Genomic DNA, 144,179 nt, shown 5'->3' on the forward strand with positions numbered 1-144,179 from the left:
ATGAATAGAAGCTACACCAGAAGGAGGTGTAATTATAGAGTAAGTGATTGAATTGTAAGCAAACACCCTAACATTTTCAGATCCCCCCAAATGTTGTCTCTTTCAAAGCAATTACTTTGGTGATAATCAAGTAGTGCTCCATAAACTTTACAGTTTTCAGAGTGGTGCTGCCATTGCTCAAAGCTCACTTGTAACTCTTCTTTGGGGGGTTTTCCTTGAAGGAAGTTAATGTAACTTACTCCAAAACCCAGGCTCTCCAGTGGACAGGTCCCTGGGAAGCTCAGCTGTCAAGAACCTCAGATTCTCCTGGCTGGCAAGAACTGTTAAGCTTCTAACCTAGACAGCTCTGATTGTCAGAAAGTTCTCATTCATTTCGAACTGAAACCCGCCTCACTGTACCTTCCCTCGCTGGACATAATGGAGTCTGGGGCGAATGTCAGGCATCTGTGTACCACCTCCACCATTTAGCCATTAAAAAAAAGTTTTATTTATTTATTTTTGGAAAGAGGGGAAGAGAGGGAGATAGAGAAGAAGACAAACATCAGTGTGAGAGAGAAACATTGATAGGTGGCCACTTGTAAGCACCTGGACCAGGACTGAATCTGCAAACCAGGCATGTGCCCTGACCAGGAATGGAACCAGCCACCTTTCACTTTGTGGGATAACGCACAACCAAGCCACACGGTTCAGGGCACCATTTTTATCATATCCAAATATTACTGGTGGTATTAGTTTCTAATATCATTTTTTCAAATTACCCAATTTTCAGATAAGTAATTTTTCCTTAAATGGAAACTACATCACCTTGTAAGTAGAAAACCTGTATCATTTGGAACTTACCAGCATAAGGAATAATATCAAAAGGAAGAGAAAGTGATGATATTTAATTCTACTTAGGAAGTTGTTGCCTAGCAAAGGTCTGCACCTGAGGCAGCCTCTCTTTGTTCCTTTTTAAAATATATTTTATTTATTATGCTATTATAGTTGTCCCATTTTTTTTCCTCCCCTTCATTCCCCTCCACCCTGCACACTACCTCCCACCCACATTCCCCTCCTTTAGTTCATGTCCATGGGTCATACATGCAAGTTCTTCAGCTTCTACATTTCCTATACTATCCTTAACCTCCCCCCTGTCTATTTTCTACCTATCATTTATGCTTCTTTTCCCTGTACCGTTTCCCCCATTCTCCCCCCTCTCCCTCCCCACTGATAACCCTCCATGTGATCTCTATTTCTGTGAATCTATTCCTGTTCTAGTTGTTTTCTTAGTTCATTTTTGTTTTTGTGTTTTTTTAGGTTTGGTTGTTGATAGTTGTGAGTTTGTTGTCATTTTACTGTTCATGGTTTTTGATCTTCTTCTTTTTCTTAGATAAGTCCCTTTAACATTTCATAGAATAGGGGCTGGGTGATGGTGAACTCCTTTAACTTGACCTTATGTGGGAAGCACTTTATCTGCCCTTCCATTCTAAATGATAGCTTTGCTGGAGAGAGTAATCTTGGATGTAGGCCCTTGCCTTTCATGACTTGGAATACTTCTCTCCAGCCCCTTCTTGCCTGCAGGGTTTCTTTTGAGAAATCAGCTGAGAGTCTAATGGAAACTCCTTTGTAGGTAACTGTCTCCTTTTGTTTTGCTGCTTTTATGATTCTCTCCTTATCTTTAATCTTGGCTAATGTAATTATGATGTGCCTTGGTGTGTTCCTCCTTGGGTCTAACTTCTTTGGGACTCTCTGAGCTTCCTGGACTTCCTGGAAGTCTATTTCCTTTGCCAGATGGGGAAGTTCTCCTTCATTATGTTTTCAAATAAGTTTTCAATTTCCTGCTCTTGTTCTTCTCCTTCTGGCACTTATATGATTCAGATGTTGGAATGTTTAAAGTTGTCCCACAGTTTCCTACACCTCTCCTCATTTTTTTGTTCTTGTTTCTTCATTCTCTTCCTGTTGGATGTTTATTTTTTCCTTTTGTTCCTAATTGTTGATTTGAGTCCCGGTTTCCTTCCTCTCATTGTTGGTTGCCTGTACATTTTCCTTTATTTCACTTTTTACAGCCTTCACTTTTTCCTCTATTTTGTGATCACACTCAACCATTTCTGTGACCATCCTGATTACCAGTGTTTTGAACTGTGCATCTGACAGGTTGGCTATCTCTTTGTTGCTTAGTTGTATTTTTTGTGGAGCTTTGATCTGTTCTTTCATTTGGGCTTTTTTTTTTTTTTTCTGGTCTCTGGGCACCTGTTATGTAGTAAGGGGCGGAACCTTAGGTGTTCATCAGGGCCAGGCAACTGGTGTTGCTGCATTGTGATGCTGTATGTGGGGCACGGGTCTGAGAGGGAACAGTCCCACTTCCTCCCCTCTGCTGGTTTTTAGTCTCTTACCTCACTACCCACAATGACATTGGTCCCTTCTGGTGCTGATTCCCAGGTGGGTGGGGTTGTGTACATTCTAGGACCCTGTGGGTCTCTCCAAGGAATTCTCCTGTGAGGCTGGGAGTTTCTCCTGCCACCTCAACCCCACAGGTTTTTTCAGTCAGAGGTTTTGAGGCTTTATTTCCCCACACTGGAACCCTGGGTTGCATGGTCTGTCTCACTCCCCAGTTGTTCCTCCTGGTTTATTCACATGCAAATGTGCGACCGCCAGGTCTGCCAGTTGCCACCTCCTTAGAAGTCCTCTCAGCTCCATCTGCCCATCTCCGCCCCTCCTACTGGTCCAGATGAATGTTTCTTCTTTAATTCCTTGGTTGTCGGACTTCCATACAGTTCGATTTTCTGTCAGTTCTGGTTGTTTTTTGTTTTTAAATTTCTTGTTTTCCTTCTTTTGGTTGTGTGAGGAAGCACAGTGTGTCTAGCTACGCCTCCATCTTGGCCAGAAGTTCAGTCTCTCTTTGTTAAAAAAGATTAGCAGATGTTGAGAGGTGTAGAGAAAAAGTACACAAAATGATACTTCTTCCTTGACACAGTCATGGGCTCAGGAGAACTGAGCATACTTTTTTCACCACGTGATGTTGTTTAACCTCACAGCCTGTGTAAAGCATCCCCTATATCTCCAGTGGGAGGTGTAAACATTGAGAGCCACTAATGAAGTGGTCAAGCGCTTTGTGGTCAAACTGATCAGATTGAGGTCATGGTTGTTCTGCCTCCTAGCTGCCCCATCCTATACACCTTAAACACTGTAAACTTCAGTTTCTTTGTCTTTAAATGGGAGTAATATTAACTCTTCAAAGTCATGCTTTCTTAAAGACATTTGAATGTTATGCCCAGGTTGTAAACTGAATATTAAAGAGTATAAATTCAGTCTAAGACTCCAGTGTCATTCAGCTTTGGGGCTGAATTAATTCAGCCTGTAGACCCTGACCAAGCTGTGCTTGTAGCCAACTAAAATCTCTAAGCTTTCTGACATGCACTGCTACTGAGCCAAATCCCTCGTTGTGAATTTGTGTTGCTGGGCATTTGGGCTTGAGGGAGCACTTGGCATTTATTCTTATTAACTAGATCCTCCCCTTCATTTTAACGTGGTGCTGGAACATTTGTTCAACTCCTTCTCCCACCCTGCATTTGAGGGGAAGAAAGTCAAATGGGCAGAACTGGGCTATAATGAGGATGTATCTGAGACCCTATCTATGAGGCTGCATTCCTTTGAAATAAGAAAATGGAAAGTTTTGCTGAGTATCCACTAAGTTTCAGGGACGTTCCTTTAACATCTCATTTAATAATCCAAGAACCCCATAATATAGGTGTAATCGCCACTTTACAGAGAAGAAATCTGCATTTTTTTATTTGAAGTTAAGCATGGTAACTATGCTATTTTTTACTTTTTTCGCTTAATATTATTTTGTAAATGCCTTACTCACTTTATCATATTGCTTCATATTTTCTTTTTTCTCTTATAAATAAATGCTCTCTCCTTATTCTAAAAACATTTTGAGACATTCTTACCTTGATATTTATCATTTTAATGGTTGTATAATAACCCTAAGTTACCCTACCTTAATTTATTTAACGAGTTACCTATTGTTGAGAATTTGGTGTTGTTTGTTTTTCTTTGTTTTTTAAATTATTATTTTCTGTAATAAATGATCCTGTTATGAACATCTGCACAAGAATTATTTGTTATGGAAATTTCCCCAAGAATGGAATTATTCCATCAAAGGGGATTTGGCTTTTTATAGAGACTAGCAGATTGTTTACCCAAAGGAGTGTGTAGTATTTGAGGGTAGAAAGAAAAATCTGGTTTTCTACAAAAGAAACTAATTTTCCACTTATTCATAAAATAGTTGAGCGCCTGATAGGTGACGGGCGCCATGCCAGGCTGGGGACTGAGATGAGCAAAGCAGCCGTGTGCCCGTCTTCAGGCAGAGCAGGGTCGAGTTTGGTAAAGGCGACCACGCGCTCCAGGTGCCTGCCTCCGGCGGTGAGGAAAGCGCACCCCTCCGTGCAGAAGAGTGGAAAGAGGGAGCCGTTTGCGAATACAGAGAAGGTCTCCTAGCATAGACAGCTTTCGACCTGAGTCTTGCGGAGTGAGTAAGAGTCTTGGCACTGGATTTATATTTATTTTACTGTGACTCTCTGGCCTTCTATCATAAAAATATTTTTCCCACTCTTGGCACAGAGAACGTTGGCGGAGTCGTAAGTCCCCAATGTCGTAAGCCTCTTTCCATCTCCAAGGAGGAGGAGGGAAGGGGGTGTCTTCGACAGCCGGTGCGGGTCCGGGGTCCGGGAACTCCTGGCGCTGTTCTGCAGACGACAGCAGAGAACCCAAGCTCGGGGCCAGCAGTCCCCAAGGACCAGACCCGACGCGTGGCCCTCGGGAGAGGGAAGTCGTGCTCTCGGCGCCTGGCTCCAGAGGAGCCAGCTCAACTCGATCAGGATTGGGAAGACGGTGAGGGAAGCGGAGCTGCCCAGGGTGCAGGGTTAGAGAGCCTCCCGCGAGTGGGCTCCGAGGGGAGCTAGGCTCAGCAGTCGTGGGCCCGAGGGGGCAGGCGGGCGGGGAGTGAGAGAGGGGCGGAGCTCCGAGGCCAGGGCCGCGGCAGCCACCCAGAGGGTCTGCGGGGGCTGCTGTGGCCAGACTCGAGGGCGGGGGCCTCTGCGGGACCGTGACCTTGGAACCCGGAGCGAGGCCCACGCGCCGTCCTAGCTCAGCTGCGAGCCCATCCTCGTGGAGACCCACAGCTGACCAGCCGGCGCTGCCCCGGGTGAGGGAGCTGGGGCCCGGGCGCCAGGTAGGACCCAGAGCCGCGAGGAGGGCGGGCAGAAAGCGTCCCAATGCGGGAGGGGCAGCATCGGGTCTGGGGGCTGCGGGCTCCGAGCCAAAGGAAGGGCGCAGGCCAAAGCAGCTCAGCCCTGGGAACACTGGGTGTCGGCCATGGGGCAAGTGAAGTTACAGGACCAAACGCTGCTCGGGCTCAGGATCGGACGGCTCAGTTACCCTGAGAAGGAGCGGTGGGCCGCTCTGGCGGATGGACCCGAGTGCGCACCAAGACTCGGGCTGTGGGTAGTGTCTTGTGTCTGTGCCTTGTTTCTTCGGCCTGTATGTAGCACTGTCACAGAGAACACCTTCTCCATGTGTGTTAACGAGGGAACAGTTTTCTAGTGTGTACGGAACGGAGGGACACGGCATCCTTGCCCAAGCCCCCAGCTAGCGACTTTAGGGACCTTGCCTCGGTGCCACCATATTCCTTGGGGATTAAAAGAAGTACCAGATTGATGGAGTATTTTATTATTTTCTAAATTATTTTAAAATTATAGTTTCAATAAATAACACATGCGATATAGTTTTGAACAGCCAAGCAATACAAAAGTTTATCTTCTAGAGTAATGCCTATACTAGCATTTGTTTATTTATACCTTCCTTGTTTTCTCACCATATTATTTCCTCCTCTTCTTGTTCTGTCCTCTCCTATTAATTCTGTATCCCACCTGCTGCCCAGAAAAAGTACCAGGGGAAAATGACGTCACCCCCACTACCTAGGGCATTCCTTAATCCCCAGTGCTCCCAGCTGGCATCACCCCTGCTGTCTTCAAAGTCTTTGACTGCGGCAGCCCTTGGGTAAGGAGCCCACTACGGAGAGGACATTTCATTTATTTGCCTTAACTCTCCCAGCTACTCAAAGAAAGTGGCACTGGAGAAGAGTCCGTGACCAGTTCTGTCCTACCTATTCTTTCCCTTAAACTGGACTTTGCAAGTGCAATTTAAGTAGAGTCTGGTAGTGAGGGGAGTCAATGAAGGATATGTCCTAAAATGCTCTAAATTTCCAGAAATTAACACTTAGCAAGTTCCAATTCCTGAAAGCAGAACTCCCCCGGTTGCACCTTGCCCCCATTGCCTCCCCCTTCCCCCAGAACGAAGAAGAGTTGTGTGGTTCTTTTCCTCTGTAAGAACTCAGAGGCTGGAGGTTTTATATTTGTGAGGGGGGTGGGAAGGAGCTGTAGAGGAAGTAGGAGCAGGCCAGGACCCCTGAGTGGAGAAGAATCCTGGGGCGCTGGGACCCGTCATTCAGAAACAACCTCCAGGTAATCTAGTAAGAGGCCACATATGTGGCTTATCGCTTGCAAACAGTGCAATTAACTCTTTCCAATGCTTTTTCTATGCAAGGCCAGAACAGATTCAGAAGTAGAAAAAAACCAGCAAATAAATCCATTTTTATCTACATGATAAAATAGAAATTGTTTAAATTATTTTTACTGAATTAAAAGGTTTTTTTGGAGTTGTGTAGAGTGTCTAAAATAACCTAATGGTTACTCCAGTCACCACATTTTCCTTTAGTATTTTTTATTTTTTCATGTTGCATAACCTTGACCTGGATCTGAAACATGTCAAAATATGCAGGTTGGCTAGAAGCTGCCACTTCTAAGAAGACTTTGGATTGGGGGGTTGGAAGGGGAGAAGATTAGAAAATAAGGACTGATCCTTGTGGTAGGGTCGAGAAATAAGGAAAAGGAATGGATTGAGTATCAGCTTGAGTCTGGTAAGAAATCAGGTATGATTAGGAGAACAGGGAAATGAGTAAGAGACAAAGGAGTCACTCACCATTCATTCATTCAAAACGTTCACAGAGTGCCTGGTTATGTGCCAGTTGCTGGGGGGGAAATGGTGAATTCGGGACCAGGAGATTAGGGACCAGGCAACGTCCCTAATCTCCTGAAACTTACAGATGTTTAGGGAGGCAACCCTTAGTAAAATAGCTATTGAAAATGCGTCATCTCATACACCAAAAGATTGCAGGTTTGTTCCCCAGTTGGAGCACGAAGAGGAGGTACCAATGGATGTTTCTCTCTTTCTCTCTCTCCCTTTCTCTCTCTCTAAAACCAATAAACATATCCTCAGGTGAGGATTAAAAAGAAAATGTAATTTCAAACTAAAATACGCTTTCTAAAGGAAAGAAATAAAATTCTTTGAGGGTGTACACAGACTGCGCTTCAAGACCAAGGGAGGCTTTCTCAAAGAGGATTCCCTTGAGCTGATATTCAAGGGCAGGTGGGAATGTTGAGGATGTACATGGTTTTCAGACAGGATCAGAATGTATCAGTTAGGAACTGCATTTGGCTGCTGAGAATCAAGAAGTCTGTTTTCTGTGTGGCGTTTTCCGTACAGCTTGTGTACACACATAGAGTTGGCATTTTTGGACTTTGGGGAAAGGATGCTTTGTTATCATGGTATCATTTGTCCTCTCTTGAGTTGGTCATAGTTTTCCATTACTGTTATTCTTGCTTTTTAATTAAATGTTTAAATTAATTTTATTCTTATCAGTTTGTTATTGTGCACAACAAAATATGTACATTGCAGTTTAAATGTGAATCATTAATAGTCTCATTGCTAAGGAAGATATGTATGAAATTGCCATACCCAATTCAATTTGTACAGTGACAGTTTATTGTTGTCACTGAGTACTTTCCCAGGTGAAAACAGGTGTGGCGGGTAGACTACAGTATCTTTTCTCCACCTGTAAAGCTTCACATACCTCTTCAGAGTTTCATATGCAGTCCTTAAGTAAAGGGGGAAAAAGCTAATTGCATTGATGCTGTAAGTAAAAGTAACCTAAAGCTCACAATGGGGTGCTCTGGCAAGCAACATATTCTATGTGCAAATAAATATTTTCATTTATTCAACACTATTTACAGTAAATCTTCTAATGTCCAGCACTGTGTTAGATGCTATGGATAAAATGGGTTAGTAAGACACAGTCCCAGCATTTAAGGAATTCGTAGAAGTCTAAGAGAGGGGACTCATACCTATCCATGCAAGGTAGGAAAGTGTTGTGGTTGCTATAATTAGGATGCAGTGATGTGCATTTAAGGGAGTGGTCAATTCTACCAAGGAAAGGAGGGGTTGAGGAAAGTTTCATGGAAGAGTTAACATTTAAGTTGAATCTTGAAATACAAGACATTCCTCAAGATAAGTAAAGTGGGGAGGGCATTATAGAAGAGGAATTAGTGTGAAAAACAAAACAAAACAAACAAAAAAGCAGAGGCACAACGTCCAGGACCTTCAAGTGGCTCAAAGAGCTTAAGCATAAGGAACAAAGAGGGACTCATTAAGAGACAAGGCTGGAGTGGTGGGCAGGCCAGGTCACAGAACCTGCAAGCAGTCATATAAATAGCCTGGTGGTTACACTATGTAGCCAAAGGTGTTATGGACCCAGGTTTGAGTCATGGCTTGGCCATTTTCTAGCCATGGAACCTTGGTCAAGTGACTTGGCCTCAACATGTAATGGTGATAAAGGTTGTACCTCCCTCATTGGGTTGCTGCAAGAATTGAGATAAGCCATGTGGTACCTGGTACAGATTATACACCCAGTTATTATTGGCTATTATATTCATTATTCATCCTAGGACAAAGGAAACCACTGGAAGGTTTTAAATAAAGGAGTGACTTAGTGTGCATTTTGTTTAGAGCACAAGCATTCTGGCTGTATGGGAATTCCCAGTTAACGTGGAGTAAGTTTGGAGCAGAGAAACCACTTAGAGAGAATATAACCATTCAAATGACAGTGAAGATGGCATGAATGATGGTGGCCATGATAGTGGCTGTGGAGAAAAGGAGACAAATGCTTGAGATGTCTGTGAGGTAGACGCCATAGAACTCAGTTACTCATTAGATGTGGGGAGTGGAATTCTGCCCCGTCACCCTTTGGTCTATCATCCAGGTGATCTCGGGGTAAACAAAAGGAAGCTGGGCACCAAGCAGGACTAGGGATCAGGTATCTAGGAAGTGCTTGTCCCTCTCATCTCTCAGAGGCCTTTAGTTCAAGGTAAATGAACATGAAACTTCATCCGTTTGCATTGTCATAAAGCAGCACATACAACCCTCCCTTGTGCCTAGGAGTTTTGGTTCAACCCTTGCTGTCAGTCCGATTGAAGTTTTTCTCCTTTGCTCAAGTGTCTTCCCACAATTCAATAAGCACCGGCTGAGGGGCCTTTACTAAAGTCAGTGATAATTAGAGGATTTGGGGGGGCCCTATTTTATAATGCAGTGTAATCTTGGTACTCATTCATTCATAAAGCAGAAAAAAAATCCACACATGTGTGATAATGTTTGCTGAAAAGTTGCCAGTAGCTTTGTGCCTATTTCCCCAAAATGTGGATCCTGGGAAATACTGCTTGTAGTACAGCTTGAACAGCTGTATCATTACTCAAAGTCACAGAAATGAAAAGACGTTATAATAAGGCAGGGCCAAGAAGTGAAGTGGCAAAATGTGAAGTGAGGAAAAATGAGGTCTGGAGTTTGTATAAAAGTAGACTTTCCATGTCTGTGACCTTGGGCAACATATCTAACCTCTCTGAGCCTCAGGTTTTACTGGTGGGTATTCTTTTGATATCTGTAAAACCAAGGTAATATATCCTTCAAGGGGTGGTTGTTAGGGTTCAATGAGCTGTATATGGAAAGTGGTTAACACAATGCCTGGCATGGGGTGGGTGCTTAACTGGCCCATAGCCTCTGACTCAGCTCTCTCTGAGGTCTTTCCTTATTTTGAAAAAGCAGGGAGAATGAAGATATCTTGGGGTGTGTAACCTGAATTAATTGGCTTTTATGTGGTTCTCATCTATAATTATCTTTTCCCCCCTGTGAACCAGGACAAAAACCTGCTTACCTCCACTCTCGGGGAAAGCTTCTCAGAGATGATGGTGCAAAGGTAATACGATGCCTGCAGACAGGAAGCTAATTTTAGCTATTCTTCTTTCAACAAGTCTTTCACGTACACACAAGCAAAATTACTAACAAATAGAAAAATGAAGCGATTTGACTTCTTTATCCTGACTTTTGTTGGTGGAGTTTCTAACAAGCATTTTTGTTGTTGTTGTTGTGTTTCATGTAGAAAGAAAGAACCAGGCTCAAAAAGATTGTAATGGCTCCTCCAATAACTGTGAGCTGTTTGTCCTTAGGAGAAAACGTTTTGGGTTTTTCCCCCCCCTCTTAATAGCAGTTGATGATTGAAAGAATTATCATATCCTCCATATAGTTTTTCTAAATATTCTAAATTTGACAAAAGCCTTCCATTTAGTTTGGCAAGCATCAGTTGAGCTCCAATTGCATGCTAGGGGGTGAGTTGGCACTCTGAAGGCAGAGATGCCCCTGTGGAAGAGGGTGGGTAAGAAGAGGGGCTGAGTGCCAGCTGATTTCAGAGAGCCAGTGAGAAGGGACCCGTCAGGCCAAGGTTCTCTACTAGTTTCAGAACCCCAGTCCCTCAGATCATGAACTCCTTCAGGTGGGGGACCAGGTCTGCTCATCTCTACGACCCAGCCCTTGCACATGGGAGCCCTTGTGTGCTGTTTCTTAGTTGAGATATCAGGAGAAAAAGGTAGTGAGCAGGCCAAGTGGCCTATTTCCTGCACTCCTAAAAATAAAAATATTCCAAATAAAGGTTTGCTCTATGCAATTAGCCAATTTTCACCCATATCTTTTGAGAGGCAGTGAAGTTAAAAGTCTAGGCTCTGGAATTAGAGTGCCTGGCCCTTTATCCCAGCTCTACAGCTTACTAGCCTATGATATTGGGCAAGTTGTTTAGCCCCTCTGTGCCCCAGTTTCCCTATTAATAAACTGAGGTTACTGTATTGGTTGTTAAATGATTTAAATGAGCTAATACACATTGTTCAAGCTCATCAAGCACAGATGCTGTGTCTTATTCAACACTGAAACCTCAGAATCCAGCATGGTGCCTGGTATGATGGAAAAGCTGAGTGAATGGACAAATCTCGATATATAGACTGATGCAGCACTTGATTGACAAAGCACTTTTTATCATTAACTCACGTGATCCTCAGAACATCTCAGGAGATAAATAGGGAGATGGGCACAACAGGTACACTCATCTCCATTTTACAAATGAGGAACTAGGGCACTGGACGGTTGCAGGGCTTGACAAAGAAAGCACAACTGTAAATGACAGACCTGATTCATGCTCTTAGCTGCATGTATTCCTAGCCCTGTGAGCTTCCCGCTAACTGGCTGCCTCTCAATCTTATGCAGGTTTCATGGAACTCAAAGGTTACCCACCACCAAAAATGAACACACATAGCTTATTTAGTTTTCTGAAGAAATGAACTTTCTGTAAATACACTCAGTCAAATTGTAACTTCAGGTTAAAACTTGAAGTTTGGGAAGTTTCTATTTTGGGGGGTGGGGAGAACAGCACAGGATATTTTATGGGAATGAAGAAGTTCTTTCTATATGTGAAAGTAGCAGAGAATCATGAAGGAAAATATTAACTGACTTTGTTATGTAAATATTTGAACTATTATGTATAAAAAGCCACAATTAACTTAAAAGGAAACTAAATTTTTAAAAATTGTAGCAAATATGCCAAAGGGTTAAAAGTTTCAATATCTAAAGAGCTCATAAAATTTAATAGGAAAAATAAGACCTTAGTTTCAAAAAGTGGGCAAAGGATTAATAGTTTTCAAATGAGGAAAAGCACACTTTGGTGCACTTTTATTAAAGTTAAGATATTTTAACTTTAATAAAAGAAATAAGGACTTTTAAAATGATATATCAGTTTGTTTATCAAGAATAGTAAGATTTTAAAGATAATGTTGGTGGAGTGAGATAAAATGGTTACCCTCATAACAAATTATCTGGAAAATAATCCCCTTAAAATTGCTTATAGTCTTTGACCAAGGGATTCAATTGCTGGGATATATCCTAAAGAAACCATTAGAGAGATCCAAGGTGGCAGAGGAGTAAGTGGAAGCTACACTAACCTCCTCCCAGGACCAATCTGGAATTACAACTAAATTGCAGAGAAATCATTAATAACTAAAGAAATCATTAGAAACATGGTTTAAGACTTATGCCTCCCCCCCATAAAAGAAAGAAGTTATCTAAAAAACTGTAAAGAAAAAAATGCCCAGTGCTATTATGTGGCTACAATAACTAAAGTGAAGAAGTGTAACACAAACCTAAAAAAATAAACACTTAGGCATGAAGATGTCCTTCACAGTGTTTATTTAGGAGAGTGTCCAACCTGTGTCCAATAATAAGGAAGTGCTTAAATAAGTTGTGGTGGGGGTGAAGTAGCTTAGACTAGCAGCTGAAAGCATGGAGTCTCACCACCGGAGTTCGAATCCTGACTTCGCCACATATCAGCCCTACAACCTTGCAAACCTCTCCATGCCTCATTTTCTGCATCTGTACAGTGCGGATGACAAGAGTACCTACCACATAGTTTATGTGGATTAAATGAATCAATGTAGGTCCATAATTCCAAACTCCTCAAAGCTCTATAAACCTAAAGATTTTTGTGATTTTATTAGTAGCAAAACATGAGTGAACTGACATAAACTGACATAATTTTATCCCACTTTCTGTTGACTATATTCTGAGGCTACAGTCAATCTTAATCCTTTTCCATAGCAGTTTTACTTTCCCTTCAGAATCTCTAAGTTTCTCTTTATGAATTAACAACCCTCATGAACATGTGAAAAGATTAATTGAAGTCAGTGCTAATTGGAGTCAGGTGTATCTACTGTAAGCTAATCTCTTGGTCAGGAAATATTCCAAATCCTCCCACCCAGAACTTTCAAACTTTAAGATGAGAGATATTATTAACTGTAGATTGCTGAGCTCTACCGCCAGAGATTCTCATTAAATAGGTCTTGGGGGGGGGCGGGGAGGCGGTGGTGGGGCCGGCGGCACAAATGTCTGTATATCGCACAAATTCCCAGGTGATGCTGATCATGGACCACACGTTAGGTACCCTGCTCTAACCCACCCCCTCTTTAACTTTTATCACCCCTTATATTGTACCTTTATTATGTGAACATTTTCTTTCTGAAATCTTTGACTTGTTTTTATGTTATTCTCTTATCTTCTAATTTCTGTGCTTTGCTTTTATTTCTAGAAGTAGTCACCTAAAAAAATTATCACTTTCTAGGCACTTATGTGCCAGTAACTGTGTTAGTGCTTTATTCATTTTTTAACAACCCTGAAAGAGCATATTATTATCCTCATTTTAGAAGTGAGAAAACAGAGGTTCTAGGATTCCCAGTAAGTGGGGAAAAAACCCTTCTGGCCCCCAAGCCCAAGCTCATTCCATTTTACTGCCCACCCCTTTCTCCTGGCGGTACATGTTACCACATCTCCAGGCTACATGCTTTCTCAATCCTGCCTCAGCTCTGTGGCTCCTGCCAAGTCCCCAGTCTGGAACCCCTGTCTCTACTCATCACCTATCTGGATCCCATTTAGAACTTCTAACCAGGAGGCTCACCCACCTACGCCTGCCCACAGCCCACACTTTTGTTTTTACCTGGCCATTCAATCATCATACCGGGCGCGACACAAGTAGGTTAGTGAGTGCACTATCACAGAGTTTACTCTTGCATTATTATTTATTAATTATTGTATTGTTTTCCATATGAACAACTTAAATTTACTTGTGCCCCACCCTGTTTGTATTTGCTTTTTCATACCAAGGGATTTGTCTTCCTAACTGGTCTTGGAACTCCTTGAAGGCAGGACCCATCTCTGGCATCTCTGTGTGCCCTTTGGAACAGCCATGGTGGGGGTTGATTGCCTCTCTTCCCCCGCTTCCTACTTTTCTCCCTTCCTGTACTGCTACCCCACCACTTGTTCTTCCTTATATTGGTGAAGGCAAGCCATATCAACAGGAAGGGAAAAAAAAGCAAGCCATGTCTGACCCTTCTTCCCCCTCTTCCCAGCAGTGCAGCTGTGGGTGGTCTGCTGCTGTTTGGTTGTTCCACAGTATGGTGAGAAGGAACTCCCCATGAGGACCTGCACTTAGCACTTGGCTGTTATTGAGGGTTTCCAGACACCCCTCCCCTCCTTCCATATTTACTCAAATTCCATTTCCATTCTTTTACTTCCCAGCTTCACTCTGCATCCTTGTCTCTAGTCAAGTATATGCCAAGAGTTCTCACCTGCCTGTCCCAGCCTGCACATTTGTGGAGTCACTTCCCCGGAATAAGATCTACTGGGGCCAATATGGTGGGAACCATTCATTCGGTCTATACACTGCTATTTTCTCCCCTCTCCCACCATACTCCTCCCCTCCCCCTCCCTCCATTTCTCCCTTCCTCCTTTGTGAGGTCATTATTTCTGTTATTGCTTGGAGGGTGTTATCAACCCACAATGACAGCTTACACATCTCCGGGCTTGTGATCTTCCTTTTGTAATTTTCTCAGAACTTGTCATTATCTCCCTGTGAGGGGTCTGCAGAGCAGCTGGGCCTCATAGCCAAAGGGTGAGATTTCCCACGCGCTTTCATTTCCTCCCTGTCATTAGTGCAGAAGCGCTGGTGGTGTTTGGGTTGTAGCCTCACCTAGCTGCACTGCTAAACTGACACCACCACCAGTACATAATTCTGGATTCAATTAGTCTTCTTGTTCAGAAGGGTTTTTTCTGACCCACACTGATGAACCAGCTTTGTGACAGTTCTGATGCTTTCCTCAGTGTCTCCTGTGATTAGAATTCCTTCTCTTTGGTGCCTCATTCCATGCGCTGTTCTTGGAATCTTCCACAGTGAAACTCTAAGGGGGAACAAACATTCTGCGAATACCATGTACTATTTCTTTAGTGTTCACAATGCATCAGTCATTGTGCTCACCATTCTTAGGCTTTGTTGTTTAATCCTGACAACACTTTAGTTAGGTATATCCCAATACACTGATGAAACAGCTTTAGTGAAGTTAAGTGACTTGCCTGAGGTTCCATGGTCATTAAGTGGAACAGCCTACATTCAAACCGAGGCCACATAATTCCAAAGCTCATGGTCAGATTTTGGTTTCTGGGAGCTTTCTTCTCTCCTTCAAAAAATATAATAATTTAGCCTAAAGATCTTTCATAAACCACTACGACAGTGCAAATGGATACACCCTCTCTGGAGGGCAATTTGGCAATTCATATTAAAGCTTTCTTATCCTTTAATTTAACGATTCCCATGCCTGAATTTATGCTAAGGAAATATTAACATGTGCAAAGTCTTAGTAAACCTAAGGAAGTTCAGGACAGCAATATTCATAATATGAAAAATTTGTAACAGGTCAAATGCCCAACAAAAGGGAATTGGCTGAAATGTGATACACGGAGACAATGAAATACCAAGGAGTCATAAATTCTGTGGAAAAAGAATATTCGGTGGCACAGAAATGTGTTCATGATGTACTAAGAAACCTAGAATAGAATTTCAGATTAAATCCATTTGTATAAAACTACAAAATAGATTCAAAGAGAAATGATATAGAACCAGAGACATAGGTATGTACATATGTTAAAAAAAAAAAAAGTGAAGAGTTGTGATACTGAGATAGAATTAAAACTAGTTTTTAGTCTTTCACCTCTTTTACTATGTAATAATTACTTTTTAAATTGACATTGAGATTTATTTTAGCTTTTTGTTTTTAGGGTTCTTTTTTATTATTGGAAAAATGTCCTTATGTTGTTTGAAGATGTAGTCTTTGGAACTCCATCCTGGTCATTCCCTCTGTTGGTGTTTTTATTCTATCAACTTTTGGGTTTGTTCTTTTTTATGGAGCTGAGCTGGGGAGCTGATCATTTGTGCTGAAAATATTTGCATGAAACTGAGCTCCGGCATTTTGTATCCTTGTGTGTTTCAGGTGGGCAATTCCTACCTTGTTTCATCCAAATCTAAACTAAACTAAACGTCCTGATCTAAACTGACTAAACATCCTCTCCACCGGCAACTCTTATTTTTCCTGTGGAGTAACAGCCATCTTTCCTCCCCCTCATTGACCCTGTGAAGGAAAGCTTAAGCATTTTTTTTTTCAAGTTGCAAGATATTTGACCAGTGCTCCCATTTTATAATTTGTCCCACAAACAAGCATTTCTACAGAACAGTTCCATGTTCTCAGTTTCTTTAATAACTTTATTTTTCTTAATTTTTTTCTCTTTGACTCAGGGTGCTTTGCTTTCCTGACCAGGTCACCTCCCAACTGCTGTTGAATCATATTGATTATACCGTACTCATGACATTGCCTCCCCTTATTCCGGCCTCCAGGTGCCTTTGAAACACGCTTTCAAGCCTGCTTCAGCTTTCTTTCTGTCATCTCTCTGTCAACTTCCTTCATCTGCCCCTTTGGAGTCCTCATTTCAGTTTCTAGAGAGTCAAAGTATCTGTCCCTCATCTCTTCATATTCTCCATTCAACTCATAATCCTTAATCTAATCATTTTAGTCTTTAATTAGGTCTTCCCTGAAGCTTTTTAAAATTTTATTTATTGATTGATTAAATTATCTTTTCCATTACCATATATCCCCCTTATGTTCTCTTCCACCTCCACCCAGCCCCTCCCCACCACACTGTTGTCCATGTCTATGAGTACTTTTTCCTTTTTGCTTGACCCCTCCATCCGTAACCTACCCCTAGAGCTGTTAGCCTGCTCTCTATCTATGAGTCTCTCTCTCTTTTGCTTGTTAGTTCAGTTTGTTCATTAGATTCCACATATGAGTGAAATCATATCTTTGTCTCTCTCTGATTGGTTTATTTCACTTAGAATAATGTTCTCCAGGTCTATTCATGCTGTCGCAAAGGGTAAAATTTTCTTCTTTTTTACCACTGAGTAGTAATCCATTGTGTAAATGTCCCATAGTTGTTTTATCCACTCATCTATACTGATGGACACTTGGGCTGCTTCCAAATCTTAGCCATTGTAAATAATGCTGTAATGAACATAGGGGTGCTTATATTCTTTTAAATTAGTGTTTTGGATTTCTTTGTGTAAATTCCTAGAAGTGGAATCACTGGGTCATAAGGCAGTTCCATTTTTAATTTTTTGAGATAACTCCATACTGCTTTCCATGGTGGCTGCACCAGTCTCCATTCCCACCAACAGTGCAAAAGGGATCCCTTTTCTCTACATTCTCACCAGCACTTGTTTGTTGATTTATTGATGATAGTCATTCTGACAGGTGTTAGGTGATATCTCATTATGGCCTTAATTTGCATTTCTCTAATGATAGTAACATTGAGCATCTTTTCATATGTCTATTGGCTAGCTGTATGACCTCTTTGGATAAGTGTCTATTGAGGATCTTTGCCTATTTCTTAATTGGATTGTTTGATTTGGGGTTTGTTTGTTTGTTTTTAGTGTTGAGTTTCATAAGTTCTTTATAAGTTTGGAAATTAACTCCTTATCAGATATATCAGCAAATATGTTCTCCCATTCAGTAGCTTGTCTTTTTATTTTGTTGATGATTTCCTCTGTTGTGCAAAAACTTTTTAGTTTGGTATAGTCCCATTTGTTTATTTTATCTTTTCTTTCCCATTGCCTGAGGAGATCTATCAGAAAAAAATATTGCTATGGGCAATGCCTAAGATTTTACTGCCTATGTTTTCTTCTAGGATTTTTATGGCTTCGGGTCTAACATTTAAGTCTTTAACCCATTTTCAATTTATTCTTGTGTGTGGTGTAAGAAGGTGGTCTAGTTTCATTTTTCTGCATGTATCTGTCCAATTTTCCCAACACCACTGATTGAATAAACTATCTTTAGGCAATTGTATGTACTTGCTTCTTCTGTCAAATATCAATTGACTATAAAGGTGTGGGTCTATTCTGTTCCATCAATCTATGTGTCTAGTTTTTGGTTGCCTTTTTTTTTTTTTTTTGCCAGTACCATGCTGTTTTGATTACTATGAGCTTATAGTATAATTTGCTATTAGGTAGTGTGATTCCTCCAATTTTGTTCTTTTTCAAGATCATTGTTGCTATTTTGTGGTTGCAAATAAATTTTTGAAATATTCTAGTTTGGTAAAATTCATCATTGGTATCTTGATAGGAATTGCTTTGAATCTATACATTGCTTTGGGTAGTATGGACATTTTAATGATGTTAATTCTTCCTGTCCATGAACATGGTATGTGCTTCCATTTATTTGTATCTTCTTCAGTTTCTTTCTTTAGTGTCTTAAAATTTTCCTAGTACAGGTCTTTCACATTCTAGGTTTAGGTTTATTCTCAGGTATTTTATTCTTTTTGAAGCAATTGTGAATGGGATTTTCTTAACTCCCCTTTCTGATAGTTCATTATTAGCATATAAAAATGCAACTGATTTCTAGAAATTAATTTTATATCCTGCTATGTTTTGAATTCATTTATAAGCTGTAGTGATTTCTTGGTGGAATCTTTAGGGTTCTCTCTATATAGTATAATGTCATCTGCAAATAAAGAGAGTTTTACTTCTTCCTTTCCAATTTGGACGACTTTTATTTCTCCTTCATGTCTGATTGCTATGGATAGGACTCCCAAAGAATGTTGAATGGATAAGAGAACCAAGATGGTGGCGTAGGTAGACACACTGCGCCTCCTCACACAACCAGAACTGACAGAAAATCGAACGGCCAGGAAGTCCGACACCAAGGAAATAAAAAATAAACATTCATCCAGACCAGTAGGAGGGGCAGAGACGGGCACCAGGGTGGAGAGGACTCACGTGGACGTGGTGGGACCGAGACTGGCGGAGTGTGGGACGAACGGGGCAGGCAGTCTGACCACTAGCAGACCCTACGCCCCGCATTCACACCCAGATAAACCGAGAGGGCCGGACTCAGAGTGGCGGAAAACGGGGCAGGCAGAGCGGGGGAGGGGGGGTAGCACCACGGGCCCCACATTCACGCACAGATAAACCGGGAAGAATGGCGGGGAGAGAAGCAGACCACGCAACCCAGGGCTCCAGCTCAGGGAAATAAAGCCTCAAACCTCTGATTGAAAACGCCCGTGGGGGTTGGGGCAGCAGCAGGAGAGACTCCCAGCCTCACGGGAGAGGTCATTGGAGAGACCCACAGGGGCCTAGAGTATGCACAAGCCCACCCACTTGGGAACCAGCACCAGAGGGGCCCAGTTTGATTGTGGGTAGCAGAGTGAAAGATTGAAATCGGTGGAGAGTGGAGTGGGCGCCATTGCTCCCTCTTGGCCCCTCCCCCCATGTACAGTGTCACAGCACAGCGACCAGTGTTACCCCGCCCCAGTGAACACCTAAGGCTCTGCCCCTTTAAGTAACAGACACGCCAAGCCAAAAAAAAAAAAAAAAAAAAAAAGGCCAAAATGACAGAACACTTCAGAGCTCCAGAAAAAATACAACTAGGTGAGGAAGAGATAGCCAACCTATTGGATGCACAGTTCAAAACACTGGTTATTTAGACCCTCACAGAATTGGTTGAATTTGTTCGAAAACTAGGTGAAAAAAATGAAGCCTATGCTAAGAGAAACAAAGGAAAATGTACAGGGAACCAATAGTGATGCGAAGGAAACTGGGACTCAAATCAATGGTGTGGACCAGAAGGAAGAAAGAAACATCCAACCAGAAAAGAATGAAGAAACAAGAATTCGGAAAAATGAGGAGAGGCTTAGGAACCTCCAGGACATCTTGAAACGTTCCAATATCCGAATTACATGAGTGCCAGAAGGAGAAGAGGAAGAACAAAAAATTGAAAACTTATTTGAGCCAATAATGAAGGAGAACTTCCCTAATCTGGCAAAGGAAATAGACTTCCGGGAGGTCCAGGAAGCTCAGAGAGTCCCAAAGAAGCTGGACCCAAGGAGGAACACACCAAGGCACATCATAATTACATTCTCCAAGATTAAACGCCAGGACCTACATCCAAGATTACTGTATCCAGCAAAGCTATCATTTAGAATGGGAGGGAAGATAAAGTGCTTCTCAGATAAGGTCAAGTTAAAGAAGTTCATCATCACCAAGCCCTTATTATATGAAATGTTAAAGGGAGTTACCTAAGAAAAAGAAGATCAAAAATAGGAACAGTAAAAATGACAGCAAACTCACAGTTATTAACGACCACACCTAAAACAAAAACAAGAGCAAACTAGGCAAACAACTAGAACAGGAACAGAACCATAGAGATGGAGATCACATGGAGGGTTGTCAATAGGGGAGTGGGAGGGGGAGAGGGGGGAAAAGGTACAGAGAATAAGTAGCATAGATGATAGGTGGAAAATAGACAGGGGGAGGGTAAGAATAGTGTAGGAAATGTAGAAGCCAAAGAACTTATAAGTATGACCCATGGACATGAACTATAGGGGGGGAATGTGGGAGGGAGGGGGTGGGCAGGATGGAGTGGAGTGTGGGGGGGGGAATGGGACAACTGTAATAGCATAATCAATAAATATATTTTTTAAAAAAAGAATGTTGAATGAAAGAAGAGAAAGCAGACATCCGTGTCTTGTTCCCAATCTTAAGGGGAATTCATGTAGGTTTTGCCTGTTGAGTATAATGCAGGCAGTAGTTTTGTCATGTATGGCCTTTATTATGTATGTTCCCTCTGTTCCTACTTTGCTGAGAGATTTTATCATAAATGGGTGCTAGATTTTATCAAATGATTTTTCTGTGTCTATGCATATGGTCATGTGATTTTTATCCTTCATTTTGTACATGTGGTGAATCACATTTCTTGATTTGCAAATGTTGAACCAACCTTGCAACCCTGTAATAAATCCCACTGATCATGGTGTATATTTCTGATGTATTGCTGTATTTGATTTTCTAATATTTGCTAATATTAATATCATCTAATATCATAGATGATATTAGCATCTATGTTCATCGAGGATATGTGCCTATAATTTTCATATTTTTGTAAGGTCTTTATCTGGTTTTAGAATTAGAATAATGCTGGCCTCATAAAATAAGCTTTAGAGTCTTCCATCCTTTGAATTTTGGGGGATGGTTTGAGAAGGAGGGGTGTTAGTTCTTCCTGGAATGCTTGGTAAAATTCACCTGTGAAGCTGTCTGGGCCAGGGCTTTTGTTTGTTGGGAGTTTTTTGATTACTGCTTCAATTTCACTAGGTGTAATATCTGTCCATTGAGATTCTCTGATTCTTCCTGATTTAGTTTTGGAAGATTGTATGTTTCTAGGAATTTATCCATTTCATCCAGGTTGTCCAATTTGTTGGCATATCATTGTTTATAATATTTTCTCATAATCCTTTGATTTCTTTGGTGTCAGTTATTCTTTTTCATTTTTTATTTTATTATTTGGGTCCTCTCTCTTTTTTTCTTGATGAGTCTGGTTAAAGGTTTGTCAATCTTGTTTATCTTTTCAAAGAACCAGCACTTGGTTTCATTGAACTTTTGCATCATTTTTAGACTGTTTTGTTGATTTCTCTCCAATCTTTATGATTTCCTTCCTTCTACTCACTTTGGGCTTTGTTTGTTGTTCTTTTTCTAGTTCCCTTAAATATAAAGTCAGACTATTCATTTGAGCTTTTTCTTGTTTCTTTTTTTTTAAAAGATTTTATTTATTTATTTTTAGAGAGGGGATGGGAGGGAGAAAGAGAGGGAGAGAAACATCAATGTGTGGTTGCCTCTTGAGCACCCCCTACTGGGGACCTGGCCTGCAACCCAGGCATGTGCCCTGACTGGAAATCCAACCAGCGACTGTTTGGTTCACAGGTTGGCACTCAATCCACTGACTCACACCAGCCAGGGTGAGCTTTTCATGTTTCTTGAAATAGTCCTATAGTGCTATGAATGTCCGTCTTAGGATTGCTTTCCCTGCGTCCCACAAATATTTGGTTGTTGCATTCTCATTTTCATTTGTTTCAAGGTACTTTTGCTTTCTTCCTTGATCTCATTGTTGATTCACTCATTTTTAAAAACATGTTATTTAGCTTCCATGTTTTGTGTATTTTTCGGTTTTCTTCTTGTGATTGATTTCTAGTTTTGTATCATTATAGTCAGTGTTATGCTTGATATGATTTCAATCTTCTTAAATTTATTGAGACTCGTTTTGTGTCCTAATGTGGTCTATCCTAGAAAATGTGCACTTGAAAAGTTTGTATAATCTGCTTGTTTGGGGGAAAGGCTCTGAAGATATCAATTAAATCCATCTGATCTATTGTGTCATTGGAGGCTGCTGTCTACTTGTTGATTTTTCTGTCTGAAAGATCTACCTATGCAGTCAATGGGAGTGTTAAAATCCCCTACTATGACTGTATTTCTGTTGATCTCTCCCTTTACTTCCATCAAGTTTTGCTTTCTATATTTAGGTGGTCCTATTTTGGGTGCATAAATGAATACTACACTTACATCTTCATGTTGGATTGTTCCTTTTATCATTATGTAATGTCCGTCTTTGTCATACTATAGCCTTGGTTTTGAAGTCCATTTTATCAGATATAAGTATTACTACCCCATCTTTTATTTTTCCCTTTGTATGTAATGTCTTTTTCCATACCTTTACTATTAGTCTATATGTATCTTTTGTTCTGAGGTTAGTTTCTCATAGACAGCATATATATGGATCTTGTTTTCTTATGCATCAGCTACCCTAGGTCTTTTGATTAGAGCATTTAAGCCATTAACATTTAAAGTGGTTATTGTATTATAGCTACAAGTGTATTGCCAATTTTGGCTTTATAATTATGTTCCCCTGTTTTATTTCACCTTCTTCTTAAAGAAGACCCTTTAACATTTCTTTTAACACTGGTTTGATGGTAATAAACTCCTTTAGCTTTTTCTTGTCTGGGGAGGTCTTTATTTCTCCTTCAATTTTAAGTGATAGCATTGGTGGTTAAAGTAGTCTTGGTTGTAGGTCCTTTCTTTTCATCACTTTGAATACTTTATGCCTATCCCTTCTGGCCTGAAATGTTTCTTTTGAGAAATCATCTGACAGTCTTATGAGAACTCCCTTATAGGTAACTGTTTTTTTCTGGGTGCTTTTAAGATTCTCTCCTTGTCCTTAACCTTTGTCATTGTGATTATCATGTATCTTTCTCTGAGATTATTTGGGTTTTTCTTGTTTGGCACTTTATACACTTTCTGGACTCGTGTGTCTTTTGCCTTCCCCAGATTGTGGAATTTTTCAGCCGTATTTCTTCAAATAGGTTCTCAATCCCTTGCTCTTTCACTCTTCTCTTCCTGTTACTGCTATGATGCAGATGTTGTTATGCCTCACGTTGCCCCAAAGCTTCCCTGAATTACCTTCATTTTGTAAAATTCTTTTTTCTTTTTGCTGCTCTGATTTGTTATTTTTTCTACCTTGTCTCCCAAATCGCTGATTTGCTCCTCTGTTCAATTTCACCTACTGCTTATTTCTTCTGTTGTATTTCAGATATTGTATTCTTCCTTTCTGAGTATTCTTTTTCATAGTTTCTATGGTCTTTTTCAGGCTGTTACAGTTCTCACAAAGTTTCCTGAGCACCCAATAATCATTTTTTTACTCTACAGCTAGTAAATTGCTTATCTCCATTTCATTTAGCTATTTTTCTTGAGATTTTTGCTATTCTTTCATTTGGGGTGTGTTTGATTGTCTCCCCATATTGGCTGCCTCTTTGTATTTGTTTCTATATCTTATATAGATCTGCTACGACTCCCACTCTTGGTAGGGTGGCTTCATGTTGTAGTTGTCCTGTGTGACCCACTGGTAGTGTCTCCTTGATCACCTGATCTGGGTGCTCCAGCAGTGTCTGTTGTGTGGGTTATGTGGGCCCTCCTATCGTAGGTGAGTCTTGATTGCTGCTGGCCATTGGTGGGTGGTTTTTACCCTCAAGGTGGCTAACTGTGAGATTTGACCTTGAACACAAATTATGAGCTGCTGTGCAGGTGCTGACCACATTAACCAGAATTTCCCTCAGCAGTGACTGGTGCCTGCTGAGATCTCCCTTTGGATATGCCACCTGTGAAGCTAATTGGATCCTTCTCTAATGCTGACTAAAGCTGGCCACTGGGTGTGTTGGTTCTGAGACCTCTTGGGAGGGACTCTGGTGCAGGTTAATTCAGACATTACCCTGTGGATGGCCCTGGGCAAACTTTTTGGAGCTACAAAGCAATCCACAGTTAGTGGCTGCCTGGCTGTGCGTGGAAAGGACCAAGCTGTGCACCAAGGCCAGCTTTCACCAGCACTGAGTCTGAGGGAAGGTCAACAAAAGGCCCAAGGCACCCTGAGATCCACCTCCATTTGCCCCTGCCTGCCTACACCTGCTGACTGCCTGTTAGGCTCAGTCACTGAAGTGGCCTCTGGCAGTACTCAAGTTGCATGACAAAGATTCTCAGTGAGTCACCAGGTAGCAATGAGTGGTGTTCACCAGATTGATACAGGTTCAATCTCTGTGTTGGTGTTGAGTCTGAGGTCACTCAGCAAAAGTCCCAGCACATACCAAGACTAAGTGCTACCTGCTCGGTGCCTACAGGAAGCCATCAGGGTGAGGCTAGCAGAGATTTTGAGGCCCAAACAGACCAATATTTGACCATGTGAAGGGAGGGCTCTGCCCTGGTCTGCCATGTGAGGGGACAATGGCCCCTGTTCTAGAGCCACACAACTCAGTCTGTCCCAGATTCTGCCCAGAGCCTGAGCTCAGCAGGGCAGAGATACATGAGAGTCAAGAGGGTGGGGCTAGCAGATCTCCCTTGAGGGCAAGTGCTGGTCAGGCTTGAGGAAAGAAGGGAAGATAGTCTCTGCCCCAGAGCCACACAGCTCAGTCATGATACCCCCTCAGTCTGCCCGGACTTCCACATCCCTCCCCAGGCAGCTAACTCCTCAGCAGGGTGTGAACTCCACAGGGTGGGGTGACAGGGAGTCTAGAGGGTGGGGCTATTGAATTCCCCCAGGCTGATGCCATAAGGGGGGGAGTGCTGCACCCAAAAAAGATGGTGTCTGCAGGTGGTGTGGGAGAGGGACTCACACAGGGATCCTGGTGGCTGTTCCTTCAACTCTCTCCCTAGAGCCACAAACCCCAGTCTCTCCTCACACAACTATGGTCTGGTCCTCCCTTCCTCTGCCAGAGCCCAGGGTGAGGGGCTGAAAATGAGATTTTGTGTGTTGGCGTTTTAAGAGTGTGCCTGTGTTTCTAGCAGACTCTCATCTCTCCCTGCATGACAAAATCCCTGTTGATTTTCACAGCCAGATATCATGTGGGTGACTCTTCTTGGCTCTGGTGCTCTGGGCTGAGGACCCCATTGTGGAGTTGACACCCCATGTGGAACATTTGCAGCTACAATATCCCTCTGGGATCTCAGCTAGTTCCCATGGGAGTAGGGCCAGGCCTTATTGTCTCTCCATCCTTCCTACCAGTCTTGATGTGGCTTCTGTAAAGTTTTGGTTATAAGACTTCTATTTAGCTTGTCTTCAGCTGGTTATTCAGGTTGATTGTTCTATATTTTAGTTGTAATTCCAGTTCACTTCTGGGGGGGAGGTGATTGTAGCTTCTACCTACTCTGCTGCCATCTTGGATCTGTCCTCTTTGATTTTTCTTAAAAAACCATTTCACCTTTTCTGTTATGCCTCTATTGATTTCCAGGACTTTAGAATGTCATTTTTGGCAGTTTTGTCCAATTTAACATTGCTTCACCACTTCAGGAACTCTGCTTCCATCTCATTCTCTCACCATGCCAAGCTACTGAGAACTTCCTCTTGGAAATTATTAATATTTAGATCTTAACAGTCTATGTGTATCAGAGATGATAAGTATACCATACGATAAAGTTTGTCTTGCAAAAGCATGTGTTTTTACAGGTAGGGAGCAGGTCTTACTCATCTTTGTAGCCCCAGGTAAAAAGATTTGCATAATGCATAGTACATAATAGGGCTCATACTACTTCCAAACTGTTTCTTTAATAGGATTCTTTCCCTCCCCCCACCAACCTGCTTGCATTGGAGACATCTCACAAAGTTAAACATGTGGAAAGCAATGAAATCATTATAATTGCTTCTAACAGGAAGAAATAACTGGTTACATAGGAGTTTTAAAAAACTTGAACTGAAGATGATTGGCATTATCTTTCAATAAAAGAGGAATAGAAATGGCAGTATTGGACCTGATGATTGCTAAGACTCTCAAGGACCTTGGAAAGGAACAGAGAAGATGTAGTTAAAGTCAGTATACATTAGCCCATTCAACTGTGGTAACAAGCTACCTTAAGAGAATTTCTTTGAATCCTTTTTGAGTTACCAACCCACTTGATTATCTAATAAAAGTGATGAGCCCAGTTGATGATCTAATAAAAATTGATACTTCTAAATTTTTCCTATTGAAGAATGATGGTTGCTCTATCCTCTATCCAGGTAAGGTACAGTTTCCTTGTATTCCTAGTTATAGAGAATTGTTTTCAATCTGAAGTTGTATTGGATATTATCGAATGCTCTCTCTGTATCTATTGACCTTATGGTAGGTTTTTTTTTTTATTCTGTTAATGCAATAGGCCACATTCATAAACTTTGTAATGTTGGGCTATCATCATATTCCTGTAAATTCACTGCAAACTCTACTGGGTCATGATGTGTTGTATATCTTTTTCACTGCTGGTCTATATTTACTGATATTTTATTTAGGATTTGAGCATATGTGCTTATAAACAAGATTGATCTATAATTGTATTTGCTTGCCCTATCCTTGTCTGATTTTGTTGTCAAAATTTTATTAGCTTCATAAAATGAGTTTAGTAGCTTTCCTTTTGGCTTCTGTTTAGTCTGTGGGTGGTAAAATACCTGAAAATAACAGTGGCTTAAATAACACTGAAATCAGTTTCTCTCACATGTTCATGTCAGGGGTGGGGAGGTGGTCCAAGTTGAGACTGGAGACCTAGACTTTCTATCTTGTTGGTCTGCCATGGTTGGCCTTGGCATCATAGGCCTTGGCAACTCATGCCTTTGATCATCTCCCTGTCTGCATCCTTCATCTGCCCCTTTGGAGTCTACATTTCTGTTTCTAGAGAGTCGAAGTATCTGTCTCTCATCTCTTTATATTCCCCGTTCGGCTGTAATTCTTAATCTAATCATTTTAGCCTTTGACTGGGCCTTCCCAAAAGCTTTTATTTTTTACTTTTAATTTGGAACTACTTTTAATTTTTAAATTATATTCTTTTGAGTATATTATAATGGTGATTCCAATTTTTTCCCAGTTGCCTCCCTCCACCCAGCAACCCCTCTCCCTCATGCAATCCCCCCACCATTGTTCGTGTCCATGGGTCATGTGTGTAAGTTCTTTGGTTACTCCATTTCCTATATGGTACTTTACATGTCCAGGGCTATTTTGTGAATACCTACTTGTAATTCTGAATCACCTCACATCTTCACCCATTCTCCCACACCACTTTTACTCTGGCAACCATCAAAACCCTCTCCATATCCATGATTCTGTCTGTGTTCTTCTTTGCTTTGTTTTTTAGATTCAATTGTTGATATATATGGATTTATTGCCATTTTATTGTTCATGTTTTGATCTTCTTTTTCTTAAAGAAGTCACTTCAACATTTCATATAATAATGGTTTGGTGATGATGAACTCCTTTAGTTTTTTCTTCTCTGGGAAGCTCTTTATATGTCCTTTGATTCTAAATGATATCTTTGCTGGGTAGAGGAATCTTGGCTGTAGATCCCTGCTTTTCATGACTTTGAATATTTCTTGCCAATCCCTTCCTGCCTGCAAAGTTTCTTTTGAGAAATTAGTTGACATCTTATATGAACCCCCCTGTAGGTAACCAACTGCTTTTCTTTCGCTGCTTTTAATATTTTCTCTTTATCTTTAACCTTTGGCATTTTAATTATGGTGTGTTTTGGAGTGGGCCTCTTTGCATCCCTCTTGTTTGGGACACTTTGTGCTCCCTGGACTTGCATGTCTATTTCCTTCACCAAATTAGGGAAGTTTTCTTTTATTAGTTTTTCAAATAGGTTTCCAATTTCTTGCCCTTTCTCTTCTCTTTATGGCACCCCGATGATGTGAATGTTGGAATGCTTGAAGTTGTCCCAGAGGCTACTTATACTATCCTCAAACTGCATGGAAGTCTGACAACCAAGGATTTAAAAGAGAAACATTCATCCAGACAGGTAGGAGGGGAAGAGACAGGAAGCCAGGGCAGAGAGGACCAATGGCAAGGCAGCAGCTGAAGGATCAGGATATCCCGCATTTGAGTGTGGATAAGCTGGGAGGAACTATTGGGGAGCAAGACCAACTGTACAACCCAGGATTCCAGAGTAGGGAAATAAAGCCTCCAAATCTCTGACCCTAAAATCCTATGGGGGTTTGACAGCTGGAGAAACTCCCAGTCTCACAGGAGAGTACATTGGAGAGGCCCACAGAGTTCTAGAACTCACGCAAGCCCACCCACCCAGGAAACAACACCTGAAAGGGCACAGTCCACTTGTGGGAAGTGAGAGAAGTGATGGAAAGTGGGGTGAGAGCTGAGCACTAGCAAGTAGCATTGTTCCCTCTCTGACCTCTCCCCCACAGACAGCATCATAATGCAGCAAAGTGGATTGCCTGACCCACCCCCCAGCAAATACCTAAGTCTCCACCCCTTACAACATAATAGGTGCATAAAGACAAAGAAATATGACTCAACTGAAAGAACAGGTCAAAACACCAGAAAAAGAACTAAGCAACAAGTAGATAGATAACCTATCAGATGCAGAGTTCAAAACACTGGTAATCAGGATGCTCACAGAAATGATTGAGTATGGTCATAAGATAGAGGAAAAAGTGAAGGCTATACAAAGTGAAAAAAAGGAAAAATATACAGGGAACCAACAGTGAAGGGAAGGAAACTGGGACTCAAATGAACAATTTGGAACAAAAGGAAGAAATAAACATCCAATCAACAGAATGAAGAAACAAGAATTCAAAAAAATGAGGAGAGGCTGAGGAACTTATGGGACAACTTTAAATATTCCAATGTATGAATCATAGGGGTGCCAGAAGGAGAAGAGGAAAAGCAAGAAGTGGGAAACTTATTTGAACAAATAATGAAGGAAAACTTCTCCAATCTGGCAAAGGAACTAGACATGCAAGTCCAGGATGCTCAGAGAGTCCAAGAAGAAACATACCAAGATACATCATAATTACATTACCCAAGATTAAATTTAAGGAGAGAATCTTAAAAGCAGTAAGAGAGAAGGAGACAGTTACCTACAAAGGAGTTCCCATAAGACTGTCAGCTGATCTCTCAAAAGAAACCTTGCAGGCAAGAAGGGGCTGGAAAGAAGTACTCCAAATCATAAAAGGCAAGGACCTGCATCCAAGGTTACTCTATCCAGCAAAGCTATCATTTAGAATGGAAGAGTAGATAAAGTGCTTCCCAGATAAGGTCAAGTTAAAGGAGTTCATCATTGCCAAGCCCTTATTATATGAAATGTAACTTCATATAATAAGAAAGGGACTTATCTAAGAAAAAAGATCAAAACTATGAACATTAAAATGACAAAAAACTCACAACTATCAACAACTGAACCTAAAAAGGAAAAACTAAGAAAACAACTAGAGGAGAAGAGAATCACATTAGAGATCACATGGAGGGTTATCAGAGGGGAAGGAAGGGGGAAAATGGGGGAAAAACATACAGGGAATGACAAGTATAATTGGTAGGCACAAAATAGACAGGGGAAGGTTAAGAATAGTATAGAAAATGCAGAAGCCAAAGAACTTATATGCACGACACATGGACGTGAACTAAGCGGGGGCAGGGAATGCTGGAAGGAAGGGGGTGCTGCGCAGAAGGAGATAAAGGGGAGAAAAATTGGGACAACTGTAATAGCATAATCAATAAAATATACTTGAAGAATAAAAAGAAAAAAAAGAAAATTAAGTCTTTGGGACAGTTTCGTGCCTCTAATCAAGTCCATCCTGCTCATTCTTCAAAGAGGTAACCACTCCCAAATTTGTCTTCCAACAGTCCCTTACCTTGTGGTTTTCGGACATATTTGCGTTCAGTTCATTATGCCACAATTTGGGTTACTACAACGCACATTAGTTCACATGTAATCAGTAAATAAGAAAATTGTGTCAACACACGTGGAAGTCACAATGTTGTTATAAGATTTTTCCCACACACATAAGTGTTCTTACCACCAAGGAGCAGCAGCTAACTGCCAAGTACACTGATACAGCTGAAGGCAATAGCTGTGAAAGTCTGTACACAAAGCTTATCCATTCCAAGTTCTTTCTCTGGGCTCACTGTGGCCTCATACATTGTCTGGGAAATGCTTGCTGCACAGTTCTTCCTGATCTTTGGGCATTTTGTCCTAAGGCAGGTTCCCCAACCCTTCCTTAAATCCTCTCCTAAGAAGCTATTTTCCTCTTTTCTGTAAGATGAATTCTTATATTTGCAGTAGTATATATTTCTTAAAAATGTAAAGTGCTTGTAATTAATCCTAATGTTTTATTAGGATTTTACTGGTTTTATTAATATCTGGTTACAAAGTTATATAGGATTTTTTCTTTTTTTTGGCATTTTTTCCTATGGGAAAATAGTCCATGATCTCTGTTACTTTTAATGCATGATTTTGCAAAATCAGAATACTTTAAAAAATGCATATATTACATTATATCAGAAACACTTGTATCCCTAAACAATGCATTGTTTAATTTGCATTGTTTTTAATTTTATACAAATGGAGTCATGTTCTTTCCATCTTTCTGCAATGTACATTTTTTAAAAAATGTATTTGGGAGAGTAACCCAGGTTAATGACTATAGCTATGGTTCATTCATTTCCACTGCTGTATAGAATTTCATTGTGTGAGTGTACCAAATTTATTTATTCTCCTTTCAATCAGCAATTGGTATTTTCAGTTTCCTACTGTTATAAAAAATGATGTTATAAACATTTTTGTACATGATTTCTTGGCACACATGCAGGAGTCCTAGGGCATTCTACCGAGGGGATAAAGTGGTGGGCTTAGGGTATGCAATCTTAATATATACTAAACAATGCAAAATGGATTTCCAAAGTGATTGTACCAGTATAACTTCCACCATTAGAATATGCAAGTTCTCATTTATCCACATCTTTGCCAATAGCTGAGTTACTGCCAGACTGTTGTTATTGGTTTTAATTTGACTACCAATGTGTATTTTTTTCCTTGTATATTCATATTCTTTTTCTCTATGAAATGCCTGTTGATGTCTTTTGCCCATTGTTTTTCCATTGGGAGGTTTTTATTTGTCTTTCAGTAAGAATGCCCTATTACTACTCCTTTTTCAGTTATGTCAATGTAAGAAACATAGAAACCTATAGAGAATTTTTGTGGGTTTATTTGAGCTAAACTGACAACAATTGCCAGGAAGCAAAACCTCAACGAATTGAGATAATGCTCTGGAGAATGGCAGTTTTGTACCTTATTTTACACATTACAATTAAAAGAGGAGGTGTAAGTGGGTTACAGGAAATCCATTGGTGACAGATTAGGGAGGCAGGAGGGAGAAAGCGGGGAAACTTCTGGGATTGGATAAAAGTAAAATGATAGACACATCTTTTATATGAATGGGCACAAGATAGTAACAGTCAACAATTAACATGATAACAATCACAATGAGGGGATTTGTGCTCCCCCTCTGGTGCAGTGCCTGTGCTTTGGTCCAGAGAAAGGAAACCTGACGTTCCAAAGGTGTTACCCTAGATGCAAAAAGACAACAGACAGGCTCAGTTAAGGTAAAGATTGACCCTTGTTAAGGAAGATTCCAGTCTAGGACATGACTGCCCACCGTGACCTGCTTTTCTTTAGAAAGTTTTTAATTTTAGACCATCCCATGTGGTTACTTTGGGTCCCTGAGTTTGTGTGCCCACCACTCAGGCCTCCCATGGGCTTGTCAGGTTCAGTATGTCGCCCTTTCCTTCCACAGTTACATTGCTGCAGTTATCCCCTTCGAGTTTGCAGCTAATCTTTTCACTTTGTAGGATCTTCTCATGAACAGTAGTTCTTAAGTTTAAAGTAGTCAAATTTATCATCTTTTCCTTTATTGTTTCTGCTTTTTCCTACTTGTTTAAGAAATCTTTCCATACTTGAGGTTGTAAAGACATTCTATATTTTCTTACAATTTTTTTAAGGTTTTGCTTATCACATTTAAATCTTTAAGCCATTTGCAATTGAATACAAGTCCAAAATTAATTTTTTCCCACATGGTTATCCAGTTTTCCAAATACTTTACTGAATAGTCTACCCTTTCTCCCACCAATGCACAATGCCATCTGCTAGTCCTCAGGGTTCTATGTATGCATGCATCTGTGTCGGGCTCTCTGTTCTGTACTGTTTGTCTTCTCTGCCATTATGACTGTCTCACTGAGTCCAGCATAATACTGTTTTTGGGGGCAGCTGGTAAGGTGAGCCTTCCTCTTATGTCCTTCTTCAGGAGCATTGACTAGTTCCACTCCTTTGCTCATTCATATAAATTTTAGAATCAGTTTTTCAAGTTGTGTGCATGCAAAACACACACACACCTACCTGCACACACTCAAATGCATGCACACATTCACATTCCTGTTGAGACTTTTATTAGAATTACAATGAATCAGTTTGGAAAGGACTGACATAACAATATTGAGTCTTCCTATTCATGAACGCAGTAGAGCTTTCCATTATTTAGATTTTCTTTAATGTCTTCTGATAACATTTGAAATTTTCTCTGTGAAGTTCTTGCATATTTTTAGTTCATTCAATTCTTGAGAAAGTTATTTTTCTATTATAAATTGTACCTATTTACAAAGTATATACTGTTATTGATGATTAACAGAAATGCAGTTGACTTTTACATACTATACATCTGGCAAATTTGCTAAATTCTCTTATTAATTCTCATTATTTGTACAGAGAGTCTAAGATTATCACATTGTCTGTAATTAATGATAATTTTATTTTTATATTCTAAACCTTACACTTCTTATATCATTTTGTTATGTTTCTAAACTGGATAAAACCTCTGGGAAAATGTTAGAGAGAAATGATGATGGGGTATCCTTCTTTGGTCCTGATTTTGAAGAGAGGGCTTTTAACATTTGATCATTAAGTATAGGGTTTGGCACCCCTGGCCACCCACTTGCCGTGTGTTCTGGAACAGGCTCTTCTCATACTTGATTGGGAGATGCTCGAGTTTAGCCTTGGAGAAAGAGGCAAGATTGCATGCTTGAAATCTAGATTCCTGAGACTGAATAGTAGAGAGAAAAGCTCCTCTGTGTGGTCCACCCTCAGTCACTAGAGTTTGACATTGGGATTTGGGGCTCAAGCCCCAGCTAGTATTCTCTGTACCTGCATTTTCCTCTGAAACCTTGAGGGCAGGATTGAATAGTTCTGAATCCCCAGCCAAAAAGTACCTCCTAAGGCAGCAGGTGGGTATCAGAATCACAGGCTGGGCCCCTCCCCACAGTTAATGATTCAGCAGGTCTGGGGTGAAGCCTGATAATTTACATTTCTAAGAAGCGCCCATTGATGCTGATGCTGCTGGTCCTGTAATTACACTGTCCTAATGCTGTCTCCTTAAAACATCCCAACAGTGGATAGTCCAGAGAGCAGGGAACACAATTATTAAAGAGCCTGAGAAGGAAGGAGGAATATTGCAAAGAGTGACAGCAGCTGCAATGAGTACCAGCCCTGGAGAGTGACAGGTGGCCCTTCCAAACATGGGAGAATGGAAGGAGAAGGAAACACAGGAGAAAGTGGGAGATTAGGGACAGAACAATGGGATGAACTCATGGGAAAGTATGAAGGGAGGCCACAAATAAACAAATATATCAGGCGGGGCTGACCATTCAGTCTGCATCGCGCAAAGGAACACAGATGGAAGGATGACAGTGAGACCTGTGTAGCTTTGGGGAGGACAAGTGACAGAATGGCCATTTAAGTGACAGTTCCTTCTGAAGATCTATTCCACATAGAGATGGGCATCTGCCAAGTAAGACAGTAGGTACTGGATAAACCAGAAACCCAAGCCCCAAGAAGTAAGAGAATTAGTGCAAGCTTCCTATTAAGAAGATAAACTGGATTTATTCTTAAAGTAGAAAAGAAAAGGGGAGGTACTACCAGCAGACAAGGCTTAAAGTTACCTTTATCATGGCAGGAGTTGCGGTTCCTTCCAGACTCTTTGAACTGGGCTCAGGGCCAGCGAAGTGGGACAGGAAGAGTCACACAAGGAAGGTGAGGTTGAGGCCATTGCCCTGCTGGATAGAGAGCAACAACAGCAGTGCCAGGGAAGAGCCAAAGGCTAACTCTGCACCTGAAGCTGGATTCAGATGATGCATTTGATACTGGGTTTTTCACTCATCAACAGTGTGAAGAAGCAGTGAACAAAAAATAGGAGGGGTGTTAAGTTCTCCATTCCACTTCTATACTCTCTGCCAGCCACCTTCCTGTCAAGGGCTAGCTGGCTTGCTGGGACATCACGTCTTAAAGCTGCCTCTGGCTTTGATAGTTCATGTACAACATATCAGAGCTGGAAGAAATAGAGGGTCCTCACCGGTCCAGCTGGGCCCATTCAGCAGGAGTAACCTGCCAGCTGTCAACTAGAGTAACTGTGTTCATTTACTTTATTTTATGCATTTGCCATTAGGAGTGCTTGATTCAATTAATTTACTTATTAAAACATATCAATCAGTATCCCCACATTTACTCTATAAAATCTGAAAAGCCTCAGATTTATGTAGTATGTTGCCTCTGGGTAGACTAAACCAGCTTCATCTATATAAGTATATAAAAACCAATGAGAATTACATTCCTAGGAAGGGTTTTGATCCCAAAATAGCTACAAACAATTTTTAAGCAAGTTGTTTCATTGTTCTGTGATTCACTGACTCTTGTGAGACTAGAGGTAAAAGCACTTCAAGTTTCAAAAAAAGTTGCAATGTAAATTCAAGATAGTTCTTAGAATTGCAAATTCTTCTAATGAGATGTGGAGATCTCATGTCCACCCTCAGTCAGGGTTGGATGGCCTCTCCACTTCCTTCACACCTGACCACCCAGCCTCTTTCTGAACACTTTTCCACCCTCACTTTGGGGTCATATATTTCCATTGTTGCATAGTCCTGGTTATTGTAATAGAAAATTTTTCTCATGCTATGTTGGAAACCTAGGACATTGTGCAGTTCTGATGGTTAGAAAATTCTTCCTTACATCACACCAAAATTTCTTTCCCTGGAATTTCTGCCTGTCTGCCTGGTCGTATTCTCCGTAGCCACCTAGAAAAAAAAATCTATCCAAGACCTCTGTCAGTATCCTGAAGGCCTCAGTCATGTCCCAACTAAGAGTCCTTTTCTCCAGGCAAAGTCTCAGAGTTAGTTCCCGCAATTGTTTCTTCCTCATGGCTTCATTTCCAAGCTTTCATTGTACTGTTTGACTTCTCTGGACATAAGCCAGCTTGTCTGAGTCCCTCAGTCTTAGGACTGAGATATACATATACTTGGACACCACCCACATATGAGGTCTAGCCCAATGGTTCTTAGTCTTCCTGGCCCTTGTTAACCACCCACTGCTTTAGTGCCTGTAGGTACTATAGACCCTTCTTTTTTTTTTTTTGTATTATTTGGGTACAGTTGCTAGGTCACTGTCAAAAAACATCTATATGAATCACTGAAATCAATACCAATTTTTTTTTATCTGCCATTTGGGCAACCATAGCAAAGAGAGGTCAAAGATAATCTAGGATGATTTGCTCCAGCTGGCTTCTGACACTTTCAGCTGTGGTTTCTAAGAGGTACAAGCACTCCACTTGAAGATATTTTTCTCATTTCTTCCATGTGGTTATTCCTCCTCACCAGGATGTGCCTGTTGTCCTTGACCTCTATCAATGCATTATATGCCCACATTTACCTCCTCAACATTTGATGCATGTCATCCCTTGTTGAAAACTCCAAGGTGACTTTTAGAAGTGCCTGAGTTGTTGTTGTTGTTGTTGTAGACTATTTTCTTGTCCCTTTGTCCCTCTGATCTCTGTGCCAGATTTGGTCCTTTGCTTTTTTAGGTTTGTTGATTCCACTTTATGACTCTGCTTTGTTTTCTGCCTACAGTATCCATTTAAAGATTCATTAATGGAGAATATCCACTTTACTCATTAAAGTCTTTGATTTGTGCTGCCTTCTAAAAATAAATGCTATCTTCAGTACTTCTTTAAAACTATACCACAGTAGCTTTAATGGTATCTTAAGGGGGGGGTGTGCACAAGCAGTTTTAGAGCTGGAAGAGACTCTAGTTCTGCAATCTCTCATTTGTATGGCTCAGACAAGAGGATGGAGACACAACATTACTGTTTGCTCTTAGTTCAGAACGTTCATAAGCCTGTGGGACTAGTGGGGCTTGGCAGGAGGGGGGTAGTGGGCCACCAACATCAATATCTTCTAATGCCATGAGCTGAACACATCTGAGTCCCAACTCTAGCCCAACAGAGAAAAGTGTACTACCATTTAGGTAAACTCAGTTGTCATTCACTTTGTGCTTAGACTGTATAGGAATGTTTTAAAATCTAGACTGCAATAACTAGAATTTAGTCAAATATAATCTCTCTTGGCTGCTAAGGAGTACTTGGAATGAAAGTGGCCAAGAAAAGACAGTGTTCCTTACTGGACACGTGGCAACAGGGCAGTAAGGCTAATTCCTTGTTTGAAAGTGCCCAAAGCACAATATTTTTTCACCACCTGGACTAAGGGTCACACAAAAGTTCATGATAAATGACTTGCTTTTCTTCAGAGTCATTTATTAACCTCAGGAGTGTGGAATGCATCACCAAGAGACTAATCTGTGCCACTGAAAGGACATAAACCAGAGTTTTCTGGACCACTAAGGGGAGGGAGTGGGTTTATCTTTGCCTTTGCTACCGTACTGAACATGGCTGCCCTACCTCCTTGAATAACAGATGGATAAAGAGTCTTTGCCTACAAGGACCTGAACAGACACCTTCTCCAAGGAGGACATGCAGAGGTCCCATAGATATATGAAAGAATGCTCAGCATCACTAGCCATCAGGGATGGAAATTAAAACCACAACAAAATACCACTTCACACCAGTGAGCATGGCCATCATAACCAAATCAACAACCAACAAGTGCTGGCAAGGTTGTGGAGAAAAGGGAACCCCGGTGCACTGTTGGTAGAAATACAGACTGGTACAGCCACTGTGGGAAACAGTATGGAATTTCCTCAAAAAAACTAAAAATGGAACTGCCTTTTGACTCAGTGATTGCACTTCTTGGGTTATGCCCTAAGAATCCTGAAACACCAATTCAAAAGAACCTATGCACCCCAATCATAGCAGTGTTATTTACAATAGCCAAGTGCTGGAAACAGCCTAAGTGCCCATCAGTAAATGAGTGGATCAAAAAACTTTAGTACATTTACATAGTGGAATACTATGCAGAAGAAAGAAAGAAGGAACTTGTACCCTTCACGACAGCATGGATGGAACTGGAGAGTATTATGCTAAGTGAAATAACTAAGGTGGTGAAAGACAAATACCATGTGATCTCACCTATGAATGGAACTTAATCAACAAAACAAGTGAGCAAAATAGAACCAGAGACATGGAAATAAAGAACAAGCTGTGACCAGGGTGGGGAGAGAGGGGAATAATGGGGGAAAGAAGGGGAAGGGTCAAGTCAAGGAACATGTGTAAAGGACCCATGGACAAGGGTAATGGGAGAAGATGGGAGAGGATTGAATGTGGGAGAGGGAGGGTGTTCAGGGCAGGGGAGAGTAACAGAGAAAGGAGGACAACTGTAATTGAACAACAATAACATTTTTTTAAAAAAAACGAGTCCTGGGTGGTGTTGCTCAGTGGATTGAGTGCCAGCCTGCAAACCAAAGGGTCGCCAGTTCAATTCCCAGTCAGGGCACATGCTTGGGTTGCGGGCCAGGCCCCCAGTTGGGGCCCCGTGAGAGGCAACCACACACTGATGTTTCTTTCCCTGTCTTTCTCCCCCCACCCCTCTGTCTACAAATAAATAAATAAAATCTTTTAAAAAGAAAGAGTCTTTGCCTACACATATGAGAAAGCTGTGCTGTGCTGTGATTATAGCCCTCTGCCTCCACGAGTGAACCAGAGGCACAACTGGAGAACTGGGCTATAAAATAACTTACTGATTCATTTTAAACCAACACAGTTGTTTAAACACGCAGTGGTGTGGGCACAGCCAAATCAGTGTGGCTTCCTTGTAACTAAAGCCCTTGAAAAGCTTTCCATTTATTCCATGAGCTTTCTGTTGCTCAAATGATTGTTGGGAAGTTGGGTAAAGGGAAGAAGATACACATGCACACACAAATGACAACCAGCTATATCAACAACTCAGAATTAGCTACTGTTAATATTTTAGCATATTATCTCCGATATTTGTCTTTGAGAAATCTCTTTCTATTGTTTCTCATTAAAACCAAACACAGCTTTTTATAGAGATTTAAATCCTGTAGAAAAGAACAAAAAAATAAAAATATTTTTTTAAAAACATTTAAAAGTCCATCATTATTTGGTGAACATTATTCCAGGCATTTCTCTTTATACCCCATGCTTTTGAATATTATTAGTTTTGGCAAAGTTTCCACCTTTGAGGAAGGATTTAATTTTTGGAAATAGGTCAAAGTTGCCAGGAGCCAGCTAAGTCTGGTAAATAAGCTAATGATTAAGCTAAGTAATAAGAATTTGGCACCAAGTCTGGTGTAATTGGTTTTCTTGGACAGCTCAAAAATTGGCTCCAAGACAGGCACCCATGTCAGCAGTGTTCTGAGCAGCAGAGAGAACTGCCGCCCAAGGGGCTCTCTCTGAAGGACATGTGCATGGGGTGGGCAGAAGCCTTAGGAACCATAACTCTGGAGCTGGGCCAGGGATGCACCCCTTGAGGCCTCTGGGCCTCTGTGAGGTCTGTATCCCCAGGAGCCTCTGTTTGCTCATATTTAATGGGATGTTCATAATGTCCACTTTTCATGAACTGTTATGAGAATCAAATTAGGTCATGGATGTGAAAGCTCTTTTGCAAACTGTCAAGCCCTATACAAATGTAAAACACTATTATTTATGTGTGTGAAACTAATCTTGTTTATTGATGGGCACATCTCCTACAGACACAGCCTCTCTATAGATGGCCACATCATCAAAACGTAAGTAGGTAGGACTATTCTCTCCCCTACCACTCTCCTCAGGCTTCAGGTTTATCCCTTCACAGCTGCCTTACCTTGTGGTCATTTTCCTTGAATTTTACAGTGCCCACGGCTTGGCAAGGGAAATCAGACAAGGCTGATGAGACACAGTTTGAATCCTTATTGCTGGCATTTCTAGCATTCAGCAGCTTGGGGGTGTGAGGGGTGGTGGCGGCGATGAATGATTTCAGTCTTAGAATCATTCATCACTGCCTATTTTGGATCTGTCTATTTTGTCATGTCTATTTTGGATCAGATCAATCTACTGTTTACCTGAAAGTTATTTTGACATTCTCAACTTACCAACTCCTCTTTCACAGAACAAGGGAATCTGAGATCTAGAAGGTTTCTTAAGAGTTTCCATGGTGAATACTTCATCTATAAAAATGAGGGTAATAGCTATACCATCCTAACGTGTGATTGGAAGGACTAAATTTCAGGCACTAGTACAGTCTGACACATAAAAAGTGCTCAATAAATGTAAGCTATTATTTTGAAAAGAAGTAGCATCTTTTTTTTTTCTGCGAATACTTATTTATTTGGTCTATTACCACCAAGATCTGCAAAAAACAACTTCTAAACACAGGATAAAAAAACTTGAACATTAGCATTCTTCTTCAATTTTGTGAAGCTGTACAGTACAGAAAATTAACACACTTCAAACAGCTGCAAAAAAAGAGTCTTTGGGAGAAAATAGAGTTTCTACATTGATACAAGAAAAATAGGCATTTTTCTAATCCAATTCAGTCCTGGGCAGGTAGAGGTGGAGTCGCCACTTGCCACCTGGAGCCAGCTCTTCCCTTTCCCTCACTGCCCACATGGGGCTGGGCAGCTGGGCTACTGCTTAAGACAACCTTAGTCAGGGTGCAAGTGAGATGAAAATACCTCTTGGGAAAACACTAGTTTCCCCACTCTGCCAATATAAATATTGGCATTTATAAATTCTGTAAGTTAGATGTCAGTGTATATGCCATCCGTGAGTGACTTTTGACACATGAAAAAGTGCTTCTTCAATAATAAGCTGTTACTCATACATAATTTATAGCTATAATGTCATCATTTGGAATGCCTTCTTTTTTATTCATATTCATTCAGCATACGTTTATTGAGTATATACTATATATAAGGCATTGTGCCATCCACTGGAGGTATAACAGTGAATCAAACAGACATAGCCCTCATCCCCATGGAGCTTACTGCCTAAAGTAGAAGATAATTTGGTAAACAAATTAAATATAGAAATGAATATTTGATTATAACTTGTTTTAAGTTAAACCTGAGAAAGTATAGTGCTATGAAGTCATGTAACTGAGTGGACCCAATCTTGTGTAGATGGGTGGGGAATGGGCAGGGAGGATTCTGCGAAAGTTTCCTTAAGCAAATAAAATGTGAACTGAGATCCAGAGGAAGAGCAGGACTAACATAGCAAAGAGTGAAGAGAAGCAAACTCCTGGTGGAAGGAACAACAGAAGCAAAGGCCTTGAGGAACAAAGGCCTTGTTCCTACAAGACATAGTCACAGCTGGAGTAGTGAGAGGGATGGGTTGTGGAGCAGAAAATGAGGTTGGAGGCTAAAGGGAGGCAGGCAGGGCCTTGCAGATCATGATAAAAATTATGGCTGTGATCCTCACAGCAAAGGGAAGCCATTGAAGTGATTTAAGCAAGGACATAAAATGAAAGGATTTATGATTCAAAAATCACTCTCAGCACAAGGAGGAGAATGTATTGGAGAGGAGTGAATGTAGGGAGACAATTAGGAGGCTGTCATAGCAAGCCACATGGAGGTTGATAGCAGCATGACCTAGGGTGGTAGTGGTGGAACTGGAAAGAAGTGGAAATAATAAAGAGTTATTTAAGAAGAAAAATCTATAGGATCTCATGATGAAAATTGGATGGAGGAGGTAGAACAGGGGAGGTGTAAATGATCTATTCATTCAGCAAATATTTATTGGGCCTTAATTAAATTTAGACACTTTGATCAGTACTGCAGATTCAGCTCTGAACAAGACAGACAGGTCCCTGCCTACCCATAGCAAGTCTTTACCTAAATGGTCCTCAGTGGGGCAGAGTGAGGATCTACAAGTGTTTAAGGGGAACTTGTGAATTCATTACTCTTTCATTCAACAAATATGAAGAGTGAGCCTGTTGGAATGGAAAAGGATCTATTTCTACAGTTTTTATTAAGCTACCTTGAGAATTGAACCCTGAACTCAATCCATCTTTTATCAAAGATGCAGAATCTTTAGAGAAGTATTGCAGCTAGAAAGATAGTAACAATACAACAACAACAACAACAACAACAAATCTCCAGAACAGCCCTGGCCAGTGTAGCTCAGAGGTTGGAGGGTTGTCCCATAAACCAAAAAGTCAAGGTTCAATTCCCAGTTAGGGCACATGCCTAGGTTATGGGTTCAGGCTGTGGTCGAGGCACATATGAGGGGCAACCGACTGATAGTTCTCTCCCTCTCTTTCGTCCTTCCTTCCACTCTCTCTAAAATCAATAAGCATGTCCTCGGGTGAAAATTTAAAAAAATTTCCGGTACACCAGTGAAGTCGTCTGGGAACAAACCAACCTAGGTTTAAATTCTTCCTCCGTCATGCAGTAAGTGGGACTTTGGCCAAGTTGCTTTACCTCTTTGAGTCTCATCCTGTGAGTAAGGATAACATCGTGGAAATTGTTAAGAGGATTTAAGGAAATGCTATCACAAACATAAAGTATATTTTACCTTTTATTCACCTCTCTCTTATTTGTCCATTTAACTCCCATCTTCTTCCATTTCCATTTAGATGCATTAAGTTAGCAAATTCCCCACCCAGACATCTGAATCCGTATCAATTCAAACTTCTCCTTCCTGCCCCAGACACATTAACTGAGAATTCTAACAGAAAGAGAGAACTGGCTGGCTGCTTTCTTCCAGGATTGAGGTGGGATTGGCCTTTTTCTGGGACAGCCTCTAAAAGACAACAGCATTATTTCAGAGTAGACTCTACAAAGTTAGATAATGGGGACAAGAAGAGGCCCTTGGGAGGATCCATTCCTAGATCCCCACCAGCTCTGATAGCCTAAGTACACAGGGTATGTGCATGAAGTGCCCTGAAGCTTGCCCACACCACTTGCCTGTGAGAGACTCAGGAAGCAGGGCGGATATGTATTGAGCTCATTACTGCATCATTTCTTAACGAAAAAAACGTTTGTTTTCTAAGGGCATCTAAATGACTCTGTGGCCATGTCATGTGTAACTTGACACTTCAGAGTAACATGTCCTTCCTGAAATGCATGTATCTCTGATGGACGCCAGCAGTCTAGGGAGGGAGTGGATTGGAATGGTCATGGAAGACATTGAATCAGGAATCTGAAATCTGGTTCCAGCTGAGGCTTTGCCATCGCTAATGTTGGGCAAGTCACTTGATCTCCTGAATCTCAGGAGTTTTCTTGTTGCTATTGTTTTCAGCATCATGGGATCAGTGCTAGAAATCTCTTCCTTGTCTAGTACACAGGGATGTTAATAATGCCTAATCTTTTCTTCCTATGTCTATTCATATTTTTAAAACAAATTGATTTCATGGTACATGCTGTTCTATAATTTATTTTTAATTTGTTTAACAGCATATCATGAGTATTGTCCCATGTCTTTAGGTAGTTTAATTACATTTTTAAGGACTACACAGTCTTCTGTTATAAGACTGTCCTGTCTTTGCATGCTCCTTCTCCCTTATTGGACATGGAGTTTCATTATTTGGTTAGAAATAGTTGCCCGATGCAGAGAAAAGAAAAATCTGAGCTCCTCAAATTGAGATCACACCCTTGTTTTCTGTTTACATAGACCCATCTGTCTCTGGCTGGAATCAAGACCCTGAAAACAGGAGGGGTCAAAGGACTGGTCACTTAGAAGAGAGGAAAGGGCTGAATAGGACAGGGCAGGAGCTGTGTGTTTAGTAGGGACCAACATGCCAGGCAGTTTTACATGTATTAGAACATCAACCCTGTGAGGTAAGGTTGTCCACTTGCTGCCGTGGATCCATGCTCACGGCTACCAGGTTGAGAAGGGAAACTGCCTGAGAAGGAACCAGAACCACCTCGGTGCCACCCCTCCTGTCCCTTCACCTACTCTACTCTCTCCACCAGGTGTCCTCCCCTCCCTCCCTCAGCCTGTCCACACCTTCCATCCCTCAGTGCCCACCCCTCTCAAATATATCCCTCAGATACCCACTGACTTATCTTTCTGTAATTCCCAGTCACATATTTAGCATTTTATTATAAATGACCTAACTCTCAGACTCTTAGAATTACCACAGTTAACTTACAAAGCCTTGCCTGTGTGCAATGAAGTCCCTACAAGGTAGAAACACTCCTCGTTTTTCTGAAATTATTGTTAATATTTAATTATTCCACAATGCCATGATACTCTGTGCTAAGAGTCTATTTTGTCATACAGTCTTAAGTTTAAAATACACATTTTTAAGTCTGCTAAACACTTTTTGCCAACCTCTCTATTCTTCTCGTCCACCTTCACCCCACCCTCAAAATCAGGACACACACTAGAAACCAAATTTCCTGCTTCCCTAGTGGAGTGAGCATATGGGGTTTATTTGCACTTTTACTAAGGTGGGTTTCTGTGTTTATTTAGTAACAGCTGTGACAGTGAGCAGGGTTTCTGGGGATCTGCATTCTTCTCTGCCAGTAAACGGTAACTGAAACGAGGGAGTGAGTTAGATGACTTTTAATATCTTTTCCAATTTAAAGTTCTGTGTCATTTGGACATTACTGTTTTAATGTTCCAGTGCGTGGATCCTTCCTTTGTGGTTTGCTTTCTTTTGTAAAGAGTTTGCACATTAAAAATGTAAAATAAGCTTTTCATTCCTTATCTAAGTAGGGTCTATGAAGTGAGAGAATGAACGAGCATTCACATCCTACTCCTAGCTCTGTTCACATCTGGCCGTAGGACTTTGGCAAGCCTTTCCCCTCTTAGAGCCTCAATTTACCCATTTATAAACGCTAGACCTTAAACTAATTCTGAGATGCCTTCTAGCCCGGGCATTGTTGGATTCTAATTATGTGTTCATTCTGCTCAGACTGTGTCTCTGGTCTTCAGTTATCAATAACCCTTAGAATGGGACAGGATCCTCCAATCCCAGCCTAGGCCTCTGCAGGGGCAGCAGTTTGGAGAAGGTGCCCGCATGGAACAGGAAAGCGCAAAGGCCGAGTCCCGTCCCCTCGCCAGGGCTACAGAGGGCCTGTCCTTTAGCTCTATGCATTACAAGTCGAAACACCCTCTCTTCTCACCGGCCGTGCTGACGCCAAGGATGGATGGTCTGGGGCTGAAAATCTACCTGCGATCTTTCTGCTCCAGCGGCATATGCAGGTGCGTGGATGCACGGGCGGAACCTCGGAGAGCTGTGCAGGAGCCGTGGCCCAGGATGCTGACCTCGAAGAAAGGAATCTACTCCCCCAGTGCATCCTCTCTGCCTGTCCCCTGGCCACAGGACAGTCTCTGAGCCCCAGTGGGTAGGAGAGCGGAGTGAGACCCTCTCACCTGAACAAGGCAAGGGGAAGGGACAAGGAGAGTGGCCACTTCTAAGCCCACCCTTCTACTGACGCTCCCCCTGCATAGAAGGGACTTCGAAAGACCCATCAACCCTGTTGCCCGACTCAGCCATCTTACAGGTGAAGAAATCAAAGTGCGGGGAAGGGCTGCAGCTGGACCAGAGGGGAAGTGACAGAGTGGAGACTAGGGCCATGGTCTCCTGACCCCTTCTAGTCTTCCGTCTCCTCCACCTGTTTCTTCATCCAAAGGGTCTTCTCTTGGTTGCTTCACAAAAATGTTTCCAAACTGTCTTATTGACATATCAGATTGCTACATGAAGAGTGGGAGATCTGCACATTTGAAACCCAAAACCCATCTCTCCCTGTTGAATCTGCAGCAGACCTTCCTTGCTTGTTCTGCCTGCCATCAGCCTAGGTGCAGCTTTCTCAATGCCATCGTCTGGCCCGTGGTCACCTGAGAGTCATCAGAAAGCATGCTGATCATGACCCATGTAGAAGTGTGGCTCACAGCTAATCCCATCCACCCTTTGGACAGGACTCAGAGAGCACCATTTCTGTAATCTAGCTGTTGGGTGGCCGGCCTGCCTGCCTTGTGCCGGAGTCCTGTCTCATCGTCACACACTTGCTATTTGAAGGTAGCCATGCTGTGAGTGAGCTAAACCAGGTGCATTCTGGGACCAGAGGGAGATAGCAAGTGACTGTTCTGCTAAATTCAAGAAGAGGGTGTGGGCATCACTACCATCATATTAAGAACTAATGTTTTTTGAGCATTTGCTATGCGCTAGGTTCTATGCTAAGTTCCTACAAGTATTATTTTAATATACTGCTTACAGCAACCCTGTCATTATTATTCTTGTGCTACAGATGAGGAAACAGAGGCACAGAAATTGAACAACTTGCCCCAATTCACCAACTAGTACTTGTCAAGGCAGAGATTTGAACTCCAGATTCATCCAGAGCCTATGTCTTCAACTGTTACTCCCTGAAGCCCCACATGATGGATAAATATTTTGGTATTAGAAAGCGGGTACTAGATAATGAATGAGGAAACTTGGCTTCCATTCTTACTCTGCCTCTCTGGGCAGGTCACATAACCTTGCTTTTCAGGTCCATGAAACCTCTGAAACAAATAGAACTATGGGATGGTGTGTATTTTTCTGGGAAGAGCAGTCATAGTTTTCATCAGAATCTCAGAGAGATCCACATGCTCTACCACCCCCCCCAAAATATATAAACTCTCTGGACTATCTCATCTTTACAGCCTTTTTCATGCCAAACAGTCTAGTTTACATTCTCTTCTACCATTTTAAATAATGATGCAATAGCAGCTTCAGGCTCCAGGACCCATCCCTGGTTCGGGGGTGTAAAGGGCTCCTCCTGGCTGCATGCTGGCTTTTCAAGCACACCCGCATGTCCAGATAGTGATCACAGGAAGGACGATGTTGGGATGGGATCATCAAATTCATCCCCCACCTACTTGCAACACCTCAGCATTTTTCCTCTAGCCTATTGTATTCTTTACCTTCAATCAGACCCTACGTTTATATTGGCACCCAAAGTACAGATTTCAGAATGCTTTTTTTGATGTGCTATAAAAAGAATTCTAGTGGTGGACCTTCCACCAGCCTTGTGGTAAAGCGCCCGTTCATTACTGAGCATCGGCTGTGTCCGGAGCCTACAGCAGCAAACGAGGTAGACCAGATCCCTGACTGTGAGGAGACTCAGAGGGACTCTGGCCGGGAAGTGCTAGGAAGATGCACAGAGCACTTGGAGAAAGAGGTCTAGTGTGTCCTTGAGAGGTGGTAGGATTTGAGCCAATCCCTGAAGGATGAATAGGAATGAGATAAGAGGTGCCAGTCAGAGGGGCGGAAGAGAATCCCAAGCAGAGGAAACAGCTGTGGGAAGGGTCCAAAACAATAAAGAACCTGGCCCATTAGAGGACCTGAAGAGATGGACAGGCTGGAGCACAGACAGAGGGACAGTGGTATAGGCTGTCCCTACACCTACAGATGAGGCTGCTGAAGGAGGTAGGGCCAGTGTATGCAGGGCTCCCAGTGTCAAGACACATGGGTCCCAGTACCAGCTGTGACATTAACTGGCTGTATGATGTTGGCAAGGTGGGTAACAGCTCTGACCTTCCATTTCTTTAACTTAAACATTAGAGGTTTGAATTATATGGTTTCTAAAGTCCTTTCTGGCTCCACTGTCCTGTGACTTCAAAGAAAGAGAAATAGTCGTTGAAAAAGAGAAAATCGGCCCCTGAGATCTGGGAGCTGGGTGGCACCGTTAGCAAGGCCCTGGTGTTTTCCTGTGGAACATAAGGAATTTCATAGAATATTAGCATCAAACAAGGTCTCTTTGTGATTGTGCTGGATGAAGACAAAAATAAGACCACTCCATAATCATGTTTGAACACAGACAAAAAAACATCCACATTGTTCAAACCACAAAACGGACCAAACATCCCCCTATCTGGCTCAGATGACTGCTGCTGCTTCACCAATTACAGCTCAGCCTCACTCTAGTCTTCGTTTCTTCTAGACAACATTTCCTAAGATTCTAAATCCTAGAACAACCCCTGCTTTTTAGACCTGCCCCCAAATTACCTCCCAGAAGCCCCAACCCTCTAAGTCCTTTCTAACACCTTCTCTGAGACAGCTCACAGGTCTCCTTCTCTGCCATGAGTAACACACCCAGCTCGTCCAACCACAGGGTGTTCCTGGAGCAGGGCTGGATGTGGGCCCTGCAAGTGAGGGCGGGACCAGCCATAACAAGCAGGGCCTCACATTTGGCACCCTAGGTGCCTCTCTGTCCTCACTCTTGTTCTGAGCCTGCCTTGGTGGTCCATGGCTGGGGGGCACTGACATCAGCCCCCTCCTCCAGTGGTGCTCTCTTCTGATCTCACCAGAGACCCTGCTCCAGGCCTCAGGTGTTGGGAGTGGAGCCATGAAGTGGAGGAAGACAAGCAAATGAGGAAGGAAAGGCAAGAGGACGACTTCACAAGGAAATTTGCTCCCATCCAATGACGAGAAAGCAGAATTAAAACTATCTCCAGAGCGAACATTTGTTCCCTCACGTAAAGTACCAAGCTTTCTCCTTTCAGGCTTTCTCCTTCACAACCAACATGCACTGCTTGGGAGGTAGTGGTGTTTCAGTTTCCCAGCCAAACCACACCAATCATATTCTCCCTTAAAGCCACCTTCATAGGAAGGTAACTGGCTCCCAGAGAACTGACTCATTTGGCAGCATCAGAGGGGGCAAAAATTGTTGCTGCTGGTGATTCAGCTTCTCAGCTTGGACTTCCCATCCTTAGCTAAAGTTCTTTTACTGGGGGAGAGGGTATCCCCACCACACAACCCACTCAATGCTGTTCATGTGAGCAAATGGTAAACAAACATGACTCCTGATGCATCCTGAGTCAGATGTCAACCAGGGAGAAGAAGTTAGCTCCTTCTCTGGCCGCAAAACAGACTCTTGGGCTCATTCCTGTAATGGAGAGAGCTAGTGGAATCGGCCAGGCACATAACTATTTCCAAAACTGTCAGTTTCCAGTCATAGTAAAAGTAGAGTTTTCTCTTGTGTTCAGTTTAATGCAGGGGTTAACAAACTTTCTCTTCAAAGACCAAGTAGCAAATATTCTAGACTTTGTGGGCCAATCTCTGTTGTAAGGACTCATATCTGCCTTTGTAGACCAAAAGCAACTGTAGATAATATGCAAGTAAATAAACATGCCAGTGTGTCAATAAAGCTTTCTTTACAAAAACAGGTGGGCCACAGTTTACCAACCAACCCCTGAGCTAATATAATCAGTGTTGGGCACAACTGAATAAGAACAGGAATAATAACCTTTCCTGTAACATTTTTTTATCCTCACTGGAGAATATATTTATTCAAGGAAGAGAGAGAGAGAAACACCAATCAGTTGCCTCCCTCACAGTCCTGACCAGGGACCAAACACACAACCTAAGTATGTGCTCTGACTGGAGATCAAACCCACATCTTTTTCTTTTTTTTTTTTTTGGTTCATGGGACAATACTCCAACCAACTGAGCCACCTGACCATGGCAACCTTTCCCATAACTTTTAAAAGAGCTTATTTCTCATCAAGAGATTGGGAGAGGACTTAAAAATCAGTTTGAAAACTGGGGAGTGGGCAAGTGAGAGTACAAAGAGCTCTTTGGAAAACCTCTGGTAGCCTCCTCTTACCCTGACCAGCTCTTCTGGAGCCACTCACTGGCTCAGGCACAGGCAGGGGGCACTGAGAACTCACTCCAGAGAGCCACAGATTGCAGAATGTTCAGGACCATTCCAGTCCTGGAAGAAGAGGCCTTTTTGAGCCCCCTAGAAGGACTCCCAGAGAGAGACAGCAGAAGAGACCAGGGTGTGCTGGACAGAGGTGGTTTGTGAAAGTGATTTTCTAATGGCCACAGGTAAATAGGATCCTGGACCTTCCCATCTGGGGTGAATGCACCAGTTGTGAATAATATGTATTCATTCTGTAAATTTGTAAAAGGAATTTAATAGTTAAAGATTTAAGTTTAAAAATAGAACTCTCAAGATTCTGCCAAAGAATGGTAGTGGAGAATGATAACCAGATATGTAAGGCCCATCCATTTGGCTGGGAGAGAAGGCAAGAAGTGGCTGATCTACGGTTCAGGGCCATTTTCTCTAGTTCACAGATCATGCATACTGATTACAGATCCAGAAAGTTAACCTAGCTATAGAGCAATGATTTCTGAACTGTGTTTTCTGAAATACTGGTGTCATAAAATGTTAGCAATGACTGCATGGAAGACTTCAGGGAAACTGAAGAATGAATTGACATCAACAGGAAACCTTTGTGCATCTGTTTCAATGTATTTTTGCTTTGCTGGGTTATTCTTGGTTAAAAACAAAAGTTATAGTGTTGGAAGAAAATAACCATTTTGAAATTATTCTCGGGAAACAGATTTTTCAGAGCTAAGAACAGACTACCAAACTGAGCCAATGCAGATAAAAGAGTTGTTCATATAGTCGAACAGTGGTTCTCAAAACTTGAATATACATTAGGTTCACCCACAGGATTTGTTAAAACCCACGTTGCTGGGTCCCACCCCCAGAGTATCTAATTCAGTAGGTCAGGGTGGGCCCCAAGAATTTGCATTTCTAACAAGTCACCAGGAGATGCTGCTGCTGCTGCTGCTGCTGATGATGATGATAATGATGGTTCAGGGGCCTCACTTTGAGACACACTACCCTACACTCAGCCCAGGGCCTGACAGATAGGAGACTGTTTACACAGTAACATTACATTTCTGCTTGAGGGTTACCACATTATAGGAAAGCTACTGGATGGGTTCCCACCATGTGTGAGGGGGGTGTGTTGGATAATCCAGCTTCAAAGTCAGACTTACGGAAACAAACACAGCCTTTAGTTGGGGAAGGTTCATGTCTTCGAGCCAGTCTTCCTCCAGAGCAGCTGCTGGTGGCATTAGCCACGGAACTCACATGGGGGGAACTGCACGTAGTGTGTCAGAGGATTTATTTTTTTTAAATGATGGTTCATGACTCTCCTGTGTGAAGCTGGCAAGGCCAGTTAATAAATCAGTAAATATTTCCTGACAGGGAGACATTAACCAGAGCTGGAGGAGGGGGGTAATGGTGGAAGGGGAAGGGACTAGTTCAAGAACATGCACGAATGACTCATGGACATGGACAACAGGGTGGGAATCGATGGGGGGATGGGCAGAGGAGGGCAAAGGGGGTAAAACTGGCACAACCATAACAGAATGACAATAAAAAAATGATTAAAAAACTGGGAACAAAATTCCAAATGAATTTAATGGGGGGACCATAGTTCTTAAAAAAATCAGCTTAAACAATTGCAATGTGACATAATTAGGGATTAAAAAATACAAATATAGGCTCTGAAAGGACCGCTCCAGCAAATGCATATTAGAAAAACAAGGAGAACCTAGATGACTAGAATTTGGATGTGAGTTAGCCAAATGATGGTGTTCTCGGTAAAAGGCATCAAATATGTCCTGAGATCAGTCATGTAAGGGCTGGGATATGATGCCTCTCAACCTCAGACCAGTCTGAAGCATAGTACTAAATTTTGATAGCATGTTCTAAAATATTATATGAAGTTAGAAAAAATTCATGGGATATTAACATATATCTTTAGAACAATATGAAAAAGCAGGGGGCTTCCGGCCAAGATGGAGGCATAGGTAGACACACTGCACCTCCTTGCACAACCAAAAGAAGGACAACAACAATTTAAAAACAAAAAACAACCAGAACTGACAGAAAATCCAACTGTATGGAAGTCCGACAACCAAGGAGATAAGAAGAAACATTCATCCAGACCAGTAGGAGGGGCAGAGACGGGAAGCCGGGCAGAGAGGACTCGCAGCAAGGTGGTGGCTGGCGGACCCAGCGAGGTGGCGGATTGTGGAGCGCGGCGGGCAAAGCTGCAGCTGGCAGACCCCACAAGGAGGTGGCTGGCAGACCCCACAGCCCCACATTCGCTCAAAGATAAACCAGGAGGAATGGCGGGGAATCGAAGCAGACCATGCAACCCAGGGCTCCAGCGCTGGGAAATAAAGCCTCAAACCTCTGATTGAAAACACCCGTGGGGGTTGAGGCAGCAGCAGGAGAAACTCCTAGCCTCACAGGAGAGTTCGTTAGAGACACCCACAGGGACCTAGAGCGTGCACAAGCCCACCCACCCAGGAATCAGCACCAGAGTGGCCCAGTTTGATTGTGGGTAGCGGAGGGAGTGACTGAACTCTGGCAGAGAGTGGAGCAAGCGTCATTGCTCCCTCTCAGCCCCTCCCCCACATACAACATCACAGCACAGCAACCAGTGTTACCCTGCCCTGGTGAACACCTAAGGCTCCGCCCCTTTACCTAACAGTCATGCCAAGACAAAAAAAAATGGTCCAAATGAAAGAACAGATCAAAGCCCCAGAAAAAATACAACTAAGCAACAAAAAGATAGCCAACCTATCAGATGCACGGTTCAAAACACTGGTAATCAGGATGCTCACAGAATTGGTTGAATTTGGTCACAAATTAGATGAAAAAATGAAGGCTATGCTAAGAGAGACAAAGGAAACTGTACAGGAAACCAATAGTGATGTGAAGGAAACTGGGACTCAAATCAGCGATGTGGACCAGAAGGAAGCAAGAAACATCCAACCAGAAAAGAATGAAGAAACAAGAATTCGGAAAAATGAGGAGAGGCTTAGGAACCTCCAGGGCATCTTTAAATGTTCCAACATCTGAATTATAGGGGTACCAGAAGGAGAAGAGGAAAAACAAAAAATTTAAAACTTATTTGAACAAATAATGAAGGAGAACTTCCCTAATCTGGCAAAGGAAACAGACTTCCAGGAAGTCCAGGAAGCTCAGAGAGTCCCAAAGAAGCTGGACCCAAGGAGGAACACACCAAGGCACATCATAATTACATTACCTAAGATTAAAGAGAAGGAGAGAATCTTAGAAGCAGCAAGGGAAAAGGACACAGTTACCTACAAAGGAGTTCCCATAAAACTGTCAGCTGATTTCTCAGAAGAGACCTTACATGCAAGAAGGGGCTGGAAAGAAGTATTTGAAGTCATGAAAGGCAAGGACCTACATCCAAGATTACTGTATCCAGCAAAGCTATCATTTAGAATGGAAGGGAAGATAAAGTGCTTCTCAGATAATGTCAAGTTTAAGCAGTTCATCATCACCAAGCCCTTATTCTATGAAATGTTAAAGGGATTTATCTAAGAAAAAGAAGATAAAAAATATGAACAGTAAAATGACAGCAAACTCACAGTTATTAACGACCACACCTAAAACAAAAACAAAAGCAAACGAAGCAAACAACTAGAACAGGAACAGACCATAGAGATGGAGATCACATGGAGGGTTATCAGCAGGGGAGTGGGAGGGGAAGAGGGGGGGAAAGGTACAGAGAATAAGTAGCATAAATGGTAGGTGGAAAATAGACAGGGGGAGGGTAAGAATAGTGTAGGAAACTCAGAAGCCAAAGAACTTGTAAGTATGACCCATGGACATGAACTATAGGGGGTAATGTGGGAGGGAGGGGGTGGGCAGGATGGAGTGGAGTGAAGAGGGGGAAATGGGACAACTGTAATAGCATAATCAATAAATATATTTTTTAAAAAGAACTATAATTTTTAAAATATGATTTTCATTAACTGTGAGGAAGATCTTCTTTAAAAGAAGATGATAAAATACTGGGAGTATGTCACTTTTGGCCCTGGAAATTTGCAAGAAACTAATAACATTTATCTATTTTAAATGCCTTAAGAAGTCCGCAGAGCTCCTCCATGATTCCTGCAGCCCTGGAGTAAACTTGAAGGGAAGAATTGCCATATTAGTGAAACAGCTCAAATGTCCATCAGTGGGAAAGTGAACAAGTGGTGATATATTCACTCAGTGGAATACAGCGATTGAAATGATGAGATATGGTAACATATAACAATATAGATGAATCTTGTTAATATGATCTTAAGTGAAAAGGTAAGTCTCAGAAGGTTACATACAGTATGGTACCCTTTTATAAAGTTTAGAACAACTAAAAATTATAAAAATTGTTTAGGAATGCAGGTAGATTCAATAGAACCATAGAAAAGGAAAACAAGAGATGGCTACAGTGCAAACAACTGACAGCACCAAGGGTGGGCAAGGGTGCAGACCGGTGGGAATTCACACGTACTTCTCACGGAGGATACACCGGTTACACCATTTGAAAAATGCTTTGGCAGTATCTACTGACGCTACACAGACACAAACTCTATGACCCAGCAATTCCACCTCTAGATATAAACTCAAAATATAGTCCCCAAAAGACCTATTAAAAAATGTTCGTTGCAACACTATTCATTAAAACCCCAAACTGTTCATCAACAGAGGAACGGATGGATAATGTGTGAGATGATCAGTGAGAAAAATAAACTGAGGTTATACACTACAGTTTAGAGAATCTAGCAAACATAATGTTAGGCAAAAGAAGCCAGACACAAAAGTGTATATATTACAGAACTTCATGTATAGAAAGTTCAAAACCCTGGAGAACTGACTTGTGATGGCAGAGGTCAGGCCACTGGCTGCCTGGGGCGGGGTGACGATGGGGGGAGGCATGAGCGGGGTCTCTGGGGCTCTGTTCTGTGTTTTATTTGAATGCTGGTGACATGAATGTGTTTCTTTTGGGAAAATTTACTTATGATTGCACATATTCGGTATGTTAAACTTTAATTATTAAGAGTTTCTTTCAAGGGACAAAGAGAGAACTGAGATAGAAAAGGGATGGTGAAAATAAGAAAACAAAAACAAAAAGAATGAAAGATATGAAGGATTTTTCACCATAATTTTCAAAATATATTTCAAAGTACATATAGTATGACTAGACAGTAAAATATTAGTAAAATCTATTTTGCAATGTTTTTCTTTTGTGTTTAATGTTTATGTCTATTTATAAAACTGTCTTTTGAAATAACATTTTACAATAACATCTTTTCTGATTTAAAAAGAAATACATGTTTATTTTTTTATTTAAAAAACAAGGAAGAAATTCATTATTCTATCACTGAGATCTAATCACTCTTAACATTTTGATGTGTATCCTCTTAGTCTTGATTATGATTTTTAAAAAGATTTTATTTAGTTATTTTTTAGAGAGAGGGAACGGGAGGGAGAAAGAGAGGGAGAGAAACAACAGTGTGTGAGAGAAACATTAATCGGTTGCCTGTCTTATGCTCCCAGACCGGGGACCAAATCTGCAAGCCAGGCATGTGACCTGACCAGGAACAGAACGAGCAACCTTTTGCTTTCAGGACGATGCCGACCACACTGAGCCACATCAGTCAGGCAGTCTTGATTATAATTAAAAAAAAAAAAAAGTAAGGCGGGAGTGATGGGCTGTGAATGAAAGCAGAGAAGTGATAAACGTGTGGTTTAAGATGATGGTTTTTGTGGGAGAGACAGGAGACCAGGGTGCAAGAGGGAGCATACAAGTAGGGTACTACTGATGTTCTTTGTTTTGGATGGTAGATTCTCAGGTGTGCATTCATTATTAAAGATAACTCAGTTTTATGCCCTGGCTGGTGTGGCTCAGTGGATTGAGAGCAGCCTGCCAACCAAAGGGCGGTCCATTTGATTCCCGTTCTAGGACACATGCCTGGATTGCAGGCCAGCTCCCCAGGAGGGAGCACGCAAGAGGCAACTACACATTGATGTTTCTCTCCCTCTCTTTCTCCCTCCTTTCCCCTCTCTAAAAATGAATAAGTAAAATCTTTGAAAATATTGTGTAAAAAAACTCAATTTTATATCAATTTTTAAAAGAAACAATATCTCTAAAGTACTAGAGAATCAATGAACCATAAAAATAACTTCAGTAACAAAGAACTCAGTAGGGTATCAGGGAGACCCAAAAAACAGACTTTATTGATTAAAAAAATTGTGTATTTATTCTTACATGTTTAAAGTTCAGTCACCATCAAAATACTCTCCAATATACCTATTAAGACATTTTCTCTACTGCTCAAAACAGTTTTTGAACTCGTCGATTCTGAAGCCTTATGGTGCTTCTGCCGTTTTTTTGTTTCACCTCTTCCATATCAGCAAAACATTTCCCTTTGAGAAGTTTTTTCATCTGGGGAAACAAAAACTATATTGTGTAGGGCAAGATCGGGTGAATAGGGAGGGTGGGGCACAGGGGTCATGCCATTTTGGTCAAAATCTGCTGAACACTCAGCATGGTGTGGGCAGGTGCACTTGTAAATCGCCCATGATGAAATGGGCAAACACGTTAAAAGAGTCTTCAAAAAAAAATTCACTGAAGCTGAACACAGCTTCTCACAACAACACCAGTTGGTACACTGATGGAGGAGGGGGTCCTAGAACACTCACCTAGCAGGGGAAGCTTGTTCTACAAGGGGCCCACCCTCCAGAAAATAATTCTGGGTTTTTTGGGGGTCTCCCCTTGTATAATTAACATGCAATACAAAATCAGTATTAGCAATAAACTTAACAAAAATGTGTAAAGTCTCAAGGAGGAAACACTGTTGAAAGCTACAAAATTATTTTTGAACAAAAGGAAAGGCACCGTGTTTTCAGATAAGACAACTCAACATCATAAAGATGTCAATGTCACAAAATCCCAATGAAAATATCTCTAAGCTTCTTTTTATGGAGCTAGTCAAGTTGATACTAAAATTCATAAAGAAAAATAAACATGCAGGAATTGCCAGGAACACACTAAGAAATAAAAACTACAAATGTGTTCTAGCCCTATCAGGTACTAAACCATGCTGTAAGTCTCCATAATTAAAACAGGGTGCTACTCTGCCACAAGAGTAGACATACAGACCAGTAGCATAGAATAGAAAGTTTTGAACTAGATCTGAATAAATTTGGATATTATAAAAATAGTGTCTCAGAGGCAAAGATATGTGCTTTTTAATAAGTGTTGCTGGCACAAGACAGCCACTTGGGAAAAATATAAACTTAGATCCATATGTCACACCACACACAAAAGTAAATTCTGCACCGATCAAGGAACTACGTGTAAAAAATTTAGATAGAAAAAAATTTAATAAATAAGCTAGAAAAAAATATGAATTCCTCTATAAATTGAGTATAGAGTAAAGCTTTCTAACACTGACTCAAATCCAAGGGCAATAAAAGAAATAATTCATTAATTTGGCTGCATAATATTATTTTTAAATTGCATAGTAAAGACAAAGAACCGCCAAACTAGAGGAAAACATTTGCAACATGTGTCACAGATAAAGGGCTAATATTTATAATATATAAAAAACTCTTAAAATTTGAGGGGAAAAGGACCAAAACTCTGATTTTTAAAAAATGGGAAAGGTACAAGAATAGGGAAAAGAAGTAAATAAAATAACAATAAAGAAATAAAAGTGGACCTGGCACGGATCAATGACAGGGATGTCGCCAACCAAGGATTATGATTAATTCAGTTTTGTGCACCTGAGGTCCAATTAAAAGATCAAGAATTTCCAGAGTAGATTTTATGCTGTAATTGAAAGTAAGCTTCGTCTTCTGGAGACCTAAACTGATGTAATTAAGACACACTAGGGAACACTAACAAGTCAGAAAAAATAAAATGACTTCCCTTTCACTGCCAAACCTCACTCAGTTTTTTCAATGAGTTCTGGATTCCAACGCCTACACGGAATAAGTTTGGCCACCGTGATGCAAACATTGTTGTGTCAGAAGGTTTCAGTGTGAACCAGATAAACTTTCCATTCCCTTCTGCCTCTAAAGTTCTGTATTTCAGATTAATGACCCGAAGTCCCGAAATAGTCTGCTCAAATCCACCCACTCGGCTGCGAGGCAAGGGATAACTTTGCCAGACACCTTCCTTCTAGTTGCACAGGAAGCTTTCCCTGGAACCCTTCTTATTGTCCTCAGTAAAACTCCAGGTTCGTGTGCTTGTTTGTTTTTATATTTATACCCTGTCATTATTTATGAAAATGGAAGATTTAATAAGGCGAGGAAATTGGGGTAAAATAAGAGCAGGAAGAAAAAGTAATACTATGAGTAATATTAAAGCACAGCAGTGCACCTTTTGGTTTCTATCTTAGCTAGAGCTGTGCCACAAATTTGGCTTGCAGTTTCCTCACAGCCAGAGCAGAGAGGGAACAGGAGGGGGAAGATTCCTAAAGCCTATCAAATAATTTGGGCCAGTTTTTCCAAGAAAGACCAGTATTTCCACTTGCTTAGAGATACGGCCCGGGGGCATGCTGGAGCGACCCCGGTGCACCAGAGCCAATGGTCAAATGTTAGGAATTTTTACAAGCTGGTTGTTAAACCATGGTAGCTGGAAATCTGCCATGGTGGGAGCATTCAGCAGACAGTACAAATCAAGGCGCTTTTTCCTTTGGCTTTGTTTGTTTGTATATCACTGCATGTTCCTCCAGTCCTTGTAGGGGGAGGCTCTACAGGGCCAGACTTGCTGCAAGTAAGAGGGAGAAAGGCTGGGTGTGCAGCTTGTTAAGAAGAGAGTGGGAATAAATGCCTGAGACCAGAGAATGACTGGAGTATGCACCAGCGTTCACCTACCCCATCTCAGTCCTTCCTTCTTCCCAACACCGCCCTTTGGAATTTACTATCTAAGGCGGATAGAGCTCCCCATTCGAAAATACATCCAAAGAAACCGGGAGGGGCTCAGGTGAAGGATTATATGCTTTCCACTAGGTCAGCATTCCCCAAGCCTGTGTTTCACAGCATCGTAACAAGTGCCCTTTGTGGGGTGGGGGGGCGGGGGTTCGAGTGTTCGATGCCAAGATAAATCTGGGAACAAGCAGGACTTTACGCAGGACTCCTCAGAGCCTTTAGGAAGCGAATGTGCGCTTGTGGCACAGAGCATGCCTCAGTTCCCAAATTTATTTCACCCCAGAACACTTTGTAGTGGCACAGTTTGGCCCATCTGACTGAAAATACACCACCCTGGGTAGTCGGGGCTCCTTGGTGATTTTGAAAGGCAACACTGGAACATTATTCCACAGAAATATTTCTTTCCTGTAGGACTTGAAGCTCTGGCATTTTTCTTGATGACAACATGACTTGCATGTCTTTGCCTTTCATCTGAACCATTTCAGTAAGCCTGTGGGTATCCACACATCCATCAGCAGAGCTTATTTAAGGGAATTGTTTCAGGAAAACAAATTTCTTAACTCGTGGCCCAAGTCCCCAGGAGCTCGCTCGTGTGTTGGGGAACACAGGCATTGGCAGTATCAAAGCCCGAAGCCAGCGTGCATCTCAGCTCACAAGATTCTGGAGCCTTTCTCGTCATTTTTAACCTTGAATTTTTACCCCCACCCCTCAAATCCCATTCTATTTCTTTTTTCTTTTTCTGTCTTTCTCTTTCTCCTTGAGATAGCCTCATCGACTCCTGAGATGGTTTATCCTGTCTTCACATTCCACACGTGCATTCATTCTCTTAATCATTTAGGGAGCCCCTCTGTGTTCCAGGCCACAGATGAGACAGCCCAAGCTCTGTCCTCAAGGAGCTCATAGTACATCATTCATAAGTGTTTTTTTCCTCTCCTATTTATCTTCTTTATTTGCTTTGTCTTGGTGTTTCTCCCCACTTTGCTGGGTGCCCCATGCCGCTCCTCCCCATCCCAGTTCATCCTTTCTCCTTCTTTCCCTGACAGCTTTTTCCAAAGACTAACAGGAACCCAGCTCAGCTGGTTTTTATCACGCTCCTGTCCTTGCATTTTTCCAACTCAATTAAGCCATTACCGGGGCTAAATGAGGCATGGACTCTCCAAAAGTCACACCTGTTGTCAGGGAGATGGAGGGTACACCTGTGCAGCTGGCAGCGGAAGGCAAGCTGGCCTGGAGGGAGGCAGTCGAGTGTGACCAGAAGTTCGTGTCTGCCTTCCCCCCTCCGGGATGCTGAAAAAGAACCCTCGTTTTAAACAAGATGTCCCTAATTCCTTGGCAAATGTGCACCAGGTGTGCATAAAAACAAACCCACAATGTGGATGTGCCCAGCAAGAGGTAAAAAAAAAAAGTTGTAAGCAAAGCTAGGTAGCCAGGTACACAGATTTTTGGATGAACTTTCTCAGGGTTTTCACTGTCTACCTTCATTAAAACATACACTTTCCATTCCTGTGGTTCCGTTCCTGTTCTAGTTGTTTGCTTAGTTTGCTTTTGTTTTTGTTTTAGGTGTGGTTGTTAATAACTGTGAGTTTGCTGTCATTTTTACTGTTCACATGGAGGGTTATCAACAGGGGAGTGGGAGAGGGAGAGCGGGGGAAGGGTACAGAGAATAAGTAGCATAGATGATAGGTGGAAAATAGACAGGGGGAGGGTAAGAATAGTGTAGGAAATGTAGAAGCCAAAGAACTTATAAGTATGACCCATGGACATGAACTATAGGAGGGGAATGTGGGAGGGAGGGGGTGGGCAGGATGGAGTGGAGTGAGGGGGGGAAATGGGACAACTGTAATAGCATAATCAATAAATATATTTTTAAAAAGTAAAATAAAAATTTTAAAAAAACATACACTTTCCGCCTTTCTACAACAGGCTTCTCGCCTCACTGTTTGTACTCTTTGTGACGAAAGTGACAAGGCAAGACAAAGGATACGTACGGTGCAGTCGCCCAGGCACAGATCAGTACACTCCCCCTAAGAAGGTAAATAATCTCTACTGATAGTAAATTGTGGTTTCATAATCACCTTTTTTCCAGGCAACCTAGACTTTTTATTTCTGCTGTCTAAGAAGTGAGAACTTACAGCTTTTGAGCTTGCCATGCCTCTAATTTACTGAGTGGTTTTATGTTCCGAAGGTCTATGCCTTGGTTTTTCTCTCGTTGAAATGTGGGCAAAATCATTCTGCCCTAGAATTATGCAATTGCCAGAAATTTTCAAGCCAGGGTGGCTTTCATTTTGATGAAAACTGAAATGTTGCAGTGTTGACTCTAAGCTTGCCTTGCATCCTCTGTTAATTTGTCCTCAGCTCTGGAACTTGGATGATCCATCCAACTTGTTGGACAAATACAAGTTAAACAGATATTTTTTGAGCATCCATTCAGTACCGGGTTCCTTGTTCAATGATGGAGGTGCAACTGGGATCATGATGAAGCCCCTGCCTTCGGTGACCTTCAGTCTGGTGGGGTGACCCCTTCCCTATTTTGAGAATTGCTCAACCAGCTCCTACTTCATTCTGATCATACTTCATTCATTCACCCATTCATCTAGCATCTAGTAAGTTCCAGGCACAGTGCTTGTTTTCAGGCTACAAAGATGGGGAAAAGAGATTGGCCCTACTCTCAGGAAGGTTCCAGTCCCTATTTGAATTAATTCTCACTCCTGGCAGCCACCAGAAAGAACATCGCTCTTCCCTCAGTGCCCCCTCGACACTTAGTGCGTGCCTCTTTGTAGCATTTGCACCACTGTGATTATGATACATTCTTCCATCTCCTTTTAAGTCACGAGCACCTTGAAGGTAACAATCTCAACTTTTTCCCCAAATGCCTTATACTGCCTGGTGTCTAGCACACAAAGAAGCACAATAAATATTTTTTGAATGAATAAATAATTGTATGAATTTACAAATTCACGAACCTATGGAACCATGGACCAGTCTGCCCCGACCCTCCCTCCCACGTGTCTTGGATGAGGAACTCAATGCTAAATCAATCATCTGTCAGTGTTGAAATACTCCACGATTTGAAGGACCTTCTAAACATAAAACCAGCTGGTCCACGGGTCATTTCTTCTTCTAAATGTACCTGCCACTGAGATAAAGGACAAATAAAGCTTTAGCTTGTGTTTACAATACTCTTTTTTGCAGGAAGGCAAATGATTATATATGATTTAAATGAAATAAACTTATAATAAGGAGAACAAATGAGTTTATTTGTGACTCTTGGATAGATACAGTTAATATAGTTTCAGTAAGAAAAAATATAATCACAATGGCTTAAACCAGCTAGTAGATTTTCTCCTCTGTCGTGTAAAAGTCCGGGAACAATCTGCCATGGATGTTCTGCTCCATGAAATCCTCACCTCACAGCACCGTCGTTCCCTAGGATATAGCTCATGGTGCAGGATGGGCTCCAAGGGTCACGTTCACCTCCATGCAGCAGACTGTAGGGAAGGGGGATGAAGGGACTACAACAAACACCAGCTCTCCTAAGCAAAGTTTGCTGGAAGCTGCCTACAGGGCACTTTAACTGACATCCCATTGGCCAAAACTTAGTCCTATGACCACACATAATTAAAGAAGTCAAGGAAAGTAGTCTTCTTATTTTGAACAACCACTTGTCCAACTAAAAACTGCTTTACTGTGGCACAAAAGGAGCTAGATATAAGGGATACAATTAGTATTGTATCATATAGTATCATATATAGTATCACAGATACTACTACTGAAGTGTTAGTGATTATTCAAGAATTTTTGTATTCTAACTATTGCAGGCTGAGGTGACAATGATGAACTCCAATTGTTAATCCACTGTGTGACAGTCACATTTGGTACTGCTCTGGTTGCCTATATCTAATAGATGAGGGGAGTGAAGTAGAAAGAAAAAAAAACTTTTGCGACAAGGAAGTTGGGGTGGGGGTGATGCAATGACAAAGCAATGGATGGGGGAAGGCAGAGTGGACAGAGATGACAGAATTGAAAGGACAAAGGGATTGGACATTGGAGGGAAGAGAGAGGGAGGATCTGGAATGATTCTCAGCTTCGAAAGCAAATGGTAACCTCGTAATTGGACTAAAAAGTGTGCAGTAGAGACTACATTAGACTGGTGGAGTTATAACCACTGCAAATTGACCTGAAATCTCTCCTTCATCTGTTACTTCTCACCATGCATTTTCTCTTGAAAAGACTAATGAAGTTCATAAACTTCTCTGAGTGGTTAATCTTTCATAGGAAAAAGTTAACATGTCTTTGTGACTTACCCTAGCCAGTTATAATGTTCCCTCTCCTAACTGAGTACACTGCACAGGACTCCTTAAAATGCTGAGTTCTTGAGGCACTCGTAATTCAAATACCAAAACTTCTCACTTGAGGAAGCTATTTGGAGAATCTGTTGCCCCAACTAGAAAATAGAGTTGGTATTGCCCTCTCTACAATTGTGGAGTTTCAAATACATTGAATGTTTAAAGGACCTGACATCATGACTGATTCAATAAATGTTAGTGTCTGTCTCTTTCCAAAGTGCTTTTTAAAAATGTACTCATACAAACATTTATTCAGCAGTTACTATTTCACATACTGTGCTAAATGCTGGGAGAAAAGTTGAATTTAGTCATTGGAAACAAAGTCATAATATTTTTTGTCACTTCTGCTGCTGAGGTAAATTGTGATCCTCTACACCAGAGTGCCTGCCCCTGGACTGGGGCTTCCTGAGGGCAGGCACACACATGTGTTTGTCACCTTAGATTCCCAGGTCTTAGCGCAGGTACTTATTAAATGTATGACTGAATAGATGACCAAGGCTCAAGGAATGAAGCCAAAAAACCTAAGAGCAGGACTGGAGTTAGAGAACTAGGATGTTCATGGGTGTTCAGACACTACTGGAGGCAATTCCATGAATGTTGAATATCTGCTGGGTGCTCAGGGGCTCAGGACCCTGATCTAGAATGGCCGTTGGAGGGGCTGGGGATCTTAAGAGGCAAGGGGCAGCCTATGACAATGATTAAGAGTGTGGGCTCTGGAATCAGACCTTTATGCATATAATTATAATAAGTATAATGAATCTTTCAAGAAGGGAACTCTACGACCCAAGATGTAAAAGACTATAACAGGTAGACCTACCTGGTCTGAGGGTTCAGGGAAGGCCTCCTTAAAGAGGGCTGTAAGTTGCTTACTGCACAACTGAGGTGTTGGCACAGGTGGGTTCTAGCTTATGTTCCACTCCCCAGGCAGTAGGCCCAAGACCATGTCTGCCTCAGAGTTCTTTCTCCAGTTATTCAAGGGCCCCACAATTCCCCATGCCTTCCCCACCTGCCACCCCTGAGCCATGCCTCCAAAGTTATGGGCATCTGAAAGCTGACAGATACGCAGGTATTTCCCAAAGTTTAGGCCAGAGGGACCAAGATGGGGAATAGCATGTATGAGGCCTGTGGGGATTTAAAAGAAGCCTCGTATATTTGAAAATCTGAAGGAAGTTCACTATGGCTGGAGTGTGGAGTTCAAAGGGAAGACTAGCAAGAGTAAGGCTGGAAAAGTACGCATACAGCTGTCATTTTCTGTAAGTTTACTCTTTAAGCTGTGCTAATAGATCTGTGTGCATTATTTTATCGAGATCCCAGAGGTTAAGTGAGTTGCTCAGAGTCATATGTTAGGAAATAGGGGAACTGTGATTCAAAGCCAAGTTTGACTCCAGAGACTATGCTTCAAACCACTTGTTCCATGGCATCCAAAGATTTGCAACGGTGGATTGCCAAGGGAAAAACTATGGAAGGAAAGGCCAGTTAAGGAATACTTGCAGAAATCCAGGTAAGAAATGTTGGTGGACTTCAGATGGCCTTGGAAATGGGAAGGAGCGATGGGCAGCAGAGAGATCGAGGAAGTAGAATCTATGATACTTGGTGCTTGTTTGAATACAAAGGACAATGATGAGAAGAGAGAGGAGACAAGGATGACGACTTCTTATTTTGTGTCTTTGTGGATGGCACGTCATTTGCTGAGAGAGAAAGTGGTGAGGGAGGGAGAAGTTTGGGAGGAAGGTGAGTTTAGAGATTTCAGGTTGGAAGCGCCTGTGGGACATTCAAGTGGAGATGTCTAGCTGATGGTTGGAGGCTTGGGCCTGAAACTCAGGGGAGGCGGTTTAGTTATCTGACATCAACATGCAACATACATCCACAGAGGGGACGATATGGCAGGAAGAGCAGCGAGTTCCTACTAGGGTAGCCACCCCAAAGCAGAAGGACTTTCCCTGGATCCAGCTGTTGAGCTCTGTAGAACATAACCAGACCCTTAATTTAAATGAGTCCTTTTCAAAAACTGTTCTTCAAAGGTTAATGGAGTGTCATATTACAAATTGTAATCAGAGATCTGTGATGAGGAGGCACAAAAAAGGGAGGGGGGCTACCATAATAAGTAAAGAATATGTGGCCCTTTCTGAAATTTTTGTTCAATTTAAAGTCAGATTTAATCTTAAATGACTCATTCTGTATTTTCTATAAGAACATATTGCTGAATAAAGTATAATTAATATTATTCCACAAAGAATGCCAATTCTATTCATTATTTACACGGAAGAATAAATGAATTAAAATCCAGTGGCAACTTCAGGAAGGCTTTCGCTTACCAGTGGTCTCTTTAAAACGTGGCCCTTACAACTGAGCACAGTCCTCCTCCCACATGAGCAAATGAAGTTTTCTGTATCTTACATGAAGTGCTACAAAAATGAGACCCTGAGCCAAGCCTTCCCCACCCGCTACCCTTCAGCCTCTCTAAATAGAAATCCTGAGCCACATGTTGCAGTCATCATGACAAGATGGGATTTAGGCTCAGTCGAATTCATTTTGTCTCTCTCTTCTTTTAGAAAGTGTCACAGACAGTCTCTACATGATGTGGCATCTAAAGACCGAAGAGCCATCCCCCTCACTAGTCCACAATGAAGAAGGCAAAACCGGGAATTCAAACACCACAACTTCCATCCTGTTATTAATCTCTCTGTAGACATGTGCCCCCACCACAGGGAGTGAACTGCACCAAGGGGGAACGTTCTTGGGGCCCCCAAACCTCCAGCACTTCTTGTCTCTCTCCCTGGAGAGAAAACAACTATGGCGCTTTATAGTGGCTGTTTGATCCTCTTGGCATTTACCTGGCACACTTCTGCCTACGGGCCCGACCAGCGAGCCCAGAAGAAAGGGGACATTATCCTGGGGGGACTCTTTCCTATTCATTTCGGAGTAGCAGCCAAAGATCAAGATCTGAAGTCAAGGCCAGAGTCTGTGGAATGTATCAGGTAAGGAAAGGAGCCAAGTCAAAGAGTCTCTTCTCTTCTGGTGGGTGGAGTAAAGCCGTACAAAACCCAAAACAATTTTTTTCAAACTTGGTTCTCTCTTTTCAAAAGTGGTGATTTGAAATCATGCTGAAGCTTATTATTCCCTCTCCCTGACTTTTTTAAAGAATTTTTTCCAAAGGTAAAACGTCAGTGATACGGAGTAGAAAAATCCATAAACTAGGCACAGTTCCCTGCAATGGGATTTGCAGAGTCCAGTGGGCTGTGTATCACCTTTCTTAATCTGGACGTCAGGGACCATTACTGCGCCCCAAGTCTGGACCCATCTTCTAAGAGAGAATAACACTTTCCTTATGAGGTCTACAACTTCCAAAGCGATCCAGCACTGTTCCTTGGTCTTCCTAGAAGCTGGAAGATGAAAATTAAAACTAGGATTGTCCCAACGAAACTAGATTTCTGTTTCAGTTCTAATGAGAACTCACAAATTAGATAACATTTTCACATTTTTCTTATGAAGGCAGAAAAACTGAGTGTAGAATTTCACTGACCCTGATTATATCCCTCACAGAACCCATGTGACAAATACCCTGTTTGTTGTTCCCCGCCGGACAGTTGTGCACGGGCCACATGTATACTCAAGATTAAGAAAGAAGCTTGGCCTTAAATAATATATATTTTTAATTATATTAAACAAAGATAACAAAATTAGTTTAGCAGTATAGATGTTTTATATATTAAACAAATCTATATCTCTTAATAACTTTGCAGGTTTTAAACATATAATTAAATACCAAAAACATAAAGAAAAGGACTAAGAAAAGATCACATTAAAAGTTAAATCAGGGGTGGAAGGGTGGGGAGAAAATGCAGACAACTGTAACTGAACAACAATAAAAAATGTTTAACAAAATAAATAAATAAATAAATAAATAAATAAACAAATAAATAAAATAAAAGTTAGATCAGGGTCATTAGGACCCTAAATGATACAGTGGGTAGAACAGATTGTGTTTCTCCCCTCCTGTCATGGAGTTCAAGTAGGACAACCCGGGATGTAAAGAGAGAACCTGTGGAGCTGCTTTGGGCCCTGATACACTGACTCAGCACATTTATAGAGCCCTGACTCGGAGCAAGTTCTCGGAGAGTAAAACTATGTCACAGATCCTATTTCTCTGTGTTAATTTGCTTGATTTTTATTTAAAACCATGTTCTTTAAAAAGCAATCCATGCTCAGTTTTTAAAATAGAAAATATAAATAAGTCAAAAGAACACAATTTTAAAACTCAGATTCCACCACCCAGAAACAACCAGTTTGCCACCAGTCTTCCTGTACATAACATTTGTTTGTTTGTTTGTTCACAAAGATGAGATTACTTGTTTCCCTTTCCCCTTTGACCTCCACAGACTGTCATGCTCTAAATGTGTGACTTTGCAAATCGAAGGTTATTCTTGGGCTCTCACATGTTAAAATCCTAATCTATTTTTATTTTCCCTAGTCCTTTTTCTTTTTAAATCTCTGTATTTACTAAAGTACCTCACATCAACTAATTCAAATTCTTTGCTGCATGAGACTAATAAGTCTTCATTTTCATTGCTCCCTAACTGTGAGGCACCATGCTGAGAATTTTGCATAATTACCTCCTGTTTGCAGCCACTCTATGAAGGTGTCATCCCCATTTACAGAGAGGACCTTGAGTCTCAAAGAACACACTGTCATGAAACCAGAAATTAACAACCCAGCTTTGCTCAGTCCTTACGTTTCTTCCACTACTTCTTTCTTCCAGGTATAATTTCCGGGGGTTTCGCTGGTTACAAGCCATGATATTTGCCATAGAGGAAATAAACAGCAGCCCGGTCCTTCTTCCCAACATGACGCTGGGATACAGGATATTCGACACTTGCAACACCGTTTCCAAAGCCTTGGAGGCCACCCTGAGTTTTGTGGCCCAGAACAAAATTGATTCTTTGAACCTTGATGAGTTCTGCAACTGCTCACAGCACATCCCCTCTACCATTGCTGTGGTGGGGGCAACTGGCTCCGGCATCTCCACTGCAGTGGCAAACCTGCTGGGGCTCTTCTACATTCCCCAGGTAGCCGGGCCTTCTAAGCTGGGGCAGCGTGGGCTGGGGTCAGGAGAACCAGGCTTGGAGGACTGCTGTGCCCAGTGTCCATAGAGTTTGCTCTTTTCCTCTCTCTGGCTTTACATGGGCAGAAAAGACCTTTAAATGAGCTGGGACCCTGGATCATGACCATTTGGGATTTCTCAGACCCACAATGTCAACATCAACTAGACCTTCACAACTCTTCAAAAATTCATTTAAATATACCTTATATAAAACTTTATGTATACCTTTTATTTACTTATTTTATGCCTTGCATAAAGCTTTTTCCCCAAAGTGTTCAGTACTTTATTTCCCACTCTATTCCTTTAACAAATGACCTTTTTTCTGCCTTTACTAAAAGAAATGAGACCATATGATGTAAATCCATTCTTTCAAACCCCAAATATGTCCCTAATCCCATTCCCTTAAACAGCTCTGCCTATCAACCATCTGGTTGAAAATTTAGCTCAGAGGGAAGCAAAGCGTATTTTCTCACAAAACAGGAACTTAGTTACTATGTTGCACATTCTAGAAATAGAAAATATTCTGTTTCATTCAACAACTATTTATAGAGTGCACATGAAGAAGGCTCTACCTTGCAGGAACTCAGCCCAGGCGGGGAGATGTCTGCATTTTCAGTGCATTGCACATTCACTGAAGCAAGTGCTTTTATTAACATTTGTTCAAAGTTGCATATTTTTTCACCAAAACCCCCCCAGCAAACTCTAAATGCCATTTTATAACCTGATTTTCCCCCGTAACCCTATAGAGCAAAGCTTTTTTCATGTTATTATTTATAGATCTATGACCTCACTTTATAATAGCGAAAAATTGGAAACAACCTAAATGTCCATGGATGGGAGAATCAGCTCAATTGTGATACGTTCCTTACATCAATTTTTAAATTAAATTATAAGTCATTTAATAAATCAAATTTAAATTTATTTTTTCATGTCTAATACTTAAAATTTATAAAGTACCTTTGATAAATTCACATTTCTATGTTGTGAGGTCTTTGTTAGCTTGGTGATAGCCATTATCCTTTTATGTACACGTGACAACTGAGAAAGTCTTGTCATCATTTCCCGAATCCTTACTTCAGGGAATTAAAGGTGTTTCCCACGGGGAAGCCCTGGCTCTATAACTTTTGGGCTAAAAATGGTCTAACAAAGCCCACATCAGTGAATGTGTTGGGCAAGATGCAAATATGCAGTTTGTAAATTTGGAATACTGTGCAGTATTATTTTCAGTACAGTTATCCCACGGCTGACAGGTATAAGGTGTTGTCATCAAGAGAGAGCATGAAGGGCAAGATTTTAATTTTTTGTGGTTTGAATGAAAGATAACGTTAAACTTAATTTAAATTTTAAAAGTGCTAAGAAGACTAGAATGATTATCAGTATCAGAAACAGTTACAATAGAACACAATCAGAACTTAAGTGGAATTCCAACACTCATTTTATAGTTCAGCCTAGTTTTGTACTTTTTTAATTACACATAGAGAGACATCATTATCTTTTCATTTTATATAACTTCTGAAGATAAAAGTCTGGCCTCACATCTTACATAGTCATTCATGTCTTGCATATGTACCTTGATATTTCTTTTTTGTTTTGTTTTATTTTATTTTTATTTAAGTATAGTTGCTATACAATATTATATTAGTTTCAGGTATACGATATAGTGGTTCTACATTTTTTATACCTTACAATGTGGTCACCACACTAAGCCTAGTAATCACCTGTCACTGCTCGGGTGTCAGTGTTATCTACAGCTCTGTCTCTCTGCTGTGGCTGCCTGTTGGGATCAGTTGGGGAGTTTTAAAAATACTGATGCCTGGGTCTTATTCCCCAGAGATCCTGGTTTCGTTGATATGAGATGCAGCTTGGGCGTTGGGAATTTTGAAAGCTCCCAAAGCCATTCTTTTTCTTTTCTTTTTTTAAAATAAATGTTTTTTACTTAGTTGTCCCAGGCAATTCCAAAGTGCGGCAGGGTTGGGAACTGCAGCTCTGTAGGGCGGGGTCAGTGGCATTTCTAGGCCACTCGCGCCACCATGTGGATGAAACAAGCAGACCAGCTAGACTACTCTAACCGTCGTAATTGTAGTTAGGACGGTTTTCTGAATCACCCATGAAATTCTCCCCTTTTACAATAAAAAAAAAAGTATGTTTTTAAGGTTTTTTTAGGGGGAGGGGGTACAAAGTGGTATTTGCCGCCGAACACATGGGGGAATATTTTTTTTACCCCTTTAAAACCTTTTTTGGCCCAGTTTTCAAACAACCAAGAAGTAAGTAATAATGGATAGATCTAGAAAACGCCCAGCTAGGTTTTTCATTTGCAAAACCCTGATCCAGAGCCCATTGGTTGGGTCTACTAATAGAGCTTTCTTAAAAACAGTAACATCTCAACAAATTATTTCATCTAACTACCTCATTAACTCCCAGAGTAGAGCAAGAAGGGGCTTATTCTGATCAAAGAAAAAAATTGTCAAGTTCATATTATAACTTCCAAATTCAAAGCTTTTATGTAAAAAAAAAAAAAAGCCTGTCCTTTAGCAAGGTTGGCCCAGTTCTTTCATAGACAATGTATTTTATGTTTCTGATATAAAAACTGTTCATTAAGAAGAAAGAACATATTGGAAAAAATCATTTTAAAACACTGAATATAGAAGTTGTTTCAATTGGTGATAAATATTGAAAAAGGTATTCCCTCAAATTTCTTTAACTTTGTATTCTTAAGAACTTTAAAAATCTCTCTAGATAACTGGAGAATAAGTGATATCAAAATCCCTCATTACTGAGAAGAAATTCCGTGAAGTATAAAAATGCTTTGCTCTTCAGAAGAAATGGTCTGGTAACTCGGAACTTCCTAACCAGTGAGCTAGGATGCACAGGAGTGCTTCAGATTGGGCCACACCTGCCAGATACTGATCCCTCAAAGTTTGGGATGGCTGGGTGGGGCTGAGGGGGGTCAGAGCATCCCCTCCCAGGGTGGTCAGCCTCTTCCATTGACTCCAACTTCTATGTTTGCCACAATGTGGGAAAAAAAGTTGAGAAGCTCTGTACTGAGAAATGCTTTACCCCATATTCAGATACTTCAGGAAATGATCTTATACTGTCAAGGTAAAGCTTTCTTCCCTTGGTGGCCCACACTCATGCTCAAATGTAGAACTGGCTATGTCTGAGAAAGTGGAAACAGCAGGGCAGCTCCTTTGGGGTTCCTTTTCAGCCTCTCTAGGTTTTAGAGACTCTCATCAAAAGCCTGTCAGTTGAACCCTCTGAGAAGCCAGGAGAGGACAGGATGCTTTCCTGGCTATATTTAATGATGTATGCCATTGTTACTTCGGTGCAGGGGAATTGAGCCTCAAAAACCTAATGGCTAATTGAGCCTAAAAGATAAACAGTTCCTAGAAATGACTGCAATGGAGGGTACTTTTATCTAAAGTACTGTGGGGGAAGCAGAGGGGGAATGGGGGAGAAAAGAGAGTGAAGAGCTGGAAACTGGAAACAGATGGGAAGAGAGAAACTAGGCAGACTAGGAAAGGGGAACCCCTTGGGGCTCTTCTGAAGAGATTTAGGTTCATAACCCAACGGGAACCTATACCTTCCAGAAGTGAGTCATGGACAAAGTGTTCATCACAGTAAAGGGGAAGCTGAAATGTTAACATTAGAACCGGGACCCAACAGTCAGCAGATGTGTACGTGGGTATATTATAACCCATGAGGCAGTACAGAGAAGGTTAGCAGAAACTATGGAACAGTGCATATACACTCTCCCAGAAAGAATAAATAGACCCTACTATTGTTGGATTGACTTTATGGCCAGACCTGTGTTTGAAGGTAGAATTGTGAAGACCCACTCACTGGGCATTAGAATGCTCCCTGATAGATTGACAGGTGCTTGGATATTCACACTGGAAAGGAACAGATTCTAGCTGTCTTCACCCTTTTATCGTGTCTGCAGCGAAGGACAGGTTTGATAAGTTATGTTAATACATGCTCAACAAGCCACCTCCACACAGCCTTGAGGATCAGCCAGCACCCCCCTCATTCATTCATTGTGTTCTATATTCTTTCCAGGTCAGTTATGCCTCCTCCAGCAGACTCCTCAGCAATAAAAATCAGTTCAAGTCCTTCCTCCGTACCATTCCCAACGATGAACACCAGGCCACTGCCATGGCAGACATTATCGAATATTTCCGCTGGAACTGGGTGGGCACCATTGCTGCTGATGATGACTATGGCCGGCCAGGGATCGAGAAGTTCCGAGAAGAAGCTGAGGAGAGGGACATCTGCATTGACTTCAGCGAGCTCATTTCCCAGTACTCTGATGAAGAAGAGATCCAGCACGTAGTAGAGGTAATCCAGAATTCCACAGCCAAAGTCATCGTCGTTTTCTCCAGTGGCCCAGACCTTGAACCTCTCATCAAGGAGATTGTTCGGCGCAATATCACAGGCAGGATCTGGCTGGCCAGTGAGGCCTGGGCTAGCTCTTCTTTGATCGCCATGCCCGAGTACTTCCATGTGGTCGGAGGCACCATTGGATTTGCTCTGAAGGCTGGGCAGATCCCCGGTTTCCGGGAATTCTTGCAGAAAGTCCATCCCAGGAAGTCTGTCCACAATGGTTTTGCCAAGGAGTTTTGGGAAGAAACATTTAACTGCCACCTCCAAGAAGGTGCTAAAGGACCTTTACCCATGGACACCTTCCTGAGAGGTCAAGGTGGTGGCCAGATGAGCAACAGCTCCACTGCCTTCCGACCTCTCTGTACAGGGGATGAGAACATCAGCAGTGTTGAGACCCCTTACATGGACTACACACACTTACGGATATCCTACAATGTCTACTTAGCAGTCTACTCCATTGCTCACGCCCTGCAAGATATATATACCTGCTTACCTGGGAGAGGGCTCTTCACCAATGGTTCCTGTGCTGACATCAAGAAGGTTGAGGCTTGGCAGGTACATCCTTCACTTAGATAGAAGTTCTCTGTGTAGTAAAGCAGACTTGGGTTGATTCAGGCAAGACAGAGAAAATGGTAACCTAAAAAAGACAAGATCTAAATAAGGTCACTAAATGTAGCTTTGGATTCAAACATCTGAGCAACTGACTTCTGAACAACTGATGGTAATTTAATTTGATTATCTGTTCAAAGCCTTAGCCCAACTGTTCTTTAGCCTAGTGGTTCAGAACATCACTAGACTATGGCCCCTAAAAGATTTTTAATATCCTGGGACAGATTTAGTACTGAGTGGAGGATGTTTTTCTAATGCTTTAAGTTAAAGATACTGTTCCCTTATGAATAACAATTATTTGTTGAGTATCTATTATGTTCCATATGCTATTGGACATAAAGTTAGTGTTATGGTGTTTAGTCACCACTTTTACCATTATATTACTCAAAGTATAATGAGCTGGACCACCCGACAGGCCAACTAAGCCTAGGACACAAGCAAATCAAAGACACAGAAACAACTTGCCTTAAAATGATTTGATATTGGATATTTCAAAAAGAAGCATTAAAATAGTTACAATAGAAAATAATCAGAACTTAAATGGAATTGCAACGCTCATTTTATAGTTTAGTCTAGTGTTCATATTTTTTTTGGGAACACATAAAAGAGAGATCCTAATCTTTTCATTTTATAGAACTGAAGATAAAAGTCTGGCCTCACATCTTACATAGCCATTCATGTCTTGTATACGTATCTTGATTTTTATCTTTTATTTTATTTTTATTTCAGTATAGTTGTATACTATATCATATTAGTTTCAGGTATATAATATAGTGGTTCTACATTTATATACCTTGGAATGTGATCACCACACTAGTAATCATCTATATTCCCCTTCACCTTTCACCCATCCCTCCACTCCCCCAACCCTCTGGCAACCATCAGTTTGATATCTGTGAGTCGATTTTTGTTTGTCTGTGTTTTTAATATTCCACATATGAGTGAAACCATACTGTATTTGTCTTTTTCTGTCTGACTCAGTTCACTTAGCGTAATATTCTCTAGGACTCTCCATGTTATTGCAAATGTCAGGATTTCATTCTTTTTTATTGCTGAGTAATACTCCATTGTATATAATTATATACCACATCCTCTTTGCTTGAAAAAAACAAAAACACCAATTCAAAAAAATATATATGCACTTTTATGTTCAATGTGGCATTATTTATAGTAGTCAAGATATGGAAGCAACCTAGGTGCCTGTTGATAGATAAATGTACCCTGATTTTTAAATCAGATAATGCTTTACACTCCTTTTGCATTTTCCTTAGTTCCAGGCTGACCGGGGGAGATTGAATGATAGGAGGTGGGGAGGGAGTCCCTGAATTTAGTTGAATGACCCAACCTCCAGCTTCAGCTCTAGCTCCCGAATTCTCTAACTGCATCTGCTTAGGCAAGCTGCTGCTGCTCTAAGACAGTTTCTTTTTCTGTAAAATGACCCTAAGCTCTAGCCGACTTTCCACTGTAGGTTCTTCTGAAGATGAAATGAGATGATATATGTGAAAGTCATCTGTAAATTTTTAAGCTCTAAACAGATGGAGATTATTATAGTCAGATTTCAATATGCCTCTAATCAATTAATCAGTTAGGCAAAAAATAACTAAAATAGCTTGTATACAGAACCCAACCACCATAGACCCTTGGGAAAAGACACCAAGAAACGAAGAATGTACAACCTGTGTCAGTTATTTTAGAGATTCTCGGGGGATAAGGAGTGACTGTCCAGACTTGGCAGAATGAGTCAGGACCTGCAAGTATTTAGTTGTTCTGGTGTGGGGAAAATCTCTCTCAGGCATCATTATTGGCTAAAGTTTCTAATCTCTATGAGGTCCTTAAAGTTTCCTTCCTTGCACTGCACTCACCCCACCCACACCCTCAACCCTGTCAAAGAAAGAGGAACTCCGATGAAGGTCAAAAACCAAAAAGACTTCAACGGCCATGCGGCTAAGTTGTGGAGTTTCAAGAAGAAGGAATGAAGGGACAATCTTTGAGTAAATACTATTGTGTTTTCTCTCTTCCTTTACATGTCCTCTGGAAAGAGGAACCCAGCCTTTGAAAGCCTATAGAACCAGGGTGGGATTGAAGGGAAAAGAGGCTTCCAGTGGGTAGCCTGACAGTTCTTCTCTTCAGTGAATCTTCTCCCAGACAAGAAAATAAGATCCATATGGTCAAGATCAAAGCCTGGACATAGAGAGAAAAAAAGCAAGAATCGGGCTATCATCAAATAGAGACTTTTAGTTGCACACTATAGAAAACCCAAACCAACCTGCTTAAACAGAAGAAGGAACATTATTAGTAGCTCATAACACTGAAAATCTCAGAAGCATTCCAAGTACAATAGATGCTTTCATCTCCATCTCTCTGTTATTTATTCCTCAGGATTAACAGTTTTCAGCCTCTGCAGAAGCTTTGGGTTCCTAAACTCCTTACTTCCCAGGATCTCCTGTAAAAATCCCATACTTCACATTGATTGACCAGTCCAGGGCCACGTATTCATCCCTGAAGCTAGGAGTAGAGTCCTCCCAAACTACATAGACTTAGGCAGGGAACGGATCCCCCAAATTAAATTCAGGATGCTATTACCAAAAGGAGGAGGTAAGAGAAGCAAAGCAGCCAAAATAAAGTGCCTACTAACCAGACACCTCAGCTGACCTTCATACACGTAAAGCTGTGACCTCCTGACTGAAACACAGTCTGGCGCAATTCACCCAGGAGAGGAAACAGGAAAACAAGGTCAGAGCTCTGAGGAGGAATAACATGTAGGCATTAGCCAAAATGTGATGAGTGCTTGCTGTAAGCCTCCTTTGAGCCTCAGGATTCCAGGCAGTTGGGAGGGCATTCCAGAATTTAAGATCTTGGCCATGTCTCAGAAGACAAACCAGCAATTCTTCACACTCATTATTAAGACCTGCATGGAAACCTATCACCCATACAATCTAAACAATATAATCCAAGAATCTCAGTCTGGAATTCCACCCTGACTTCTCTCAATTCCCTTATAAGCCAATCTTTCTGGCATCTCCACACAAAACACTAATTACTTTTGGCATAGAATTTTTGCTAAGACACTATCCCACACCCAAAGAGCCATCAATTTTTGTCTCTTCTATCATTGTTCACCACAAACTTTTAACTCTTCCAAAATTCACTTTCTCCTGAAAATGTCTTCAAATCATATGCCCCCCCACACACTTTCTGACCATTCTTTCTTCCTCATTTTTTCCATTTATATACCCAGCTTAAGCTTCCACAGCCCATCATTTGCCTGAAATAGTAAGGTCAATTACAATTTTCTTTTGTTGACCTATCCCCCCTAAAATTAATCAACAAACCAACTCATATACCTTAAAAGTAACACTGACAGGTAATTTATGAGCACACAACACGCAATTTCCTCCTGACCCCCACAACAATGCCCAAACCCTCCTCATGCTGCTTGTCAGCTCCCTCTTCACTCTGAATCCTCCATTGTACAGTATCTAAGCTTCAGGAGAGCAGGAACCATGTTTGTATTGTTCAGCACTGTGTCCAGAACACCTGACACCTGAATATGTGTAGAATAAATGAGTGGATAAGTAGCAGTCTGGTTGATTTGACCTGATAACACAACCTAGAGTCCTTTTCAGAGAATTGTTCAACCTTGAAACAAACACTGTGGCCGGGTATTCTAGGATCTGATTGGAAGATCCTGGGTCACACGCCCAACAATCAAATTGAATGGAACATCATGTAAGTCAGTATAGAACCCTCTCTTCCTTCTATCAGGATGATTGTGCACCAGACAAACTTCCTGCTTTCCTCTACCTTACACAGACCATTCAATAGACAACAAACAGGTATGCATGGTGACAGAACCATGGTAATAATAGAAGCCAAACAAAATTGATCTTTCCAGAAATTGCTTGTATAGTTGGGGGTTGGGAGAGGGGAGGTGATTTGGGGTGAGAACCAAAGGAGATAGAGAAGATGGAGCCAGGAAATAGGGCTGAGGTTAGAGACGGGAATTGGTCTAGGATTTTCCCTATACTCTAAGCACAGGAAATGGGCAAGAAGCAATAGGTTCCTTATCTGTGTGAATGGGGTGCTTTGTGCATCCCATGCTACTTATCTTCTGTGCTAAGTTGTGATGCCATGTGTAAGAGGTGGAAATTGTAGACAATAGTGGAGTGGGGACTGTAGTCCCTAGTCTTTGGTTTAATCCACTTGACCCATGCCAAGGGGCGATTCCCATTTATGCTTATACTGAGCAATAGTTTGACTTTAAAATCCTTTAGAAGAAATATCCTAAAAGGCCACAAGATGGAAATATTACCACATAAAATATAACAAGAAAATATGTGACCATCTAAGTGTGTGCATATTATACATTTTTGTACCTCTTTTCTTAAAATTTTTAAAAATTTATTGACACATGTATGCATTCATTGTTGATTCTCATAGGTATCCTGACCAGGGATGGAACCCACAACCTTGGTGTATTGGGACGATGCTCTAACCAACTGAGCTACCTGGCCAGGGCTATACCTCTTTTATTACATGTCTTCCTCAATGTTTAGTGTTCTTTGTGAGCCTGTCAGTCTCTTTGTGTTTGTATATTATCTTCTATGTTTAAGTTATTTTATTAGCTTTTTTCTTTTCTCTTCCCCTTCATTCATTCTTTTTTCCATATATTCTTCATCAAATAAAATAATTTAGAAATGTATTATACTGATTTATAATCTCAGTATAATTTCTTATACTTTCTTTTTTAGGGAAGCTATTAGTTTCTCTTTTTAAAACTCTAAAAAAAAAGAACAATTCTCTCTGGGGGAAATATCTCAATTTTTTGTAACTTTTCTATGTGTCAGTAACTCTCAATTTAAAGATTCCTTACCATTGCTTTTAAGGGTGAAATTGTTTCCAATTCTACCTTACCTGTTATGCATGGTTACTATGCCAGCAATTTGGTGCTCAAATGCAAAACTTGCAAGTAAACATGGCAAAAGAAATAGTAAAGATGTCTAATGAGATAACTTAGACATGTGACTTAGTAAACAAATAATTGATTATAAATGGATGAGGTGACATTTTTGACTCAAAAAATTCATACTCATGTGATTTTATCGATGTACCTGCTGTGAAGATGAAACACTATAGTACTATCCAGGTTAGGATTTGAAGTATAGAAGAAAATAAAAGATGTCATTCAAGATGGGCCTTGAAGGCTGGACAGGATTTGTGGAAAGGATCTGTTCCTTGGAGGAAAAAATATACAGACTGAAAGAAAAATAAGAGTTCATACTGTGTGGTTCCATTTACAATATTCTACTTCTAATGAAAGAAGACAGATCAGTGGTGGCCTAGGCCTGCAAGTGAGGGTGGGACTGACTTGGAAGGGGGGACCCTGGGCACCTTTTGGGATGATGGTAGTGGCAGTTACACAGGCATACACATTTGCCAAAACTCAGAACTACAATCTTAAAATGTGTGTGTGTTTTATAGTTTATTCTATGTAAACTATACCTTAATAAAGTTGATTTAAAATACAAAACAATGGAAAGCCCCTGGGGTGGGAAAGTACAGGCCTCTTATGGAGATTCGGATGTCATTCAGTTTCCACCACTTCTCCGATTATGGCCTCTTGGTTGCCATGAGCCTTTTACTTGCGTCTGCCTTCCTGTTTTTTAAATATGTTCATTTTGTCAACTTCAGTTTTACACAAGTTAACCTGTTGTAACTAGAGATGGACAACTTAATAGACAGGCTATCTAATTTGACTTCTACACCTGAGTAGGTAGTATATAGTGTAATGGTTGAGAGTCTGGACTCTAGAACTAGACTAACTGGATTTAAATCCCAGCTGCTACCTAATAACTTTATAACCTTGGGAAGCCACTTACTGTGCCTCAATTTCTTCACCTGAAAAATGGCAATAATGGAACTTATAAACTTATTATGAAGATAACATTGGTTAAAATGTATAAGGTGTTTAGCATACTGCCTATGTATACTAAGTGCTCAGTAAATATTAGTCTTGAGTATTATTCTCTTGTAAGTGAGGAAAGACTCAGAGAGGCCAAAATGATTTCCCCAAAGTCATATAGCTAGCCGGTGAAAAAGGCAACTTCTGCCCCAGGTGGTCTGTTCCCTGATGAGGCCAAGGTAACAATTAGAAGAACCTTGCCCAGTTGTCCCTCTGGGCACATGCTCTCTAGCTCCTGAGAGGTGAGCCAGGTCAGCTAATGGTTTCATAGTGAAGACTATGGTCCATAGCCTTAAGCCCTAGGTGTTCACCAGAGGAAACCAAGTGTCCTGAACTCTGGTTCACACACAAACACAAAAAGAAATACAGTCTGTGCAAATAAGTACGAGTGGACACAACTAACCATGTCAGAGTATTTGAACACCTACCTGTTCATCTTGAACACTACTGTATATCTTATCCCTAAAAAACGTGCTTGTTTGGCCCATATTGGTTGCTCATAAATACTTGTTGAGTGAACAAATAGCTAAAGGAAGAGAATGGGACAAAGGCAAATACCGAGCAAAGACTGGGGTTAAGTGGATGACAAGGACAGTACGTGGACATGGACCTAGGAAAGGGAGAAGGTAAGTGGTCTTAGAGAAGCTGGCTGAAAATTTTCATACAATAAAACTGCAGTAATTTTGACTTAATAAATTTGGTCTGAAATTGGCCTCTTCATTATCAATGAGTTGAATGACTAAGGGAAGAGGGAAGACACCGTTTTGGTAAAATTTTACAAGTATATTCAGGATTATTGAGACAAAGATCAAGAAACAACTAAATTTTAAATTCCTATTTTTAAAAATTGACACAGGCTTCCTAAGAACCTTTATCAGGACCAATGTATTAGCCTAATTCATACCAATAAGTATGTCTAAAAGAAGAAAAGAACCTTTTGTAAACTTATTTTGGCCTTTTTTATTAAAAGAAGAAGGAGGAGGAAGAAGAAGAGGAGGGGGAGGGAGAGAAGGAAGAGGAGAAAAGTTGGTCCTTCACTTAGTCTGAATTAATTTATTATAGCTAATGGAATAATTCTTGTTTCTGTCTGTATTAAGAGAGTTCCAGTCCTTCATTTCAGCCTTATGTTGCTCCCTTCATCTTCTGGCATACTGCTGCCGTCATTCTTACATGGAACGGTTGCTTTTTGGGTGTGCCCTGCTCTTCAGGCAGCTCTCAGCTGTTGCTAAAACATCCTTGCGCTGTGGTGACTCCAACTTCCCTTTACCTCTCCAACGCAGTAGGTTTTATAATCAATTTGTTCCACATTTTGAGTGTTGCAGGGGTGTGTCCAACCTTTTGGTGTCTCTGGGCCACACTGGAAGAAGAGTTGTCTTGTGCCACACATTAAATACATGGTGACACATAATCACAAAAAAATCTCATATTTTAAGTAAATTTATGATTTCGCGTAAGGCTATGTTCATAGCCATCCTGAGCCATATGTGGCCTGTGGGCCAGAGGTTGGACACCCCAGGACCAGAAATTAAATGTATGCTCTTAATCAAAACATGACATACAGAATACAATATTTAGCTGCAGCTTTCTTTAAAAATCACAAAGAAAATATTTCCCAAGAGAATTAAGATCCCTCTTTTTCCTTAATGAAGAGAAAGTTAGCATTTTATCCAATGAAAACCATAATTCTTATGATATGTCTACTGTACCATGTGTCTTCTGATATGTCTTAAGTAAAACCATGTAACACATTTTAAAACAAATTTTGCTAATAGTTCCCTGTTTGCTTGCTTGTTTTTCTTTTTGTTTAAACCTGGAAGGTTTATTCTTTTTAAATCAGAACACAAGAACATAGATTATAGTTATAGCTCGAAGGGAAAAATTGTGCTGACCCTTTAACCCATACTATAGTTTTCAGGAATTTGTTTTCAATATATATAGGTTTAAGTTCCAACAGATTACATAAAAGCCTTAATTTTTATGATCGTCAATGGTAAGTTTTTCAAAAAATGAATCCTTTATCCTTTCACTTTGATTTGAAAGTTCTTTGTTTGCTTTTTTGTTTTTGTTTGAGTGTAGAACTTAGACCTCTATGTTTTCAGTGTGAATCAGCCGGACTCAGTCCAGTTGCTCTGGATGGAACCTCCAGCACAATGTTGGACAGCCAGAGTGAGAACAGGCATTCTTGTCTTATTCCTGATCTTAGGGGGAAAGCAGTCTTTCACAATTAAGTATGATGTTATTAATGTAGGTTTTTCATAGATGCTCTTTCTAGGGTTGAGGGATTTCCCTTTTATTCCTAGATTGCTGAGAGTTTTAAACCAGAATGGAGGTTGGATGTTTTAAATACTTTTTCCGTATCTACAGAGATGAACATACGGTTTCTCTTGTGTCGCATGTTAGTGTAATCAAATGTTAAACTAACCTTGCGTTCCTGGAATAAAAGTTACCTGGTCACAGTGTATTTTCCTTTTCGTAGTTAGCTAGATTAGATTTGAGGTGCAGTGGAAGTGAGTACCCCTGCACTCACAGGCTGAATTGTGTCTCCCTTTCTTGGTGCCTCATTGACCTCTGGCACTGGGCAGATCCTGCATGAAAGATAAGTGGCTGAGTGCCGGCTGCCTCCTCTTGACCCATGTCTGGGGCATTCAGGAGGCAGAGCCAGGAGCCTCACGATGCTGCTGTAGAGCATAGCCAACAGAGCACAGGCTTTGCACCCCCTGCAAGCTGTGTTGCCCTGGAAAAGATACTTTTGTTTTATGTGCCTCAGTTTCCCCACCAATAAAATGGGATAATAGTACTACTGGTTGTGAAGATTGGATTAGATAGTGAATGTAAAGTATTTAGCATTGTTCCTTAAAGGGAGCAAAATGACTAGGAAGGTTTAGTAATTATTACTTTACTTTTTTTTTTTACAAGGGCTTTGTGACCCACAATAGTTAACGACTGGCCATAACTATTACAACAGGACCCCATTCACAGCCTCGTTTATTTCTTCCTCCCACTCCCCTTGCTGTGATTTTTGGTAGCAAGACACTTCCGCAGAAGCAGTGGCATAGAGAAGATGGTACAGTTTACAAGAGCTCTCAGTGCCTCCACCCTTTCTCCAAAGCCCATCTCAGAAAACAATAAGAATGGGCTCTGGCTTACAAACCCACTCCTCCTGGGGCACCACCAGACAACCATGTACCTGCCCTAGCCTTGTCTTGGCCTTTGGTGAGACGTATCCCTTTTCCTTTCCTAATTTCAAAAAACTATTTCCTACCCCAGGTACAATGTGAGTACCACGTAAAGCCCCTAGCTTACCAGGGCTGCTGCTAGCACATACAAGTACCCTAGTATAAATTAGAAAAAGGCATCTCTTCCTCAAGTCATGTTCCTTCCACTTTGTTAGAAGATAGTTTACTGTCCTTGCACAGTGCAAAACCTACATAACCATATGTGGCAACCCTGTGGCTTGTACTCAGAATATTCATCTCTGTTCCTCTTTAGGTCCTGAAGCACCTACGTCACCTAAACTTTACCAACAATATGGGTGAACAGGTGACTTTTGATGAATGTGGTGATTTGATGGGAAACTATTCCATCATCAACTGGCACCTCTCCCCAGAGGATGGCTCCATTGTGTTTAAGGAAGTCGGATATTACAACGTTTATGCCAAGAAAGGAGAAAGGCTCTTCATCAATGAGGAGAAAATCCTGTGGAGTGGGTTCTCCAGAGAGGTATGTGCTTTCCATCAAAACACCAGATGCCTCCACCATGGCAGGAAACTGTGCTGGGTTTCAGAGGGCCTTGGACTTGTTACCACAGGACTTTAGAAAAATGAGGCCCCTTCCCTCAACTCACTCACTCTGCATCACCAGGGCTCCCTGGGAAATCCATGAGTGTTTAGTGTACAGAGAATCCTTGGAACCTGTGCCCCATGCTTATTACATTGAAATAATTTTATTCTTTACAAATCTGACTCCCTGGTTGGTTAGTTTCTTTGACTAATACTGTCTCCAACCAGAGCAAAATATCTAAGCAAACATAAATATCGCTCAAGGCAGAGGTAGTTCCTTGTGATTCAAACAGCTCAGGGCTGTGACCTGTCAACCAAAATGGCATTTTGTTTTGCTCCTTGGGAGATCTGTAACAAATAGGAAAATGTGTGTGACCATGATCAGGATCCCCTCCCCTGAATACCTCTGCATCTAAATGCCTGATTAATAACCAGAAGCCCATCACTCAGTGAACATGCACTCCAGGAGAACACACATGATATGCTGAAATGATGACCATTCTATGGTGGTTGTGTTCCAAAATGTAGCAGGCTGCTGATGACCCAGGTCCTCTGTAGAAACTACACTGGATGGGGCATCTTCTTTAACTCTCCCAAGAGGCCTGGATAAGACCCACTACGCTTCTCTTTGTATTTGCCTTTCTAGTATCACCTTTGAGCGTCTTGAACTGCTTTTTATAACATGACCAAAGATGCAACTTCATCTTTTTACCAAATGCTCTTTAGGTCAGTGGGTTTCTGATCAGTGCTACAACTCCATTGCTTCCCAATATGTAGGATAGTTACCCACGCAAAGGTCTCCAATAGATAGTGAATCTTATCCACATTGTGTGAGCCATTGAGAGCTTCTACCTCAGAGGGTGGGTTCTCAATAATGAATATGTTATGACCTTTTCCAGACAGAGATTTGGGGGCTCCAGAGTCTATATAACTGTCCATTAATTATACCCTTGTCTAAATTATCACAAGTTTCAACTGACTGAAATCGAAATTAATCAGCTATACTGCCACTAATTTCCTGCTGCTGAATCAACCAGGTTATCTTCTACCTCCATTAATGCACATAATTGTCTCTAATTGGTGTATATCTCGTCTCCCTTTCTGCATGGAAACTATTTCCTGTATAGGTTTCTATAACCCTAAAGCCCTCTACCAGCCTGTACACACCATGGGTTTGAGCACTGGTAAGTGAGTAACAGGGAATCATCATGAATTTAGTCGTTTATGTTTCTGGGATAGTTGACAGAGTTATAAATTAAATCTAATTTTTCCGTAGAAACATACCTCAAACCTAGCATACATAGGCACTCAACAAATATTAGAATCTAGTCCACTCTTTTTATCCCATGTTTTTTGTAGAAATGACCATAAAAATGCCATACATATTTAACTATGAAAAATGTATTAATAACTTCTCTACATAGCTCACAAAGTTGTTAATGAGATCAAGGAAGAAAAAGCATACTATAAACAGAATTATACTATATAAATGCAAACTAGTATTAATATTGCATTATAATATCTTAATCAATGTGTTGATTTACTTTCTAATGATGCACTTGAGAGCTAGAGGTCCTTTAAATACCTGTGTATCCGATACCCCCATTTAAAGTTGACGACACTGAGGTTCAGGGAGACAATGGTTACTTGCAAGACCAGACAGATGGTCAGTGTGAGAGCTGCGACTCAGATCCAAGTGTTCTGACTCTGGTCCCAGGGCTCCATCCCCTACACCAGTGATTTTCAACCTTTTTCATCTCATGGCAAACATAAACAAATTACTAAAATATTCTGACACACCAAAAAATATATAATAATTTTGGCCCATCTGACAAAACAAAAATAGCTATAATTTTGATTCATTCACACCAAGCGGTTTTTGGTGTTGGCTGTTGTATGCACACACACACACACTCTAAGGGAAAAGAGATCAATGCCCCTGACTAAATAGTCAAGTATTGTGTGTTTTAAAAATTCCTGTGTTACAGGACACCTCTGCTCTATACTATACTCTCCATAATTATTTCCTTTTTGTATTGCAACAAATGAGAAGGAAAAGAGACATCTTCAATGGGGACTTTGAATACAGATGGGCTTCCTTGGCCAAAATTGGATAGGCATCTTTGATGAAGCTCTTAGGAAGACTTGAAGATACTTGCTGGCTATTTGCAAAATGAATCCTTCTGGTCACTGCCTCAGCCCACTCCTTTGGTGGTGAGATTTCTCTTAGCTGAGGGATGCAGAAGTGTGCAGTAAGAGAGTTCAGAGAGTGGAATGCTACTAATCACTGACTACTATAAAGCAGGATTTGGTACAGTGAAAAGTGCAGATTTTGGAAAACTAACCTGGGTGTGGATGCCAGCTCTACAGTAAGTCACCGTATGACTTGAGCCTAATTTTTAACCATTATGAAGAACAGAAAAAGATGCATGGCAGAGACTGTTAGGGGACCCCAATATTTGTTCTCCCCCTTTTTCTTTAACAAGAGAAATCAATTTTGCCTGGGCACATGACCACCCAGAATAAAAACATTTCCCAGCCTCTCATTCAGCTAAGTGTGGCCATATGACTAAATCCTTGAAATGGAGTGAAAGTGTCAGTGTTATGTGATGGAGTTTGGGAACCTTCCTTTAAGGAAGTGTTTGCAAGGATCCTTTGCTCTCTTCATCATCCCTTCCTCAATCCTGCTTCCTGGAACCAGATGCTACCATTAAGAACTATGAGTTCTTAAGAACTATAAGAACGTGGAGTTCCATCTCAATTTGGACCACCTCCCCAGATATGAATATCTGAGAAACTGATTTCAGTGTTATACAGCCACTGTTATTTTCAGGTATTTTGCCACCCACAGACTAAACATAAGCCAAAGGGTAAGCTACTAAACTCATTTTATGAAGCTAATAAAATTTTGACAACAATATCAGACAAGGGTAAAGCAAAAAAATGCAATTGTAGATCAATCTTATTTATAAGCACAGATGCTCAAATCCTAAATAAAATATCAGCAAAGCTAGACCAGCAGTGAAAAAATATATAACATATCATGACCCAGTAGAGTTTGCAGTGAATTTACAGGAATATGATGATAACCCAATGTTACAAAGTTTATAAATGTGGCCTACTGCATTAACAGAACAAAAGAGAAAAAATCTACTATAACACAGGTGGCAAACCCAAGGCCTATGGGCCGAATCTGGCCCTCCACCTTGTTTTATCCAGCCCAGCACCTTATTGCTACCCAGCAGCAGCACTGAGCTCCTTGCCCCTGGTTAAGGAGTAGTTACATTTATACAGTCCTAAAATTACATTTGGCCCTTTGAAGGCAATCATGAGGCTGATGTGGCCCGGTGAAAATGAGTTTGACATCCCTGTACCATAAGGTCAATAGATGCAGAGAAAGCATTTGATAATATACAACACCCCTTCAGGAATAGAAGGAACTGTACTTTACCTTACCTGGATAGAGGATAGAGCAACCATCATTCTTCAATAGGAAAAATTTAGAAGTATCAATTTTTATTAGATCATCAACTGGGGTCATCACTTTTATTAGATAATCAAGTGGGTTGGTAACTCAAGAAGGATTCAAAGAAATTCTCTTAAGGTAGCTTGTTACCACAGTTGAATGGGCTAATGTATACTGACTTTAACTACATCTTTTCTGTTCCTTTCCAAGGTCTTGAGAGTCTTAGCAATCATCAGGTCCAATACTGCCATTTCTATTCCTCTTTTATTGAAAGATAATGCCAATCATCTTCAGTTCAAGTTTTTTAAAAACTCCTTGTGTAACCAGGTATTTCTTCCTGATAGAAGCAATTATAATGATTTCATTGCTTTCCACATGTTTAACTTTATGAGATGTCTCCAATGCAAGCAGGTTGGTGGGGGGAGGGAAAGAATCCTATTAAAGAAACAGTTTGGAAATAGTATGAGTCCTATTATGTACTGTGCATTATGCAAGTCTTTTTACCTGGGGCTACAAAGATGAGTAAGACCTACCTGTAAAAACACATGCTTTTGCAAGACAAACTTTATCTTATGGCATACTTAATATCTCTGATACACATAACCTGTTAAGATCTAAATACTAATAATTTCCAAGAGGAAGTTCTCAGTAGCTTGGCATGGTGAGAGAATGAGATGGAAGCAGAGTTCCTGAAGTGGTGAAGCAATGTTAAATTGGACAAAACTGCCAAAAACGACATTCTAAAATCCTGGAAATCAATAGAGGCATAACACAAAAGGTGAAATGGTTTTTTAAGAAAAATCAAAGAGGACAGATCCAAGATGGCAGCAGAGTAGGTAGAAGCTACAATCACCTCTCCCCCCAGAACTAAACTGGAATTACAACTAAAATATAGAACAATCAACCTGAATAACCAGCTGAAGACAAGCTGAATAGAAGTCTTATAACCAAAACTTTATAGAAGCCACATCAAGACTGGTGGGAAGGATGGAGAGACAATAAGGCCTGGCCCTACTCCCATGGGAACTAGCTGAGATCCCAGAGGGATATTGTAGCTGCAAATGTTCCACATGGGGTGTCAACTCCACAATGGGGTCCTCAGCCCAGAGCACCAGAGCCAAGAAGAGTCACCCACATGATATCTGGCTGTGAAAATCAACAGGGATTCTGTCATGCAGGGAGAGATGAGAGTCTGCTAGAAACACAGGCACACTCTTAAAACGCCAACACACAAAATCTCATTTTCAGCCCCTCACCCTGGGCTCTGGCAGAGGAAGGGAGGACCAGACCATAGTAGTGTGAGGAGAGACTGGGGTTTGTGGCTCTAGGGAGAGAGTTGAAGGAACAGCCACCAGGATCCCTGTGTGAGTCCCTCTCCCATACCACCTGCAGACACCATCTTTCTTGGGTGCAGCACTCCCCTCCTTATGGCATCAGCCTGGGGAAATGCAATAGCCCCACCCTCTAGACTCCCTGTCACCCCACCCTGTGGAGTTCACACCCTGCTGAGGAGTCAGCTGCCTGGGGAGGGATATGGAAGTTGGGGCAGACTGAGGGGGTATCATGACTGAGCTGTGTGGCTCTGGGGCAGAGACTATCTTCCCTTCTTTCCTCAAGCCTGACCAGCACTTGTCCTCAAGGGAGATCTGCTAGCCCCAGCCTCTTGACTCTCCTGTATTCTGCCCTGCTGAGCTCAGGCTCTGGGCAGAATCTGGGACAGACTGAGTTGTGTGGCTCTAGAACAGGGGCCATTGTCTCCTCACATGGCAGACCAGGGCAGAGCTCTCCCTTCACATGGTCAAATATTGGTCTGTTTGGGCCTCAAAAACTCTGCTAGCTTCACCCTGATGGCTTCCTGAGACCCCACCCCACCACAGAGATCTGTAGGCACCCAGCAGATAGCATGTAGACTTGGTATGTGCTGGGACTTTTGCTGAGTGACCTCAGACTCAACACCAACAGAGATTGAACCTGTATCAATCTGGTGAACACCACTCGTTGCTACCTGGTGACTCACTGAGAATCTTTGTCATGCAACTTGAGTACTGCCAGAGGCCACTTCAGTGACTGAGCCTAACAGGCAGTCAGCAGGTGGAGGCAGGCAGGGGCAAATGGAGGTGGATCTCAGGGTGCCTTGAGCCTTTTGTTGACCTTCCCTCAGACTCAGTGCTGGTGGAAACTGGCCTTGGTGCACAGCTTGGTCCTTTCCATGCACAGCCAGACAGCCACTAACTTACTAACACACAGTTAGTAAGCCACTAACTGTGAATTGCTTTGTAGCTTCAAAAAGTTTGCCCAGGGCCATCCACAGGGCAATGTCTGAATTGACCTGTGCCAGAGTCCTTCCCAAGAGGTTTAAGAATCAACACACCCAGTGGCCAGCTTCAGCATTAGAGAAGGATCCAATTAGCTTCACAGGTGGCATATCCAAGGGGAGATCTCAGCAGGCACCAGACGTTGCTGAGGGAAATTCTGGTTAATGTGGTCAGCACCTGCACAGCAGCTCATAATCTGTGTTGGAGGTCAAATCTCACAGTTAGCCAGCTTGAGAGTAAAAACCACCCACCAACAGGCCAATAACAGTCAAGACTCAAATACAATAGGAGGGCCCACATAACCCACACAATAGGCACTGCTGGAACACCCAGATCAGGTGATCAAGGAGATTGTACCGGTGGGTCACACATGACAACTACAACATGAGGCCACCCTACCAAGAGTGGGAGTCATAGCAGATCTGTATAAGATATAGAGCCAAACACAGAGACACAGCCAAAATGGGAAGACAAACAAACATACCCCAAAGGAAATAAAAAGGGAAATCTCCAGAAAAGTAGCTAAATGAAATGGAGACAAGCAATTTACCAGTTATAGAAGTTAAAAAAATGGTTATAAGGATGCTCAAGAAACTTAATGAAAACTAAAACAGCATGAAAAAAATATATATAAACAATGATAAACCACCAGCTACAATATCTAAAATGAAGAATACACTAGAAGGTAAACAGTAGGTTGAATGAAGCAGAGGAATGAATCAGCTCTTATAAGGGAGCTTCCATAAGATTATCAGCTGATTCCTCAAAAAAAAAAAAAAAAACATTTCAGGCCAGAAGGGATTGACATAAAGTATTCAAAGTGATGAAAAGAAAGGACCTACAACCAAAACTACCTTACTCACCAATGCCATCATTTAAAATTGAAGGAGTAATAAAGACCTCCCCAGACAAGAAAAAGCTAAGGGAGTTTATTATCACCAAACCAGTATTACAAAAAATTATAAAGGGTTTTCTTTAGGAAGAAGGAGGAAAAAAACAGTAACATACTCATAAAGAATAAAATGGCAACAAATTTGTACCTAACAATACTCACTTTAAATGTAAGTGGCTTAAATGCTCCAATCAAAAGCCCTAGGGAAGCTGAATGGATAAGAAAACAAGATCTATACATACGCTGTCTCCAAGAGACCCACCTCAGAACAAAAGATACATACCGACTAAAGTAAAGGTATGGAAAAAGATATTTCATGCAAATGGAAATGAAAAAAAGAAGCTAGGGGGAGCTTTTGAGATTTTGCTCCCTAGCATGTTGTCAGTTTGGCTTACCTAATCTCATAAAAATTCAAGACAAAACACTTCTGGCTAAGATGGAGGCATAGATAGATACACTGTGCCTCCTTGCACAACCAAAAGAAGAAAAACAATAAATTTAAAAACAACAAAATACCAGAACTGACAGAAAATCGAACTGTATGGAAGTCTGACAACCAAAGAGCAAAAGAAGAAACATTCATCCACACTGGTAGGAGGGGCAGAGATGGGCAGCCAGGTGGAGAGGAATCTTGACAAAGCAGCAGCTGAAGGACCGGGGTGGGCAAGGAGGTAGCTGGCAGACTGGGTGAGATGGCGGTTGGCAGAGTGGGCAGTCCCACATTTGTGTGGAGATAAACCAGGAGGAACAACTGGGGAGCAAGATAGACTGTGCAAACCAGAGTTCCAAGGCAGGGAAATACAGCCTCAAAACCCCTGATTGAAAAGACCTGTGGCAGTTGAGGCAGTGGGAGAAACTCAGAGCCTCATAGGACAGTTCATTGGAGAGAACCACAGGGTCCTAGAATGTATACAAGCCCACCCACCCAGGAATCAGCAGCAGAAGGGCCCAATTTGCTTGTGGGTAGCAGGGGAAGTGACTGAAAGCTGGCCCAGAGCTGAGCAATGAGCACTGTTCTCTCTCAGAGCCCTCTACCATGAATGGTGCAACCATGCAGTGACGTTGGATGCCCAGTCCTGGCGAATACCTAAGACTCTGCTCCTTACTACATAACAAGCACACCGAGACAGAAAAAAAATGGCCCAAATAAAAGAACAGATCAAAGCCCTGGAAAAAATACAACTAAGCAATGAAGAGATAGCCAACCTATCAGATGCACAGTTCAAAACACTGGTCATCAGGATACTCACAGAAATGGTTGAGTATGATCACAAAATAGAGGAAAAAGTGAAGGCTATGAAAAGTGAAATAAAGGAAAATGTACAGGGAACCAACAGTGAAGGGAAGGTAATCAGGACTCAAATCAATGGTTTGAGGCAGAAGGAAAAAATAAACATTCAACCAGAAAAGAATGAAGAAACAAGAATTCAAAAAAAAATGAGGAGAGGCTTAGGAACCTCCAGGACATCTTTAAACATTTCAACATCTGAGTCATAGGGGTGCCCCACAGAGAAGAGGAAGACCAAGAAATTGAAATTTTATTTGAACAAATAATGAAGGAGAACTTCCCCAATCTGGCAAAGGAAACAGACTTCCAGGAAGTCCAGGAAGCTCAGAAAGTCCCAAAGAAGTTGGACCCAAGGAAGCACACACCAAGTCACATCATAATTACATTACCTGAGAATAAAGATAAGGAGAGACTCTTAAAAGCAGCAGGAGAAAAGGAGAGAGTTACCTACAAAGGAGTTCCCATTAGACTCTCAGCTGATTTCTCAAGAGAAACCTTGCAGGCAAGAAGGCACTGGAAAAAAAGTACTCAAAGTTATGAAAGTCAAGGACCTACATCCAAGATTAGTCTATCCAGCAAAGCTTTCATTTAGAATGGGAGGGCAGATAAAGTGCTTCCCAGATAAGGTCAAGTTAAAGGAGTTCATCATCACCAAGCCCTTATTATATGAAATGTGAAAGGGACTTATCCAAGAAAAAGAAGATCAAAAATATGAACAATAAAATGACACAAACTCACAACTATCAACAACCGAACCTAAAAACAAAAGCAAACTAAGCAAACAACTAAAGCAGGAACACAATGACAGAAATGGAGGTCACATGGAGGGTTATCAGCGGGGAAGGGGAGGGGAGAAAATGGGGGGAAAGGTACAGGGAATAACTAACATAAATGTTAGGAAAAAAATTGACAGGGGGAGGTTAAAAATAGTATAGGAAATGTAGAAGCCAAAGAACTTATATGTATGACCCATGGACATGAACTAAGGAGTGGCGGATGTGGGCAGGAAGGGAAATGCAGGGCGGAGTGGAATAAAAGGGGGAAAATAGGACAATTGTAATAGCATAAGCAATAAAATGTATTTTAATTTTTTTAATTCAAGAAAAAAAAGAAAGCTGGGGTGGCAAACCTTATATCTGAATAAACAGACTTAAGACAAAGGCTATAAAAAGAGACAAATAAGAACACTACATAAAAATGAAAGAGTCAACAAGCAAGCAAAATGTAACCAGAGACATTGAAATTAAGAACAAATTGACAGTAACCAGAGGGAAGGTGGGAGGGAAAAATGGGGGGGAAAGGGGGAAGGGTTGTCAAGGAACATGTATAATAGACACGTGGACAAAGCCAAAGGGGGGTAGGATGGAAGGGGGGAGGTAAGGATTGCTGAGGTGCAGGGAGTGGTGGAGAGAAAATGGAAAAATGGAGACAACTGTACTTGAACCACAATAATAAAGAAGACTAAAAGAAGAAAGAAAGAAAGAAAGAAAGAAAGAAAGAAAGAAAGAAAGAAAGAAAGAAAGAAAGAAAGAAAGAAAGAAAGAAAGAGGAAAGAAAGAAAAAGAAAGAAGAAAGAAAGAAAGAAAAGAGAGAGAGAGAGAGGGAGAGAGGGAGAGAGAGAGAGAAAAGAAAAGAAAAGAAAAGAAAAGAAAAGAAAAGAAAAGAAAAGAAAAGAAAAGAAAAGTAAAGAAAAGAAAGAAGAAAGGAAAGAATCCAACAAGAGGATATAATTCTTTTTTTGATTTTTTTTTTCCAATTACAGTTGTTCCCATTTTTTCCCCATTACTCTCCCCTGCCCTGCGCACATCCCTCTCCCACATTGAATTCTCCCCCCTGTTGTTCTCGTCCATGGGTCCTTTACACTTATTCCAAGTTCCTTGACTTGACCCTTTCCCTTCTTTCCCCTGTTATCCCACTTCCCCCACCCCTTGGGTCACTGTCAGTTTGTCTTTATTTCTACATCTATAGTTCTCTTTTGCTCGCTTGTTTGTTTTGTTGGTTAGCTTCCACTTATAGATGAGATCATATTGTATTTGCCTTTCATTGCCTGGCTTATTTCACTTAGCATAATGCTCTCCAGTTCTATCCATGTCGTTGTGAACAGTAGGAGCTCCTTCTTTCTTTCTGCTCCGTAGCATTCCATTGTGTAAATGTACCATAGTTTTTTGATCCACTCATTTACTGATGGGGTTGCTTCCAATACTTGACTATTGTAAATTGTGCTGCTATGAACACTGCGGTGCATACGTTCTTTTGGATTGGTGTTTCAGGGTTCTTAGGGTATAATCCCAGCAGTGGAATTGCTGGGTCAAAAGGCAGTTCCATTTTTAGTTTTCTGAGGAAATTCCATACTGTTTTCCACAGTGGCTGCACCAATCTGCAGTCATTGGTATTTTACTAGGGATTGAGTTGAGTTTATAAATTGCTGTGGGTAGTATGGAGATTTTGATAATGTTAATTCTTCCAATTCATGAACACTGTACATGCTTCCATTTGTTTGTGTCTTCCTTAATTTCTTTCTTCAGTGTTGTGTAGTTTTCTGAGTATAGGTTTTTCACCTCCTTGGTTAGGTTCATTCCGAGGTACTTTATTTTTTCTTGTTGCTATATCAAATGGGACTTTTTCCCTAATTTCTAGTGGTTGCACCAGTCTGCAATCCCAACAACAGTGCACTAGGGTTCCCTTTTCTCCACAACCTCTCCAACACTTCCTGTTTGTTGCTTTGTTTATGATGGCCATTCTGAATGGTGTGAAGTGGTATCTCATTGTGTTTTTAATTTGCATCTCTCTGATGGATACTGAGCATCTTTTCATATGTCTCTGGACCCTCTGTATGTCCTCCTTGAAGAATTGTCTGTTCAAGTCCTTTGCCCATTTTTTAATTGAGTTGCTTGTCTTCCTGGAGTGGAGTCATGTGAGTTCTTTATATATTTTGGAGATCAAACCCTTGTCTGAGGTATCATTGGCAAATACATTTAGCCATACAGTTGATTCTCTTTTCATTTTAATGCTGTTTTCTAATAATGGGGATTGCATTGAGTCTATAAGTAGCTTTGGGTAATATGGACATTTTGATGATGGTAATTCTTCCAATCCATGAATACAGTATACACTTACATTTATTTCTGTGTCTTCCTTAATTTCTTTCTTCAGTGTTGTGCAATTTTCTGAGTACAGGTCTTTTACCTCCTTGGTTAGGTTTATTCCTAGGTACTTCATTTTTCTTGTCACTATATCAAATGGGATTTTTTTCCTAATTTCTGTTTCTGATATTTCATTGTTTGTGTACAAACATGCCTTTAATTCCTGAGTATTGACTTTGTATCCTGCTGTTTTGCCACCCTCACTTATTAGGTCTAGTAGCTTTTTGGTGGAGTCTATAGGGTTTCCTATGTACACTCTCATGTCACCTGCAAACAATGACAGATTTCCTTCTTCCTTTCCAATTTGGATGTCTTCTATTTCTCTTTCTTGTCTGATCGCTGTGGCTACAACTTCCAATACTACGTTAAATAGAAGTGGTGAAACTAGACACCCTTCTCTTGTTCCTAATATTAGGGAGAAAGCTTTTAGTTTTTTCCTGTTGAGTATGATATTGGCTGTAGCTTTCTTGTATACATCCTTCACTATGTTGCAGTATACTCCCTCTACCCCCACTTTGCTGAGTGTTTTTATCGTTACCGGGTACTCTGCCTTGTCAAAAACTTTTTCCTCATCTATTGATAGGATCATGTGAAATTTGTCTTCCTTTTTTTATGTGATGTATTATATTTATTTATTTGCAAATATTGTACCATCGTTGCATCCCTGGGATGAATCCCACTTGATTATTGTGTGTGATCTTTCTAATATATTGCTGTATGCGGTTTGCCAATATTTTGTTGAGGATTTTAGCATCTATGTTCGTCTGCAATATTGGCCTATAGTTTTCTTTCTTTGTTGTGTCTTTATCTGGTTTTCGGAGTAGGAGGATGCTGGCCTTATAAAAAGAGTTTGGGAGTATTCTGTCTTCTTGGATTTTTTGGAATAGTTTGAGAGGGAAAGGGGTTAGCTCTTCCTTGAATGTTTTGTGAAATTTTACTGTGAAACTGTCTAGTCCAGGGCTTTTGTGTGCTGGGAGTTTTTTGATTACTGCTTCAATTTCACTAGCTGTTACTAATCTGTGTAGGTTTTCTGCTTCTTCTTCATTCAGTTTTGGAAGATTATATGTTTCTAGAAGTTTGTCTATTTTACCCAGGTTTTCAAATTTCTTAGCATATAGTTCTTTGTAGTAATTTCTTACAGTCCTTTGTATTTCTTTGGTATCATCTGTAATCTCTCCTCTTTCATTTCTCATTTTGTTTATTTGGGCCCTCTCTCTTTTTTTCTTGATGAGTCTGGTTAAAGGCTTGTCGATTTTTGTTTATCTTTTCAAAGGACAAGCTCCTGGATTTATTAATCCTTTAATTGTTCTTTTAGTCTCTGTGTCATTTAGTTCTGCGCTGCTCTTGGTTATTTCCTTCCTTGTACTCACTCTGGGCTTTGTTTATTATTTCTCCAGTTCTTGTAGATGTAGGGTTAGATTGTTTAATTGAAATTTTTCCGTGTTTTTTAGGTCAGCCTGTATTGCTATAAACTTCCATTTCAGGGCTACCTTAATGCTGTGTCCCGTAAGTGTTGGACTGTTGTGAATTCATTTTCATTGTTTCCAGAAACTTTTTGATTTCTTCCTTGATCTCATTCTTAACCCATTCATTATTTAATAACATTTTATTCTGTCTCCAAGAATTTGACTGTTTTTGATTTTTTCCTTGAAATTGGCCTCTCACTTCAGGCCCTGGTAATTTTAGAAAGTGCTTGATATGATTTCAGTTTTCTTGTTTTGTGTCCTGTTGTGTGGTCTATGTTTGAAAATGTTCCATATGATTTGACAAGAATGTGTATTTTGCTTCTTTGGTTGAACTGTTCTGTATATATCAATTAAGTCCATTTGATCTAGAGCATGGTTCAGTGCCACAATATCCTTGTTGATTATTTGTTTGGAAGATCTATCCATTGTTGCCGGTGGGGTGTTAAAATCCTCTAGTATAAGTGTGTTGCTGTCTGTATCTTTCTTGATGTCCTCCAATATCTTCCTTATATATTTTGGTGCTCCTATGTTGGGTGCATATAGTTTACAATGTTTATGTCTTCTTGATGTATTCCTTCCTTGAGTATTATGAAGTGTACTTCTGTGTCTCTTTTTATAGCTTTTGTTTGAAATCTATTTCGTCTGATATAAGTATTGCTACCTTGGCTTTTTTTTCTGGTCCATTTGCTTGGATTTTTTTTTCCAACCCTTCACTTTCAGTCTATGTAGGTCTTTTGTTCTGAGGTAGCTGTCTTGTAGGCAGCATATGTGCGGGTCATGTTTTCTTATCCATTCAGCTAACCTATGTCCTTTGATTGGAGCATTTAATCCATTTACACTTAAGTTTATTATTGATAGGTACTTATTCATTGCCATTTTCCACTTTGTAACTGTGTTCACCTCTCTCTCTCTCTCTCCCCCTTTCTCTTTATGTTCTTAAAGCAGTCTTTTTAGCATGTCTTGCAATTCTGATTTGGTTGAGGTGTATTCTTTAGCCTCTTTTGTCTGGGAAACTCCTTATTTCACCTTCCATTTTATTTGAGAGCCTTGCTGGATAGAGTAGTGTCAGTTGCAGGCCTTTCCTTTTCATCACTGGGGATATTCCTTGCCATTCCCTTCTGGCTTGTAGTGTTTCCTTTCAGAAGTCAGCTGCTAGCCTTATCGGGGCTCCCTTGTATGATACTTCCTGTTTCTCCCTTGCTGCCTTTAAGATTCTCTCTTTGTCTTGGAATTTTGCCATTTTATTTATGATGTATCTTGGAGTGGGCCTCCTTGGTTTCTCCTTGACTGGGACCCTCTGTGCTTCCTGGACTTGTGTGACTTCTTCTCTCATCCAATTAAGGAAGTTTTCTGTCATTACTTTTTCAAACAGGTTTTCTATCCCTTGCTTCTCTTCTTCTCCTTCTGGTATCCCTATTATATGGATATCATTATGTTTTATGTTGTCCTGCAGTTCCCTTAACCCCTCTTCATTTGTTTTTAGTTTCTTTCCTTTTCTTGCTCTTTCTGCAAGTTTTTTTTCTACCTTGTCCTCCAGTTCACTGATTCAATCCTCTGCTTCATCTAGCCTGCTTTTGATTCCTTATACTCTGTTCTTCAATTCAGAATTCAGAAACTGAATTCTTCATTTCCTCTTGGCTCTTGTTGATAGTTTCTATGTACTTTTTCATGCCAGTGTAGTTCACAGTAAGTTCCTTTCCGCTGCCCTGTAGTTCCTTGTAATTCTCACTGAGCTCATTGAGCTTCCTTATAACCATTGTTTTGAACTCCATATCTGATAGTTGACTTGCCTCTATTTCTTTTAGCACTGTTTATGGGGATGCCTCCTTTCCTGTCACGTGGGGATCATTTCTTTGTCTTCCCAATGTTTGTGAGACTCTTGTTTGCTTTTGCTTCTTAAATGGGTCTGTTTTGACTCCCTGAGTTTGTGATCTGAACTTCTATGGTAGGAGATCTGTGAGATTCAGTGGTGCAGTCTCTTTGATCTCCTGAACTTGATGCTCTTGGGATGCCCTTTTTGCCATTTATTTTGGCCCTCTGCTTGTAATTGGGTTTTCATTGTTGTTTGGTTTTTCTTTGATGGGTCCTTCCCTCCAGCTGATTGACTAAGAGTCACTTTACCTACCAGGTCTTGTACACTGTTGTGCAGGTGCTGCCAGAACAAAACCACACAGCACAAGAAACATACCCAATCCCACAAAAATAACTCCCTCCCACAATCCCACTATTAACAGTAAGTGAACCAGTATTAATAAGGGTATAAAGAGATTATGACTATTATAAGAATGGGGAAGTGAATATGAGATGATTAACTGAAAGAAAAATGATCTTGAGAGGGTATAGGGAGGAACACTAATAAGAGTAGGGAATCAGAGCACTGCAAAGACAGAGAGTAAAATTTCCATCATAAATAGAAGAGGGAATGAAGAAGGAAGAATGAAGTAGAAGGGAAGCATATAGTATTAGGATTGAACAGAAATTTTAAAAAATAAAGTGAGAGAGAGAAAGAAAAAGGATAAAAAAGTAAATAAATAATTAAAAAATAGGAACCAAATTGGAGAAAATGATGTACCACAGCACTATCAAGAACAAATGAGCTAAGATTAATATAGGTGGGATGGTAATAAGGTGGGGGGGGAGAAAACTTAAGAGATATCTAGAGGAAAGGGAAGTGATTTTGAGATGAGAGGGAGGAAATACTAACAGTGAAGAATGAAACCAGGCTATCACAGGGAAAAATTAAAATTTGAGATAAAAAAGGGGTAAAATGAAGGTAGAATGGAGTAGGAGAGGGGAATAGTAAAATTTTGAGATTTCAAATACAAAAATACTGAAGATCTAGAGATAAAATTGAAAAAAAAATGCAATAACAACTATTCTATCCACAACCAACTAGCAAAGAATGATAAATGTGAAGAGATAACATGGATATTTTAAGAGCAGAAATAAGAATGTGAGATGACCATTGACAAGAAAATCGGTTTTGAGAGGCTAGATGGGGGAGAAACAGTAAGAGTGCATAAAGGAAACAAGTTCTAGCAAGATAAAGCAAAATTTAAAATGAAAATAAGAGGAAAGAAGAAGGTAAAATGGGGTAAGAAAAAGGAGTAGCAAAATATGAGAATGGAAATAAACTATAATATAAATTCTAGTGACTTAATATGCACAGACTTGAAGGACAAGAAATGAATGTTAAAAAAACTATGCAGGAAAGAAAATATTGCAAATCATGGAATAGACCACAGCGGATTTCATCTCAGTAGCATCTGGTATTTACCACTACTTTTTCTTTCTGGATCTGCCTCTTGTGATGTCAGATGGTATCCCAGTCTGACCTTACCCAGCCTGTTCAAGACTTCCAGTAATCTACTATCTGTGGCTAACTCCTTCAGTTGTTAATCTAGTCAATCTATAATCAGCAGTCAGACTTAAGCACCACAGGATGGGGCAGAGTAACTCCTGGGGGCAGGGCTACTACTTCCCCTGAGGCTGATGCCACTCAAAGGGGAGTGGTTCTGACTGAGCAAGATGGCTCCTAAATATGGGGGATGACTCAGCACAGGGATCCTGGAGGCTGCTTTCTCAGTTCTCTCCTTTTAACCAAATCCATCAAGAAAAAAAGAGAGAGGATCCAAATAATAAAATAAAAAATGAAAGAGAAGTAACAACTGGCACTAAAGAAATCAAAGGATTATGAAAAAATGTTATGAATAACTACATGCCAACAAATTGGACAATCTGTATGAAATGAATAAATTCCTAGAAACATACAATCTTTCAACCCTGAATCAGGAAGAATCAGACTACCTGAATAGACCTATTACAACTAATGAAATTGAAAGAGTAATCAAAAAAATTCCCAATACACAAAAGTCCTGGATCAGATGGCTTCCCCAGTGAGTTCAAAGAAGAACTAACACCTACCCTTGTCAATATATTTCAGAAAATTCAAGAGGAGGGAAGACTCACAAGCCCAATTTACAAGGCTGGCATTATTCTAATTCCAAAACCCGTAAAGACACTACAAAGAAAGAAAATGATAGGCCAATATCCCTGATGAACATAGATGCTAAAATTCTCAAAAAAATATTAGTAAACCACATCCAGCAATACACTTAAAACATCATACACCATGATTGAGTGGGATTTATTCTGAGGGTGCAAGGTTGGTAAAATATCTGCAAATCAATAAATGTGATATACTACATAAACAAAGTGAAGGATAAAAACCACATGATCATGTCAACAGATGCAGAAAAAGCATCTGATAAAATCCAGCACCCATTTATGATAAAAACTCTCAGCAAAGTGACAAGAGAGGAAACATGCCTAAACATAATAAAGGCCATATATGACAGACCCATAGCCAATATCATACTCAAAGGCGAAAACTAAAAGTGTTTCCCTTAAGATCAGGAATAAGACAAGGATGTCTGCTTTCACCCCTGTTATTCAACATAGTACTGGAAGGCCTAGCCACAGAAATCAGAACAGAAGAAAAAAAATAAAAGGCATCCAAATTGGAAAGAGGAAGTAAAACTGTGTTTATGTGCAGATAACATAATACTGTATATAGGGAACCCTAAAGATTCCACCAATAAACTACTAGAACTGATAAATAAACTCAGTGAAGTTGAAGAATACAAAATAAATATCTAGAACTCAGTTGCATTTTTATAAACCAATAATGAACTATTTGAAAGGGAAACTGAGAACACAATCCCATTACAATTGCATCCAAAAAATAACTAGGAATAAATTTAATCAAGGATGTAAAAAAGACCCATGATCAGAAAATTGTAACACATTGAAAAAATAAACTGAAGAAAATACAAATAACTGGAATCGCATACCATGTTCATGGAAAGGAAGAATTAACATCATTAAAATATCCATACTACCCAATTTCTATCAAGATACCAATGGCATATTTCACAGAACTAGAACAAATAACCCCCAAAATTATGTGGAACCACAAAAGAACCCGAATAGCAACAGCGATCTTGAGAAAGAAGAACAAAGTTAGAGGAATCACACTACCAGATATCAATCTATATTACAAGGCCTTCATAATAATCAAGACCTAAGAACAGACATATAGACCAATAGAACAGAACAGAGGACCCAGAAGTAAACCCATGCCTGTATGGTCAATATTTGACAAAGAAGGCAAGAACATACAATGGGGTAAGGACAGTCTGTTCAATTAATAGTGTTGGGAAAATTGCACTGATACATGCAAAAAAATGCAGCTACACTACCTTCTTACACCAAATACAAAAATAAACTCAAAATGAATTAAAGACTTAAATGTTAGACTCAAAACTATAAAAAAGTAGAAGAAAACATGGGCAGTAAAGTCTTGGGTATTCCTTGCAGTAATATTTTTTTGGATGCATCTCCTTGGGCAAGGGGAACAACAACAACAAAAAACCAAATGGGACTACATCAAACTAAAAAGGTTTTGCACAGCAAAAGAAACCATCAACAAAATGAAAAGACAACACAATGAATGGGAGAACATATTTGCCAATGATTCATCTGATAAGGGGTTAGTTTCCAAAATATATAAAGAACTTATACAACTCAACCTCAAAAAAAAAAATAATAATCCAATTTAAAATATGGGCAAATGACCTGAATAGACACTTCTCCAAAAAGGACATAAAGATGGCCCATACACATATGGAAAGATGATCTGCATTATTAGTCATCAGAGAAATGCAAATTAAAACCACAATGAGATACCACTTCACACCAGTCAGAATGGCCATTATCAATAAATCAACAAACAACAAGTGTTCGCAAGGATGTGGAAAAAGGGAACCCTCCTGCACTGTTGGTGGAAATGCAGATTGGTGAAACCACTGCAGAAAGCAGTATGGAGTTTCCTCAAAAACTTAAAAATGAAATTGTCTTATGACCTAGTGATTGCACTTCTGGAATATATCGGAAGAAACCTGAAACACGAATTCGAAACAATATGTGCTTCCTTATGTTCATTGCAGTGTCATTTATATACAATTATATACAATTTATATACAATTTTATACAATAGCCAAGATTTGGAAGCAGCCCAAGTGCCCATCAGTAGATGAGTGGATAAAAAAGTTGTGGTACATTTACATAATGGAATTCTACTTGGCCATAAAAAAAAAATAAAGAAAAAAAAAAGGAAATCTTACCTTTTGTGACCAGCATGGATGGACCTGGAGACTATTATGCTAAGTGAAATAAGCCGGTCTGAGAAAGACTAATATTGTATGATTTTACTTGTGTGTGGAATATAATGAACAAAATAAAAACAAGCAAAATAGAAACAGATTCATAGATAAAGAAAACAGACTGACAGCTGTCAGACTGGAGGGAGGTTGGGAGGCTGGGTGAACAAGGTAAAGGGATTAAGTAAAAAAAACAACTCATAGACACAGGCAACAATATGGTGATTACAAGAGGGAAAGGGGGTGGTGGGAGGTAGAAGAAGGTAAAGAGGGAATAAATGATGATGGAAGGAGACTTGACTTTGGGTAGTGAACACACTGCAATATATGGATGTATTACAGAATTGTACATTTGAAAACTATATAATATTATTAGCCAATGTTACCTCAATAGATTCAATAAAAAAATTTTTTAAATAATGAAACTTGGGTTTCATTTTTAAGAACAGTGATGGTCTGCAATATTTTAGCCTGGGGCAACTCTGCAATTATTTCAGATAATTTGATTGTTGACTCTTGGATTTTCTACATGGACAATATTGTCATCTGCAAATAATAATAGTTTTATTTAGTCCTTTCCAATATGTATTCCCTTATTATTTTTTTGTCTTATTCCACTTACTAGCTAAGAACTCCAGTACAGTGCTTAATAATAGTTTTGATAGTAGGCATCCTTGTCTTAAAGGAAATGCTATTAATATAGTCTCATATAGAAAGGTTATTTTTGTTACTGTTTTTCACGTTTAAGATATTTATTCCTGCCCCTTTTCATTAAGTTTTTATCACTAGTTTTTGTCAAATTTCATCAAATGTTTTGTCTTCATCTACTGATGATCATTTTTCTGTGTTAATTTATTACTGCAGTGAATGACACAGATTTTCTAATATTAAATTTGTTCACATTCCTGGCATAAACCTAACATGATCAGGGTGTGTTTACTTTTTATGTCCTTTTGAGTTTGTTTGTTCATTGTTTTAGTATTTTTTCATCTGTTTTCAAGAAGGAGAAAACAGTTGTGTACTTCCCAGATCCTTTCACATTCCTTATACTGTGTAGGCACCTCCAGGTCTTCTGTGTGTTTTTGCTTCCAGTAACCAGAACTTGCTGCTCTTTCTCAGAACACTGTTTGCAGGCTAATGGAACCCACTTTGTCTACAGGCTCAGAGAGGCAGGAGAGCCTGGAATTTGCATTTGCCTTTGATGACCCTTAACAGATGGGTGGGGTGGACGTCTGAAAGCCCTAGCCGCTCGCTTCTCCTCCGGTCAGGACTGTTCTGAGGCAAACCTTACAGTCCAGAGTTCCCCCCGGGAACCGGCAGAAGCTACCTTCTGAGGGACTTTGATCACACCCTTGCTTCTCCCCCTCCCTTCTACGTTCTACTTCCTCCATTCCCTTCCTGTTTCCATTGGGGGCACTTTCTTTATAAATCACTTGGACACAAATCCCTGTCTTAGGTCTGCTTCTGAAAACAACTTAATAAACGATATGGGACTGTAATTTTTTTCTTTTTCATACTGTTCTTGTCTGGTTTGGGAATCAGGGTTTTAGTGAGTTGGAGGGTGTTCCTTTCTCTGTATTTTTTTTTCCTAATCACTGGTAGTTTGTATAAGATTAGATTGATCTGTTCTTTGAAAATTTAGTATTACTTGTCTGTGATGAGCCTAGGATGTGAATATGTGGTGGGGGCAGAGGGAATCACATAGTTGGGTGTAGGGTTTTTGTCCCAGTCTTAGCTTTTGTTTTGGGTAGTAGTCATTAAAAAATGATGGATTAAAAGTGATTTAAACATGAACAAGTAATGATGGAAAGGGCAAGGATTATGATTAATCAAATTCTGAAGTCCACTAAGGAAATAAATAAACTATAATCTATGTTATCCAAAATTAATGTAGCCACTGCAGCTTTCTTTTGGCTAAGAATTTCCTGATACAACCTTCTAATCCATTTACCTTTAACCCCTCTACACCTGCCCTACCTGCCTCCCTCAGGATCTCAGAAATAGCCCTGTAAAGCCTAGAATAAAAGTGTAAGAAATGTAATTTTTAGAGTCTCATTTTCAAACAAATTGCCCCTCATTTCCATACCTCTCTCCTTGTGACTGTCCCTCTGTGTATAGGTCCATGTCCCTGTACCTTTTAGTTTGTCTCAAACTTTTCCTTCCATGGAGAGTAAACAGATGTTTCATTCTGGGACCCAGAGGGAATGGAAGGGGGATTAGTTAAGGATTTTGGTCATGATGTAGACCCCCAACAATTAATCTTCTGAAAGTTCCATAGATGTGTGTGTGTGTATGTGAGAGAGAGAGAGAGCAGGGTGCACATTTGCATGTTCACTCGTCAATAGACATCTCTCCCCTTCATAGACACCAGGAGGCAGGGCCTCTGGACCTTTCTCTGCCTGCAATGGGTCCAGAGTCTGCCTCACTGGTCCTTACACCCAACTCTTCCCCCTTGCATGGGTCAAAGAAGCTGTAAGACTGATTCCACAGTGGCAGCTCCTCACTCTTGTGCTCTCCATCTTCCAGGTGCCTTTCTCCAACTGCAGCCGAGACTGCCTGGCAGGGACCAGGAAAGGAATCATTGAGGGGGAGCCCACCTGCTGCTTTGAGTGTGTGGAGTGTCCTGATGGGGAGTACAGCGATGAGACAGGTAAAGCAACAGCCCTTTGTGGACACCATGTATGGCTTGGTCCACTTTGGGGCCCTGGGGTCAGTGAAGCCCCTGGAAGGGAAAGGCTAAGTTGGTGCTTAGCACCCTTTCTCATTTAACCAGGTATGTCTGAGCATCGGTGCTGGGCTGAGCCCTGAGGAGAGTGGAAAAAGAATGTTGGATGTCTTATAATACCAAAGAGCTTACAAATACACCCATTACACATCTTTCTGTTACTTTGATATGGCTTTCCAATAGTGTTTCTCTTTTCTTATAGCTCAGTGGCCCTGAATAGACAAACTTCTGTCTGTTCCAGGCTCCAGGGTTAATAGGCCATGGTAGATTGCCTGCTGGGTGCCTGGCACTGTATTTGCTGTCTTACCCACATTTTTCCTGTGCCTCAGTTTCTCCATCTGTAAAGTGGGAATTAGATGAGTTAATATTGGTAAAGCACATGGTAAGTTCTAGATAAATGTTCAATAAAAATTTTGATTGTCATATTGGAAGCAGTCTATAAATATTAACGGTAATTGTTACTATTTCATTTCATCCTCCCCACAGTAATGGGGTCACTATGGCTTCTAGGACACACAGGAGAAAGCTGAGGCTCAGACAGGTTAAGGAGCTTGACGAAGGTCATACAGCCAGTAAATGGCAGGGCCAGGATTCCCATCCAGATCTCTGACAGCAAAGCCCATGTTTCTTTTACTTACCCAAACCACGTGCTGTGAGGGACACAGCGGGGAGTTAGTAAATGTTACTGATTGAATGAGTCTGTAGCTCCCTCATTGGAAGGAAAGTCATGGTCGTGGAGTAAGGACAACACAGGTCGTATGTGCGAGATACTCTACCTTGATCTAAGAGGAAGGCTACAGTGGCTTGTCTACAAAGCCCATCCATATATCCAAAATGAGTCAGGCTGAGCTTAAATCATTCTGTAAAAAGTTGATGGACTATGTCATACCTCTGGGTAGCCACATGTCCAGCAAGATTGATCATTCTCTGCTACAAACCATCAGCAGATAGTATTTAAGAAAACATGTATACCCCCACCATATACAAAAGGGAAAAATCATAGAATCATCAGATACATAAAATTAACTAAATGTTTATGTTTAATAAATCAGGGTTCAATATACTATTTGATAATGTTAAAAAATCACATTTTTTCATCAATAAACACAATGTAACTTGACCACACCCAGTAACCTGTGTACCTTCACTACCAAATTCACGGTGATAAATTTCAGTCTATGCCGCTCATAAACTACTCTTCACTGGGACATTTTACAGATGCAAGTGCCTGTGACAAGTGTCCCGATGACTTCTGGTCCAATGAGAACCACACTTCCTGTATTGCTAAGGAGATTGAGTTTCTGTCATGGACGGAGCCCTTTGGGATCGCACTCACCCTCTTCGCTGTGCTTGGCATTTTCCTGACGGCCTTTGTGCTGGGTGTCTTCATCAAGTTCCGCAACACGCCCATCGTCAAGGCCACCAACCGAGAGCTCTCCTACCTCCTGCTCTTCTCCCTCCTCTGCTGTTTCTCCAGCTCCTTGTTCTTCATCGGTGAGCCCCAGGACTGGACGTGCTGCCTGCGCCAGCCAGCCTTTGGCATCAGCTTCGTGCTCTGCATCTCCTGCATCCTGGTGAAAACCAACCGCGTCCTCCTGGTGTTTGAGGCCAAGATCCCCACCAGCTTCCACCGCAAGTGGTGGGGGCTCAATCTGCAGTTCCTGCTGGTCTTTCTCTGCACGTTCATGCAGATCGTCATCTGTGCAATCTGGCTCTACACCGCGCCCCCATCGAGCTACCGCAACCATGAGCTGGAGGATGAGATCATCTTCATCACTTGCCACGAGGGCTCGCTCATGGCTCTAGGATTCCTGATCGGTTACACCTGCCTGCTGGCTGCCATCTGCTTCTTCTTCGCCTTCAAGTCCCGGAAGCTGCCGGAAAACTTTAATGAAGCCAAGTTCATCACCTTCAGCATGCTCATCTTCTTCATCGTCTGGATCTCCTTCATACCAGCTTATGCCAGCACCTACGGCAAGTTCGTTTCTGCCGTGGAGGTGATAGCCATCCTGGCAGCCAGCTTTGGCTTGCTGGCCTGCATCTTCTTCAACAAGGTCTACATCATCCTCTTCAAGCCATCCCGCAACACCATTGAGGAGGTGCGCTGCAGCACCGCTGCTCACGCTTTCAAGGTGGCAGCCCGGGCCACGCTGCGCCGCAGCAATGTCTCCCGCAAGCGCTCTAGCAGCCTAGGGGGTTCCACGGGATCCACCCCCTCCTCCTCCATCAGTAGCAAGAGCAACAGCGAAGACCCCTTCCCACAGCCGGAGAGAGAGAAGCAGCAGCCACTGGCCTTGACCCAGCAAGAGCAACCACCACAGCCTCAGCCCCCCTTGAGCCTGCAGCAGCAGCAACAATCGCAGCAGCAGCCCAGATGCAAGCAGGTCATCTTCGGCAGTGGCACGGTCACCTTCTCACTGAGCTTTGACGAGCCTCAGAAGAGTGCCACAAGTGCCACAGCTCACAGGAATTCCGTGCATCAGAACTCCCTGGAGGCCCACAAAAGCAATGACACCCTGACCAGACACCAGCCATTACTCCCACTGCAGTGTGGGGAGACAGACTCAGAACTGACGTCCCAGGAGACAGGCCTGCAAGGGACTGTTGGTGGGGACCACCAGCCAGAAATAGAAGACCCTGAAGAGAAGTCCCCAGCACTTATGGTGTCCAATTCACGGAGCTTTGTCATCAGCGGTGGAGGCAGCACTGTCACAGAAAACATACTACATTCGTAAATGGAAGAAGGCCAGTCCAGGGAGGATCCAGAGAGGTTTCCTGGGATCACATTCTCTGACAGGGATGCCGGGCTGCTCCTAGCTCCTTTCCTCTGAAGAAGGAGGAATAATAGACAAGCCAAACACCTCAAACTTACTTGTACTGTTTTAAATGACAGTGAATTGACTAATGTTCCCTTTAAAATTTAAAAAAAGATAAAAAGCAGAGCCATGTGCTTCTGTGGTAGGACTTGTTAGAGTGCTGAGATCACCAGAGTCAGACTGGCTGTTCATGTCTCCTCTTCTGTTCCCATCCTCTGTTCTAACCCACCCAATAGTCCAGAGATGGAACCAGGCTTTAAGCTACTCGCCTACTCCCCCTCTTTTTTTTTTTCATATTGAAATGGCTGCCCTGAACATTGCACACAGCCTAGCCCAGAACAGGGTGCAGAGTGACTGGGCATAAGCTTGACTGCCACCGGAGTTAAGAGTCTGAAAGACAGAATGTCACCAGCTCTGTCCAACACCTTGACAACAAGAAGAACTTTAAATGAACTTTAAAACCATAGGTGAATGTGTCCCCTCCTATTTATGAAAAGCATAAGATATTTGGATTTCTACTTGCTGCTGCTATCATGGAAGGTTAGGATCTGTCCTGTACCAATACACCTGGTTTTGTCCAGAATGCAATAATAACGCCATGTTTAGATTCCAGGCTGATAAAGAATCACCTCAAATTGTTGGGAAGAGACTGCATGACTTCAATGAGCTGTATCTGTAATTAATATTGCTGTATGTAGCTTTCTCCTTAAGAAAACATTTTTGTTGTAACATTTCATGGACAATATAAACTGAAAAAAAGTCATAGCTTGGTTTATATAAGGCAGTATTATTGAGCTCCATTTTTATTGCCCACCCCACCACCCTCACCCCATGAGCTAAGCCCTATGTGAGCCCTTTCAAGGCCTCAGGGGTCCAGAATCTACACACCCCCATCCTTGCTCCAAAGGCTTCCTGAAGCCAGATTTATCCTTGTCCTTGTGGAGAATAAGCTTTCAGTCATTGGTCCCCTACCAGTTTGGTGGGTAAGAAAGTATGGCTCCAAGAGAGCTCTCACAGGCTATTAGCCTGGCACTGCCTCCCCCAAATGTCTACCATGTTCCCTCCAGCAGCAGAAGTCTGCCCACTGGTAGTTAAAGGGGTTGAATGGCATACTGCTGAGAATTAAGACTCTAGAGCCAGAGAGACCTGGGTTTAAGCCCTGGGTTGGCCATTTATAAGTTGGGTGGCCATAGGCAGGGAACCCTAATCTTGCTAAGCCCCAACTTCTTTGTCTCTCAAATGGGGGCAATAATCATTCCTTTCCTTCAGAATTCTTATGTGGATTAAATGAGATAATGTATGTAAAGTATTTTCACATGGTACCTAGCACATAGTAAGCACACAATAAATATTAGTTAATATTATTACTGATATTATAATTATTTTTTCACTTATTTAAAATGCAACACAAAGCTTGTTTTAATGACAAGCCCACTGATCACAATAACTTTCTCCATAATAAGCCCACGAACTCGGGGCCCAGTGGAAGGTGTCAGCACTAGTTGTATTGCTCATGCTGAAGAAACCAGGTCAATCACTCACTCAGAGGGCTCCACGCTCAGCCTCTGTGGTGTCAGCATGCAGATCTCCAGCACCAAGGGAAGACTGTCCCAGCTCGGCAATTGTTTCTCTGATCACTCTAAATGCTGCTCTTTAGCCAAGGCCAAATATAGCAATTATATCTGTATGAAGCCTCAATCTTTATAATCCCTGATAACTTCTTCCTCTGACCTTTTTCTTCCAAAAGGCTGCCTTTCCATGATTTTAAAGTAACCTATCGATATGCTAGTTGTTAATTTGGATAAAAAAGCAATGGAGGGCACCATTGGGGAGCATGTCTGAGACTAAGAGAAGATTCCACACAGGAAGACCCTGGTGAGGCATCTGCTCCGCCAGCCAGGCCAAGCCTGCTGCTCCCCCCGGGGGTCACACCTCTGAATGAGCCACAGACTGAATGAAGACTTATATTGAACATTTTACTTAGTCTTTTTTCAAATAACAGAAAGTTTGATGGTTTGAGTTTTATGTGTCAATATAGTCATGTGAAAATATCCATTAGCTATGCAAAATGTCACACACTCTCTAGATTGACTTCACTGTGCAGCTCACCCACGTAGCTGATCAGGAGGAGGGGCTCATCAAGGAAAACATGCACTGTTTACACTGAGCTTCATTTCACCAAGAGCTGCAAAATAAAGCCGTCTCTCCCATTATCCTCGTCAGAAAGGGAGACTTGACATCATTGTCATCATTTACATGTAGCTGGGAGAACTCTCAGCATAAAATCCAGGTTGTAAAATATGACTTCCATTAAACAACCTAGTTTCTATCTCAAATTCCCATTCAGACTAGTGACAGAAACTTTATCTTAGTCAAACTGGGATTTTTCTCAGTAGTTTCAAAGTTTTTTTTATTTTTTTTTAAATATATTTATTCATTATGCTATTACAGTTGTCCCATTTCCCCCCTTTCACTCCACTCCAAACTGCCCATCCCCTCCCTCCCACATTCCCCTCCTATAGTTCATGTCCATGGGTCATACTTATAAGTTCTTTGGCTTCTACATTTCCTACACTATTCTTACCCTCCCCCTGTCTATTTTCCACCTATCATTTATGTTATTTATTCTCTGTACCTTTTCCCCCTCTCTCCCCCTCCCACTGCCCTGTTGATAACCCTCCATGTGATCTCCACTTCTGTGGTTCTGTTCCTGTTATAGTTGTTTGCTTAGTTTTCTTTTGTTTTGGTTTTAGGTGTGGTTGTTAATAACTGTGAGTTTGCTGTCATTTTTACTGTTCATATTTTTTATCTTCTTTTTCTTAGATAAATCCCTTTAACATTTCCTATAATAAGGGCTTGGTGATGATGAACTCCTTTAACTTGACCTTGTCTGAGAAGCACTTTATCTGCCCTTTCATTCTAAATGATAGCTTTGCTGGATAGAGCAATCTTGGATGTAGGTCCTTGCCTTTCATGACTTGGAATACTTCCTGCCAGTCCCTTCTTGCCTGTAAGGTCTCTTTGGAGAAATCAGCTGACAGTCTTATAGGAACTCCTTTGTAGGTAACTGTGTTCTTTTCCCTTGCTGCTTCTAAGATTATCTCCTTTTGTTTAATCTTAGGTAATGTAATTATGATGTGCCTTGGTGTGTTCCTCCTTGGGTCCAGCTTCTTTGGGACTCTGAGCTTCCTGGACTTCCTGGAAGTCTATTTCCTTTGCTAGATGAGGGAAGTTCTCCTTCATTATTTGTTCAAATAAGTTTTCAATTTCTTGTTCTTCCTCTTCTCCTCCTGGCACCCCTATAATTCGGATGTTGGAACGTTTAAAGATGTCCTGGAGGTTCCTAAGCCTCTCCTCATTTTTCTGAATTCTTGTTTCTTCATTTTTTTTTTTTCTGGTTGGATGTTTCTTTCTTCCTTCTGGTCCACACCATTGATTTGAGTCCCAGTTTCCTTCGCATCACTATGGGTTCCCTGTACATTTTCCTTTGTTTCTCTTAGCATAGCTTTCATTTTCTCATCTAGTTTTTGACCAAATTCAACCAGTTCTGTGAACGTCCTAATTACCAGTGTTTTGAACTGTGCATCTGATAGGTTGGCTATCTGTTCGCTGCTTAGCTGAATTATTTCCAGAGCTTTGAAGTGTTCTGTCATTTGGGCCTTTTTTTTTTTTTGTCTTGCTGGGTCTGGGGTGGAGCCCTAGGTGTTCACCGGGGTGGGGTAACGCTGGTGGCTGCGCTGTGATGCTGTATGTGGGGGAGGGGCCGAGAAGGAGCAATGGCGCTTGCTCCACTCTCCACTGGATTTCAGTCACTCCCTCTGCCACCCACAATCAAATTGGGCTCCTCTGGTGCTGGTTCCCAAGTGGGTGGGCTTGTGCATGCTCTAGGTCCCTGTGGGTCTCTCCAATGACCTCTACTGTGAGGCTGGGAGTTTCTCCTGCTGCCATCCCAACCCCCATGGGTGTTTTCAATCAGAGGTTTGAGGCTTTATTTCCCCGAGCTGGAGCCCTGGGTTACGCAGTCTGCTTCGCTCCCCACCGTTGATCCTGGTTTATCTGTGCGCGAATGTGGGGCCACGGGGTCTGCTAGTGGTCAGACCGCCTGCCCTGTTCATCTCACACTCCGCAAGTCCCATCCCTCAAGGGCAACGCGAGTCATCTCCGCCTCGCTGCCCATCTCCGCCCTTCCTAACGGTCTGGATGAATGTTTATTTTTTATCTCCTTGGTGTAGGACTTCCTTTCCATTCGATTTTCTGTCAGTTGTGGTTGTGCGAGGAGACGCAGTGTGTCTACCTATGCCTCCATCTTGGTTCTCCCTCAGGTCAGTTTTCTCAAAGTTTTATTGAACAATTTAAATCTCTGACTGTCACTTCAGAAGTTTCTCCCTTCCCGCTTCCACGGGGGTGTTTTGTAGTGTAAAGGGGGTAGGGCTTCTAAAACATGGGCAGCTGCTGTTGACATCTCTCAGAACATTCTCACCTGATCCCCCAGTAATTGATATGCCTCCACACCAGCATCCTCTGAGGTATCACATCACCAGATGGTCCCCAGTCCTGGGATAGACAGTGATTTCCTCAGCTGCATAACTTTGTGCCAACCATCAGGCCCCTCCCAGGTTTGCCAGTATTTTTAAGAGAGAGGGCACTGGGGCCTGGGAACTACTGGACAGCTCTCATGCCCCTCCCTCTTGGCACCCTACCCTGCCATGGCTATTTGCTGCCTCCCATACCAGTGTGAAGAATTCATGGAGACTAACAAGCTTCGAAGGTGCTAGAAGAAAAACAGGGCATGTATCTCTAAATCTGTGTAGGCATTTATGGGAGGTTGAATTAGGGCCTGGCAAAGAGGCCCACATCCTAATCTCCAGAACCTATGATGATGTTATGTTACATGAAAAGGGTAAATTAAAACTGCAGATAATAGGATCCACTCTAGCTAGTTTAAACAGAAAGGGGTTTGTTACTGAGTATTAAAATGCTTCTACACTAAACTCAGATGCTTACACAATCAGGAACAATGCAGCCAGAAATATCTAATTCACCATGAGTTTGTTCTGACAGAAATCTCCTACCTCACCTGCCTTTCACTTAGCACCCATGACACAGGGAATCAGACACTAGAACATACATGGCAGCCAGAGGAACCAAACTCCACTGCCACAGTGCCTGGTCCTATTTACATCAACTTTCCAAGTCTCCCATTGACCGTGCACAGAATTTTAGCAGCAAGGGAGACTGGAAATATAGCATTTGATTTCAGCCTTGATAGTATAGGAAGATATGCTAGAAGAAGGTCAAAGTAGGTAATGAATGAGACAATCTAGAATAGCCACTGCCCACAAACAAAATATTTTTAAGGTCAAACACAAAATGAAAAACACTCCAGAGGGGGAAAATAAAACTAGCATAATAACTAGCAAAAACTAGCTGTGGTAAATCAGCTAGAAAGATATTGTACTTAAAACAGAGCTAAAGGGAGGCAAGATGGTGGAGGAGTGAATGGAAGCCACACTAATGTCCTCCCAGGACTAATCTGGAATTACAACTAAATTGTGGAGAAATCATCCGAACAAAAAACTGAACAATAAATAGCAAGAGAAAAGCCTTATAACTATGAACAGATGGAGATACAGCTTCAGCACTAGCTGACTGCACCTGCACAACAGTGTACAAGACCTGGTGGGTGGAGTGACACTTAGTCAATCAGCTGGAGGGAAGGACCCATCAAAGAAAAACCAAACAACAATGAAAACCCAATTACAAGCAGAGAGCCAAAATAAATGGCAAAAAGGGCATCCCAAGAGCATCAAGTTCAGGAGATCAAAGAGACTGCACCACTGAATCTCACAGATCTCCTACCATAGAAGTTCAGATCACAAACTCAGGGAGTCAAAACAGACCCATTTAAGAAGCAAAAGCAAACAAGAGTCTCACAAACATTGGGAAGACAAAGAAATGATCCCCACGTGACAGGAAAGGAGGCATCCCCATAAACAGTGCTAAAAGAAATAGAGGCAAGTCAACTATCAGATATGGAGTTCAAAACAATGGTTATAAGGAAGCTCAATGAGCTCAGTGAGAATTACAAGGAACTACAGGGCAGCGGAAAGGAACTTACTGTGAACTACACTGGCATGAAAAAGTACATAGAAACTATCAACAAGAGCCAAGAGGAAATGAAGAATTCAGTTTCTGAATTCTGAATTGAAGAACAGAGTATAAGGAATCAAAAGCAGGCTAGATGAAGCAGAGGATTGAATCAGTGAACTGGAGGACAAGGTAGAAAAAAAACTTGCAGAAAGAGCAAGAAAAGGAAAGAAACTAAAAACAAATGAAGAGGGGTTAAGGGAACTGCAGGACAACATAAAACATAATGATATCCATATAATAGGGATACCAGAAGGAGAAGAAGAGAAGCAAGGGATAGAAAACCTGTTTGAAAAAGTAATGACAGAAAACTTCCTTAATTGGATGAGAGAAGAAGTCACACAAGCCCAGGAAGCACAGAGGGTCCCAGTCAAGGAGAAACCAAGGAGCCCCACTCCAAGATACATCATAATTAAAATGGCAAAATTCCAAGACAAAGAGAGAATCTTAAAGGCAGCAAGGGAGAAACAGGAAGTATCATACAAGGGAGCCCCGATAAGGCTAGCAGCTGACTTCTGAAAGGAAACACTACAAGCCAGAAAGGAATGGCAAGGAATATCCCCAGTGATGAAAAGGAAAGGCCTGCAACTGACACTACTCTATCCAGCAAGGCTCTCAAATAAAATGGAAGGTGAAATAAGGAGTTTCCCAGACAAAAGAGGCTAAAGAATACACCTCAACCAAACCACCAGTTCAAGATATGCTAAAGGGATTGCTTTAAGAAAAGGAAGAAAGAGAGAGAGAGAGAGAGGAGCACCTATAGGAAGGCAATAAAATGGCAATGAATAAGTACTATCAATAATAACCTTAAATGTAAATGGATTAAATGCTGCAATCAAAAGACATAGACTAGCTGAATGGATAAGAAAATATGACCCTCACATATGTGGCCTACAAGAAGGCCACCTCAGGAAAAAAAACAAAACAAAACAAAACAACTACACACACTGAAAGTGAAGAGTTGGAAAAATATATTCCAAGAAAACGGACAGGGAAAATGGACAGAGAAACGGACTCAGGAAAATGAGCCAGGGTAGCAATACTTATATCAGACAAAACAGATTTCAAAACAAAGGCCATAAAAAGACACACAGAAGGACACTTCATAATACTCAAGGGAAGAATGCATCAAGAAGACAAAAACACTGTAAACATATATGCACCCAACATAGGAGCACCCAAATATGTAAGGAAAATCTCATAACACTTCAAGAAAGATACAGACAGCAACACACTAATTCTAGGGGATTTTAACACCCCAGTGTCAAAATGGATAAATCTTCCAAACAAAATTTCAACAAGGCTATTGCAGCATTGAACAATGCCCTAGATCAAATGGAGTTAACTGGTATATATAGAACCTGTCATCCCAAAGAAGCAACACATACATTCTTTTCAAATGCACATGGAACATATTCAAAGATATACAACATGACAGAAACAAAACAAGCCTCAACAAATTCAAGAAAATTAAAATCATATCAAGCATTTTCTCTGACCACAGGGACTGAAACCAGAAACTAACCTCAAGGAAAAACCTCAAAAACATTCAAATTTATGGAGACTGAATAGCATGCTACTAAATAAAGAATGGCTTAAGAATAAGATCAAGGAGGAAATCAAAAAGTTTCTGGAAACGAATAAAAATGAACTCAAACAACCCAAAACTTATAGGACACAGCGAAGGCAGTACTGAGATGGTAGTTCATAGCAATGCAGACCTACCTAAAAAAGAGAGAAACATTTCAAACAAACAACTTAACCCTACATCTACAGGAACTGGAGGAACAATAACAACCAAAGCCCAGAGCAAGTAGAAGGAAGGAAATAACCAAGATCAGAGCAGAACTAAATGAAATAGAGACTAAAAGAACAATTAAAGGATTAATAAGTCCAGGAGCTGATTCTTCACAAAGATAATCAAAATCTACAAGCCTTTATGCAGACACATCAAGAAGAGAGAGGAGCCAAATAAACAAAATCAGAAGTGAAAGAGGAGAGATTACAACTGATACCACAGAAATACAAAGGATTGTAAGAAATTACTACAAAGAACTATATGCCAAGAAATTTGAAAACCTAAATGAAGTGGACAAATTTCTAGAAACATATAATCGTCCAAAACTGAATGAAGAAGAAGCAGAAAGCCTGAACACACCAATAACAGCTGACAAAACTGAAGCAATAATAAAATAAACTGGCACACAAAAGCCCTGGACTGGACAGTTTCACAGAAAAATTTTACAAAACATTTAAGGAAGAGCTCATCCCTATAGTTCACAGACTATTCAAAAAAATCCAAGAAGAGGGAAGACTCCCAAACTCTTTTTATGAGGTCAGCATCATCCTAATCCCAAAACCAGATAAAGACACAACAAAGAAAGAAAACCTCATGTCAATATCACTGATGAACATAGATGCTAAATTCCTCAACAAAATATTGACAAACTGCATCCAGCAATACTTAAAAAGATCATATACCACGATCAAGTGGAATTCATCCCAGGAATGCAATGATAGTACAATATTTGCAAATCAATAAACGTAATACATCACATAAACAAAAGGAAAGACAAAAATAATGTGATCACCTCCATAGATGTGGAAAAAGCATTTGATAAGGTACAGCAGCCATTTATGATAAAAACACTCAGTAGGGTGGTAGTATAGGGAGAATGCCTCAATATAATAAAGGCCATACACAAGAAACCTACAACCAACATCATACTCAATAGGCAAAAACTAAACGCTTCCCACTAAGATCAGGAAGAAGACAAAGATGTCTGCTTTCACCACTTCTATTCAATGTAGTATTGGAAGTGGTAGCCACAGCAATCAGACAAGGAAAAAAAAATAAAAGGCACCTTAATTGGATAGGAAGAAAAACTGTCATTGTTTATAGATGACATGATAGTGTATATAGAAAATCCTATAGACTCCAACGAAAAGCTACTAAAACTAATAATAAGTGAATTTGGCAAAACAGTGGGATTCAAGGGCAATATTCAGAAATTGAAGGTATTTTTGTACATCAACAATGAAATATCAGAAACAGAAATTAGAAAAAAAGTCCCATTTGATATAGCAACAAGAAAAAATAAAGTACCTTGGAATGAACCTAACCAAGGAGGTGAAAAACCTATACTCAGAAAACTACACAACACTGAAGAAAGAAATTAAGGAAGACACAAACAAATGGAAGCATGTACAGTGTTCATGAATTGGAAGAATTAACATCATCAAAATGTCCATACTACCCACAGCAATTTATAAACTCAACTCGATCCCTAGTAAAACACCAATGACTGCAGACTGGTGTGGCCACTGTGGAAAACAGTATGGAATTTCCTCAGAAACTAAAAATGGAAGTGCCCTTTGGCCCAACAATTCCACTGCTAGGATTATACCCTAAGAACCCTGAAACACCAATCCAAAAGAACCTATGCACCGCAGTGTTCATAGCAGCACAATTTACAATAGCCAAGTGCTGGAAGCAACCTAAGTGCCCATCAGTAAATGAATGGATCAAAAAACTATGGTACATTTACACAATGGGATGCTACACAGCAGAAAGAAACAAGGAGCTCCTACCCTTGAAAACAGCATGTATGGAGCTGGAGACCATTATGCTAAATGAGATAAACCAGGCAGTGAAAGACAAATACTATATGATCTCACCTTTAAGTGAAACCTAATCAACAAAACAAACAAGGAAGCAAAATATAACCAGAGACATTGAAATTAAGAAAAAACAGGCAGTAACCAGAGGGGAGATGGGAGGGGATAATGCGGGGAAAAGGGTGAAGGGTTTTCAGGAACAACTATGAAGGACACATGGACAAAACCAAGGTGGGGACGAATCAGGGGAAGGACATGGGGATGGCTAAGGTTGGGGGGAGAGGTGTGGAGAAAAGGAAGAATACTGTACTTGAACAACAATAGAAATTTTTTAAAATAGAAAAAAATAAATAAAATGTATACATATATCAAAAATAAATAAATAAACTTCTCACAACTCTAAAAAAATACCAATGACGTATTCCACGGATATAGAACAAACATTTCAGAAATTTCTATGAAACCCTAAACGACCCCAAATAGCTGCAGGAATTTTGAGAAAGAAGGACAAAGTAGGAGGGATCATAATACCTGATATCAAACTATATTACAAGGCCACAGTAATGAAAACAGTCTGGTACTTGCATAAAAACAGACACACAGATCAATGGGACAGAATAGAAAGCCAAGATAAACCCAAGTCTCTATGGTCAATTAATAATCGACCATAGAATATTTTTGCCCCAAAATGGGAAAAAGCACAAAATGGAGTAAAAATAGCCTCTTAAACAAATGATGTTGGGAGATCCAGACAGCTACATGCAAAGAAATAAAGAGAAAGAAAAAAAGAAAAGAAGAGAAAAGAAAAGAAAGGAAAGGAAAGGAAAGGAAAGGAAAGGAAAGGAAAGGAAAGGAAAGGAAAGGAAAGGAAAGGAAAGGAAAGGAAAGAGGAAGGAAGGAAGGAAGGAAGGAAGGAAGGAAGGAAGAAAAGAGAGGGAGGGAGAGAGAGAGAGAAAGGAAGGAAGGAAGGAGGGAAGGAAGGAAGGAAGAGAAAGAAAGAAAGGAAGGAAGAAAGAGAGAGAGAAAGGAATGAAGGAGGGAAGGAAGGAAGAGAAAGAAAGAAAGGAAGGAAGAAAGAGAGAGAGAGAGAGGAAGGAAGGAAGGAAGGAAGAAACTCAACCAGCAACCTAACATCATTTACAAAAATAAACCCAAGAAGGATAAAAGACTTAAATATAAGTCGCCACACCATAAAAGTCCTAGAGAAGAACATAGGGAGGAAAGAGACTTCCAGCCAACATGGAGGCGTAGGTTGATACACTTTGCCTCCTTGCACAACCAAAAGAAGGACAACAACAAATTTAAAAACAAACAAACAAAAAAATGACCAGAACTGCCAGAAAATCAAACTGTATGGAAGTCCGATAACCAAGGATTTAAAGAAGAAACTTTCATCCAGACTGGTAGGATGGGAAGAGACAGGCAGCCGGGGTGGAAAGACTTGCAGCAAGGCAGCAGCTGAAGGACCTGGGAGGGCAAGGCAGTGGTTGGTGAATTAAGTCAGATGGCGGCTGGTGGAGTGGGTAGTCCCACATTTGCATGCAGATAAACAGGGAGGAATAACTGGGGAGCAAGACAGACCAAGCAACCCAGGGTTCCAGAGCGGGGAAATAAAACCTCAAAACCTCTGACTGGAAAGACTGTGGGGATGGAGGTGGCAGGAAAAACTCCCGGTCTCACAGGAGAGTTCTTTGAAGAGACGACAGGGTCCTAGAACATACACAAAATCACCCACCTGGGAATCATCACCAGAAGGGCCCAATTTGCATTTGGGTAGCAAAGGAAGTGACCGAAAGCCAAGAGCTGAGCAAGCAGTATTGTTCCATCTCAAACCGCTCCCCCACATACACCGCCAAAACATGAGCAACGTGGGTTGCCCCGCCCTGGCAAATACCTAAGACTCCACCCCTTATATGAAACAGGTGAGCCGAGATAAAAAAAAATACGGCCCAAATGAAAGAACAGATCAAAGCTCCAGAAAAAATGGGATGAAGAGATAGCCACCCTATCAGATGCACAGTTCAAAACACTGGTCATCAGGATGCTCACAGAAATGGTTGAGTATGATCACAAAATAGAGGAAAAAGTGAAGGCTATGAAAAGTGAAATAAAGGAAAATGTACAGGGAACCAACAATGACAGGAAGGAAACTGGGACTCAAATCAGTGGTTTGAAGCAGAGGAAGAAATAAACATTCAACAAGAAGAGAATGAAGAAACAAGAATTCAAAAAAAATCAGGAGAGGCTTGGGAACCTCCAGGACATCTTTAAATGTTCCAACATCCAAATCATAAGGGTGCCATAAGGAGAAGAGGAAGAGCAAGAAATTGAAAACTTATTTGAACAAATAATGAAGGAGAACTTCCCTAATCTGACAAAGGAAACAGACTTCCAGGAAGTCCAGGAAGCTCAGAGAGTCCCAAAGAAGTTGGGACTCCCAACTCCCAAGGAAGCACACACCAAGTCACATCATAATTACATTACCCAAGAATAAAGATAAACAAGAATCTTAAAAGCAGCAGGAGAAAAGGAGACAGTTACCTACAAAGAAGTTCCCATAAGACTTTCAGCTGATATCTCAAAAGAAACCTTACAGGCAAGAAGGGGCTGGGAAGAACTATTCAAATTCATGAAAGGCAAGGACCTACATTCAAGATTAATCTATCCAGCAAAGCTCTCATTTAGAATGGAAGGTCAGATAAAATGCTTCCCAGATAAGGTCAAGTTAAAGGAGTTCATCATCATGAAGCCATTATTATATCAAATGTCAAAGGGATTTATCTAAGAAAAAGAAGAAGATCAAAAATACACACAGTAAAATGACAAAAAAAACCTCACAACTCTCAACAACCAAAACTAAAAAACAAAAACAAAAAGGAACTAAGCAAACAACTAGAACCGGAACAGATGTACAGAAATAGAGACTACATGGAAGGTTATCAGCAGGGAGGGGGAGGGGGAAGAATGGGGGAAAAGGTACTGGGAATAAGAAGCATAAATGGTAGGTACAAAATAGACAGGGTGAGGTTCAGAATAGCATGGGAAATGTGGAAGCCAAAGAACTTATATGTATGACCCATGGACATGAACAAAGGTGGAGGAATGATGGGGGCGGGGGCGGTACAGAGCAGAGGGGAATAAAGGGGAGAAAAAATGGGACAACTGTAATAGTATGATCAATAAATTCTTTTTTTTTAAGAACATAGGGAGGAAAATATCAGATATTCCATGCAGCAGTATTTTCACCAATATGTCCCCTAGAGCAAGGGACATAAAGGAAAGAATTAAAAAAAAAAAAAGGGACTTCATCAGAATAAAAAGCTTTTCATGGATAAAGAAAACATCAGCAAAATGAATAGGGAAGCAACTGTATAGGAAAATATATTTGTAAATGATACCTCAGACAAGGGTTTGATCTTCAAAATGCATAAAGAACTCACACGACTCTATTCCAGGAAGACAAACAACCCAATTAAAAAGTGGGCAAAGGATTGGAACAGACACTTATCCAAGGAGGACATACGGAGGGTCCAGAGACATATGAAAGGATGCTCAGCATCACTAGCCATCAGAGAGATGCAAATTAAAACCACAATGAAATACCACATCACACGGGTCAGAATGGTCATCATAAACAATTCAACAAACAAGTGCTGGCGAGGTTGTGGAGAAGAGGGAACCCTAGTGCAGTGCTAGTGGGAAGGCAGACTGGTGCAGCCACTGTGGAAAACAGTATGGAATTTCCTCAGAAAACTAAAAATGGAACTGCCTTTTGACCCAGCAATTCCACTGCTGGGATTATATCCTAAGAACCCTGAAACACCAATCCAAAAGAACCTATGCACCCCAATGTTCATAGCAGCACAACTTACAATAGCCAAGTGCTGGAAGCAACCTAAGTGCCCATCAGTAAATGAGTGGATCAAAAAACTAAGGTACATTTACACAATGGAATACTATGCAGCAGAAAGAAAGAAGGATCTCCTACCCTTTGTGACAGCATGGATGGAAGTGGAGAGCATTATGCTAAGTGAAATAAGCCAGGCAGTGAAAGACAAATACCATATGATCTCACCTATAAGTGGAACCTAATCAACAAAACAAACAAGGAAGCCAAATATAACCAAAGACAGTGAAGTAAAGAACAAACTGACAGTAACCAGAGGGGAGGTAGGGCAGAATAACGGGGGAAAAGAGGGAAGGGTCATCAAGGAACAACTACAAAGGACACATGGACAAAGCCAAAGGAGGGTAGGATCGAGGGTGGTGGTGGGGTGGGGATGGCTGGGGTGGGGGGAAATGAAGACAACTGTACTTGAACAACAATAAAAAAAGAGAGAGAGAGAGAAACAGAGCTACAGTTGTCATTTTTCCAAGAGAGAGAGCCTGTTTTCAGATAAAAGAGAACAAGCAGGGGCTAGCACTTCAGGGAATGGGTCTGGAGGGGATGGGAGGATGGGAATCAGTATGTTTGATCATAAGCCCATCAGTACTATTTGCCTTTTTAAATAATATGCATATGTTAGTTTGTATGTCTGTGTATATCTGTGTCTCTTTAGTAGCCTGGAGAAAAATGCATAATCATTTAATAGTGATTAAGTCTGGGTGTTAGAATTATGAGTAATTTTTATTTTCATTTTAATATTTTGGGGGTTTTAATTTTGGGGGTGTTGTTGAAGCTGGGTGATTGGTACATGGGGCTTTGTTATTTTAATTTCTATAATAAAAAAAATAGTGTTAAAATTAGCCAAAGGATAACAAAAAGTCATCATTCAAAAACACCACACGGCCTAGACCAGTGTGGCTCAGTTGGTTGGGCATCGTCCCACAGTCCAAAAACTGGAGGTTCAATTCCCAGTCAGGGCACATGCCTGGGTTGCAGGTTCGGTCCCTGGTAGGGGCACATACAAGAGGCAACTAATCAATGTTTCTCCCCCTCTCTTTTTCCCTCCCTTCCTCTCTCTCTATAAAATCAAAATCAAAATTTAAAAAGTAACACAAAAGAATTTCAGTAATGTGACTGGTTCCATTTTTTGCAAAAGAAGTCAGTCTGTCAAACACTCAAACAAAGAAAGTCTTCCTAGCAGCACACATTTTATTTGAAAATCAAAAAAATAAATAAATAAAATTAAGATCTTTACAACAAGGTTCAAAAAGTAATTCTTTGAGGCTCAAACTGCAAGCCAAGGAGGCCTTCTAAAAAGACAAGTTTCCCTGAATTTTCTGACATGATCTATTGTGATCTTATCCTGAGATGAACCAACTGCATGGGCCAGTTCAAGTTTTCTGGATTATCCTCTGGCAGATTGAGAAGTCTTTAACAAATCCTCTGTAGCCTTTGCACCAGTAATTTCTCTTTTATGTATACTCCCAAGGAAATAGTGCAACAGGCAACAAAATTAATTAGCACCAATGTGTTCTGGCTAAATAAAAAAAATGTCTGGGCCAAGTGCTAGGAGGCCTACACCCAGGGGAGATGCCACACACACTACTGAAGTCCTGTGATACAAACAAAAAAAGAATCCAGAGGCCCAACCCCAGGCGATGGCTAAGGAAATGAAATTACACTATAATCTCATTGTGAGAGAGCCACAAACATCAGATATGACAAGTGTGTGCACTACGTCAAAACACATAATCAAGTTTAGAAGTAAGGTTAAGGGGTAGAGCAGGACACAGAATATAGGTCCACACAGAACACCATGAATGAAAAGAAAGAAGAGCTGATGCAGGGGAGGCAAACAGTTCATTGTTTGTTCACTTCTTTCTTTTGTAAGGTTATATGACTTCGCTGAAATGAGGAAAGAAGGGAGGGGGGAAAGAGGAAAACCTCGGCCTTACCTGAGATGTTTTAGCTACAATTTAAGGACCAATAATGCCAAGATTAGGGTGGACAGTAGATTAGAAGAAATCACTGGTGGGCTCTTGATTGGATGGTCTATGAGGAGTGTTAATCCATTTCCCCACACCCTGGCCAATCTTCAGCAACTTTAGATAAGGAGGAAGGTAAAACATTCAAAGAATAATTTTAAAAATCACTTTTTGGTTACAGAAATGGGGTTAAGTAAACTTTAAACCAAATATAAAACCAAAAAAATGGTATTAACATTCCTAAATCTTGCCTTTTTTTCGGTCTCTTGACCCTCCTCCCCTCCTCCAGGATGCTAATTCAGGCACCAGCTACCTCTGTCCTAGCCTTTCACATTTGTAACAATCATATTGAACTAACTAGATTCATGGGATATAATCCTAAAGTAACTTTTTATTTCCCATCACTCATCTAAAATCTGCTCCAGAAGGCTACTTCTCCTGCCTCTAAATGCAAAACTTAGTTACGATTTGGTAACTCTTAGGCGTCACAAGGTCCTAATCAGTAATTAAAATGTCCATTGCATGTTGCAGTCAAATTCCAAGCAACATAGTTCCATTTAGGCCTCCCCACCTTTCCCTCAGCTCAGGCCTCTGCAGAAAGAGAAGCCAGTAGCCTGCTATTACCCCATGTGTGCTATGACCTTCCCTCCCTACATATATGGTTCACCCTTCTAAGGTTGGGACACGGGGAGGAAGAAAAATTCAGTTGGGCAGAAAACCTCCGTACTGACTGGCACCAGCAGACGTTTAAAGCTGACTCTTGTTTATAGGGCCCTCATATGTTCCTTAGAGACCCCCTCCATTGCTGGAGACCCCTCTCCTTAATGGTGATGAGGGCTATTGCACTCTGCTCACTTAACTCCTAAGCCTCCTGCAGTATCTCTGGTTTCTCCATTTGCCCGCCTGGTCAGGATCTAAGTACACACAGAATAAGCTCTAAATTCTCATGCCTGGGGTTCTTTCCAACTGGGTAGAGTAAATGATGTAATAAAGACACATAAAAACACTCTGATTTACTTCCCCTGACACAACCACTTTGGTGGGACATTCAACATAGTTAGAGTTCCCAAGATATTTCTTTTTAATTTTTTTATTGATTAATATTTAGTGGTGGGGGGAGGAGGGAGGAAGAGAGCAAAAGACAGATGTATTATTGTTCCACTTATTGATGCATCCATAGGTTGGTTCTTGTATGTGCCCTGACCCAGAATCAGATCTGCAACCTTGGCGTAGCGAGATGGCACTCCAACCAACTGAACTACCCCACCAGGTCTCCCAAGATATTCTTGATCTCCATGTGATTCGCAGCCCAAGACCAGGACCTCAGGACCACTTCCATGGTCCACTGCACAAGCCCCTCCCAAACTCCTTCTGGACCTACTCCCAAGGTGGAGGTTGTGGCTTTTCCCATTGTAATAGCATTGATTTAAAGAGTAGGCCTCATAGTCAGGGCACCCAAGAATAAATATTTTAGACTTGAACTGAACTCTCGGATACATCTAGTTCAACTCTAATTTTTTTTAGCTCAATTCTCTGTTTTGTACTCAAAATTCTATAGTTTCTTCCTCCTTATTTTGTCTCACTCCCCCCAGTGAACCCCCTAAATCCATTTACTTAAAACATTTCACTTCTACTAACTAAAACCTTTCCCAATAAACTACGTTTCCCTACCTGATTAGTAATACTTAATTTTCATTTGCCACTTCAGAAAAACCCCACAGACAATAGTGGGACAGGTTTTATTGTGTTTAATTAGACATTAGGGAGTCTGGTTTTTCTTCAATCTGAGAAAAAAAATTATTTAGCCATAAACAAAAATTTCTATTGCATAGCAGTTATAAAAATTATCACAAGAGGTCAGCACCCAGAAAGCACTTTGAACATTGAGTGGGCCTGAGACCACTGCAGAACCTCACCTTTCAGTTAAGTGTTAACTGACACCACACCTAAGAAGGGGTCAAAAGCATGATCCTCGTTGAATCTGATTTGTACAGATATCCCAAGGAGGAGGTGGGTGAACCCACCTACATTTGGGGCTCTTACTCTTCTTTGAAGAGATGGAAGGACAACTAGAATGTTGAGTTGAAGTGAATTAGAAGATTAAGCCATTTGGATTCTGTAATTATAGTCACAGAAAACAATTAATTCCTTATCAAAAATCAAACAAAACTTACAACTGAAACCATCTGACTTCAGATATATCAGCTATACAAATCAGCACTATCCTTCAGAACCACCTGGTATGAGAATGTAATTTTGTAATAAAATCCTTCTAATGCCTCTTTTATCAAAGTCTCCTGAATAGGGTTAAACACAGGATCATCTTTTACTAAATTCCCACGCAAGACAAACAAACATATAAGGTTGCAATGTATTAGAAGGATTCTTGTCAGTAACTTACAAATCTTTGTCGGGTCACTTCCTGTCCTAGCCAGAGTAATGGCCCCCAATGATGTCCACAACCTAATGCCCCAAACCTGTGAATATGTTATGTTACATGGCAAGGGAAAATCCGGTTGTACATGCAATTAAGATTGATAATTAGCTGGCCTTGAGGTAAGGAGGATATCCTGCATTATTCAGGTGGGCCCAGTGTAATCACACGAGTCATTGTAAGTGGAAGAGGGAAGCAGGAAAGTCAAGGTTAGAGTCAGGAAGGGATTTGAAGATTCTACACTGCTGTCTTTGAAGATGGATGAAGGGGCGATAAAGCAAGGAATGCAGATGGCCTCTAGAAGCTGGGAAGAGCAAGGAACAAGTTTCCCTTCAAGTCTCCAGAGAGGACCACAGCCCTGCCAACACCTTAATTTTAGCCCCCAAGACACATTTTGGACTGCAGACCTTTGTGTTGCTTTAAGCCACTATCTTTGGAGTAATTTGTTACAGCAGCAATAGGAAACTAGTACACTTATTCTTTTCTAGTGGTGTTAGTGGCGGTGTCAGAGGGGCATTCCTGCTCTGGCATTCTATGGTTGCAAATCTTCCTTGAAAAAAATCAGTCAGACTGAAATATTTTGTGGCTTCAAACCACTGCAACTCATGGTGGTTTCACATGGTGATAGGAATTAGTTATCCTAAAGTTAATTTGACAATATGCTCTTAGAATTAAATAATACTACAAAAAGTCAGGCAACTGCCCTGGTATCTTCAAAAAATGAGTATCATTTTTAAAAAGAGATTTCTAGATTAAAAAATTCTAAACAGCAACCAGTAGTGATGTATGAAACTTGAATTTGAGGGAAATTTGAAAAACGTGAATATGGACTAGTTATTAGATGAAATTAAGAAAGCGTTGTTAATCTTCTTGGGGTGATAATGTACTTAAATAAGAGAATGTCCTTAGTTTTAGGGGATGCTGACTGAACAGTTTAGGGGTAAATGTTACAATATCTACAATTTACTTTTAAATGTTTCACCAAAATATATAGATAAATATTAAAACATAAGGCAAAATAGTGATAATTGTTTAATCTTAGTGGTGGTATAGGGGTGTTTATTGCTCAGAAACTTTACATTTTGGGCTTAAATGCTCTCTGTGTATAGAACTTGTCTAAATCATTTGTAACAACTTAGATTTGTGGCTAGGATGTGACAAGATAAGTAACTATCATATGCAAAATAGTTTAAATGAGTTTCCAGTTACAAACTGATGGGGAAAAAGGTGATGTCATTCTATGAATCAGTGGAAAGTTGCTGTCCTGTCATTAAAGAAAGCAACCGAGTGGAATGGGGATTTTTGGTCTCAGCAGATCACATGTTTTCATTTCTTGATTTTGTCAAGAGAAGGGATAAAAATGAAACTTTGAAAATAAAAAATGGAAACTTAAGGTAAAGTAAAAGAAAAGCACAAAATTATTCCCTAAACCCCAACCAACATCCTAGAACCAGTAGCAGACGGAAACTGCAAGAAAATTATGTTACCCAGTTTCCTATTTACATATTATTACAGGAGAAGATCAGGGACATTTAAGAAATAACATTCTAGTCAGTCCAAAGATAAGAACAGGATTAGCTAATGATAGAGCACAAAGTGTATTTGTATAGCTTGTCTTTTAGACTTTTTAATTTACATACATATACACGCACACACATATATGATTGGTCAATGCTGATTTCTGTTTGTATTAAAGCAACACTAACGATTTAAAGTTTCTGTTAAAATACTCAATGTTCATTTTTATTTGAAAAATATTGTTAAAATCTACAATGGAATTTAACCAGAAAACTGTATTTTGATCTTCAAGATGGTATAGCCAAGATATCTGGTACCACCTAGTGGACCATAAGTAAATTACAGAGAAAAAAATGCCTGAGGTAAACAGAAAAGAGAACTAATTAAAAAATCAAAATTCTGGTTCTCTGAAAAACTAACAAAAACCAAAGAAAATAATAAAATGACAATAGAGAAATAACCACTGAAACAAATATATTTTAAAAGTCATTGACAACTACTTTGTAAATCACTAAGCAAATACATTTAAAAATTTAGATAAAAAGGATTTCCTACTAAAATTACAGTCAATAAAAATAGACTCCAATAGAGATAAAAATTTAAACAGACCAATGTCCATTAAAAAAAATAAGAAAGTTATCAAAGAATTACCCACAAAAAAGTGCCAGGCTCAGTTTCAAAGGGGAGTTATATCACATCTCCTAAGACCAGGTAGTCCCAATGCAACATAAATTATTCTAGAGAAGAGAAAATATACAAATTCTTTTAATGAATTAAGCATAACATTGATTGCTAGTCTTGACAAAAATGACACAAAGAAAATGACAGAACAATATTACTTATGTACATTGATGCAAAAATCCTAAAATAAAATATTAGTGAACAGAATCCAAGGCCATGTTAAGAAAATAATACACAATGTCCAATGGATTTTTCCCAGGAACACAAGGGTGGATCATTATTAAAAGATAAATTACTATAATTCACCACATTAAGAGATCTGAGTGAAAACTAAAATATGATAATCTCCAGAAAGACTGAAAAAAATATTTGATGAAACTTAATACCTATTCCTGGTGTTTAGAAGTGCACTCAAGAATATAGAAAATACTGGATATTTTCTTTTTTCCCCTATTATATATATATATTTTTAATTATTTTATTATTGTTCAGTTATAGTTATCTGCATTTACTCCCCACCCCTACCCCCTACCCCAGATAAACCCAGCTCCCACCCTTGCTTCCACCACCCACGCTTGGTTTTGTCCATGTGTCCTTTATAGTTGTTCTTGAAAACCCTTCCCCCCTTTATCCTCTCCCACCTCCACTCTGGTTGCTGTCAGATTGTTTTTATTTTCAATGTCTTTGGTTATATTTTGCTTGCTTTTTTCTTTTGTTGATTAGGTTCCAGTTAAAGGTGAGATCATATGGTATTTGACCCTCACCACCTGGCTTATTTCACTTAGCATAATGCTCTCCAGTTCCATCCATGCTGTTGCAAAGTGTAGGAGCTCCTTTTTTCTCTCTGCTGCATAGTTTTCCATTGTGTAAACATACCTTAGTTTTTTGAGCCACTCATTTACTGATGGGCACTTAGGTTGTATCCAGCACTTGGCTATTGTAAATTGTGCTGCTATGAACTTTGGGGTGCATAGGTTCTTTTGGATTGGTGTTTCAGGAATCTTAGGGTATAATCCCAGCAGTGGAATTGCTGGGTCAAAAGGCAGTTCCATTTTTAGTTTTCTGAGGAAATTCCATACTGTTTTCCACAGTGGCTACACCAGTCTGCAATCCCACAAACAGTGCACTAGGGTTCCCTTTTCTCCACAACCTCTCCAACACTTGTTGTTTGTTGGTTTGTTTATGATGACCATTCTGACCTGTGTGACGTGGTATCTCATTGTGATTTTAATTTTCATCTCTCTGATAGCTAGTGATGCTGAGCATCTTTTCATATGCCTCTGAGCCCTCTGTATGTCCTCTTTGGAGAAGTGTCTGTTCAAGTCCTTTGCCCATTTTTTATTTGGGTTGTTTATCTTCCTAGAGTGGAGTCATATGGGTTCTTTATATATTTTAGAAATCAAATCCTTTTCTGAGGTATCATTGGCAAATATGTTTTCCCATATAGTTGGTTCCCTTTTCGTTTTAGTGCTGTTTTCTTTACCTGTGCAGAAGCTTTTCAATTTGATGAGGTTCCATTTGTTTATTCTTTCCTTTATGTCCCTTGCTTTAGGGGACGTGTCTGTGAGGATGTTGTGGAATGTCTGAGATTTTGCTGCCAATGTTTCCCTCTAGGACTTTTATGGTGTTATGACTTATATTTAAGTCTTTTATCCATCTTGAGTTTATTTTTGTGTATGGTATAAGTTGGTGATCGAGTTTAATTTTTTTGCACGTAGCTGTCCAGATCTGCCAACACCATCTGTTGAAGAGGCTGTTTTTGATCCATTTTATGCTCCTGCCTCTTTTTTCAAATATTAATTGACTGTAAAGACTTGAGTTTATTTCTGGGCTCTCTGTTCTGTTCCATTGGTCTATGTGCCTGTTTTTATGCCAGTACCAGGCTGTTTTGATTACCGTGGCCTTGTAATACAGTTTGATATCAGGTATTGTGATCCCTCCTGCTTTGTTCTTCTTTCTCGAAATTGTTGCAACTATTTGGGGTCATTTATGGTTCCATATGAATTTCTGAAATGTTTGTTCTATATCTGTGAAATATGTCATGGGTACTTTAATAGGGATTGCATTGAATCTGTAAATCACTTTGGGTAGTATGGCCATTTTGATGATGTTAATTCTTCCAATCCATGAGCATGGTATATGCTTCCATTTGTTTGTGTCTTCCTTAATTTCTTTCTTCAGTGTTGTGTAATTTTCTGAGTACAGGTCTTTTACCTTCTTGGTTAGGTTTTTTCCTAGGTACTTTATTTTTCTTGTTGCTATATCAAATGGGATTTTTTTCCTGATTTCTGTTTCTGATATTTCAGTGTTGGTATATAGGAATGCCTTTGATATCTGAATATTGACTTTGTATCCTGATGTTTTGCCAAATTCACTTATTAGGTTGAGCAGTTTCTTGGTGGAGTCTATAGGATTTTCCATGTACACTATCATGTCATCTGCAAACAGTGACAGTTTCATTTCCTCCTTTCCAATTTGGATGCCTTTTATTTCTTGTTTGATTGCTGTGGCTAGGAATTCCAATATTTTGTTGAATAGGAGTGGTGAAAGCAGGCATCCTTGTCTTGTTCCTGATCTTAGTGGGAAAGCTCTACCTTTGAGTATGATGTTGGCTGTAAGTCTCTCGTATATGGGCTTTTTTATGTTGAGGAATGCTCCCTCTGTTCCCGTTTGCTAAGTGTTTTCATCATAAATGGGTGCTGTACTTTATCAAATGCTTTTTCCACATCTATGGAGGTGATCACATTATTTTTGTCTTTCCTTTTGTTTATGTGATGTATTACATTTATTCATTTGCAAATATTGTATCATCCTTGCATCCCTGGGGTGAATCCCACTTGATCATGGTATATGATCTTTTTAAGTGTTGCTGGATGCAATTTGCCAATATTTTGTTGAGGATTTTAGCATCTATGTTCATCAGCAATATTTGCCTGAAGTTTTCTTTCTTTGTGCATCTTTATCTGGTTTTGGGATTAGGATGATGCTGGCCTCATAAAAAGAGTTCTGAGTCTTCCCTCTTCTTGGATTTTTTGGAATAGTCTGTGAAGGATAGAGGTTAGCTCTTCCTTAAATGCTTTGTAAAATTCTCCTGTGAAACCATCTGGTCCAGGGCTTTTGTGTGTCGGGAGGTTTTTGATTACTGCTTCAATTTCATCAGCTGTTATAGGTCTGTTCAGGCTTTCTGCTTATCTTCATTCAGTTTTGGAAGATTATATTTTTCTAGAAATTTGTCCATTTCACTTAGGTTTTCAAATTTCTTGGCATATAGTTCTTTGTAGTAATTTCTTAGAACCTTTTGTATTTCTGTGGTGTCAGTTATAATCTCCCCTCTTTCACTTCTGATTTTGTTTATTTGGGTCCTCTCTCATTTTTTTCTTGATGAGTCTGCTTAAAGGCTTGTAGAATTTGTTTATCTTTGTGAAGAACCGGCTCCTGGATTCATTGATCCTTACAATTGTGCTTTTAATCTCTGTGTCATTTAATTCTGCTCTGATCTTGGTTATTTCCTTCCTTTTACTTGCTCTTCCTTTTCCTTGCTCTGGGCTCTAGGTTGTTTGTTATTGTTCCTCCAGTTCTTGTAGGTGTAGGATTAGGTTGTTTATTTGAAATGTTTCTATCTTTTTAGGTAGACTTGTATTGCTGTGAACTTCCCTCTCAGGACTGCCTTTGCTGTGTCCCATAAGTTTTGGGTTGTTGTGACTTCATTTTCATTTATTTCCAGAAACCTTTTGATTTCTTCCTTCATTTCATTCTTGACCCATTCATTGTCAATAGCATGCTATTCAATCTCCATGAGTTTGAGTGTTTTGGGTTTTTTTCCTTGAGGTTGGTTGCTAGTTTCAGTACCTTGTGGTTGGAGAAAATGCTTGATATGATTTTAATTTTCTTGAATTTGTTGAGGCTTGTTTTGTGTCCTATGATGTGGTCTATCTGTGAAAATGTTCCATGCTCATTTGAAAAGAATGTGTATTTTGCTTCTTTGGAATGAAAGGCTCTATATGTATTAGTTAAGTCCATTTGATCTAGGGCATTGTTCAGTGTCACAGTATCTTTGATATTTTCTTTGGAAGACCTATCCAGAAAATAATGGATATTTTCTTAATATAATAAAATATATATACAACTCAGTCCTAAAGCCAGCATCTTACAGGTGACATAATAGTATATCCTTAAAATCTTAGAAAATCATGGTAAAAGTAACCAAGAAATTTAAAAATTCTAAAATTAGCAGGATATAAAGCTTACATACAGAAATTAAAAGCCATTAGGTACAATAACAATAACCAGTTGGGAGATATAATAGAGAAAAGAGCCTTATTTACAACAACAACAAAATAAGGTAAATCTAAGGAATACACTTAACAATAAATGTAAAAAATCAATATAAGGAAAACTTTAAAACAAAACTCATAAAGCACCCAAAAATAGATTGAACAAATGGAAAGACATTTCATGTTCTTGAATACTATCACAGTAAAAAGATGTCTATTATTCCCAAGCTAATTTATAAATTGAGTAAGATTCTCCATTAATATACAAATAATTTTCTTCTGGAACTAGAGAGCTGATACTACAGTTTATAAGGAAAAATATATAATAAGAATGTCTATTTCCACAATACAACCAGATAAAAAGATATAATTGATTAAAATTGATATAACTAAAAAAACCTGAAAAAGAAATCTAAAAGGAAAAATAACTCAATCAGATATTAAACGATATTATACAACCACCCTAATTAAAGTTTGGTACTGGCCCATGAGTACACAGACAGATCTATGTAATAGATACAAAGTCCAGAATAAACCTACATATATGTGGAAATTGAGAATGTGATAAAGGTCGCATCTAAAAATCACTGTGGTAAATATAGGACAAGGTCTGTCTGAAAAGGTCCAACCACTGTTAATATACTGAGAAAAGCTTGCACCACATCAATGTCACCTGGCAGCCAAGTAGAGTAGAATGGAATGTGCATGCATGAGCAATAACCACTTCACTATTCTAGTCAGTGGGGGCAGTAGACACAGTTGAATGAACATGTGTACTGTGTGGTCATCACATTCAAAATGACTGAGCAAGTAGAGCAACAAATCTACATCAAATTTTCCATTAAGCTTGAACATCCCTCCGTGGAAACTATTGGGATTACTCAGAAGGCCGCAGCTATGGCCAACTGGTAATTGGCAGCTTCATCACAACAATACACCCACTCATGCATTACATCTGGTGCAGAGTTTTTTCCAAAACATCAAATCACCCAGGTGACTCAGCCCTCCTACAGCCCAGATTTGGTGCCCTGCAACTTCTGGCTTTTCCCAAAACTAAAATCACATTTGAAAGGGAAGAGATTTCAGATTGTCAATGAGATTCAGGAAAATATGATGAGGCAGCTGATGGCGATTGGGAGAACAGTGTGAGATCCTAAGGTGCCTACTTTGAAGGGGACTGAGACATCATTGTCCTATGTACAATGTTTCTTGTATCTTGTATCTTCTTCAATAAATGTCTCTATTTTCATATTACATGGCGGGATACCTTCTAGACAGACCTTATACAGTGTGAGGTCAACTAGATAACCATTTTGAAAAAGACCATGTTGGATCCGTACTTCAAACTTTATAAAAGAATAAACTCTAAATGGATCAGAAATTCCAAATGCAAAAAAAATAAAATCATATATAAATACTAGAAGAAATCAGTAGTGAATGTCTTTAAAACTTGAATGTGGATAAACCCCTGAAGATGAAAGAACCAAGATGGCGGCATAGGTAGACACACTGCGCCTCCTCACACAACCAGAACTGACAGAAAATCGAACGGCAAGGAAGTCTGACACCAAGGAAATAAAAAATAAACATTCATCCAGACCGGTAGGAGGGGCAGAGATGGGCAGCCGGGGTGGAGAGGACTCACGTTGCCATGGTGGGACCCAGATTGGCAGAGTGTGGGACGAACGGGACAGGCAGTCTGACCACTAGCAGACCCTGTGGGCCCACATTCGCGCACAGATAAACCAAGAGGGCCAGACTCAGAGTGGCGGACAACGGGGCAGGCAGAGCAGCAGATAGCACCCCTCGGTCCCACATTCCCACACAGATAAACCGGACAAACGGCGGGGAGCAAAGCAGACCGTGCAACCCAGGGCTCCAGCGTGGGGAAATAAAGCCTCAAGCCTCTGATTGAAAATGCCCATGGGGGTTGGGGCGGCAGCAGGAGAGACTCCCAGCCTCACAGAAGAGGTCGTTGGAGAGACCCACAGGGGCCTAGAGTGTGCACAAGCACACCCACTCAGGAACCAGCACCAGAGGGGCCCAGTTTGATTGTGGGTAGCAGAGTGAAAGACTGAAGTCCGGTGGAGAGGGGAGCGCCCGCCATTGCTCCCTCTTGGCCCCTCCCCCATGTACAGCGTCACAGCGCAGCGACCAGCGTTACCCCGCTCCAGTGAACACCTAAGGCTGTCCGCCCCTTTAAGTAACAGACGTGCCAAGACAAAAAAAAAAGTGGCCCAAATGACAGAACACTTCAAAGCTCCAGAAAAAATACAACTAGGTGAGGAAGAGATAGCCAACATATTGGATGCACAGTTCAAAACACTGGTTATTAAGACGCTCACAGAATTGGTTGAATTTGTTCGAAAACTAGGTGAAAAAAATGAAGCCTATGCTAAGAGAAACAAAGGAAAATGTACAGGGATCCAATAGTGATGCGAAGGAAACTGGGACTCAAATCAACGGTGTGGACCAGAAGGAAGAAAGAAACATCCAACCAGAAAAGAATGAAGAAACAAGAATTCGGAAAAATGAGGAGAGGCTTAGGAACCTCCAGGACATCCTGAAACGTTCCAACATCCGAATTATAGGGGTGCCAGAAGGAGAACAGGAAGGACAAAAAAATGAAAACTTATTTGAACAAATAATGAAGGAGAACTTCCCTCATCTGGCAAAAGAAATAGACTTCCAGGAAGTCCAGGAAGCTCAGAGAGTCCCAAAGAAGCTGCACCCAAGGAGGAACACACCAAGGCACATCATAATTACATTACCTAAGATTAAACAGGAGAGAATCTTAGAAGCAGCAAGAGAAAAGGACACAGTTACCTACAAAGGTCTTCCCATAAGACTGTCAGCTGATTTCTCCAAAGAGACATTACAGACAAGAAGGGGCTGGCAAGAAGTATTCCAAGTCATGAAAGGCAAGGACCTACATCCAAGATTACTGTATCCAGCAAAACTATCATTTAGAATAGAAGGGCAGATAAAGTGCTTCTCAGATAATGTCAAGTTTAAGCAGTTCATCATCACCAAGCCCTTATTCTATGAAATGTTAAAGGGACTTATCTAAAAAAAAGAAGATAAAAACTATGAACAGTAAAAATGACAGCAAACTCACAGTTATTAACAACCACACCTAAAACCAAAACAAAAGAAAACTAAGCAAACAACTAGAACAGGAACAGAACCACAGAAATGGAGATCACATGGAGGGTTATCAACTGTGGAGGGGGAAGGGGAGGGAGAGGGGAAAGGTACAGAGAATAAGTAGCATAGATGATAGGTGGCAAATAGACAGGGGGAGGGTAAGAATAGTGTAGGAAATGTAGAAGCCAAAGAACTTATAAGTATGACCCATGGACATGAACTATAGGGGGGGAATGTGGGAGGGAGGGCGGTGGGCAGGATGGAGTGGAGTGAGGGGGGCGGGAAATGGGACAACTGTAATAGCATAATCGATAAATATATTAAAAAAAACCCTGAAGATAAAAAAAAAAACTTGAATATGAAGGAAGGCTTTTTTTTTTTACTAAATCCAGATTTAGTAAAAGGAAATTCTAATAAAATTGAATACATAAAATAAAAAATCATCACATTACAAAAAAGACCACCAAAAATAAAGCGAAGTAAATCATAAACTGACAGGAAAATATTTGCAACATATATTGCAGATAATGGGCAATAATCTTAATAAATAAGTTATTTTTAGAAATCATAGAAAACAAAAACCAAAAACCCAATATAGAAAGAGGTAGAAGATACAAACACCTAACTGACAGAAGAAAAGGCTGTGAAGATGAAAGGTTCTTGCACTGCTGGGTTATAAGCAATTAGCAAGGCCACCAACTTTCCTTTTATTAAAAGATAAATACGGGATTTCGGAAAGATGGCGGCAAGATAGGTGGGAGCAGAGTCCACTTCCCCTCAACACCAGTGAAATACCTAGCTGATCTGAGGAGCAGAGTGAACAGCCAACAGTATTCCAGCATATATGAAGATCGGAGACCAAAGATAGAGGACATCGAAAGATCAGACGGTAAGAAGAGTGCTTAAGGACAATAAGGTCCCCAGGACCTGCGAGGGGACCGCCCTGTCGCAGGGTCTGCTGCAGGATTCTTGGGAGAGAGCCAGGCTGAGCTGTGTGAGCAGCCAGGTGCTTGTTTGGACCAGGGGGGCTTGAATAGGAAGAATTTCTCAAAAAGAAAAAGAAAATGAAAATAGAGGCACTCAGCGGCTAATTAGAGAACTCTCTGCAGCAGCCGCGGCCTCTGGTGCCCCTCCCCCCTCAGCCCTGGACTGTGAGCGCAGAAAAGCAGCCCCGGAGCTCACCTGAAGCCCAGAGTGGCACGCGCGTCTGGGGGCCCACACCTGAAACCCCGGGTGGGTGGGCACCCTGATAAGCGCCAGCTGCCTGGGAGCACAAACGAAAAGCTCCTGGGTGAGCGCAACTGGATCAGTGGCTGGCTGCCCCCGCGCACGGACCCAAAGCAGGGGATCAGCAACCAACTGAAGTCCAAACACAACCCGATCAACGGCCTGGCTGCCTGCTGGCGACTGCAGCCAAAAAAAGGACTGGTTCTGAAAACTCCTACGTAGCCCCGGCTCACACAACTCTGCAGGGCCTACTGGCTCTCTAGGAGGAAGGCAGAATGCCTAGCAGAGGGGAGCTGCAGGGCTAGGAGAGACTGCATTCCCCCGAAGGACTTGACCCAGTAGGGGGCTGAACTACCCCATAGCAGTACCGAAAGCCCCTAGCATCTAAGACAGCAAAGAGCAAGAAGGTGGAATGTGAGTTGCCCCTAATTGGTGCAACTCAAGGACAGCCACAGCTGGTGAACTAAAGGCCTAGTGGGGAGCAGAAGGACCCAGAGGAACTAGACTGAAAGCTGAACAACAGCGAAAAGTGTGGCTCAGGAAGGGAGAAAAGTGAAACCAATCCTTCCAACCACCCCCTCCCATTCCACAGACAGGACGACCAGCAGAACTAACCTGACCAGTTTAAAGCCAGCAGAAGACCCTTTTTTTTTTTCCTTCTTCTTTTTTCTCTCCTTCTTTCCCCCTGAATTCCTTCTTCCTTTCTGTCCTTCTTTCTTTTTTTATTCCTTCTTCCTTCCATCCTTTACCTCTTTTATTCCTTCTTCCTGCCTTCTTTTATTTATTCTGTTGTTTTAATTTTTGTCAAAAAATTCTTTCTTATCTTGCCTCCGATCTTTCTTTATTCCTTCTTCCTTCCTTCCTTTCCTTTTCTATTCCCTTTTTCCCTCCTTCCGGTTTTTTTTTTTTTTTTGCCCCCATTCCTCTTTTTCCCACAGGTGAGACAAGAAAACCTGGAGTGCTGAAAAGACCAGAGTAAGACTGTATTACACCCATAAACGTCAGCTCAAGACCAGTGAGCACAGGAGATTAAGGAGACAGCACCACTGAATCCCATGGGCATTCTACCATAGAAGTTCATACCATAACCCAGGGAGTCAGAATACATCAATTTAAGAAGCAGAGGCTAACAAGAAGAGTCTCACAAACAATGGGAAGACAAAGAAACAATTCCCAAATGAAAGGAAAGGAGGAAGCCTCAGAAAGAATGCTAACTGAAAAAGAGGCAAGTCAACTATCAGATACTGAGTTCAAAGCAATGGCCATCAGGAAGCTCACTGAGCTCTCTGAGCTCAAAGAGAACTACCAGAAACTACAAGGAAACTACAATGAACTCACTGCAAACTATATCAACATGAAAAAGGAAATAGAAACTATCAACAAAAGCCAAGAGGAAATGAAGAATACAAATTCTGAATTCAAGAACACAGTTGAAGGAATGAAAAGCAGACTTGACGAAGCAGAGGATCGGATCAGAGAGCTGGAGGACAAAGTAGAAAAAAACACCCTGAAAGAGCAAGAAAAGGAAAAGAGGCTCAGAAAGAATGAAGAGGCAATAAGGGAAATGCAGGACAACATGAAACGTAACAATATCCGTATAATAGGAATACCAGAAGGAGAAGAAGAGCAAGGGATAGAAAACCTGTTTGAAAAAGTAATGATGGAAAATTTCCCTAATCTGAGGAGAGAAAAAGTCACCCAAATCCAGGAATCACAGAGAGTCCCAAGCAAGAGGAACCCAAAGAGACCCACTGCAAGACACATCATAATTAAAATGGCAAATTTCCAAGACAAAGAGAGGATCTTAAAGGCAGCAAGGGAGAAAAAGGAAGTAACATACAAGGGAGCCCTAATAAGGTTAGCAACTGACTTCTCAATGGAAACGCTCCAAGCCAGAAGAGAATGGCAAAAAATGTTCCAAGTAATGAGAACCAGAGGCCTGCAACCAAGACTACTTTACCCAGCAAGGCTCTCAATCAGGATAGAAGGCCAAATAAAGAGTTTCCCAGACAAAAGAAGTCTACAAGAATACAGCTCCACCAAACCAGCTCTGCAAGAGATGCTAAAGGGACTGCTTTAAGGAAAGGAAGGAAAAGAGAAAGACAGAGGAACACAGGTAGGAAAAAATGGCAATGAATAACTGCCTATTGATAATAACCTTAAACGTAAATGGATTAAATGCTCCAATCAAAAGACATAGAACAGCTGAATGGATAAGAAAACATGACCCACACATATGCTGCCTACAAGAGACCCATCTCAGGACAAAAGACTTACACAGACTGAAAGTGAAGGGCTGGAAACAAATTTTCCAAGCAAACGGACAGGAAAAAAAAGCAGGGGTAGCAATACTCATATCTGACAAAATAGACTTCCAAAGAAGGGCCATAAAGAGAGACCCAGAAGGTCACTTCATAATACTCAAAGGAAGAATCCACCAAGAAGACATAAACATTGTAAATATATATGCACCCAACATAGGAGCACCCAAATACATAAAGAAAATATTGGAGGATTTCAAGAAAGATATTGACAGCAACACAATTATAGTAGGGGATTTTAACACCCCACTATCAAAAATGGACAGGTCTTCCAAACAAAAGATCAACAAAGATATTGTGTCACTTAACAATACCTTAGAGGAAATGGACTTAACTGATATATACAGAGCTTTTCATCCCAAAGAAGCAAAATACACGTTCTTTTCAAGTGTCCATGGAACTTTTTCAAAGATAGACCACATGATAGGACACAAAGCAAGCCTCAACAAATTCAAGAAAATTGTAATCATATCAAGCATCTTCTCTGACCACAAGGGTCTGAAACTAGAAACCAACGCCAAGGGTAAAAACCCAAAACACTCAAAATCATGGAGACTGAATAGCATGCTATTAAACAATGAATGGGTTGAGAACGAGATTAGGGAAGAAATCAAAAACTTTCTGGAAACAAATGAAAATGAACTCACAACAACCCAAAACCTATGGGACACAGCAAAGGCAGTCCTGAGAGGGAAGTTCATAGCAATACAGGCCTACCTTAAGAAGATAGAAACATTTCAAACAAACAACCTATCCCTACGCCTATAAGAACTGGAGGAACAACAACAAAGACAGCCCAGAGCAAGCAGAAGGAAGGAAATAACCAAGATCAGAGCAGAGTTAAATGACATAGAGACTAAAAGCACAATTCTAAGGATCAATGAATCCAGGAGCTGGTTCTTTAAAAAGATAAACAAAATTGACAAGCCTTTAAGTAGGCTCATCAAGAAGAAAAGAGAGAGGATCCAAATAAACAGAATTAGAAATGAAAAAGGAGAGATTACAACTGACACCACAGAAATACAAAGGATCGTAAGAAATTACTATGAAGAACTGTATGCTAAGAAATTTGAAAACCTAGATGAAATGGACACATTTATAGAAAAATATAATCTTCCAAAACTGAATGAAGAAGAAGCAGAAAACCTGAACAGACCAATAACAGCAGAGGAAATTGAAGCAGTCATCAAAAAACTCCCATCACACAAAAGCCCTGGACCAGATGGTTTCACAGGAGATTTCTACAAAGTATTTAAGGAAGAGCTCACCCCTATCCTTCACAGACTATTCGAAAAAATCCAAACTGATGGGAGACTCCCAAACTCTTTTTATGAAGCCAGCATCATCCTAATCCCAAAACCAGATAAAGACACAACGAAGAAAGAAAACTTCAGGCAAATATCGCTGATGAACATAGATGCTAAAATTCTCAACAAAATATTAGCAAACCGCATCCAGCAATACATTAAAAAGATCATCCACCATGACCAAGTGGGATTCATCCCAGGGATGCAAGGATGGTACAATATTCGCAAATCAATAAACATAATTCATCACATCAACAACAGCAAAGACAAAAATCACATGATCATATCAATAGATGCGGAAAAAGCGTTCGATAAGATACAGCACCCATTTCTGATAAAAACACTCAGCAAAGTGGGAATAAAGGGAGCATTCCTCAGCATAATAAAGGCCATATATGAGAGACCTACAGCCAACATCACACTCAATGGAGAAAAACTTAGAGCTTTCTCACTAAGATCAGGAACAAGACAAGGATGCCCTCTCTCACCACTCCTATTCAACATAGTATTGGAAGTCCTAGCCATAGCAATCAGACAAGAAAAAGCAATAAAAGGCATCCAAATTGGAAAGGAGGAAATGAAACTGTCACTGTTTGCAGACGACGTGATAGTGTACATGGAAAACCCTATAGACTCCACCAAAAATCTACTCGACCTAATAAATGAATTTGGCAAAACAGCTGGATACAAAATCAATACTCAGAAATCAAAGGCATTCCTGTACACCAACAATTAAACTGCAGAAACAGAAATCAGGAAAAAAATCCCATTTGATATAGCAACAAGAAAAATCAAGTACCTAGGAATCAACCTAACCAAGGAGGTAAAAGACCTGTACTCAGAAAACTACACAACACTGAAGAAAGAAATTAAGGAAGACACAAACAAATGGAAGCATATACCATGCTCATGGATTGGAAGAATTAACATCATCAAAATGGCCATACTACCCAAAGTGATTTACAGATTCAATGCAATCCCTATTAAAGTACCCATGACATATTTCACAGATATAGAACAAACATTTCAGAAATTCATATGGAACCATAAACGACCCCGAATAGCTGCAGCAATTCTGAGAAAGAAGAACAAAGCAGGAGGGATCACAATACCTGATATCAAACTGTATTACAAGGCCACTGTAATCAAAACAGCCTGGTACTGGCATAAAAACAGGCACATAGACCAATGGAACAGAACAGAGAGCCCAGAAATAAACTCAAGTCTATACAGTCAATTAATATTTGACAAAGGAGGCAGGAGCATAAAATGGAGCAAAAACAGCCTCTTCAACAGATGGTGTTGGCAGATCTGGACAGCTACGTGCAAAAAAATGAAACTTGATCACCAACTTACGCCATACACGAAAATAAACTCAAGATGGATAAAAGACTTAAATATAAGCCGTAACACCATAAAAGTCCTTGAGGAAAACATTGGCAGGAAAATCTCAGACATTCCACGCAGCAACATCCTCACAGACACATCCCCTAAAGCAAGGGACATAAAGGAAAGAATAAACAAATGGGACCTCATCAAAATAAAAAGCTTCTGCATGGCTAAAGAAAACAGAACCAAATTACAAAGAGAACCAACAGTATGGGAAAACATATTTGCTAATGATACCTCAGATAAGGGCCTGATCTCCAAAATATATAAAGAACTCACACGACTCCACTCCAGGAAGACAAACAACCCAATTAAAAAATGGGCAAAGGACTTGAACAGACACTTCTCCAAGGAAGACATACAGAGGGCCCAGAGACATATGAAAAGATGCTCAGCATCACTAGCCATCAGAGAGATGCAAATTAAAACCACAATGAGGTACCATCTCACACCAGTCAAAGTGGCCAACATAAACAAATCCACAAACAAATGTTGGAGAGGATGCAGAGAAAAGGGAACCCTAATGCACTGTTGGTGGGAATGCAGACTGGTGAGGCCACTGTGGAAAACAATATGGAATTTCCTCAGAAAACTAAAAATGGAACTGCCCTTTGACCCAGCAATTCCGCTGCTGGGATTATACCCTAAGAACCCTGAAACACCAATCCAAAAGAACCTGTGCACCCCAATGTTCATAGCAGCACAATTTACAATAGCCAAGTACTGGAAGCAACCTAAGTGCCCATCAGCAATCGAGTGGATCCAAAAACTATGGTATATTTACACAATGGAATTCTACGCAGCAGAGAGAAAGAAGGAACTTATACCCTTTGCAACAGCATGGATGAAACTGGAGAGCATTATGCTAAGTGAAATAAGCCAGGCGGTGAGGGACAAATACCATATGATCTCACCTTTAACTGGAACCTAATCAGCAAAAGAAAAAAGCAAACAAAATATAACCAGAGACATTGAAGTTAAGAACAATCTAACAATAGCCAGGGCGGGGGGGGGGGGGGGGGTGGAGACAGTGGGAAGAGGGGAGTACAGGAACTACTATAAAGGACACATGGACAAAACCAAGGGGGAGGGTGGAGGTGGGGGAGGGAGGTGGGTTCAGCTGGGGTGGGGTGGAGGGATGGGGAGAAAAGGCATACAACTGTAATTGAATAACAACAAAAATTTATAAATAAATAAATAAATAAAAAGATAAATACCAGCAAGGCTGCAAAGGCATTTAAAATTAGGTTGTTTTGCCATGGCTGGTGTAGCTAAGTGGATTGAGTGTGGGCTGCAAGCCAAAGGGTAGCCAGTTCAATTCCCAGTCAGGGAACATGCCTGGGTTGCCGGCCAGGTCCCCATTGGGGGCCACATGAGAGGCAACTACACACTGATGTTTTTCTCCCTCTGTTTCTCTCTCCATTCCCCTCTCTAAAAATAAACAAATAAGATCTTTTTTTAAAAATTAGGTTGTTTTAAAACATCCCTGAAGAGTACTTAATTAAAAATAACAGAATGAGTTAAAAAGCTGTGATATAGTCTCAAACAGGATTAGTTTTATCGATGATTAATGACAAATGAAGACTTGTGGATAGCACCAAATTGTATTTGTGATTTTGCATTTTTTATATCTGTATTTGAAAATGACTACGTATGTATGTTTATCTCTAAAAAAATATTTATTTTTATTTCTAACAATTGGTGAGACAACATGTAATCTGCATAACCAATGATTCACTGTTAAGTTGTTGAAATGTAAGGTCTGCTCCAACCAATGAGACCCTGCGATACTGTAATAATTCTCTGATAGCTCAGTCAGGCAAATATAACCAAGGTGTCATTGGCCACTTGGTAGCAATACATACTAGTTGCCTGGGAAGGGAGAGAGAAAGAGGGGGAGAGAAACATCCACGGGTTGCCTCTTGTATGCACCCCAACCAGGGACCAAACCTGCAGTCCAAGCATGTGCCCTGACCTGGAATCCAAAGGGCAACCTTTCGTTTTGTGGGATGATGCCTAACCAACAGAGCCACACCCATCAGGGCTGCCCATAAAGTTCTGGAAAGGTAATGAATAGCCCGCTAATGAATTTGGAAACTAATTTATAAAGACATTTCAGGCAGGTCACAAGATATTGTAGTTGGAAAGGTCAGCAAAATCCTTTAAAAGGGTATTAGAAACCAAGCAAAACATCCTGTCTTTGTTAAAAAATAGTTGTGGATACACTCTAGCACATTCCATTAGGGAAGATCTTTGAAGCTAGAGAAGGTTCAAAGGGAGAAGAGCACTGCTGACTGGTAATGATAACTAAGAAGAGACATAGTAAAAAGACATATCAGGAATAATTGTAAGAACCTACTACTGTTTAGCCATCTGAGCTTGAGTGAGCCAGTTACCCTATCAGGGCTTCAGTTGCTTTGCCTGTTCCCTGAGCTAGATCAGGAGTCAGCAATTTTCTGAGAAGTGTCAGATAATAAACACTTTAAGCTCTGCGGGCCACACACCATCACAACTACCCAACTCAGTCCTCGCAGCAGTAGGTAGTGGGAGTACACGGACAAACAAGCATGGCTTGCTCTGATGAAACCTTATGGACATTGAAACTTGAATTTTACATGGCTTTTACACGTCATGAAATATTATTCTTCTTTTGATTTTTTTCCCTCCAATTATTTCAAAGTGTGAGAACCATTCTTATCTAGCTGGCCATAGAGAAAACAGGCAGCTAGGCTGGATTTGACTCACTGGGTATAGTTAGCCGATCCGTGGGGTTGTGTGGACTCTAAGCTCCCTCAAAGCTCTGTGTCTCTGTTTGTTGATTAAACTGCCATTGATTCCCTATTTAGCTAACAGTGGGGTTATACTTCTTTTACACCTTCTGAAACCTTCTTTTATAGCTTAAGCAGTTTCTTAAGCTTTATTTACTCATATTCCCATTAGATAAGAATTAGAAAGATGTCACATCATATGTAGTTCAATTATTTCAAAAGTAATTATCTTTGGTCTGCCAAAGAAGTTTGCACATAGGAGTTTTCAAACTTTACAGGCCCTTCTCTCCTCACCACAAAGATACTCCCAGGCTCGTCCCCTTGTGTTTGAGAATCACTGTCTTACAGCAACTTTCACTTGAAAATTCCCAATTAGAAGCCCCCCAAAAACCTTACTTCCTCTTTCTGCTGGAGAAGAACCTCAATTTCCCACAACCTCTGCTGTAAGTGAGGATGGCTAAGTTAAACTACCGGTACTTCGTAGAACAGAGACTTCCAGGTAAGACTAAGACTGGACTGGACTTCCTCTCCTCCGTGCTTGCTTTCTTCCATGTGGTGGGACTCCACAGTGTAAAAGGGAACTAGGAGCCCTGCATTAGTTCCCCCCTGACCAGCTTGATGGTCATAATAGCTACAAGAACAAAATGCAGAGCATCTATAGGTATGGGCAACCTGTTTGAAATGTCTTTAAATTGTGGATAAGGAGAGAAAGGAGTTAGCTGCTTTTAGACCCATACTTGGCAATAAGTGGCCTTAAAACTTCTTCTGTGAGGACACAGGTACTATAAAATGGTCTGTCTCTGTAAGTAAGTCTTTCTCTGTTAAGGAGCCTCACCAGAATAGAGGAAGACGCTGAGGACGTGAGCAGTGGACGCCCACAGTGAGCCACCGCCCTTGCAACATTTGATCACATCACCGCTCCTATGAGCCTGTCCATGGTGCGAAGTTGCTGGACGCTATTAGCACCCTTGTGGCGTATGAGGAACCAGGGCCTC

General features: G+C 40.8%; 1 protein-coding gene across 7 annotated transcripts; it reads left to right on the top strand.

Moving 5' to 3' along the window:
* Positions 1-4,370: 4,370 nt before the first annotated feature.
* CASR (calcium sensing receptor) lies at positions 4,371-107,817 on the top strand. 7 transcript variants are annotated; one of them, XM_053918425.2, is made up of 9 exons: positions 4,384-4,510; positions 57,122-57,279; positions 59,897-60,005; positions 64,872-65,297; positions 67,079-67,385; positions 71,477-72,355; positions 81,861-82,091; positions 103,468-103,591; positions 104,885-107,817. In XM_053918425.2, exons 4-9 carry the CDS (start codon positions 65,113-65,115, stop codon positions 106,399-106,401), a joined length of 3,243 nt encoding a protein of 1,080 aa, XP_053774400.1. In that variant the 5' UTR covers positions 4,384-4,510; positions 57,122-57,279; positions 59,897-60,005; positions 64,872-65,112; the 3' UTR covers positions 106,402-107,817. The 7 variants fall into 7 exon arrangements, with proteins under 7 accessions (XP_053774403.1, XP_053774400.1, XP_053774402.1 ...); XM_053918427.2 differs by lacking the exon at positions 4,384-4,510 and adding an exon at positions 4,694-4,872; XM_024578066.4 differs by lacking the exon at positions 4,384-4,510 and adding an exon at positions 4,981-5,212.
* Positions 107,818-144,179: the final 36,362 nt, after the last annotated feature.

The sequence above is a fragment of the Desmodus rotundus genome, chromosome 2 (assembly GCF_022682495.2).
Source record: "Desmodus rotundus isolate HL8 chromosome 2, HLdesRot8A.1, whole genome shotgun sequence".
Taxonomy (NCBI): domain Eukaryota; kingdom Metazoa; phylum Chordata; class Mammalia; order Chiroptera; family Phyllostomidae; genus Desmodus; species Desmodus rotundus.

Coding starts and splice junctions, on each gene's coding strand:
- CASR (XM_053918428.1), top strand. CDS start 65,113: ATGGCGCTTTATAGTGGCTGTTTGATCCTCTTGGCATTTACCTGGCAC. Junction 65,298..67,078: donor GAGTCTGTGGAATGTATCAG/GTAAGGAAAGGA, acceptor TCTTTCTTCCAG/GTATAATTTCCGGGGGTTTC. Junction 67,386..71,476: donor GGCTCTTCTACATTCCCCAG/GTAGCCGGGCCT, acceptor TATTCTTTCCAG/GTCAGTTATGCCTCCTCCAG.